The sequence below is a fragment of the Macrosteles quadrilineatus genome, unplaced genomic scaffold (genome assembly GCF_028750875.1).
Source record: "Macrosteles quadrilineatus isolate MER2022 unplaced genomic scaffold, UCM_ALF_1.0 Scaffold_3__2_contigs__length_128488019, whole genome shotgun sequence".
Taxonomy (NCBI): Eukaryota; Metazoa; Arthropoda; class Insecta; order Hemiptera; family Cicadellidae; genus Macrosteles; species Macrosteles quadrilineatus.
The window spans coordinates 127,511,032-127,652,351 of NW_026542596.1; the positions used below are offsets into that span (position 1 = coordinate 127,511,032).

The window sequence follows — 141,320 nt, forward strand, 5'->3', positions numbered from 1 at the left end:
ATAACATACATAATTTGGTTTAGATACGATGATTTTTATGATTATATCACCATTTTCGTCTGCATTTACGACGGGCCTTTGTCATTTACCCAGTTCATGGTTGTAAGTAACTTTACGATTCACCCAGAAAATGTAATATGTATGATGAAAATGTATGTCTCAATAAATGTACCGAATTTAACTTTTAGTTTTACAACAAGACATTATAAATATTCATGTTGTTATAAGAGTAAGAGTTATAAGAGTAATAGAAAGTAGATTTTCACATGATTATAATATGGAGAGCGAATTTGTATAAAGCGAGGACAATTAAAGGACAATTAATCCGAAAACAGTTAACACAAAATACATTTCAAATATTACAATCTAATTGGATTCAAATGTTGTTCAAATGGCAAATCATTCCAGTAAAAATGTTATGAAAGGAAAATTATGTTATGAATAGCGCTGGACAATTGTATAATGTGTTTAACGTACTAAAAAAGAATACTGTAGTAAAAACAGCAGTTTTTACTCCCTAAAGCCTTTTGTGTCCCCTGGTTGTCAAAGTTAGCTGTTGTAAACAGTTGTAAATTTCGATTTTAAGCAATCGCATGGATCGAAATTGTTTTTTGATTGATCTATTAGGTTAGGTTTGTTGTTGCATTCTTGTAATTCAACATTTCGATGGCATAATGTTCAGTTACACATTCTTAATAGACGAAACGATTGAATCAATTACCAAACATCTGCTTATTTATTTGTAGAATTGAAAACAAGCTGGAAAACGTTTTGAGAGGTTATATTTACATGAAAAGTATTTTAGTTTTCTAGCATAGTTTGTTAATTAATCGTGAAATATGATGAAAAATATAGCTCACCCACACGGGCAAAAAGCGTATTTTCAACCCTCGCCCATTTTCCGACCTCGGCCCTAGTGATGAAATATACTTTTAAACCACACATGTTCTGATTTAAGTTTGTTCTAGCTCATAATTTTTCAAAGGAAATTTATTGACCTTATGAGTTATAGAAATGTCACTCAATCTTGAAGTATGTATTGAAATCAAGCACAATAACTCAAAAGTATTTTTCAATCTCCGTAGGTTCGTGAAATACGATTTTGTTCCTCAAAAGATTAGCAACATTTTGGAAAACTTTTGATAACTAACTGAATCTTTAATCGATTAATCAGTTTGACTAAAGCCACAGCTGACACCCCAGCCACTCTACAACAATCGACGTTGGCGTTGTGGCGTCTCTCGCGCGATCCCGTCGCTTCTCGCGCCCAGCGGTAATCCCTTCTGCGGCTGATGTACTGTATAATAGACCGTAGGGCCAGGTAGGGCAGCTGTCCCTTTGTGTCTATAATCCTCGCATATGTCGCCACATCGCTTTCAAGTCCACTGACAATTTGCCATTTCGGCTCCGAACGCTCTGTAGCCTAAGCCAACAGCTCAAAAACACCGGCCCTTATCGCACACGGACCCCTGTCATCAGGAGAGGGGAGGGACTTCTAGGAGACTTCATTGTTAACATCATTGACGGTAAAGATCGAAAATACTGTTGCTAATGTCCCCCCAGTGACTGGGTCGTGGCTTGAATAAACTTAGGGAACAGGGTGCGTTTGGGATCTGTGCTAAACTGAAACGCGATTTCTTCTGAACGTGCAAGAGCATATTGACGTTTTCCTGAGTAAAGTTAGCTATTGAGCTAAATTTATGTGTTTTTTTTTTTTACTTTACGTAGCAATAGTCCATTGGATACAGAATAAAGAGGGTGGAAATAGTTCTTTATGATAAGGTTATGCATAAAAAATTTAATTTTTTTTAGCCAGAGTGGGAACCGCCCATTTAGTTTCCAATAACTCAGATTTTAAGTCATCTATGCTAATGTTATTAGAATAACCATCCTCATCAGGAACTTCATAGACATGTATATTGGACAAAGTATGCAATATATTGAGCTGATACAAATCCGATGTTAAGCAATTCGGAATGCATTCGGAATAAACAACACAACATGAAACCGACGTTAAGTTTCCTCTAGGTAGGAACATCTTAAAGAAAATTATTGTTTGTAAATTAAAGTTATTACTAGTGTCCCTGTTGCTCGAATTCGAGCGATTGCTAAGAATTACAGGCGTTATTTTGAAACGACTAACAGTCATAATTTCTGATGACTTTCAATAAAAGATTCGATTAAAATATTATGGAAATACTCATGATGCGTACATAACAGATCGATATAATCAACATTTCTTGTAAATATCTTATCATTTTTCAAAAGCTGATCTTGTTTTTTTAGTGTTTTCTACAAATAGCCTTACTCAATAGCCGCTTTAGGTTGTCCATAATAACAATTATAAATTTAAAAACACATTATTTCTTTTTCTTCTCCTTGGTTGTGTTCTATGACTTTTAGTCCAGTCAAGGAATGAGGTGTAGAGTGCGTGAGCAGGTAACTAAGCGATTCCTTCAGAAACTTGTTCAGAGGGCTTAGGATGTTAACATACCAAAAGTCCTGACTCCTATGTGGTGAGCCAGGGGGTGGAGGGGGGAAAAAGGGGGGGGAAAAGGTACGCATTTTGGGTTTTTTGATTATATCTCGAAAACTATCAACTTTTTGTATACTATAGTAAATTATAAAATTGAAGAAGATTAAATTTTCTACAAGAAAAGTATATAATGTGTTTATTTTGGTTCAACAGATTACGAGTTATAACTTATTTAATTGATATCTTATTAAAATCTTCTTCCATAAGAAATACATGTAAATTAGTATGCGAAATGGGGCGAATCCTGTCCGCCCAAAGGAAATATAAATTATATTCTGGAAATCTTGACAAAATTTCCAGTAATTTGACACTTTAATCATAAAAATTGATCCAAAATTAAGGCGAGGGTGAGGTAACAAAATTTCTAGTTTTGGTGTTTTTTTATTGGAAATATAAAAAAAACCTTAAATCATCCCATTTTTAAACGCTCACCCTCGCTTTAATTTTTGACAAAATTTCATGATTAAAGTGTCAAATTACTGGAAATTTTGTCAATATTTCCAGAATATAATTTATATTTCCTTTGGGCGGATAGGATTCGCCCCATTTCGCATACTAATTTACATGTATTTCTTATGGAAGGAGTATTTTAATAAGATATCAATTAAATAAGTTATAACTCGTAATCTGTTGAACCAAAATAAACACATTATATACTTTTCTTGTAGAAAATTTAATCTTCTTCAATTTTATAATTTACTATAGTATACAAAAAGTTGATAGTTTTCGAGATATAATCAAAAAACCCAAAATGCGTACCTTTTTCCCCCCCTTTTTCCCCCCTCCACCCCCTGGCTCACCACCTAGGAGTCAGGACTTTTGGTATGTTAACACCCTAAGCCCCCTGAACAAGTTTCTGAAGGAATCGCTTAGTTACCTGCTCACGCACTCTACACCTACTTTTGGATCATTCATTGACTGGACTATTTCCTATATTTCCATAGTTTGCAAATCGGGTCTTTCAATGATTATTTAGAAATGCAGCAGAGTGTTGATTCAGTTTTTTTAGTATATCAGTTTATCCAGGCTCTCTCGTTTTTTCCATTGTAATATTTACATCAACCCAAATTTAAATAAGTAAATGTTTGTAGCAAATAACTGTTAAATTAGCAAACTTATTGACAGTTTACAATCAACATAATGTTCTTCTTCTCACTTTTAATTTCTGACAACAGCTGGAGTTTCATAGCAATATTTGTTTCCCGTGTTAATCTAATGGAGAAATACGAAACTTTAAAGGGCCCCAGGGCCTCACCCTCTAATTATTTCCCTAAAAAGAAAGTTTCCTGCACAACTTCACGTTACACTCTTTCCAATGACACCAAGAACATATAAATCGGTTCAGTAGTTTCGGAGGAGTAATTGTCACAAAAAACCTGCTTGCTTATTAAATAAGTATAGATAATAACATTATATAGATGGTTAGTAGTTCAATAAATTTGGAATTTTTATGATTTGTTTATAGTTTTGTACAATATTACCATTCTGTCATAACACATTACTTAATCCAGGCTGCAAAAACCACTTACAAAATCGCAAACCTTATAAAACTAATTTCCAAACAAATTTCCTCGTCCCACCCCCGTCCTTTACACTCAATAGATCCTCAACACATCACACGTTTCAAACTTAACTCTTTAATTTATTCTGGCCTGCAATTGACAACTGAAAGTTTTATTTACTCAGGTGCTGCGCATGTATCACTCCCCCACGCATGGAGGGGGAGATTGTGTGAGCCTGACCGACTGACTGCAAAGCCCAAACCCTCCCCCGAAGTCTCTATTTACCAGCCATCACTGTCATGCTCCCCGGTATTTACATTATCTGCCCTGATTATCCCACAATGGCGGAAGGAATCCTCGGAATCTCACAGACAAAAGTGGATCACGCAGCGCCAATGTGAGCAAACAGTGTATTGTCTGAGTGGTTGAACCTCGCCAAGTATAATGGAGGGTCTGTGTGGTTGAACTGCTCTGAACTGCAACAATGGCCTCCCTTTTTGTGTGATAACTGATTGTTAACGTCAAGTTTTAGTTGAGATGGGTGGTTTTTAAAAATATTACTTGATACTTGGAAGGTATACAGGGTTAATCGTATATGGGGCACCGCAAACGTATCTCTATTCATACTTGGCTTAAAATACCTACTGTATGGTCGCCATTTCATTGAAAAGTATTAAAGTATTAATTGACAATAAAACACGACAAGCTAAAAGATTAAGCAGATATTACGTTTGTAAATGGGCCGGCATTAATTGCGCCAACTGACCTGAGTCAGGTAGTCGGGTATTCCTCAAATTGCGCCCAACTACAACAGGGAGCCACCCACGTGCATTAACTGCACCAAGTTGCGGCCCTCTTTGACTGTATAATTGAGTAGATTAGGTTAGGTTAGGAGGACACGGAAACAAGGGCATTCCTTCTGCCGGCAACTCACCCCTGGCTTGGGCTTGGTGCAACTGAGGAACGTTTTTTGGGAGCCTTTCAGGGATTGGCACAATTAAGGAACTCTTGGGCGCAATTAAGGAACTCTTGGGCGCAATTAAGGAACTCTTGGGCTCAATTAATGCACGACCTTGTAAATTTATATATTTATTTGGATATGACTGTTTGCTATTACCAAACTATTACCAATGAATATAATATGATTTTGTTTATACTGTATCATACTTTTATCTGTTGTCATCAGTGAGTGTAAAAGTCGAACAATGGGTTTCAATGATTAGAGGGGATAAACGTTATATTCCAGTAGCACTTAAACTTAGTCATGATCATTAAAGTGTATCTTTTAGCGAATTTCGACATAGGTAAGAAGCAGTAATTGTGGCACGGTAAGACCTAGGCCATTTTTCATTTTGATGTCCCCAGAGGCCAAAAACATCATCCGATCAACTTTGAATACTGTATATGTATATATACATCAAAGCTATGTATGTGCGGTAACTTAAAAAAAGGTTAAGCGATAACTCGAGTAATTTTTGTCCTATTTTGATGAAATTTGGTTTAAAGTACTCATGCATGTAAGGCAGGGTAGGAACTTGAATGAGTTCGCGAACCATAATGACCGGACCATGGGAATGGGGTAAAAATTGGGCTTTCTCATTTTTGACCCTCAAAATACAAAATTTCCTAATTTTGTCTTAACCTTAAAATTACAAATAATTTAGTATAACAGAGTGTTTTGAACGGTTATTTGTAACGAAGAAAATTCAAAAAATTGTAAATTTAAAATTCCCATGTTATTCATATGGAGAATATTGTAAAATGTTGTAAATTGCTTGTTTATGGATATATTTTGATCAAACTTGGCATTTTTTTTTTTCATTTCATACAAAGCTATTAATATTTTACTAAAAACCACACTTTATACGTTACCTGTAGCAGCAAACCTAGGTACTCGTTACACCTGATGTTATTTTAATGGATTTAATAGCAAATCAATTAAGACAAATGGAAATTTGTTTACTTTGCTGTGGCTAGGGTATTTTGTTTAAATTGCATACTTTTACAGACGATCAAATGTCTATGTTTTGTAATAAAAATGTTTTTCGTAAATTATAAAATCTTTTTGTTTACAATATTGTTTTAACGTTAAAAACCAATTAACCGAGCAAGGCTCGGTCCCCTGAAAGTATCATTACGGGCACGGGATACAACACGGAGTTGATAGTTCAGTCAAACACTGCTAGATGTCACTACCGTACACGCTCGCAACAGTTCTCCCAGTCACCACTAGGTGTCATTGATATCGACTTATCCAATCCACGTACATTTGTATTTCATTATCATTTGCTAGCTAACAATAGAGCCCGTTGTGGTTAAATACAACGGGCTCTGTAAAATAATGGTTGTGAAAACCATACACCACTTGTCTCACTATAATATTAATGGTACAGATTAAGCACATAGCATTAGAATCGCATACTTAACATAATGAACTGACTTTAAACACAAATGAAAATTGTTAACATTATTAATCAAAGAAAAATCAATTAAATAACAATATAACAATAAGCTGTTAAATTAATAACACATTTTTCGTATGTTTGGATTATGCAAACTGGTAAACCAATTATTGCAATTTATAAAAAATATTGGTTTTTCTTTTCCGAGTCGGGTTAAAGGTCTTCTACCCGACCGATTTTCATAATATTGGCCTTAAACTAAAGGCATGGACGCACCACAGATTTGCCATCAATCATCGGCATTCATTTTGACGTATATATTTTGAGTTATGCACAAAATGCGTCCCTGTATATAAAGCTATGCAAGCACATATTTTTCATCAAGCATCATTATTAATTTGTCTAATGTATCACTCAACAAAAAAATATAAATTAGATTTGTTTTTAATTTTTACTTCAATTGAAGATGTATTCCAGCAGTTCTAATTACATTTCCCTATATGTTTTGGTCTAAAAACCTTTAGTGAAATACCAGCTTTCATTTGAGCTATTGATTATTAAGATTCCGATCTTAATAATCCTACCTAAAGCACACTGCTGAATCACGAATCAACAATAATTATAATCGTTTTAGTACTTATCTGCAATCAATGATACGTAACTGAAATTTTATTTAAGTTATTTTATATGTCTTGGTCTTAAAATACTTCAAAGGCTTTCACTTGAGATATTGATAGTCTTAATCAGTTAAGTTAAAGATATAGCCTAATGTATCTCTCAATCAGAAAACATAAATTAAATTATATCTTGGATATGGAATTTAGTTTTAGTTATATTTACTCAATTCTAATTACGTTATTCTTTTGTTTTGACCTAAAAACCTTCGGTAAATCAGCTTCCAATTGAGTTATTGATTATTAAGATCGGACGTACCTAAAGCACACTGCTAAATCACGAACAACCCAAATTAAAAAATACCCCCGCCGCAGCAAACCTGCAGACTAAGCGAATTTCCATTTCCCTAAATGGATTTACACTAAAATGTCTCCTTAAAAATATCACATTTATTCCCTATTTAAATAGAATCAGTTTAAAACATACTTAGGTTTGCTGCAACAGGGAGGGTAAAAGTGTTTTTTTATGTAAAATGTTAATAGTTAGTAAGAAATAAAAACATTTTCCAAATTTGGGCAAAATATGTTTATAAACAAGCAAACTACAACAGTTTACTTATTCTCCATAAGAATAACATGGGAATTTTAAATTTACAATTTTTTGGAATTTTCTCCGTAACCATTAGGCGCATTATAACGCTTCAATATACTAAATTATTTGTTTTTTTAAGCTCTACAAAATAGTTTCGAAAGAAATTGCAAAATTTTATGTTTTTTGGGTCATAAATGGGAAAAACCCATTTTTACCCCATAAAAGCCCCCATAAACCCCCGTTCCCATGGTCCGATCATGCTGGTTCGCGAACTCGTTCGAATAAACGTAGGTTTACACGTTTGTACCAAATTTCATCAAAATCGGATCATTTTTGCTCGAGTTATCGCGCTAACGGACACATATATATATATATATATATATATATATATATATATATATATATATATATGAATTTGAACGGATGGTGTTTTTGACCTCTAGGGACCTCAAAACGAAAAAAAAATCGGTCCCGGGTCCAGGTCTTACCGTGAGTACTACGGTAATAGCTTATTCCCTATATGGGAAATTCGCTAAAAGAGTTATTTATCATCGATTTATAGTCAAACGGTCTTGCTTGCAACCTCAACAGAAACTGTCAGACTTCGACTGGTTTCACCTAGTAAATCTTTAAAAAATCAAACTTTCATAATTATTTGCAAATCTACACGAAATAAACTTTCCAATGACCTATTAATTAATGAAATCGGCTCAGTAGAAGTGTAGATTTAATTGTACAGAGTTTAACAACAAAATCTTTAATTCAGTATTTTCTCACCATTATAAATTTGGAGGTTGCTTAACGTTTATGCAAATAACTTTGAAATGGTGAGGAAATCGACCAAAGGTGAAGGTGATATTCTGATAGAGAATAAAATTTTCTACAAATTACTATTATGTATTTTTTGGAAAATACTCAATAAAGGCAGCCTAAAGTTGGCTACAAATATAAACTTGGGAAAAAAGGCGTTTTAAATGTAATATTGTTTATTTTAATTGTTTAACCTCAAATATGTAATAAAATAAAACTTTCATAATTATTTGCAAATCTACACGAATTAGGCTTTCCAACGACCTATTAAGTAACAAAATCGGTCCGGTAGAAGTCTAGATTTAGTTGTACAAAGTTTAACAAAAATATATGTAATTCAGTATTTTCTCACCACTATAAATTTGGAGATCATTTATATTATTGCCAATAACTTTTAAATAGAGGGGAAATCGACTGAAGTGGATGTGATATTCTGAAAGAAAATAAAATTTACTACAATAAACTACTCTGCATATCTTGAAAATGCTTAATAAAGGCATCCAAATCTGGCTACAAATAGAAACTTGAAAAAAACAGTTTTTAATGTATTTTTGTTATTTTTACTTTTTTTACCACAAAGATTTAATAAAATCACACTTTCATAATTATTTGCAAATCTACATTAGTTGGCTTTCCAATGACCCATTAATTAACAACATCGGTCCAGTAGAAGTCTAGATTTAATTGTACAAGGTTTAACAAAAATCTCCCTAACTCAGTATTTCCTCATTACTATAAAGTTGGAGGTTGCTTAGCTTTTTTACAAATAACTTTTAAATGGTGAGGAAATCTACTAAAGTAGACAACCATAGACTTCTTGGAAACACTAAAAAAAGGCAGCCAAAAGTCTCACCCAAATAAAAAGTGTGAAAAACACCGCTTTCAATGTATTTCTTATGGAAAACATGTTTTTTATAAATTTTTTACCAAAACTCATAACAAAAACAAACTTTCATAATTACACAAACAAAAAAAAACAAACTTTCATAATAGTATATTTCGTACCTAGGGCCGCAAATGAGGTTTTGCTGGCTCGAGATAGTTTTTAAGTTCGAGACGAAGTCGAGAACTTAAATCGATCGAGAGCTGCAAAACCATTTCGGTCCGTGGTACGAACGCTATTTTTCACTACACTATACCCTATTACCACTATTCACCACAATTATAATGCACACTGATAGTCAACACAACTACAACTTTAAGGTTATGTGAAGAAATAATTTGAGAAATCAGCAAAAATAAAAATAAATAGTTGCTTGGCAACTGTGACAATAACACAATTCTATTGAAATGCTATGGAGACAGCTGATTTTGCGGCCCCGGCCTGTAAAAACCTGCTCGGCCCCCAAACTACGATGACAGCTGGCATGGCCAGCAAAATGTAACTTTCAGCCACCAATTAACGTATGTAATACAGCCAAAAACATCATAGTGTGGTGAAAAATTTATAATCTACACGAATTAAGGTTTGCAAAGATCCATCAATTAATAAAATCGGTCCAGTAGAACTCTATATTTAGTTGTACAAAGATTTTTAAAACTGAATTATATATAGAATAGATAATTTATTTAAACTTTATAACAATTTTAAAACAGACTTGGCTTAAGGTAGAAAGATAATCGTTGATACATTTCAATAACAGATCATTTTTTTTCGTTTTAAATCTGTGCTAATCAGCTAAAAAACCTTTTAATCCGTTGACACTCGCAGTGTTTTTTTGGGTGGCTCGTACAAGACTACCTCATCTGAACTCAAACTGATCTAAATATCGTTGTTGCCGTAGGAGCTGAGACTTTAAGCTTACTATTAATCATTAATATATAAAAGCCGAGAGTTGAGTCTCTTACCTGAGACAAATGATTGGCTTAAAAGTACTAATTAGCGGTCATAAAACGTTTCCTGAAGAAAACGACACCATAAGACGACTCAAATATACATGACCGGTAGGGATGGATTCTGAGAAAAGACGCTAACCTAAGCCATACCATACCCTACACTCCCTTCATAATCAGCTAATGAGTAGGGTATTGGAGAAGATGGAGGGGTGACGAGACTTCGAGTCCGTGGACCTGAGAAGAAGAACGAGGAGAAAACCGTGACAAAAAGATAGTTGTCAAGTGAGTGTGCGTGTGTGTAGAAAAAAATTGCATGTAGCTGTTATAAAATTAGGCAAATGATTTTATTTAATTTTACACAATCTTAGATTCATCTACTTTTTTTAATGCAACCTGTACTATTTTACTAGGAATTAAGTGAATGGACTGTTTTATGTCATAACTCAAATTCAACTAACTTTATTTACCTTTCTACAAACATAGAATAACAAATAAACATATGATAATAATTAATATAAATTAACAGGTGTTATGAAATAAACTGTTCTCACAACATCCTCCCTTTTAAGTTTGAAAGTTCTTCAACCAGCTTGGTTTGTGTATATTTCTCTTTGGACGGTTGTATGGTTCTGTTTGATGTGTATTTGCTGACAAATTTTGTTCACTGTTTTCCTCTCTTAAATAAGGGGCAAGTTTGAGGTGGAATCGATTTTGAGGTGGAATCGATTTCTTCTCACATTCCTCTTATCAGTTTCAACAATGTATGAACGAGGGCTGTCCAGGATTTTCACAATTTTGCCATGTCTTCTAAGGTCCACAATCCAAACTGGGTCTCCTATATGAAGAGGATTGAGAGTGTGCACTTTGTGCCTTCTATCATAGTTGTGTTTGTACTTCTCACGATATGTTTCTTCTCTCCCTTTAAGATCCTTTAGATCTGGTTTTCCACAAAGCAAATGTCCTGTCTGAGGCAATGTGCTCCGTAATCGCCTGTTCATAAGAAGCTGAGAGGGACTGAACCCATTCCAGAGGGGTGTCGTTCGATAGGCTAGAAGCGCCAAATAAGGGTCTTCCACATTTTTCTTTAGAATCATTTTGGCGATTTTCACTGCCGCTTCAGCCTCTCCATTGCTTTGGGAAAATTTTGGGCTACTTGTTATATGCTTGAAGCCATAAACTTTGGAAAATGTCTTGAAATCTGAATGTTCAAGGGCTTGAAATTGAGACCCACAGTCAGACCTAATTTCTTCTGGAATGCCGTGTCGACAGAAAAAGGCTTTGCATCTCATTATTACTTCTCGTGATGTTAATGACTCTAATTCAGCTATCTCAAAATATCTGGAGTAATAATCTGTCACAGTCAAAAACCAAACCCCTTCAAGTTTGAACAAATCCATCGCAAGTGTTTTCCATGGCCTGTCAGGGAATTGTGTGGGAAGCAATGGTTCATGACTGTTCCTTGAATGTTTAATACAAGTAGGGCATGATTTCACCATACTTTCAATGGCTGAAGAAATTCCTGGCCACCAGACTGACTCTTTTGCACGTAAACGACACTTGGTGATTCCAAAATGACCTTCATGTACTCTTTGAAGTGCCCAAGACTGCAGAGCTGGCGGAATTACAAGTCTTGAACCTCGTAGTATCATCTCATTATCAACACTTAGCTCATCCTTAACTGAATTATACGGTTTTAGGTCATCTCGTAATGATGTCTTAGAAGGCCAACCTTGGATGATTATTTTTTTCAGTTCACGTAAAGTCGGATCTTTATTTTGTTCCTCCAATACTTTAGCAACTATGCAGTCGTTTATATCGATGGACGACAAAACCATTTGAACAAACGCTTGAGTTTCTTCTTCTAACTCACGGTCATCAGTACCTGAAAATGGGAGAGGTGCTCTTGAAAGAGCATCAGGAACTAGAAGCTGCTTTCCAGGAATATAAGTAATTGAAAAATCATATCTCATGAGACGCAATCGAATTCTTTGAATTCTTGGAGACAATTCATCAAGATGTTTGGATTTCAAAATTTGAAGTAGTGGTTTGTGATCTGTTTGTATTGTTATTCTCTTGCCAATAATAAATTCTTGAAACTTTTCACATGCCCAAGCAACAGCTGTAGCCTCCCTCTCGATGTTTGCATAGTTTTTTTCAGAAGGTAGAAGGCTTCGGGATGCAAATGATACTGGTCGTATGGAACCATCATCTTGAACTTGAGAAAGAGTTGATCCTAGTCCTTGAAGCGAGGCATCACAGGAGATAATTGTTTCCCGATTTACATCGTAAATGGCTAGGCAAGGAGAGTTAGTCAAAATGAGTTTTATTTCATCAAATGCCTTCTCCTGCTCAGGACCCCATATCCATGGAACGTTAGCTTGAAGTAGTGAATTCATTGGGGCCAAAATCTTAGCTTTGTCAGGAATAAACTTACCAAGAAAGTTTACCATCCCATTGAACCTTTGAAGTTCTTTTACGTTTTTTGGGCAGTCCATTTTGAGAATGGCGGAAACCTTTTCCTTATCAACAGAAATTCCATCGGATGAGAGGAAATGCCCGAGGAATTTAATACTTGACTTCCCAAACTCAGTTTTGTCTTTGTTAAGTGTCATTCCTACATTTTTAAGCTTTTCAAGTACTTGCCGAACAACTGTATCATGTTCTTCTTTCGTTTTGCCCCAAATCAGAATATCGTCCATATGGACTGCGTCATTTGACTGGTTGTCTAAGATTTTGTTCATGCATTTCTGAAAATGTTCAGGTGCTGATGTGATTCCAAATGGAAGTTTGAGAAATTTAAAACGTCCAAAGGGGGTAAGGAAAGTAGTTAGATCCTGGGAATTTACATTTAAGGGGACTTGCCAAAAACCACTGTTTGCATCAAGTTTTGAAAACCATTTTGCTCCTGAGATTGAGCTGAGAGACGTTTCAATTTTGGGAATCGGATGATAAGACCGCTGGATGGATTCATTCAACTTTGTTAAGTCAACACATATGCGGACATCTCCATTAGATTTAGGCACTACTACCATTGCTGAGCACCATTCAGTAGCATGCTCAACTGGTGTGATTACATTATTTTGTATCATACTTTCTAGTTCTTTTTTCACTTGACACATTAGGGGTAAAGGTACTGTCCTAGGAGTGGTTATTGTGTATGGCTTTGCACCATCCTTAAGTGCTATTGTGTAGGGATCAGGAATGACGCCCAGACCACTAAACATTTCATGGTATTCGGTAAAAAAGTCACTGTCTACCTTTGCAACTGAATTAACAAAAGTTAAAATTTTCAAGTCCTGTATTGCTGGACGACCAAGCAAGGGTGTTATGAGTCCCTTCACTACGTATACAATGTGATTTATTTTAACATCTCTGTATTGGATATTAGCTCTAACACAACCTACAGTTTCTAATTTTGTTCTACCAGCCCCAAACAACTCAACTAGAGTCGGCTGGATCCTACTTGGATCAACTATGCCAGGGGGAATTACTGTTACATCTGCCCCTGAATCAATTTTAAATGTTTGTGGTTTTCCCTCAAATACTAATTCTAGTTTCCAAGGCTTACATTTTGACCCATCCCCAAGTGTACCTATGAATACTTTATTATTTGAAGGTCCAAGTTCACTTACTTCATTTTCATCAGTTACTTCCTGTGCTTCTTTAGATCTGCAGACCTTCGAAAAGTGACCAATCTTTTTGCATAAGTTACATGTTGCGCTTTTTGCTGGACACGTGCTTCTTGGATGGGACGGTTTATAACCACACCAGATACATTGCGCTGGGTATTCTTGTTTCTTTTGACGAAACCTATATCCTTGATTTTGGTTTGAACTCGATGACGTAGTTGCTTCAATTTGAACTCTTTTCTCATCACATAAATCTGCCTTCTCTTTCTTTACGTTATCTGCATGTCTTATAACTGTAATGGCCTTGTCTAAATTCATCTCGGGATCTAGCAACAAGCGATCACTAAGTTTCTCATCATTTAAACCCAGTATTAGTACCATCAACACCATTTCATCATTAAGTGAACCCCAGTCACAGGTTCTAGCCAAGGAATGGAGACTAACTATAAACTCTTCAACTGTTTCATTAATTTTTTGTTGTCTCTTCAAAAACTTTACTCTTTCAAAAATTAAGTTTCTCCGTGGAATAAAATGTTTGTCAAATAAATCTAAGACTTCTTCAAATGTTAGCGTTGATTCGGTTGCTAAATTAAAAGATGCAAAAATCTCATCAGCTTTCTCACCTAATGTGTATATAAGAGTGTTGATTTGTTTGTTCTCAGACTCTTCAGATAGCCCAGATGCTGACCGATATCTTTGAAATCTTGTTTTCCATCTTGGCCAATCTGCTGGTACAAAGGAGAAACTAGCTGGAGGTTGAATAACTGAATGAGTGTTTGATACAATGATTGACTTCTTAGTTGAATTGTTGTATTCATTTTCTCTGCTTCTTTCATTTTCATTATCTTCATAGTCAGATTGTTTCCTTCTTGGATTTCTCTTCTGAGGCATAGCTCTAAACCGCTGCCACCATGTACTATTTTACTAGGAATTAAGTGAATGGACTGTTTTATGTCATAACTCAAACTCAACTAACTTTATTTACCTTTCTACAAACATAGAATAACAAATAAACATATGATAATAATTCATATAAATTAACAGGTGTTATGAAATAAACTGTTCTCACAACACAACCTTTCTAAATTTAACTTTCCTTTTTGTTCGATCCATGGCTGCTGTTGATTTAAAGTTATATTTGTCTGGTGTAACTCTATCGTCAGTGATATTCTCCTCTCTTAAATTTCTCTTTTGATACAAATTTCGGGTTCAGTAGCACCTTAGCAGTCTTGTGTCTCTTTTGCCTCTTACCTTTCAAATACACCAAACTCATCACAATCACATCACGTTGGTTGGGAAAGAAATGGAAGCTCTTCACGTGCACACCTAAAAATACTGTATACTAATGTGCAACTGAAAATATTGTATACTAATTTGCAATTAAAAATAGATGTGCAACTGAAAATACTGTATACTGATGTGCAACTGAAAATACTGGATACTGATGTGCAATAAATACAGGGAATGAAATAATAAGTACATTTATTTGGTTAAACGAAATTTAATGCCAGGGTTTTCACACTAAAAGGCACTATTCAACTCATCTGCTCGTTTTTACGAAAATTTCTTGTTTATTTCATCTTTGATCGCGTTTACGGCAGCTTCCTGAGCTTTATCTGCTACATAACCAGCAGCGTAACTGGCAGTTTCCTGAGCTTTTTCTGTTACGTAACCCGCAGCTTCATAAGTTTTGTCTATTCCGTAATTCACAACTCTGTACGTCAGGACTGTCGCAGCCACTGGTGGAGCGAAATATAATACCGCCATACCCAAGTTAATCGCCCCAGCAGTTTTCACAACACCATCAACCAAATTCCAAAGACCTTTTCCTTCTGAAACCTCAATACAATATAAAATGTAATGTTATCAATATCACTTCCAATGATAAAATCTTAAGTAATCTTAGGTACGTATTAATGATAAATTCATGCGCTACCGATATGTTTTTTATAAAGGCCACACGAGGTGAGTCTTCACATTTTTACTTTCTCCCCATTTACATAGTAAATGGAGAAGGTATTGTTTTCTTCGAAATTTTAGAGTTTGAGTTTTAGGTGTAAATATACGTTTTGAGTAGCCCTGAACCCAAAGATGTGTTTTGTGTGAGTGTGTTTGTTGGTGTACGGGCTATTTCGGACACTAGGGATTGTATAGTCTTCTTTTTTAGGAGATGTTCAATTAAATTATATTTACATATTGTTTATATATTTTGTAGCTTTATTGTACTTTCGCTCATGGATTAAATAGATGTGTCTAGAATCGTGAGGGAATCAAGAAAAGTTATCGTTAGAGTTGGGTTTAGCTTTATGTGTTTGGCTACCTTTGTTGTTATTCACCGTAAATGCCTGATCCTGTGCTATTCTTACGGTCACGGTGATAAAAACTCTTAATAGGAAAATCATATGCTCAAATATTTTGTTATAGTAGAGTTATGTCTAAAACAGTTTGGTTACTTACCAATCGATCGATAGGGAGGACGTGCCTCGTCATTCTTGAGTGGAAGGTCATTTGGTGCACCTTTGGTTTCGTAGGAACCCTGAAAAATTATAAAGTCTCTAGTATACAAAATGTTTAAGTACCGGTTCTGTACGAATGTTGTACTCTTTGTAAATTTATTACATACCATGACTCCAATAGAGGTGCATCACGAGTGCAGTATCATATGAAATTAGTATTATTTAAGTATTTTTGTTTTTATATATTCTATCCAGGGGGTGACTACTCTCTCTAATGCTGAAGCACCCTGACGGCTATAACAAATATGACATCAGTAAAAATACTAGAGAAAACAAATAAGAAAACAAAACTTTTGTGCATTTTACCATGTTTATTTTGTTCGCATGTCCATCTCAATTATGGTGCCTTAATAACAACTAATAAATCATTGAAATTTATATTTACTGGGAAAATAGTGTTCTTGCGTTTGCTGATGATGTGGTGATTTTTGCAGAGAACAGAAATGGATAAGTGGGGATGAAGGAGCTAACACAAAGTCAAACAAAAAAATAACCGAAAAAAACTAAATGCATGAAGGTCTTCCTAACATGATGAATAAATAGATCAGAACCCCTTAAAGTGAAGAGTTGTGAGTTCGACCTTATGAGTTAAACTAGCTTGGTAAAACAATTAATTGTTTTAGCTTCACTTTTTACTGGTCCATACTTAAGTTACTCCAGTCAAAACTACCAATATAAATGCTAATATAAATTATACCATCCAATAATTTAACCCGTACAACTGTATGGACCATAAACTTGAGGATTAATCAATGCAGGTTGTGAGGTTGTTGTAATCAACAATTGTTGTAAGGAGAAACTGATTATTAAAAAAATAATATTTATAAAATATCCATAAGAACCAAGAAAAATATCTAGTCTGGTAAAAGCTGAAGAAGGCTGGAAAATCAGAAAAACAGAGAATATATATACCCAGATCTTTTAGCTCAGACGAGATGGACAAGACGTGTATGGAGGTAGCATACTACTTCCATTATTAAAATATGGAGAAACACAGCAGAAAACAGTACATCGCTTGACACTCCGAGGCTGAGATAAAAACTAAAGAGCTAAATTAACACTTGGACAACACCTGAAAAGAAAAGAGAAGAAAGAAGGGTCGCCGTTGGTGGGGTTAAAACTCTGCTTAGGTTTCATCTGATGTCAGGTACGGTAAACCATAATCTATCAAAGCCGTATTAAAATGTAAACTACAATATTATGGTTTGTCTTAAAAAAATATTAATCCAGTAAACATAAATCAATGACAAAAGAAAAATTATGGATCGGTGGCAATCATTTCAATTCATCCCAAGTTTACAGTAAAAACCATTAACAGTAAAGATTTTTCCTTTTTTCACTTTTAATCTACTATGAACATGATTTTTCTCTTTCTCTAACTATAGGAAACTTAAAGATACGGATGTAATATTTACCAAGATCAAAATGAAAGAAGAAACTAGAACCAAACGAATCATTTTTGGTTGGTGGCTCCAAGACTTGTACAGTAGTAAATGTTTTAAATTTTAGGTTGGATATTTTTACCAATTTGCGCACACTTGTGTGCTCCTATTGGTTGTTAGGGAATATCAATCAATCAAACTGTCATGTTGATTGCTGTTCTGGCATTTGCAAGCAGCATGGCAGTTTAAACTGACTGACTATCAACTTTTTTACTTCTCGTAAAGATATCAATTTAAAAAATAAAGACGTAAAAGAATATTTGTCGATTTCACTTCAAGTTTACTAATAAAAATTACAAAAGTAAATAAAAATATCCTATTAATCAATCAATCAAACTGATCTGTTCATTACTGTTCAAACATTAGCAAAACATGCCAGTTTTTAGCTGCCTGACTATCTTTAACTTTTTATAACAAATAAATTTAAAAAATGAAGATGTAAAAATATAGAATACTAGCCATTGCCCGTCCCCTTCGTCTGACATACTTTTATGATTTTTTACAGCTATGCTATAAGCCCGTTGAAGTTTTGACTTCGCTACGGAACTACTCTCTCTGAACAACCTGCACAAAGTGTTTACCAAAAATAATATCCATGTTCTATTTCCTTTCACTTATAACTAGTAGCACGCTAACTCTGAGCGTAACGGGTAAAGTGAACTTAAGTGCAACAATGGGCGAGTCCACCTGTTACATATTAATGGGCGATCTCACCCGGCACATATTACTGTAATGGGCGATCTCACCCAGGACATATTAATGGGCGATCCCACCCAGCACATATTAATGGGCGAGTCCCACCCGCACTTACCGGTGTCAATATATATTATAGAATATATAGACAATATATAGAAAGGATATAATTAGAGTGCTAAGGCTATATCAGCCCCAGGTACCATGCACACACAAGTGCACCACAATCACATCACGTTGGTTGGGAAAGAAATGGAAGCTCTTCACATAATACAGCTCCATGCGGCACACCTAAAAATACTGTATACTAATGTGCAACTGAAAATACTATATACTGATGTGCAACTGAAAATACTGTATACTAATGTGCAACTGAAAATACTGTATACTAATGTGCAACTGCAAATACTGTATACTGATGTGCAACTGAAAATACTGTATACTAATGTGCAACTGAAAATACTGTATACTAATGTGCAACTGAAAATACTGTATACTAATGTGCAACTGAAAATACAGCATACTGATGTGCAAAAAAAACAGGGACTGAAATATTAAGTACATTAAATTGTCTAAACAAAATTTAATGCCATAAGTTTTTCACACCAAAAGGCACTATTCAATTCATCTGCTTGTTTTTACGACAATTTCTTGCTTATTTCATCGTTTACTCCGGATACGGCAGCTTCCTGAGCTTTTTCTGTTACGTAACTCGCAGCTTCCTGAGCTTTTTCTGTTACGTAACCCGCAGCTTCCTTAGTTTTTTCTAATCCGTAACTCACAACTGCGTACGTCAGGCAGACTCCCGCAGCAACTGGTGGAGCAAAATATAATGGCGCCAGACCCAGGTTAACCACCCCAGCAGTTTTCACAACACCACCAGCAAAGATCATAGCACCACCAGCCAAACCCAAAAGATCTTTTCCTTCTGAAACCACAATACAATATAATGATTTAATTACATCAATATCACTTCCACTGATAAATTCATGCGCTACCTATATGTTTGTATAAATACCGCACGAGGTGAGTCTTCACATTTTTACTTCCTCCCCATTTACATAGTATGTGGAGAAACTATTGTTTACTTCGAAATTTTCAGGTTTTTAGTTTTGGGTGTAAAAATGCGTTTTGAGTAGCCCTGAACCCAATGATTTGTTGTGTGTGTGTGTGTGTGTGTGTTTGTTGGTGTACGGGCGAATGCGGACACCAGGGATTGTTTAATATTCTTTTTTAGGAGATGTTCAGTTTATTTATATTAACAGATTGTTTATATATTCTGCAGCTTTATTGTACTTTCGCTAATGGTTTTAATGGGTGTGTCTAGAATCGTGAGGGAATCAAGAAAAGTTATCGTTAGAGTTGGGTTTAGCTTTAGGTGTTTGGCTACCTTTGTTGTTATTCACTGTAAATGCCTGATTATCCAGCGCTATTCTTATAGCCACAGTGAAGAACACTCTTAATAGGAAAATAATATGCTCAAATATTTTGTTATAGTAGAGCTATGTCTAAAATAGTTTGGTTACTTACCGATTGACCGATAGGGAGGACGTGTCTCGTCATTCTTGAGTGAAAGGTAATTTGGTGCACCTTTGACTTCGTAGAAACCCTGAAAAATTAGAGAGTCTCTAGTATAGAAAATGATTAAGTACCGGTTCTGTACGAATGTTGCACTCTTTGTAAATTTATTACATACCATGACTCTAATAGAGGTGCATCACGTGTGCAGTATCATACGAAATTAGCATTATTAAGTATTTTTTATTTATATTTTATCCAGGGGGTGACTACTCTCTCTAATGTTGAATCGAGGAGAAACTGATTATTTAAAAAAACAAAGAACCAAGAAAAATATCTAGTCTGGTAAAAGATGAAAAAGGCTAGAAAATCAGAAAATACAGAGAATATATATACCCAGATCTTTTATCTCAGACTGAAACTATAAGGCTGAGATGGGCAAGACGTGTATGGAGGTAGCATACTACTTTCGTTATTAAAATATGGACAAACATTGCAGAAAGCAGTACATCGCTTGGAACTCCGAGGCTGAGATAAGAACTAAAGTGCTAAATTATATTGAAACACTTGGACAACACCTGAAGTAGCGAAGAATAAAGAAGAATTAAAATTCAAACAACAAGATTATGGATTGTCTTAAAAAATATATTAATTTAGTATTCATAAATCAATGCCAAAAGAAAAATTATGGATAGGTAGGAATAATTTCAATTCAAATCAAGTTATTTCATTAACAGTAAAAATTTTTCCTTTTACACATTTAATCCATACTATGAACATGATTTTTCTCTTTGTCTAACTATAGGAAACTTAAATATATGGATGTAATATTTACCAAGATCAAAATAAAAGAAGAAACTAGAACCAAACGAATCATTTTTGGTTGGTGGCTCCAAGACTTGTACACTAGTAAATGTTTTGAATTTTAGGTTGGATATTTTTACCAATTTGCGCACACTTGTGTGCTCCTATTGGTTGTTAGGGAATATCAATCAATCAAACTGTCATGTTGATTGCTGTTCTGGCATTTGCAAGCAGCATGGCAGTTTAAACTGACTGACTATCAACTTTTTTACTTCTCTTAAATATATCAATTTAAAAAATAAAGACGTAAAACATATTTGTTGATTTCACTTCAAGTTTACTAATAAAAATTACAAAAGTAAATAAAAATATCCTATTAATTAATCAATCGAACTAATCTGTTCATTACTGTTCAAACATTAGCAAAACATGCCAGTTTTTACCTGCATGACTATCTTCAACTTTTTATAACAAATAAATTTAAAAAGTGAAGATGTAAAATACTAGCCATTGCCCGTCCCCTTCGTCTGACATACTTTTAGGGGTTTTTACAGCTATGCTATAAGCCCGTTGAAGTTTTTACTTCGCTACGGAACTACTCTCTCTGAACAACCTACACAAAGTGTTTACCAAAAATAATATCCATGTTCTATTTCCTTTCACTTGTAACTAGTAGCACGCTAACTCTGAGCGTAACGGGTAGAGTGAACTTAAGTGCAACAATGGGCGAGTCCACCTGGCACATATTAATGGGCGAGTCCACCCGGCACATATTAATGGGCGATCTCACCCTGCACATATTATTGGGCGATCCCACCCAGCACATATTAATGGGCGAGTCCCACCCACACCTACCGGTGTCAATATATATATAGAATATATATACAATATATAGAGAGGATATAATTAGAGTGATAAGGCTATATCAGCCCCAGGTACCATGCACACACAAGTGCATCACAATCACATCACGTTGGTTGGGAAAGAAATGGAAGCTCTTCACATAATCCAGCTCCATGCGGCACACCTAAAAATACTGTATACTAATGTGCAACTGAAAATACTATATAATGATGTGCAACTGAAAATACTGTATACTAATGTGCAACTGAAAATACTATATACTGATGTGCAACTTAAAATACTGTATACTAATGTGCAACTGAAAATACTGTATACTAATGTGCAACTGCAAATACTGTTTACTAATGTGCAACTGAAAAATACTGTATACTAATGTGCAACTGAAAATACTGTACACTAATGTGCAACTGAAAATACTGTATACTGATGTGCAACTGAAAATACAGCATACTGATGTGCAATAAATACAGGGACTGAAATATTAAGTACATCAAATTGTCTAATCAAAATTTAATGCCATAAGTTTTTCACACCAAAAGGCACTATTCAATTCATCTGCTTGTTTTTACGACAATTTCTTGCTTTCATCGTTTACTCCGGATACGGCAGCTTCCTGAGCTTTTTCTGTTACGTAACTCGCAGCTTCCTGAGCTTTTTCTGTTACGTAACCCGCAGCTTCCTTAGTTTTTTTTAATCCGTAACTCACAACTAAGTACGTCAGGCACACTCCCGCAGCAACTGGTGGAGCAAAATATAATGGCGCCAGACCCAGGTTAACCACCCCAGCAGTTTTCACAACACCACCAGCAAAGATCATAGCACCACCAGCCAAACCCAAAAGATCTTTTCCTTCTGAAACCACAATACAAAATAATGATTTAATTACATCAATATCACTTCCACTGATAAATTCATGCGCTACCTATATGTTTGTATAAAGGCCGCACGAGGTGAGTCTTCACATTTTTACTTTCTCTTCATTTACATAGTATGTGGAGAAACTATTGTTTTCTTCGAAATTTTCAGGTTTTTAGTTTTGGGTGTAAAAATACGTTTTGAACCCAAACCCCTGAACACAATGATTTGTTGTGGGTGTGTGTGTGTGTGTGTCCGTGTACGGGCGATTGCGGACCCTAGGGATTGTATAATCTTTCTTTTTTAGGAGATGTTCAATTAATTTATATTTACATATTGTTTATATATTTTGTAGCTTTATTGTACTTTCACTAATGGTTTTAGTGGGTGTGTCTAGAATCGTGAGGGAATCAAGAAAAGTTATCGTTAGAGTTGGGTTTTGCTTTAAGTGTTTGGCTACTTTTGTTGTTATTCACCGTAAATGCCTGATGATCCAGCGCTATTCTTACGGTCACGGTGATAAAAACTCTTAATAGGAAAGTCATATGCTCAAATATTTTGTTATAGTAGGGTTATGTCTAAAACAGTTTGGTTACTTACCGATTGATCGATAGGGAGGACGTGTCTCGTCATTCTTGAGTGAAAGGTAATTTGGTGCACCTTTAACTTCGTAGGAACCCTGAAAAATTAGAAAGTCTCTAGTATAGAAAATGTTTAAGTACCGGTTCTGTACGAATGTTGCACTCTTTGTAAATTTATTACATACCATGACTCTAATAGAGGTGCATCACGTGTGCAGTATCATACGAAATTAGCATTATTAAGAATTCTTTTATTTATATTTTATCCAGGGGGTGACTACTCTCTCTAATGTTGAAGCACGCCGACGGTATGGCATCAGTAAAAATGCTAGAGAAAACAAATAAGAAAACAACACTTTTGTGCATTTTACCATGTTTATTTTGTTTGCATGTCTATCTCAATTATGGTGCCTTAATAAACACTAATAAATCATTCAAATTTATATTTACTGGGAAAATAGTGTTCTTGCGTTTGCTGATGATGTAGTGATTTTTTCAGAGAACAGAAATGGTTTAGTGACCCTATAAAGGATCCTGATAAAGAAGCTAACACAAGGTCAGTACAAAAAGAATTGGAAAAAACTAAACACATGAAGGTCCTCCAAACAGGATGAATAAATAGATCAGAGAACCTTAAAGTCTAGAGTTTTGAGTTTGACCTTTGATGATGAGTTAAACTAGCTTGGTGAAATAATTAGACACGCCACAGTACGGAAGAAAAATGCAATCTGAAAAAAAATTGTTTTGGCTTTACATTTTACTGTTCCATACTTAAGTTACTCCAGTCAGAACTACTAATATAAATGCTAATATAAATTATAACATCCAATAATTCACCCCGTACAACTGTATGGACCATAAATTTGAGGATTAATCAATAATCAAGGGTTGTGAGGAGAAACTGATTATTAAAAAAAAAAACAATGAACCAAGAAAAATATCTAGTCTGGTAAAAGATGAAAAAGGCCAAAAATCAGAAAATACAGAGAATCCCCAGAAAATACCCAGATCTTTTATCTCAGACTGAAACTATATGGCCGAGATGGACAATACGTGTATGGAGGTAGCATACTACTTTCGTTATTAAAATATGGACAAACACAGCAGAAAACAGTACATCGCTTGGAACTCCGAGGCTGAGATAAGAACTAATGAGTTAAATTAACACTTGGACAACACCTGAAGTAGCGAAGAATAAAGAAGAATTAAAATTTAAACAACAAGATTATGGATTGTCTTAAAAAAATATATTAATTTAGTATTCATAAATCAATGACAAAAGAAAAATTATGGAAAGGTAGGAATAATTTCAATTCATATCAAGTTATTTCATTAACAGTAAAAATTTTTCCTTTTTCACTTTTAATCTACTATAAACAAGATTTTTCTCTTTCTCTAACTATAGGAAACTTAAATATATGAAAGTAATATTTACCAAGATCAAAATAAAAGAAGAAACTAGAACCAAACGAATCATTTTGGTTGGTGGCTCCAAGACTTGTACAGTAGTAAATGTTTTGAATTTTAGGTTGGATATTTTTACCAATTTGCGCTACAAACACTTGTGTGCTCCTATTGGTTGTTAGGGAATATCAATCAATCAAACTGTCATGTTGATTGCTGTTCTGGCATTTGCAAGCAGCATGGCAGTTTAAACTGACTGACTGTCAACTTTTTACTTCTCGTAAAGATATCAATTTAAAAAATAAAGACGTAAAAACATATTTGTCGATTTCACTTCAAGTTTACTAATAAAAATTACAAAAGTAAATAAAAATATCTTATTAATCAATCAATCGAACTAATCTGTTCATTACTGTTCAAACATTAGCAAAACATGCCAGTTTTTAGCTGCCTGACTATCTTCAATTTTTTTTTTTATAAATTTAAAAAGTGAAGATGTAAAAATATAGAATACTAGCCATTGCCCGTCGGCTTCGTCTGACATAATTTTGGGTTTTTTACAGCTATAAGCCCGTTGAAGTGTTGACTTCGCTACGGTACTACTCTCCATGGAACAACCTATAAAAAGTGTTTACCAAAAATAATATCCATATTCTATTTCCTTTCACTTATAAATAGTAGCACGCTTATTCTGAGCGTAACGGGATGAGTGAACATAAGCGCAACAATGGGCGATTCCACCCGACACATATTAATGGGCGAGTCCACCGACACTTACCAGTGTCACTGGTGAACACGATGCTATTTGTATGAGCACATCCACCAAATCTCAGTTAACAACTTCAGTCATAACTTCTTGCCCATTAACCGAAGTAATTGGAAAAAGTTGTGGTGGATTTCTAACAATTATAGGTAGGGTGTAAATCCAGTTGCGTCCAGACGTCGATGAGGAAGGACACTTACTGTATCAGTGAACCGCTTATCTACCAGTCTCAGGTCACAGCCTGCTACACTATCTACCAATTAGTTTATCTGTTTTAAACTTTTATTCAATTCGTTCACATTAATTTATGAATTTACTTCATTATTGTTATTTATAAACTATTACGGTGTCTACGTGTGGACAGTGTGGAGGTGACGTGCAGAGTGGCCTGTCAGTGAAAAGTGTTTTGAGTGCAAGAGGGGATATCATCCAGCGGAGGTAGTGTGATGTCTGGAGAATTGAAAATTGAACTGCAGAACTTCACTCATTTGACAAAAAAAGTCTCTTCTTTGGAGCAAACCCAGTCAGCTTTAAAGGAACGCTGCAGTGAGTTGGAAAAAGCAAACAACAAGCTCGTCGAGCAGGTCAATATCGAGGTTCTGGGTATACCTACGATTACAAATGAAAATGTATACGATATTCTGCAACACATTGCCGCTGCCCTTGGAGTCAACTTCAAGAGTGAGGATGTTTCCATCGCCCATCGACTGCGCCAGTACTCTCAAAATCACACGTTCGCGCCTATCATTTCGCAGTTTGTTTCTATAGGAGCACTAAAGAGATGTGGCTCATCGCTGCGAATAAAAGAAAAATCTAAATACTACAGATATCAAAGGCAATGTCTACATCAACCATCATCTGACCATTCTTAATAACTCACCTGGGACGAGCGAGAAGGGTGCAGCGTGAGTGGAAGATCCACAAGGTGGATGGGGCTACACCAATGGGAAAATACTCATCAAACTCAAGGAACATGACGATGCCATCAGGACCATTGCACAGCATGAACTGGACGACTTCAACAAATAATGTATTATAGGTACTCGTAGAAAACTTAAATTATTTATGCATGTTATTAATTTTTATTCCTTTATTTTATTATATTTTTGTATATTTATTTATCTTATTCAGTATATTACGTACCACGGTCATTTATTTACCCCATAACCCTGTTCTACATTACACTTAAATTGCATGATTATTGTTATATGACTCAATACACTAAGAAATATAATATGCCACTTAATTTATTATTTATTTAATTATTATATTTGCTAGTTAAAACTATTTCAATCATACTTAAGCTATTATTATTTCATTCAGTGAAAATGCACACAGTTCTTATTTATTTTTACTTTCTCCCCCTATACCATAGTATATGGGGAAAGTATTGTTTCCGTCAAAATTTTCGAGTTTGAGTTTTGAGTGGATATATTCGTTTTGGGTCCCCCTGGACCTAAAAAGTGGTTTTCGAAGTGATGTCTGTGTGTGTGTATGGATCTATCTAACTATAGGGCCGTGTGTGTGCATCAGCTCACACTCAGGGGTTGCCACGGACTGTGGGGCCTTACACACGGCCCCATAGCTAAAACTCCGGATTTTCACTTTTCAGAAGGAGAGGATCATATTTTGTTGAAAGAGTTGGGACCTCATAATTTGGTGTAGTGCATGTTGTACTTGAGGGGCCCTAGCTTGTTGGCCATACGCTAGCGCTCTTACGTGGCTACAAGTCAGGAAATGATTGTAGATTGTAGAAAACATTAAAAATCAATACCAGGTTATGAAATATGATAAAATATTTACAGGAAATGTTGATTACTGTTATATAGGTACATCGTGAGTATCTCCATGAGTTACACACCGGTAATCTTTACTTTACACTAATTTTGTTAAACCTTTACAAAAGGAGCATAAACTTAGAAATGATAACTTCGTAGGGATGCTAATTTAGCGGTTTTGGCCAAGAACTAAGCTTATCTCAACATACCTTTATTTGCCTTTTCAGTTTCGATGAAGACGATTTCCAATCTTTCAATCAGGGAAGCCTTTTTATTATCATTATCATCAAACAAAAGACCAAAGCTACCGTAGTAAACCAATATTTATTCACAAACATGTTTGCTGCCTTTAGCAGAGTTAAACCTCTGGAGCAATTTAAATTATTTATTAAAAATAACGTCAACAAAAGCAAAGAAATACCAGAAATACTAATAACAAACTGTACGCAGTCTTCGCTAAATTCCAGCTGTACGCAAATTTTGCTGTGCGCAATCTTTGCGTATTAGTTTAAATAGCGACGGAAGGTAAAATTTAGATATATCCACCAAATGAATAAGTTAATAAAACATCTTTATTTAATCAACATTAGAAAGTGGACATCCATTTGCACCGCTTTTATATTATAATAGGCAAGCGTGTTTCTTTAAAACCCTTTCCTCAGCTCGTTTGCATCGTAGGATTTTAGTGGATTTAATTGCAAACCAATTCAGGCAAATGGAAATATGATTAGTCGGCAGGTTTGCTGCGGCTAGGGTATTTTGTTTAAATTGAATACTTTTACAGAGTACAAGCATAGATTAAGCATACTGGTACAACACTACAGAGTTGTTTCTTATTTCAGCGATAACACGTCTATGGTTTGTAATAAAAAGGTTTTTCGTAAATTATAAAATGTGTTTGTTTACAATATTGTTTTGACGCTAAAAACCAATTAACTGAGCAAGGCCCGGTCCCCTGCTAGATGTCGCTACCGTACACGCTCGCAACAGTTCTCCCAATCACCGCTAGGTGTCACTGATATCGACTTATCCAATCCACGAAGATGCGTTTAATTTGATAATAATTTATTTAAACTGTATAACAATTTTATGACACACTTGGATTAAGGTAGAAAGATAATCATTGATAGATTTTAATAAAAGATCACATTTTTCGATTTAAAGTTGTGCTAATCAACTAAAATCTTTTAATCCGTTGACACTCACAGTGATTTTTGAGTTTCTCGTACAAGACTACCCCATCATTAAGCTAACGCAATTCCATTAATTTTGTCAATTAAAATATGTAATATAATTGTTGGAAAAGCCGAGAGTTGATCCTCTTTCCTGAGATCAATAATTGGCTTATTTTAAAAGTACCCTAAGTTATGCCAAAGATTAAATATACTCTCTTACGGAGGATGATGTTTAATCTATGATTATGCCTATGCGATTGCGTTACCAATGTTTTAATAGCGACGGAAGGGAAAATTTTGAAGTCCACAGAATGAATGAGTTAGTAAAACTTATTTATTTAAGTGACTTTAGAAATATAATCCATTTGTACCGCTTTTATAAGATACATTTTTCATTAATAATTATTTACATAAAACACGAATTTTTAATTTACAATAGTTATTAAAAATATGTTGAGTTATCTGATTGTCATATAAAATTACTAAGTGTACCTGTTGCTTGAAATCAAGTAATTGTCAAGTTCCTGTATTATATAGGAAGGAATTACTTTAAAAGTAAAAATCGTCATAAGTTTTATGAGTGCTCGAAATCAAGAAGTTATCAATGTGGCTGCCGGTATTATACAGGATTGCTTTTAAAATTAATAAAAGTCGTAATTTTCTATGAGTTCTAAAGTTGATGAGTAATTTAAAGTTGATGTAACTAATAGAAATATTCATGCTGTTAGTAACAGTTTGATTTGTTAAACACTTCTGGTAAATATTTTATAGTATAATAATTACGTATAATATTTAATAATAACCTATTGTCTGTGATAATAACTATTGCGCAGACGACGCACTGTGGTTATGTATACAGGGTGTCCCGTAACTCTCTGGACAAATGTATATAGCGTTATTGCTTAGGTCAAACACATTTCACCATAGGAACATGGGTCTGTGGTGCCTAGTTTTCCATCGGTAGGTATTTATGTGTTTTTTTTTTTTACCAAAAAATTATAAATCCTAAACCATTTGAGATACCGATACAGCGTTGAGATTTTTCAAAAAATGTTTTTCTTATTAAGTCCTATCTTTGTTTAAAATTATACTAATAAATCATTAGCCTTTTCATTATTTAGACAATGTAAAACAAGTATTAGCATTGTTTAATGGAGAATAGTGGCCATGTATTTGGGAAAGAAGATATTTTTCAGTTATCATTTATCCAATTTTAGCAAATAAGATATCACTACATAAACTACATAAAATTTACTAACTTTTTTGTGTCTTGCAATGTTTTCGTGAAATTTTGCATAAAATATTTTAAATGTCTGCCATTTTCAAATGGTGAATGATTTTTTAGTATAATTTTAAACAAAGCAAAGATAGGACGTAATAAGATTAACATTTATGAAAAATCTTAACGCTGTATCTCAAACCGTTTAGGAGTTATTAATTCTTTTGTAAAAATCACATAAATACGGACAGACGGAAAACTAGGCACCACAGACCCATGTTCCTATGGTGAAATGTGTTTGTCTTGACCTAAGCAATAACGCTATACAGGGTGAATAAAAAGTCAAGACCCCCCCCCCCCCTCTAATATTTTTCCAAGTAAATATACAGATTTATCCCTTAGGTGGTCGAGCAATCTTAGCAGGAAGTTTCATTTTATCATTTTGAAATGTTTGAGTGCCCCCCCAAAAGGGGGGATTTGGGGGGCAACTCAAATATTTTAAATGTAAACCCCCTTCAAGAGAGACCTCATTTTGAAGAGTTTACAAAAACTTAAAGAATGGTGAAAACTAGAGGTTTCTATCTCTATCCAAAATGGTAGCCCGTCAAATGTTGTGGAAAATCAACGGTAAAATTGTTAATATTGGCTGCCATTTTGGATAGAGAAGAGATAGCGAGCTCTGGTTTTCACCATTCTTAAAGTTTTTGTAAACACTTCAAAATGAGGTGTCACTTGAAGGGGGTTTACATTTAAAATTTTTGAGTGTCCCCCAAAAGGGGTGATTCGGGGGACAACTAAAAATGTTTCAATAGAAACCCCCTTCAAAGGGACACCTCATTTTGAAGTGTTTATAAAAACTTAAAGAATGGTGAAAACCAGAGCTCGCTATTTCTTCTCTATCCAAAAATGGCAGCCAATATTAACAATTTTACCGTTGATTTTCCACAACATTTGACGGGCTACCATTTTGGATAGAGAAGAGATAACGACCTCTAGTTTTCACCATTCTTTAAGTTTTTGTAAACTCTTCAAAATGAGGTGTCACTTGAAGGGGGTTTACATTTAAAATATTTGAGTTGCCCCCCAAATCCCCCCTTTTGGGGGGGCACTCAAAAATTTCAAAATTATAAAATGAAACTTCCTGCTAAGATTGCTTGACCGCCAAAAGGATATCTCTGTATATTTACTTGGAAAAATATTAGAGGGGGGGGGGTCTTGACTTTTTATTCACCCTGTATACATTTTGGCCAAAAAAAATCTGTACAGAGTGGTACTTGATCAAACTTGGTAAATTTATTTATTTTATACTAAGTTTTTAATATTTTACCAAAAAACACACTTTTTTACCCTCCCTGTAGCAGCAAGCCTATGTACTCATAAAACCTAATGTTAATTAAATAGATTTAATTGAAAATCAATCCAGGCAACTGGAAATTCGCTTAGTCGGCAGGTTTGCTGCGGCGGGGTATTGTTCTATCTACTTGCTATTACAAGTTTATTGGTTTGTACATTAACTGGACAAGACTGTAAGGTTTAATGGCCGATTGTTTTGAAATCCTTGACTTCGTCCAAGCGACACGGCATTCCTTGTCACATTATGGAAATATCCCAAGTATTCTAGAAGACCAGCACGACACTGTGGGATACTATTGAACCACATTCAATTTTATTGGAGTGCATGTATTTGTAAAATAGAGTTGTACTAGTTGTCTAGGCTACAATAACACAAATAATTATACACTCTTGGTTGGCGAGTGATATTAGTGCTTACCTCAAGACCTGAAAGCTGCTAGTTCGATTCAGGAGCAAGATGCCATAGTCATTTTTCTACGAATTGATGATGTTAAAAGATGTAGACGTTATACAGTAACAAGGGATTTTACTGTGACCTTAAAAAAGCAGAAGTTAAAAAAATTACAAAACATGAGTGCTGGAAAAACTAAGGTTTGCACTCGCGTTACACATTATGTTTCCTATAGTTACTATAAAGCATATAAATCATAAGTGTAGCGGTGTCAAATAATTACAAGAAAAATGTACAACCTTTTATTTATGTAACTAGGTAACAACTCAAATATAAACAACAAACAATAATCATAACATGTGTTGTTAGCAAATTAAATGAATAATATTAAACAAGCTGTCAGCTGTCACTACAATAGTCTTTCAAACACTGTACAACACGTTTTTAGGTTAGGTTGAATCCAAACAGTTAACGAAATGGGAAATGCTGCATCAGCTGATCGTAGTCGTAATATTTTTAAGTACTGCCAACTTATTTTCAAGCGTACACGAATTACGTGCCTAATAAAAGCACGCTGTTTTATGTTTGGTTAGAATACTGGTGTGCGGCAAAAAAAAAAAAAACTGTGCGACAAAAGTAAAAAGTGTGCGGTAAAAGTAAGTAGGTGCGACAAAAGTAAGTAGATGCGACAAAAGTAAGTAGATGCAGCAATTAGTAACTCTATGCTATAATCAGTGCAAGGAAGGCTACTTTGTCAGGTGACACTAGGAAAAGGTCAATTAAATGTTACTGCTAAAACTTTCCGTTTAGATTGTAGTCAAATTGTTACGTTGTTAGAAAAAAACAATAACGTACACCGCGCGCAACAAAAAATGTTCAAAATCTAAACCGAATTTTGAATATTATAGAATGTGGTTATTTAATCAACCGCGTAAAGCATCGACCCACTCGTAACCTGTTTTGGAAACTGCAACTAAAACTATTGCTGTTACCTTTTCATCGAGAAAGGAAGAAGAAGATGGGCGATCAGCTGTTTCTGCAGCAGTGAGAGTGACCTTGAGATCAGCCCAAGGTCATCCCCTCCACTACACCTGGTCTCTTGTACTGTTATACCGTACACCGGGTGTGGCTGTGAAACAGTAACAGTAACAGTATTAATTACTGACATAGCACATTGCAATAAGGCTGTAGTTTACTTTGTATCAGGCCTTAAGAGTGTTCGTAAAACTTTAAGGTTTTTTATTTAGGCCATTATTGTTCAAGGGACTCATGCTTTATATTCTTTTGTTTATGAAATATACGGTATAACAGAGAAATATAACGGAATGCTTGGACAAAGGATTGGACTGTTCTCATAAAAAACTAAATTTTGCAAAAAACTTAAAAATGTGGAAAACAAAATGTTAATATAATGCCTAATTTCATATTATGACAGCCAATAAAAGTTCAGCCATTGCAGCACGAATTGTACGTTTGTACAACTAAGTTAGTTTTCCTACAGTCACCTGACAAAGTGGGCTTCCTTTCACTGATTATATCACAGAAATTTGCTAATTGCTGCATTTACTTAATTTACCGCACCCTTTTTACTTTTGTCGCGCTCTTTTTGCTTTTTTCCGCACACCAGTATTCCAACCAAACAACACAATACAGTTACAATTTATGAGGCACGTAATACCTGTACTCTTGAAAATAAGTTGGCAACACTTTAGATACTACGACTTCGATCAGCTGGTGCAGTTGTTTCCCATTTCGTTCATGGATTTAACCTAACCTAAAAACGTGTTGTAGTGTTTGAAAGACTGAGTATTTCCATGCTTTATAGTAACAGTAGGAAAAATATAATGTGTAACACAAGCGCAAATTGCCTTTGCTGCACTCCCACACTAGTTACACAAATAACTATTTCTGAAGTTTATTTTTTTGTTTTTGTTTACCTGGTGGCTTCCTCCAGTCCCAGTCAGTGATGACGCAGCAGCGGCGATCCTGGAAGTACCATCCGAAGGTGCTCCGGTTCCCTTCCTGGCTGACACACCCAAAACTCTTCACAAAAACTTCCTCGTTTCTGGATTGACGTAGCGTTCGTTGCGTTCATCACACTGGCGATAAAAACATAAGTTTTCCCTTTTTGCATTTATTTGGTTAGCAAAGATCAATTTTATTTTATTTAGTGGTGCTACACCCATAAAATCCTTACCATCCAAAATTAACTACCTACATCCAAATAAATTTTTATTACCTACGTTTAGATCATTTTCCGCTTTATCCGTGCTTCGCAACGGGAGAAGGACGCGGATGAGAAAATGTGGTTTTTTAGATCTGCTCTATAAAATAATTATCCTACACACCCATAGCTCATTTTAGATACTAAACTTAACTTTTCAATTTGTTTAAAACAAAGACAATTATTTTCCTTAATTCGTGTAACGGATTTAAATCTCCTAGGCAGCCTACGGCATATTACTGGCGTCGATGGATGTTTTAAAATAATGCGTCTACATGATTTAATTATAAGAGATTCGCAAGTCGCAAGTGTGCTTACTTTTCAAACTCTACTTGACAATGCATCCAAAAGAACCTAACAACATCCAATAGTGTACGGAAACAATTACATCAATCACATATATTGATATCACATAAGATAAAGACGTTTACCATAATTATTCGGTGACAGCCAAGCCTCTCTACAATGACTGGTAGCTGAAATATCACGATTTTAAAAGGCATAATGAGGTGCACTCTGACTATCGTAGCATTCCTTATTTTGCCTTATTTTAAAACGAAAATCGTGTTATTTCAGCTATTGTTTTCGATCTTTGGACTTGGAGTATGTTAGTACATTTTAAATCCTGAAGAAAAGTGTTCCTGACATTTTTTCGTAAAATCAGCCATTTTTGTAATTTAAGTAATAAAAGTCAAAATAACCACAATTCAAAATTGTCAGATCAGAGCAAGTAATTTTTTTAACATTGGCCTCTTCTACCTTAAACTGCATACCACGTTTCAAAAATAGTATATAATTAAAGATAAAAATGTTCATGTAAGAAATACGGAAAGGAGGATGGTTAACAAAGCGCTTAGGAAAAATCCCATTCGTAATTTTCTCTTGGTTTTGGTCCATGAAAACATTTCCCAGGGATTGGCGTTGACTTACTGGACACCCTGTTTAGTGAAAGCGATAAAACCACCATCTTCCACCAAACCCAATTATACAGTTACTGTTCAGTTACTGTCATCATTCACTATTTGGGAGTTAAAAATTCAAGTTCACAATAACACCTCTATTCTTCTGGTTATATCCGCCTATAGGATCAGAGTTAGAAGTGTGGACAGTCTAGGTGTAGCCTTGAACCTGAGGTCCTTGTGGTGGACTCACATGTTCACGTGCCGCACTGTCTAATGTCAACGGTCACACTTCCACCGTCGTTACCATTGTACTTGCAAACTTCAACAATCTACCAGATGCTCAATTGAACTCAGGTTTTTAAAATTAGATGGAATGCCTTCTCTGATAGTCAAAATATTATAGTATATTTCATAACAAGAATAGAAAGTGAGTAATTAGACCCAAACTCATAGCATTTTTAGGTTATGCCTTTAATTCAATTTAAAATTAATATTTACTTTGGTTGTACAGTTTTGTTTGAGGAAAAGTGAAACAGTTGGCAAAACAATAACAAATCTTTGTTTACGTCGGCAAAATCCAAGAATATAGTAAATATTATTTTCATCACTCTGTATTAAAAATGAGCCCATTTCAATACAGTTGAGTGAGATCTTCGAAAATCTTCAATTTCCATACACCAAAAACAAATAGTGATCAGCTGACTTTTCTTGACATCATTACTTTCGCTACACAAACAATACTTTGCCTGATATCAACAAAGTTACAACTGAAGTTCCCGGTTATCTTTGACAGTTTGTTAATGTTCAATCAGTTGAATTTTACAGCTGTATTGAGTTAAGATTAGACAAATGAATAGATTACAAAATATTAGTTAGATTTTTTAAAGTTTGATTAAGTAGTTTTTTCATCGTGATGAAAAGTATGGTTCAATACTCGTCACGAAAGTCTCATTTCGGGGCGAAATAGTGTTTTACATGTGATTCTACGTTAAGAATTATACTATTTTCGGCAGTAAAGAATGCAATGATGAATTTTCGCAGGTATAAACCGTTTAACGAAAACAGGCCATTTCACAGTAGAGTGGCCAAAATTATCTTTTCGCAACTATTGTAAATTTACCTAATTTTCGATAGATTAATGGTAAAAACGAAAAGGTACTATTTGTTAGTTGTTATATAATGATTTGTACACGCTGGAAGACTTCGGGTGTTGGAAGACTGATTAAAACTCTATCCTTCAGTAATATGTTAATTCTACAGCTTTCGCCAAGGGATGGGGTACAAACATGTTTTCTTCGCGAGAATGATTACCATTAGCATAACGCAATAACCATTTGTATGTTGTGATGTAAATAATAATCCAATTGACAACAAAGAATACACAAAAGGCTGCACTACTGTTTACAGCTCATCAGTTACCAAGTGAAACATATGATAAACATATGATGATAAAGGTTTTATGATAAATTAATCACTCTACAATCTATATATTAATTTGAAACAGTTTTTCCTTGTGACAGCTATTTTGAGAGAACGGCTGGGCGTAGAAACTCGGTAGGGGTGTCTAAAGAAAGGTCTTGGTCTGTAGATGAGCCATCAAAAGAGAAACGTGGTAAATTCCCTCGGGGCTCTGCCCCAGTGGCCTTTAAATTCCCATCCCATGTTATTCTTATGGAGGAAAACGGGGTTTTTGTCACAGCTAATTTGAGAGAACGGCTTTGTGTAGAAACTTGGTAGGGGTCTCTAAAGAAAGGTATTGGTCTGTAGGTGAGCCCTCCAAAGAGAAACGAGGTAAATTTCCTTGGGGCTCTGCCCCAGAGGTCTTTAAAGTTCACTCAGCAATTTTGTTTACTTTACGACCATATGGATAATTTTACACTATTTTTAATGAACCAGCTGTTACTATTAAAATATTCAAAGGTCTACTGAAACTGTCAAAATTAAATGTTTACATTATTAGATTCTCCACTGCATGGCAAGTTTTTTATAGTTTCAACAAAATGATAAATTTATGATACGTTTTAAATGCGTTGATCAAAAATCAATGCTTTATTAATCTTAGAAAATTTTAAATTATGAAATAAGTATGACATATCAATTTCAAAGGAACATATAAGTATTCCTTATCGGGTTAGCTTATATATATTGTAAGGTTGGCACTTGCCTTTTTTTGCCTACTTTCAATCACCATTTATTTTTTAATTCAAGAAAGAACTCCAGAAATTCATTTATTGGTATAAAATTTTTTGATAATCGGGTTGAAAATTGTGTCATAGATGAGTACGTTGAGGGTGAGAGCTGTGTTCATTCATCTATGGTTTTGGTGAAGTAGGTGAACTAATGTCAATTCAGGTATTAAAAAGAATGTGTACAGGGTTTTTGTACACATGTACTGTACACAGAACATTCGGAAACCCAACAGTGTCATCACATCTCATCGCATTTGCATAATTTGTTACCAAGGCTAGACTAGGTTATGGCTTTGGTTCCACAAATGTTCAAGATGTGTGATCAACTTTCCTACAATTATGGTTCATTCCATCAACGAAATACATGCACTTCTTTATGTGATCGATATAGCCAAGGAAAAACTACCCCATAAGTTAATGAATTATCAAGTAAAAACAGGATGATTAAATACATGGGTCGATGTGGCAAGAGAAGGAATTAAAATTGCTTAGTTCGAAGTAAGAATGTTACTGCTTTCTGGAGAATAAGATATTTTTTATCAAAAAAAAAAAACTGATTTAATATGCAGATAAAATTCTGTATTTTTATGACCATAGATGAAGATTTACTTATAAATCCGGATACAATCTAAATGATTTTCCTAAAGCAGATGGAATTAGTTGTTAGTAATAAATATTGACTCTTTCCATAACATGATAGACTAATTATATGAACTCATTCTCCCATATAGTGAAAGTGGCCTTGACATGAAACAAACTCATGAACAAACAATTATAAGACTCCTAAAAACCTTTTGGACAACCTAAAGCCAATAAAAAGGTAGGTAATATTGTGTTAAACGAATTCATCAATCACTTTTTTTAGGGAACACATTCGTCATACTTATTATTATGCTTATCCTCCCTTCATTTAACTAAGATTTTAATGACTTCACTCTATCTATCGCAGTTAGCTGAATTTACATTAAACCTCAAGATTAACCGTCGATTTCGACGGGGTTCCACTAGTAATATGATTATTTCTTTCTTGTTTGCTTTCGTTGGTTGGTAACCAATTTTTGAACTAGTTGGTTTCTGTGGTATATATTTCAGCGTTGTGTACATTTTTACAGTATATCGACTGTAATCCACGATTATCATTCTTTGTAAATCAAAATGTGTACAAATATAGCAAATTTTAATAACGTAGCTTGAACAAAATTTTCAAGTTTAGCCTTAAAACAGTTGTTACAAAATTGGACCTCTTGTTTTTCCGTTCACAACAGCAACCAAATTTTTTAAAGTGTAATTCTTGGATGGATAGGATAAAATTATGTAAACCAAGATGTTCACATATTCGTATTATTTATCCATGGTATTTATTCAAATTTTGAAGGTGCACAAGTGTACCCAAGCGTTCTCCGACACAAAACGTGCATAAAATCTTTCATATTCTGCTATAATATGTTAATATATGATGAAACTAATAACTCATAGTTATTGAATAGTTAATGAAACAAATTCTTAATTACTTTCCTAAAAAACATTCCTGACAAAATTATTACTCAATTTTAACAAGGGTGTATTTTTTTAAATTTCGGTTTTTTAAAACGTTACTTTTACAATTTCTAAATTATTTCCGTAAATGCGGGTTTTAAATAGTACAAAATCTACCAAAGCACCTGGAGAGATCCTGGGGCGTCCAAAGGGCATGCTCTACCGGAAGTTGCCCTAGGGGCAGCGTTAGGCAGGAGGTAGACTCCAGGACCTTGGAATCAAGGCGAGGGTCTCCTGGTATATAAGACAATCTAGACGTCATCACACTCACACTCTCCCCGTCGTCGTCATGTACAGGATAGTAAGTACTTTACTGATTACTGATTACTTAAAAATATTCACTATTTTTTTATTATCTTACTTCCACATCCAAACTAATTTGCTAATCGATACATTTTTGCGTGTTTATAACTTTCAGTTTTACCAAATTCTGAAAACGTTTATTTATTATCAATGCATGTAAAAATAAATGTATCATTTTCTAATCAAAAGACTAACTTGACTTCAAACCCCGGCTTTAGAAGTAACTTGGATTAGGGAATTGGATTTGGCTTCGTAATGACATCCCCGTTGTTTCTGCAAGTAGTTTATTTTTATTAGATTTTGATTTACCAACGTAGACCAATTGGCCTTAGATATTTTGATTGGTAACTGTTACCGTTAGCTTACCATGATAAACGAAGATTTTCTATTGTACAACCTAATGTATTACTATTTTAGAGTATCATAATTATGCCTATAAAGTCTTAGGTAATTATCATTGATTATTTAAAGAATAGTACATGGGGACCAAGTCATGGCTCGGTGTAGTTTATTTTGATTGTAAAATCAATATAAAGGAAACTCACGTTTTATTTACAACTAATTTTGGTTTTTATTTTTTAAGATTCAGGGGAATTTCAATTTATTATGATGGAAATTTCAACCTGGCAATCCACAACACACTAATTTATTTTTCATCACTCCGTAACGAAAGTAACTATTTTCGATAACAGCTGACATCAATGAAAGTAGTCGTTTCCCAAGCTCTAATTTAGGGTGAGGGAAAATCGATCAGCTGATTTTCCCTCGCTCTAAATTTACTTTCCCTCGCTCTCAATTAGTTCTCCATTTATTCTCTACGCGCGCTAGTGTTTTGTTACGGTTTCATTTAATGATTTGAATCAGCTGTATGTATTGTTAAAAGTTGCTTTATTAATTTATTTTCATGTTTAAACAAAATTTGTTGAGATATACGTAGGATTCCTTTTAGAAGATTGTATTTCATTTTGACGTTCAACCAAATTAATTGAGAAATACAATAGTTTTAATATTAATGAGGTCTGCTAATCTGTGTTTGTTATTTTTGCGTCGTGATGAAAAGTATCGTTCATAACTCGTACCGAAAGTTATTATCCGGCACTTGCTCCATTATTCCCGTCCACGGCTTCGCCTCGTACGTGAAGATAGCTCTCACATACTCGGCTTCGCCTCGCACGTGAAATTGGGGTTCCCTGTGTTCAGCTTCGCCTCACACAAAAACTTGAGCGCGCGACGGAAAATGCCACTTTCGGTCCTAGTAATGAAATATACTATTACCATCGATTGTGAAATCACTCGTTTATGTTGTATTAAATCAATTCTTTTTATCATATAATTTATTTGTGTTTAAATATGTTTTGTTGTCAGATGATTTTTGTAAACATGTTTTTGGTAAACATTGGTTGAGTTTGGAAATAGAGTTTGTTGAAGCAAGATGTGTGAATAATATTCTTGTATATGAAATAGAACAATAGCCTATACTTGCATAAACATTGTTTTGACATTTTGATTGAATTAAAACAGCTGATTACTTGGGGATTAAGTTTGTAGGAGAGAGCCAAGTTAACTAATCAGTATTTTGTTCAACCAACATGATTGCTTGCTTAGCAACCCATAAGGTGTTAAAAAATGATGAATTATATTTCATTTTTTACGTAATTAGATTTTTGTTGGCGGTTTTAACTGCAAATACGTTTCTAGGCCAGAAGTATTTTTTTACATTTGAAGGAAATCGTCGAAGCCGTTTTCGAGATCTTTGTGCGAGCAAGCATACAAGCTTGCATACATACATGCAAACAAACATTGCTCATGTAAGGGTTAGGATTTGTTTTGTTCATACTTTGAGCCGAATCACTGTATTATAATAACTATTTTAAAATGTTGAAGATTTCAAAACACTCAACTGAACAACAATATGAACTTTACAATCATAGTGGAATGAATCAACTTTGTTGTTATTCATAAGGAAGAAAGTAATTTTTCAGATACTATTAAATTCATACGCTTGAGCCTATTCTTACAAATAATCTTTTCAAAAAACCAATTACACTTCAAGTTTTACCTCTGTGTCACTATGAATTGATGTGTCAAACAATATGTTTCTTCTCATATATAAAGATTCATAGACTGTTTTTGTAGTTTCTCCGTATTTATCCCCACCTAAAATAGTCTATAACCAGGTACAGAGGGATTAATCACCTGTTTAGCTTTAATATTAGTAGTACCGAGGTCACTGTCTAATTCTGAACAATAGCTTAGTGGCAGCTCATCTAGAGGTGGCTGGTTTAAGTCCAAAGAACAGCCGTCTTCTACTTTATTATGATTTTATTATTATTATTGTACTAGCTGGCCCGACAGACGTCGTCCTGTCCTAATGTGGTTTTATGTCAAATGCTCGTTTTTTTTTTCAAGATGAGGTCGTTCGCATCGCTCAATCACGTCCTGGTCGAAAATTACATTTTTTAACAGATGTTATTGTATCAAGCAGTTTAATAAAAACATTTTCCTCCAATGTTAATGTAAAGGCAACTTTTTGGAATCTTTAAAATCAAATTACAAAATAACGGATGGGTGGATTATAAATTTTCTTACATAAAAACCTTCCCCTGGCACTATGGAACACAACAAAAAACAGAATCATCCAATTTGGCGCACTCGTTCTCGAGTTATGGAATACCATAACAAAAGGGATTCATTTGTATTTATATAGATTTTATTAATAATATTTAATTATTTTTTTATTATTTTATCACTGCATCCTCTACTGGCTCACCTGTGTGACATATAATATAGTAAACTTTCATAATAGTAGGCCTGTAATATCACTGTCACACATTCCACTAGATCTACAGAGATGGGCAGTTGGTGGGTAAAAAAAATAAAAAAAATACAGTATGTATATATGAAACACCCAACTACTTTTTTTGTATACGTCCTTGATCGGCGTCTTTAGAATCCGTAGTGGCTTTCTGTGTCCGTTTCAGCCCATCCACTGAGTATCTTCTCCAAGTAAGGGTTCTCGAAAACATCATTTTGTGGCGGTTGACGAAGAATTCTAATGTTGTGTAATGTGTTGTATTTTACTCCACTAACTCACATGTTTCCTACCAGGTCTTGCTCAGTTGCGCCATGGCGCTGTGTCGGGCCCAGCAGTACGTTGACCCGAAGACAGCCGCCATCCTCAAGGAGGAACGCTACCTGAGTGTCGACGGCAAGTTCGGCGCCGCCTACCAACAGGAGGACGGCGTGCAGTTCAAGGAGGAGAGTGACGCCGACGGTACCCGGCGCGGTAGCTACAGCTACATCGACCCGTCAGGTCAGAGGAGGACCATCTCCTACGTCGCCGGGAAGAACGGTTTCGTCCCCACTGGTGATCATCTCCCAGCCGTGCCTGCTCCTGTGGTCAACCCGCTGCCCCAGTACAACCCTCCCCAGCAGAGTTACAACCCTCCCCAGCAGAGCTACAACCCTCCCCAGCAGAGCTACAACCCTGCCCCAGCTCCGGTCAGACCCCAGTACAGCACGCAGGAGGACGACGGCCAGTGGGTAGACGACACCAAGGTGGAGTATCCCCCCAACTCACCCTCCAACTGGAACAACCCTGCCCCTCAGACATGGAACACCCCAGCTCAGCCGTCTTGGAACGCTAACCCCGCTCCTCAAACTTGGTCCAACCCCGCTCCTCAGCAGTGGAGTGCTAACCCTACCCCTGCCCCAGTCTACAACCCCACCCCCGCACCCCAGAGGTGGTCTGCCCCCGTGGACCCCACCCCAGCCCCTCACAGGTTCTTCCCTCCTGGCAAACTGAGTCTCAACAGAGCGCCGGACGGATTTAGTTTCTCTTTTAGCAAAGCCTAACTTTGTTGTTAATAGTGATTTCACCCCTCGTGTAGATACTCCCCTCGAATAAGTATTGTGATATTTAAATTGTTTTTTATAACGAAATTTTGATTTTTATTTCAACCCTTTTGGAAATTTTAATCCTATCAGCATTAAGTTTTTTACTGGTTTGCCATAAGACTAAAGAAGAAGTTGAGCATAGTAAAGCTAAGGTAATTTTCTGCTCAAGAAATAGAATAGTGAAACTTCCAAAATGAACGGTTAGCACAAATTATGTTCCTGATTTAAATTTAAAGTCTTGTCAGTTTGTGAAAATAGAAGAAAACTCACAAACTATTGCTTGAGTTGGTTTAGTTATGAATCTGATCTTTGTTCAAACCAGTGATGTCAATGTCGTACCCTGGTTGAACTTGGGCATAGGAAGATTATTCGTGTGATTGTATAACTAAATTCAACAGGAACCTTCCTAACAATCTATCAATTTACAAGAGATGCCTAATTTTTTTTAAAGATTGCTACATTTGTAAAACGTAAGCAACTTCAAGGTCGTCACGGAGCAATTCTATAGACTGACGAGGAAAGACTTTACTCATGGTTTGCATAAAAGATGGTGGTAAGCAAAGAGTGATTACCACATCAGTTAGGAAAATGTTATTCATGCGGTCACAGATAGGATGAACAAAATACTTATTCCTCATTTTGTCTGTGGTACGGTATGTAAATGTAAGCTTGCAATTCAATAGAGTGTCTCATAGTAAGTCCATGTGTGTTTTGAAAGGTGACTGAAAATAATGGATTATCCAATATGTGTGCTAAGCTGCACATGCTTACCTAAGTTAGGAAGTAATTCATTTGTACCGACAGACCAATCTACTGATATATGTTCAAAACAAAACATACATTTGTCACGTCGGACAAATTAGATTGGCCTTGGCTACTATCAAAACATTATCGCATATATTTCCCAGTTGATGTTACTTTGATAATTCACTACAGCTGGGTCCAAATCAACTGTTTGTATCAAATCCTAATGTGGATTTGATTTTGATCACTACATAAACATTAATAGGTATTTCCTAAATTAAGATTTTAGGAAACATAGCATTGTTTTCTCTCAAAGATGTAAAATCTAAATGTAATATTTCTTTGCTGGAAATGTGCTGAAGCACCTAAAACAAAGACGGAAGGTGATCAGTCTGAGAAGGGACCTTGGACTACGGAATGTCTGTCTGACCACGCCCTGCGGACCTTGGACACCAGGAACGACGGACCAAGGAACGGGTTGTGGTCACAAGGAACACGGGAGGATGGTAAAGACTTCCAGTTCTCGGAAGAGGAAATTTTTTATGATCTCAATTAATTGTGTTCGACAGCAACAAGTTTTTTTATTTAGTTCATGAACCATTGATTCTTCTTATGAACCTGTATGTTAACTTCATTTGATGGAAAATAAAATGCAAAATTATGTGAAATGTTTGAGAACTGCTAGCAGCTATAGCCTATTAGTCTCATTATTTAATTTGTGTACCATTTTGCGACTCATGAGCGACATAAAAATATGAAGGGAAGAGATCGGACACAGCCTAATTATTGAAATTATAAAACACTGATATAGGCTAGTTTAAGCTAATTGGCTGCACTTTAGTTTACGTCCTACACTCATTCGAATGAATATATCGATCTATATGTCGGTTATATCATTCGATATATCAAGTTTGAACGAAATAATCGATATATCGAATAATCTAAATATCAATATTTTTCATTCGAATGAGTGTATATAGGACGTAAACTAAAGTGCAGCCCTCCAGTTAGGTGTCATTTACTGTTTATTGTTGATAAATTTGGTTTATATTTACAATCGTGTCACTTAGTTCGTGGTTTTACAATTGACTTTCAATGCTACAAATTTTATGTCCGGTACAAGTTCAGTATTTCTGATGTTAACTTGATGTCTCTCTCCTACTTTAGAGTTAACTTCACTGTGCTAATTTTATTCTATGGTTATAACACCACAAGCTTCGTAAAATAAATCGAACACGTCAACCCACTGAAGTGATGCCAAACATATACAATCCAAGCTTTAGCTGATCCATACAACAATTATAAATATTTATGTGATTACATTTAACTCTAGGGTTTTACTAAGGAGCGAGCTGGTGTAGTGGTAGAGCGTGGGACTTCTGTCTCCAAGGTTCCGGGGTTTAGATCCCACCAATGACCAAAGGATTTAATCTAAGTGATAATACCGCAACCTTGAGGCCTAGAAGTAATGTGCAAAACAATCCTAGCAATCATAGTACAAAAAGTTGTTTTACTTAATAATTGTCCTTGTGATATTTTACCTCATCAAAGTCTCGCCCAGTTGCAACTTACACACACTTACAAAATATGCATTGGCAATATTTAAGTACAATAACACATTATGTATGTTTTAGTTATTTAGATTAGTGATCTTTCTTTTTGGTCAATTAAACTATATCATAACATATTTGAGCGAAAAAAATATTAAATTCTCTAATATGAGCTATGTCTGTTTGTTTGTGGGTGGGTTAGTAAAATATATCCCAAAAGTCCAGCGAAAGGATTTTGACTACATTTTGGCGAAAGTCACTACTTCAAGAAAACTCGTATTTAGCTACATAGCTCAATTGAAAATTAAAATTATGAACATTGGCCTTTTGGGTTGCCAAGTAGGTTTTACAAAATAACAAGAAAGAAATCAACAAAATACGTGTAACCATTGACAAAAATAACTAGGTGGCGTTCGCAGAGGCATCCACAAAATTGAGCGGAGTCATCAAGGGTCCATATTATATTGTTTTTGTAATACTGCAGTAAAAACAATCGTATGTAGCAGTAAAAGTAGCATTTTTACTCTTTAGGGAGTAAAAATCGATTTTAGCCTCTATCAAAAAAAAATCAGCTGTTTTCAACTTATTTGTAAATGTCTATTGTAAACTATTGCATGTATCGAAATATGTATCGATTCGTGTTTCGTAATAGTTTTAACCTACAGTCTACAGTCTCTTCCCATAGCATTATAGAATTGTGGATAAATTAATCCATTCCCACACTCAACACTGCTCACCTTTACTACTTCCTTCACCACCCCTGCACGTGGACATGTTTTCCCCTCTTCCCATAGCCTTTAAGGATTGCAGATACATTAATGTAATTGTCAAAAACCGTTTTCACACTCTGCACTGCTAACCTTACTACTTCATTCGCCATTTCCAACGTCATAGACCTGTTTCCTTCCCTTCTCATAACATTTAAGTATTAGATACACTTATCGAACTGCCCAACGGTTCCCCCACTCTACACTGCCAGCATTTACTACTTCTTTCACCACTTCCTACGTCGAGGGGTCTCTTTCCATGCCTTCTCATAGCATTTTAGGATTGAAGATACATTTATCTAACTGCCACAGATGGTTCCCACACTATGCTCATACTTTACTATTTCCTAAGCCATTTCCTCCATCGTGTACCTGTTTTCATCACTTTCCATAGCATTTTAGTATTTTTAATAAATTAATCTAATTGCCACAAACATTGACCACACTCCGCACTGCTAACCTTTACTACTTCTTTCACCATTTTCTATGTCGTGGACATGTTTCCATCCCTTCTCATAGCATTTTAGCATTGCAGGTACATTAATCTAACTGCTACAAACGGTTTCCAGTTCCCACACTCCACACTGCTCACCTTACTGCTTCCTTCACCTCTTCTTACGACGCGGACCTGTTTCCCTCTCTTTCAATAGAATTTTAAGATTGTAGATACCTTAATATAATCGTCATAAACAGTTCCCACAACCCCGGACAGCTCGCCTTGACTACTTTCTTCACCACTTCCTACGTCACGGATCTGTTTCCCTCCCTTTCCATGGCATTTTAGGATTGCAGGTACCTTAATCTAACTGCTACAAACGGTTTATAGTTCCCACACTCCACACTGCTCACCTTACTACTTTCTCCACCTCTTCTTACGTCGCGGACCTGTTTCCCTCTCTCCATAGTATTTTAAGATTGTAGATACCTTAATCTAATCGTCATAAACAGTTTCCACACTCCGGACAACTTGCCTCTACTACTTCCTTCACCACTTCCTACGTCACGGACCTGTTTTCCTCCCTTTCGATAGCATTTTAGGTTTGTAGATACCTTAATCTAATCGTCATAAACAATTCCCACACTCCGGACAACTCGACTTTACTATTCCCTTCACCACTTCCTACGTCACGGACCTGTTGTCCTCCCTTTCCATAGCATTTTAGGATTGCAGATACTTTAATCTAATCGTCATAAACAGTTTCCACACTCCGGACAACTTGCCTCTACTACTTCCTTCACCACTTCCTACGGAACGGAGCTGTTTTCCTCCCTTCGACGTATAAGACGAATAAGAGCTTCGCTCGCTTCGCTCGCTCCGCTCAATAATCTATAATATAGGGAAAAAATTAAATAATAAACCTGCCATTTTATGCTTGCGAAGTAAGTAAATTTCCTTTTTTCAAACAGGCCTGTAAACATATCTATCTATCTATATATTAATAGGCAAGCATGTTTCTTTAAAACCTTTTTTCTCAGCTCGTTTGCATCGCAGGGAAAATCTACACATACTGTTGGAAAGATATTTTCCTGTAGATGTGCAGAATGCCTTTAAAAATTAAAATAGGCTAACAAATTAGCACAAAAAATTAATCTGAAAACTTCAACAAATTTACATGGACCATATGGGTTGCCATAATGGTGACGAAATAACAAAAAAATGTAAACAGAAAATCAAAACAAATGGAAGAAATTCCAATCACATGTTTTATTTACAGTGTGGGGAGAAAATAGAGAAGTCTGTACATTAATTATTTTTGGTCGAGTTTCGACCACAGGATGACCACTAGTACTTATTTAATACGCAAGCAGGTTTTTTGTGACAATTACTCCTCCGAAACTACTGAACCAATTGACATGTTTTTGGTGTCATTTAAAAGAGCGAAACGTGAAGTTGTGCAGGAAACTTTCTTTTTAGGGAAATAATTAGAGAGTGAGGCCCTGGGGCCCTTTAAAGTTTTGTATTTATCCATAAGATTAACATGGTAATCAAAAATTGTTTTGAAACTCCAGCTGTTGTCAGAAATAAAAAAGTGAAAAGAAGTACATATGTTAATTGTAAACAGTCATTAAATTTGCTAAATTTAACAGTTCACTACAAACATTTACTGACTTGGTTGAAATGAAATATTTACTATTTGAATTTGGGTTGGTATAAATATTACAATGGAAAAAAGCGAGAGAGCCTGGATAAATTGATATACTAATAAGAAAACGGAATCAATTAACACTGTGCTACATTTCTTAATAATCATTGAAAGACCCGATTTGCAAACTATGGAAATATAGGAAAGTCATAGATCACAACCAAGGAGAAGAAATAGAAATAATGTTTTTTTATTAGAATTTATAATCGCTTTTAAAGTCATCAGAAATTATGACTGTTAGTCGTTTTAAAATAACGCCTTATATTCTTAGCGATTGCTCGAATTCGAGCAACAGGGACACTAGTATTTAATTAATCTTCACGCCCAACATAAGTATAAATGGCTTAGCAAGCTCTGGTACCTAGGTTTGTTTACTGCTACGAGGGACCCACAGTTTCCACACTCCGGACAACTTGCCTCTACTACTTCCTTCACCACTTCCTACGCAACGGAGCTGTTTTCCTCCCTTCCGATAGCATTTTAGGTTTGTAGATACCTTAATCTAATCGTCATAAACAGTTTCCACACTCCAGACAGCTCGCCTTGACTACTTCCTTCACCACTTCCTACTTCGCGGACCTGTTTTCCTCCCTTCCCATAGCTTTTTAGGATTTCAAATACCTTAATCTAGTGGTCATAAACAGTTCCCATAACCCGGACAACTCGCCTTTACTACTTCCTTCACCACTTCCTACGTCACGGAACTGCTTCCCTCCCTTTCCATAGCATATTAGGATTGCCGGACAGCTTGCCTTGATTACTTCCTTCACCACTTCCTACGTCGCGGGCCTGTTTTCCTCCCTTCCCATAGCTTTTTAGAATTGCAAATACCTTAATCTAATCGTCATAAACAGTTTCCACACTCCAGACAGCTCGCCTTGACTACTTCCTTCACCACTTCCTACTTCGCGGACCTGTTTTCCTCCCTTTCCATATCATTTTAGATTTGTAGATACCTTATTCAATCGTCATAACCAGTTTCCACACTCCGGACAGCTCGCCTTGACTACTTCCTTCACCACTTCCTACGTCACGGACCTGTTTTCATCCGTGTCCATAGCATCATAGGATTGCAAATACCTTAATCCAATGGTCATAAACAGATCCCATAACCCGGACAACTCGCCTTTACTACTTCCTTCACCACTTCCTACGTCACGGACCTGTTTCCCTCTCTTTCCATAGAATTTTAAGACTATAAATACCTTAATCTAATCGTCATAAACAGTTCCCACACTCCGGACAGCTTGCCTTGACTACTTCCTTCACCACTTCCTACGTCGCGGGCCTGTTTTCCTCCCTTCCCATAGCATTTTAGGATTGCAAATACCTTAATCTAATGGTCATAAACAGATCCCATACACCGAACAGCTTGACTTTACTACTTCCTTCACTACTTCCTACGTCGCGGACCTGTTTCCTTCCCTTCCAATAGCATTTTAGGATTGCAGATACCTAAATCTAATCGTCATAAACAGTTCCCACACTCCGGACAGCTTGCCTTGACTACTTCCTTCACCACTTCCTACGTCGCGGGCCTGTTTTCCTCCCTTCCCATAGCATTTTAGGATTGCAAATACCTTAATCTAATGGTCATAAACAGATCCCATACACCGAACAGCTCGACTTTACTACTTCCTTCACTACTTTCTACGTCGCGGACCTGTTTCCTTCCCTTCCAATAGCATTTTAGGATTGCAGATACCTAAATCTAATCGTCATAAACAGTTTCCACACTCCAGACTGCTCACCTTTACTGCTTCCTTCACCACTTCCTACGTCACGGACGTCAAGCTAGTGACGTCATTTGATTATATTTATGATGATCCATACCGTTTCTGTTGTAATATCTGTGGATTAATGCTATCAGCTATTTCTTTATCTACTGCATTCAAAAGTCAACAGCTGATCATATGTTTTTGTTTATGTGTCAAATACTGCTTCCATAAGGATTACATTGAAACTTTGAGACCCAGTGGGGCGGATTCCTGAGAGATTTTTTTAACGCCATATAGATGTTGGCACTCACCGATATGGTCTTTATCACCATGCAAAATTTGAAAACGATTGATTCAGCCGTCTAGGAGGAGTTTGCGTATTACGAAATGCATAAGAGTCGACGTATAAGAGCTTCGCTCGCTTCGCTCGCTCCGCTCAATTAAATATAGACTGTCAGCCTGCTGCGGTTACCATGGTTACTATAGGTTCTGGCGCACACCGCGAGGAGCGCCGTATAGTTCCGTAGCGCGTACGCCGTAACTACATGGTGCTCCCAGCGGTGTGTGCCAGAACCTATGGTAACTGCAGCACTGCTGAGTCTAGGCCTATATTTAATTATTTTTGTCTATGGCATATGTTTATCGCAACGTATCCACAAAACACTTGCAAATTACGAATCACAGTAATTTATTTATTTGTTTATTTGAAATATTTTTCATCTGCTGTTATCGATGAGCATGAAAGAACAACGGGTTTTAATGTTTTGTTCAATGATTAAAGAGAACAAATTTTGTACTAGTAGTACTTTAACTTAAGTAACATTTATCTTCATTTTACCTTTAATAATTTTACCTTTAGTTAACTACCTTTTATTGAAGATCATTTATATTTTATCTCAATTTTGTTTTATTGCATATTTATACAACACAAAGTGGTTGTATTTCAGCAATTATTTTTTTATGGTTTGTAATAAACAGTTTTTTATTTATAAAATGGGTCCGTTGATAATGTTATTTTAACTATTAAACCCAATTAATCACAACCGAGCAAGGCTTGGTCCCCCTTTGTTCGGTTCTTTTAGTTAATCTCTTCTACTAGCCTGTACAACAACAGATGATCTTTGTTAATAATTCTTTTAGTTAACCTTTTCTACTAGCCTGTAAAACGACAGCTGATCTTTGTTAATAATTATTTTAGTTAATCTCTTCTACACGTCAGCTGTGTATTGTTTTACACCATAGTTGTAAATTATTTTTCTCTTGATTATTTTTCAAAAAAAGCTCGGTTTTTATAGTTAGTTTTTGTTATTATAGTCATAAATGAATGTGCGTTAGTATTCCGTTATGCTCAGTTACTTTCAGACTTGATTTGATGTGTAACGTGGTAACTATTTAGACTTTTGAAATTTCATAACCTTTACCGTTTGATTTGTTTACGTTTATCTATCATTTCTCTTTTGAAATGGCCGACGAAGGTGTGAATTACACCAACTCGCACCTCTCTGACCACAACTACTCCAATACCGAGGGTTCTCTTTCATCTGAAATCATCGATGCTATGATTGATTCTCCTAGCAAGATAAACACGTCAGAAGACGATACAGACAACTGGCAAACGATTCCCAAACGCAGAAACGTTGGAGAAGTTTCTAATAGAAACCAAAAAAAGGCCAAACAAGACATGAACACGCCTATTGGAGTTAGCAACAGTTTTGAAGTATTAAATGTAGATAATGATGACATGGACTCTAACATCCTAACAGTTTCTAAAAAATCATCAGAACCTAAGCCTCCACCTATTTTTATTCCTGATGTGGGTAATGTGAAGGCAATGATTCAAACATTTGAATCTGTCGTTGACACTACAGTACTGCTTTTGCCTACAAATGCATAAATAACAATTCAGTTAAGATGCTTCCAACATCTGCTGATATTTATAGAAAAATAGTGAGAAAACTTAACGAGAGTAATGTTAGCTTCCATACATTTCAGCTTAAACAAGATCGAGCATACAGAGTTGTATTGAAGAATATGCACTATTCAGTTGATAGGCCTACAGAAGAACTAAAAGAAGCACTACGACAGATGGGTCATGAGGTAAGAAATATTTCTAATGTACTTCATTCAACCACCAAACAGCCACTGTCAATGTTCTTTGTTGATTTAGAGCCGAGTTCAAATAACAAAGACATCTTCAATATTCAGTATTTGTTACATGCTAAGATAACTTTTGAACCCCCTTATAGGAAAAGGGAAATTGTTCAATGTAAAAGATGTCAACAATATGGTCACACAAAAACCTACTGTAGGCATCCATTTAGATGTGTTAAATGTGGAAAAGAACACGATACAATCAAATGCACTAAAGACAATTCTACTCCTGCAATATGTGCCTTGTGTGGAGGAGATCATCCAGCCAATTACAGGGGATGCATGGTCTTCAAAAATATCCAGAGTCGAACACATCCCCAGGCTCGAGGAAGAACTAGGCCTACCGTACCAAACCAAGCTGAAGTTACTCAATCATCACATTCTGCCTCTTCTGACAATCTAACACGTCCTGACACTTCGTATGCGGAGGCAGTTAGCAACTCACGAGTAAGTAACAAAACTAAACCCAGCACAAGTTCTGATAATGTGAATGCACGCACGCCAAGTAATGCTTCTAGTGATGCATCCACAGAAAAGTTAACAAATACAATAACTTCATTCTTTGATCGGTTTGAAAAACTGTTTATGCAACAATCTCAACAAATAGGTTCCTTACTTGACCTACTTACAACTTTTCTTAAAAAGCTCAATTAATGGTGAAAACCTTGAAAATAGCCTTGTGGAATGCTAACGGCTTGGCACAGCGATGCCAAGAATTAAAACTGTTCATTGCTAAACATAAGTTGGACATTATTCTTATTTCTGAAACTCACTTTACTGATTTAAACTTTTGTAAAATTCCAAATTTCAGTCTATACAACACTAACCATCCTAGCAATAGAGCTCATGGAGGTTGTGCTATCTTGATTAAAAGTCATATCAAGCACCATGAATTGCCAAAATATCAGTTCGATTTCATCCAAAGTTCATCTGTTGTAGTGGAGTTAGAGACAGGCCCACTTACTATAAGTTCTATTTACTGCCCACCTAGACACAACATTACACGCCAACAGTTTAATGATTTCTTCTGCACTTTAGGCTGTAAATTTTTGTCAGGAGGAGACTACAATGCCAAACATCCTACATGGGGCTCCCGTCTGGCAACTCCTAGGGGTCGACAACTATTGCAGTCAATCCAAGAACGGAACCTTGATACTCTATCGACAGGTGAACCGACATATTGGCCCTCTAATCGTCAAAAAATACCAGACCTTCTTGATTTTTTTGTTACAAAAGGTGTATCCCGAGATTTTGTGACAATGGAGCAATCTCTGGACCTTTCCTCAGACCACTCACCTGTAATTTTAACGATCGCTTCAAATGTTATATTCAAACCTATTCCACCACATTTGTGCAACAAAAATACAGATTGGAATTATTTTCGTGAATTAATTGATCAAAATTTAAAGATTTCTGTGTGTTTGAAGAGCGAAGAAGATTTAAATCTTGCTGTTGAACATTTCAACAAAACAGTTCAAGACTCCGCTTGGAGAGCAACTCCAGACCAAAATAAACATAATTTAAAATCAGGAATACACTATCCAATTGAAATTAATAGGAAAATAGCCGAAAAACGCCGACTCCGTAGAATATGGCAAAACTCTAGAGACCAGACGGATAAAAGAAATCTAAACAGGGCCACTCAACAACTGAAAAGGTTACTGTTTAAATTAAACAATGACAGATTTCAAGATTTCACATCAAACCTTTCTCCATCTGAAGCTAGTGACTACTCCCTTTGGAAAGTTACAGAAAACTTAAAACGTCCACAAATTTTCATTCCACCTATTCTAAAAGAAGACGGTTCTTGGGCCAAAAACAACATCGAGAAAGCAGATGTATTTGCTTCATACTTCAAGGAAGTGTTCAAGCCATATAATATAAATTCAAATGTTGAGCAAGAAATTTTGGAATTCCTTGATTCTCCAAATCAACTTGATTTACCAATAAAATTGTTCACACCATCTGAAGTAGCTAAAGTAATAAAAGACGATTTAAACGGCAAAAAAGCCCCCGGTTATGATCTGATAACAGGTAAAGTGTTGAAAGAGCTTCCTAGAAAAGGAATAGTTTTCCTTACAGTACTTTTCAATGCAGTTTTACGCCTTGAATACTTCCCAATACAGTGGAAGGTTTCACAAATTGTTGATACTCCGAAACCTGGTAAACCTTTAAATCAAGCATCCTCGTATCGGCCTATATCTCTTCTTCCTGTGGTTTCCAAAGTTTTTGAAAAACTTTTCTTAAAAAGACTCCAAATTATAATTGATGAAAAAGAATTGTTGCCTTCCCATCAGTTTGGATTCCGCCGAAGGCATTCTACCATTGAGCAAGTGCATAGAATAGTGAATGTAGGTAATCAAGGAAGATCTTGAAAATAAACGTTTTTGTTCATCTGCTTTTTTGGACGTAGCCCAGGCGTTTGATAAAGTCTGGCACACAGGATTATTGTTCAAAATTAAAACTTTGTTGCCCCATACATACTATGGAGTGTTGAAATCGTATTTGTCCAAACGCTTTTTTCAAATTAAATATCAAGATATAGTTTCAGATGTGCATGAAATTGAATCAGGTGTACCACAAGGCAGTGTTCTTGGACCTATTTTGTATATTTTGTTCACTTATGACCTTCCAAGTACTCAGGGTATTACGGTTGCAACATTTGCAGACGACACTGCTTTTTTATCATCAAATCAGGATCCTATTCTGGCATCATCAAACCTTCAGGCTGCATTAGATGATTTGTCTCAGTGGCTACAGAATTGGAAAATTAAAGTAAATGAAACAAAATCCGTTCAAGTTACATTTACTATGTCTACAAGAACTTGTCCCCCAGTAACATTGAATAATGTCATGCTTCCACAATCCAACGAAGTTAAGTACCTTGGTATGCATCTCGACAGACGGCTTACATGGCATTCACACATTTGGAACAAACGACTTCATTTAAATTTAAAAACAAACAAACTAAATTGGCTCATTGGTCGAAATTCAAAATTATCTGTTGAAAATAAATTACTTTTATACAAAATTATATTGAAACCTATTTGGACCTACGGTATTCAAATCTGGGGAACCACTTCCAACTCAAACATAGAAATAGTTCAAAGGTTTCAATCGAAAACACTGAGAAAAATTTTACAATCACCTTGGTTTGTCACAAATAAAGTAATTAATCAAGATACGAAATTACCCTATGTTAAAGAAGGAATAAAGAAACGAAGTGAAAAATACCAAAGAAAATTAGAAACCCATCCAAATTTCCTGGCTGTTAACCTCCTCGACAATAGTGAAGCTACATATAGGCTCAAAAGAGTTAATCCAATAGACCTTCCAAATCGTTTTTAGTTAAACTTTTTAAAAGTTTTTGTATGTTAGTGCACTTGATGGAGTGTAACTAACCCATGTTAAAATGGTTATTGAATTTACTTATTATTCTCGTGTTGAATAGATTGTAAATAAATACTTGTTAAAAAAAAAAATCTCTTCTACTAGCCTGTACAACAACAGATGATCTTTGTTAATGATTCTAGTTAATCTTTTATACTAGCCTGTACAGCAACAGCTGATCTTTGGTAATAATTCTAGTTAGTCTTTTCTCCTAGCCTGTACAAAAACAGCTGATCTTTGTTAAGTTGATGGTTTCACTTAGAACCTTCCTACGAGGGAAAACTTCAAGATTCGTCTTTTATTTACCTTCGCGTGCAAACCTTCACATTACACGTATTTTCTTTTTTATCTTTCATCATCCATCCCTTGAGATGATGTTATCAAGTCAACATATTTTACCTTGACTACCCAATGGCTAATTGAGATTAATCTTTCCCCCAATGGGTGTTAAGTGAGTTCCGGGACATGGTTTTTATTGTTATGTGAAATTAATTTTCTTTGGAAACCCCAATGAAAGTTCTGGCTTTAATATGACTTAAGTCTTCGTTAGCCAATGATCAAAAACATTATGTAGGTTATTTCAGAGTGAGTAATCCCAATGCATAATGGTTACATAGCTTCAAATAGAAACCAAACACCTCAGAAGGTACAATCACTTAATTCTGGATGCTTTGAGGGGTAGTTTAAGGACTAAATACTGACCACGTAGTGAATCTATAGTCAATGAGAAATGAATATGGCTGCTTTAGACATGGTGTGTGTAGGTATTTATCCACATGAATTAAAATTATTGATTTAAAAATTAGTTTACAATATCAACTATGGAACGTCTAGTTAGTAACCATACTCATGTTAAGTTTGATTGCAACTAAACATCTTCTGTTAAATAGCGCTAGAACTGCAAAGGAAGGTTACGCGATTAAACACGATATTTCAATACAAAAGTTTATTACCTACATTATCACAGTATAACCTAAATATTTACAACTCACTGGATACCTAGGGTCACAGGAAAGTTGAATTTACATTTTACAAGTTTCATCTCTTGAACCGATCTGATGAACCTATAGGACACCGGTTGGGAATAATGCAGGTCTGAAGAAGTGTGGGGCAGAGTAGACATAGGGGTTGTATTGGTACAGGAGAGGGTATGGGAATGGTGCTACTGATACTGGCGGGGATGCTGCGACTACTTCCGGCAGTGGGGCGGGGGCAGCGGGGGCCTCTGGGGCGGGGGCCTCCTCAGAAGGTTCAGAAGCCTCCTCTGTTGCTTCCGTAGGCTCCTCGTTCTCAGGCGTCTCGTAGGGCTTCTCGTAGAGGTCGGGGTTGTACTGGCCGTTGTCGCTCTCTTCGTCAGCGGCGAGCGCCACCGTCGTCGCCAACAGAAGACACAAGAGAGTCTGTTACAGAGGGTAGTTGATACAGAACATTATTTTATTTGTTGCTGTGAGGAAAAAACTTAAAACTTTCTTATAGTTTACCTCTATTAACATAGCCAAAAAGAATGAAATATAGACCGTCAGCCGTGCTGCGATTAGCTTAGGTTCTGGCGTCCACCGCTGGGAGCACCATGTAGTTACGTTTACGCTCCCAGCGGTGGACGCCAGAACCCACGAATCCAGTTCCTATGCTAACCGCAGCACGGCTGACGGTCTATATTTAATTCTTTTCGTCTATGGTAATAGAGGTAAACTACAAGAAAGTTCGTAAGTTCGCCTAAATAAAAAAGCATTTTTATTCCATTTCAAGCACGGGTACTGCAGCTAGTGAAAAATAAACTCGTCTTATCAGGTAGTTCAATTTACCCTACTTAAGCCCCGTTTTCATTAAACATTTTACGCTCAAAACATTGTTGTGAGCTAAACTCACCACAATGTTGAAGTAAAATGTTAAACGGAAACGCAAGCAAAATGTTTTGAGCATGTTGGCAAACAAAAAGTGTTTGCAGCCGTTGTAGCTCACAACATGCTGTGAGCGTTGCAAGCTGTGCTTAACAAATATTAAAGCGTTTAACAAATAGACCTGTAAATTGACTTTTTAATTATTTTAAAGCAAAAATGACCCGTGTAAACTATTGTATACTATCTTTAATTGCAAATAAAACTCCGATTGAGCTGTTATTAAACATAAATTGAAAATCAATATTTAAAACAAAGTTTAACAATACTACTAGAGTTCTGATTCGAATCTATTGCGTGCAGTATTTCAATAATGCAATTCCCCTTCAAATCCATATTGGCATCTTGTGTTACAGCTATGTTTGGCGACAGCTTGTGCCAAATAAAAGGCGATGCACTTTACTGGTTAGGTTGAGACGTAGGAATTGGCTAACTCAGGAACTCGCTAACTCGGTCGTGTGGCGGAACTGGCTAACTCTGGAACTGGCTAACCGTCTCAGTCAGGAATTGGCTAACTCCGGAACCCGCTAACTCGATTTTGTCTCGCGGCGGAATTCGCTAACTCTGGAAGTCGCTAACCCGGCCGCGCCCACTGCTCGGAGCGTTGCCAACCTTGTACGACAAAATAATCGTACACTGCCGTATTTAAAAATGTCAGTGTCTATAAAGATACAGTAAATGTTATTGTTTTTTGTTATCAATTCCACTTTTAACAGATAACTAGCCCAAAGTAATTAAAAGACAATTAAAAAATCATGAAAACGTGTTTTTTATTAAACTGTACAATGGCCAGTTAAATGTTTATGATTTCGATCTTAAATATAAATGCCATCAGTATAAAATAAAATAATAGAATATGAAAAATATTCAAAATTTAGTTTAATTGGTAATAAATTATTAAACCTCTACGAAATTAAGCTAAAATACACGCAAGTTCTTAAACACGGAAAACAGATTTAATTGTAATGTCGTAATAAACCAAAACCATTAATTAATACAATCATCAACCATCGTAACTTTCATAATTAATTCATAGATTTTAAATTAAATGTTCGTCGTTGAACCGTCCGTCCAACTTACGTGTACAATGATGACAAATAGACTAAGTTTTTATCTAGGCCTAATAGTTTGAACCAAAGCATTGTAGGCCTACTAGTAAATAGTTGCCTAATTCTAAAATGTGTTGAATTTTTTAGCAATAATGTTACATGTTTTAAAACAGTTTTTAGATTGTACACCTAAGCACCACTAGTAAAAAATAGGAGAAGATATAATATTCATATAATAAAACGTGACAGGGTTATTTTAATTCACGATTTTTAATAAACTTATTGACGGATTTTCCTGATTTGAGTGTTGGGTTTCCGGGTGTCCTTTATATTGCTTTCACAAACGATATAAACTATACCAAGCCATTGCTCGGTTCACCGTTCCCCAGTACTGAGCTACACAATAGACAATAGCTTTGTTTTTGGATAAAATAGAACCAGCCTGGAAAAAAAACTCCAGACTTTTAAAAAGTAAGCCTACTGAAAGACGTAAAATTAATATTAATTCAACAAAATTAAGAGGATGACCCGGGTTCTACACTAATAGCCTACGATAAAAGAAATTTACAAGTTGTATTTATGCATAGACTAACCTTTATTGCAATCCATGAATACATTAGGCCTACCACTTTATAATGTATTGATAAATATTTATTTAAATTCAATAGCTCTATTTAAAAATACATAACCACTACAATGTAATTCTGTAATGACGTTTAACGTGTATATTTTATTATGATTTATGATTTAAGGTTACTACAAGCCCAATATATAAAATACGAACTCAAAAATTTTATTTGCAGAAGTTCACAAAATGGTATTTATTCGAATAATATAAACAAATGGCGGACTACGAAAATAGATATTTCATAACATGTAATAGATCCAAATTAAATGTGAATTTTTATCTTTTTCATACCAATAAGCTACTATTTAAGTAAGAAATCATATAAAAAGAAAACATATAAAACATACTCCCTTATATTAGTACATTTCTCATCCTTATGGATTATCTGAAGACAGTTGTATTGTTAGTTCTGTCCGGTGCACTGTCTTTAGAGGTCGTGTTTTGTTTACAATTGTTTCTTGTTTTCAGTAATTTAAAACCTCGTTTAACCAAATAAAACGTTCTAATCACAACTAATAACACGTTCCCTAGTTATATAACCAAACAGTAAGGAACAAATCATGAAGTTAACTATAAAATAATAGAAACACAATTTTGTCGACACTAGCGATCAGTGTCACCGGACATGAACTAGACACGAAAAAAGAGCTTCAAAGTTTACAATGGGATGTAAAGTTTACTTGTGTTGGTTAGTCTATGGTAAGACTATAATGCATTTTCCACCCTAATAATCATAAGAACTTCTCTGTGGTTAAACATACTTCTAAATATATTTATTTTATCGACTACGTTGCTCTTACTCCTAATTAATCGTAGGATACGACACTATGGTGCCGATACGATATAGGTACTACACTTTCGGCAACACTGGCCAAAAATATTCGTGCTTGGCTCCCATTGGACGGCCCGCGAGGCTTCTGATTGGGAGTTAGCGAGTTCCGCCGAGGGACCGAGTTAGCGACTTCCGTACGAGGACGGAATTCGCTAACCCGGCTCTAGAGCGGGTTAGCGGGTTCCGGAGTTAGCCAATTCCAAAACCGAACAAGTTAGCGAGTTCCTCTCATCGACCAAATTTGAAGATAGGGCATTTAACATGGGGTTAGCGAGTTCCAGAGTTAGCCAATTCCGCGGACCCGTTAGGTTTATATTACTTTATTAAAGTTTGACGGGTTACTATATTCCTGCGTATGACGGGTTCTTCCAAATAATTTGTAATTTTTAAATCTAATTTTATATCTGTACCTTTTCTCATTATAACACGATCCTTATACCTCAAATTGTGGCATATTATTGTTTACACATAAGATTAATTCAAATAAATATTGAGTAAAGCAGTAAGAATTATTACCCTTGCTGACTATGGATAAAATTAGAAGTTACATTACCACATAAGTTGTCGCCAGTTTTGAAATGAAACATGGTTTAATTAAGCCACCGATTGATAGCGCTGATGCCCTGGTGCCGTTTACCGATTTCTCACGAATACGACACATTTTTAAACGAGACAATTTAAAAGAAAACTAGTGGCTTATAGGGACATAAATCCCTAAAATTTTCAGATGTACAAGAAATTATTCTTATATTAAAACAAACTAAGAATGAGTTTTTTAATGTGTCAGGATAGTTTTGTTCTTAATTTTCAATAAATAATTGCATTCCTTCCAGAGTTTTAAATGTACTAAAGACAAAAAAATGTAATTGTTTGTGAGTAAGTACTGTTTACTGTTCAAATACTGTTAAAAAACTAATCATCGACTGATTTATAAGTACTTTGACACTGGTTAGGGTCAGTTTCCCAGTTGTCGAAGCGAATCCCCAAATTCCTTTTCATCGGCATTGACACGCTTATTTTAGTTAGTTTAAGAAACGTAAAGAAACGGAAACTTCTTCCAGATTTGACTGTCGTGAATATATGCTCCCTTTACTATACATACAGGATGGCTGGTAATAAGTGTAAAATAAATTCATCCATCAAACTACATCATAATAGTGATTGAATGACGCCTATTTGAGGTTCCCAACTCAAATGGTAAAGAAATAAAAGATTAATTCAATTTTTTTTATGGTTTGTTTTATGAAAATCGTTTATTACTATGTTAGAAAGACAAATATTGTTAAAATAAAGATTATTTTTGAAATCCTCACAAAATTTACAATAAGAATAATACAACGTTGGGGTATTGAACGAGACTCTACTTAAGTTTCGTCGTAAAAGTTAAAAAGATCATTTGTAAAAAGAGTTAAAAAGATAGTATATACATTGACTATACAGCTCTTAAGAGTGGTAATAGGAGAGAGGTAATTCAGGAAGGTGCTATAGGCCTATCCCTTTTTATGTTACAACAAACATTTTTTACAATTTATATACAGTACTTACCTTTCCGTAAAAAACTCCCTTAGTAGATTTCCCATCCTTATGGAACAGCTGAAGCCAATTTTATTGTTAGTTCTGTCCGATTTTCTGTAGATGTCGTGTTTTGTTTACAATTTGTTTCGATTATTTTAGGATTAGTTTCTCATTATTTGTGTCTTACTGTTTGGTTATTTAGCTAGTGGACGAGCTATTGTTTATGATTAGATAGTTTTATTTGGTTAAACGAGGTTTTAAATTACTGAAATAACAAGAAACAAATTGCAAGCAAAACACGACATCTACAGAAAACCGGACAGAACCAACAATAAAATTGGTTTCAGCTGTTCCATAAGGATGGGAAAGCTACTAAGGGACTATGTTTTATCTAAGGGACTATGTTTAATCTAAGGGACTACGGTATGATTTATTACTCTATTGTCTATGGGTTTATCTATGGTGGCACATTCAATAATGTTCTATTAGAATAACCCCCTAGCTACAACTCATAGATAACATGTCTACTGTTCATAGTCAATGTTTAGAGATACGCAGAACGCTTACCTTGAACAGGAGCACGGGCGAGGCCATGATGCGCAGTAGAGGTGGAGGTATAGGAGTAGCTGTTATGTGGTATCTCCGTATATATACCACCAGTCAATGTCAACCGGTCGGCCATTGACCACAGAACATCCACCCCAGCTCAGGGGTATCGGATTCATCGATTTATTCCTTTTTAGATTTTTTTGGCAAGCAGATTGTCGTTTTTAGACGGCGCTTACGATATGAGTAAAATTGAATTATCAAATGAGTAGAATCAGGTAGATCATAAAAGCTATGTACAGCCGACTTCTCAACCCATTGTAAATGTTGAAGCTCGTGTTTCGTGTCTAGTTCATGTTCAGTGACAATGGTCGTTAGTGTCGACGAAACTTTGTTTCTATTATCTTAGGGTTAATTTCATGATTTGTGCTTTACTGTTTGGTTATACAAATAGGGGATTAGTTTTTTTTTTTATTAGATCGTTTTATTTGGTTAACGAGGGTTTAATAAAAATGGTATAAACTAAAAATGAAACTGATTTAAACTTTAAGGGCCCTTGTACAGACCTACGTCATGCATCGATACTGAATAGTTGCGATTGTATTTGAAATGGGGTGCCGCCAAGGTGCGTGTTTTAACCCAAATAAGGGTGAAGGGTGAGTTTAGAATGTTGTGAGATGATCTTTGTACCTACTGTAGCTTTGTAACTGACTATCATCAGCTGGTTCATCAGTTAAGGTAATTTATTATAAAAAAATGTCCTGTCACCCGACAAAGTGGGCTTCCTTGCACAGATAGTACGGAAAGCCTTACTTTGGCGCACAGTTTTTACTTTGGCGCAAACCAGTATTCCTGACAACACAAAACAGCGTGCTTTTATTATGCACGTTAATCCGTGTACGCTTGAAAATAAGTTGGCAACACTGAAATATATAACGACTACGATCAGCTGGTGCTCGTTTCCCATTTCGTTCAATGTTTGGATTTAACCTAACTTCAAAACGTGTTGTACAGTGTTTGAAAGACTAATGATTTATATTATTTAGATTTATAGTAGGTAACTGTATGAAAAATATAACGTGTAACACGAGTTCAGACTGCCCACTAGTTACACAAATAATTATTCTCAAAGCTTAACTTTGTAGACCTGATCAGGTCGTTACATCGTTATTGTTACATCGTTGGAGACGCCCCGAGACAAGGCTATGCGGCGTCATCGCTAGGTTATGTCATGCTAATGCTAATGTATTCAATATTATTTAGATCACAGGCTCCGGCCTTGGTCATGCGACAAGTAAAATAAAACAACGCGATTACTTGGTGTTTCCCTACATGGGGCCGTGGATGGCCAGAGTGGGTTATCTGTAGTGTCAAGCCTCGTTAGTTTAGCAATGTATTTGTGAAATTTAAATGAAATTGATTCAGTAGTTTTTGCGTTTCTCGTATAAACAGATATTAGACAACGCCTCTTCTTTTTAGATAAATAGATGTAAAATTACAAAGACAAAAAATATATGAGTTCAATGTAGGTAGGATGAGCATATTTGCCCTTTTCAACAAAATGTTACAAAGTCATTGGTCAATAGGAAAATAGGTACCCCGTTAGAAAGGCGTAGCCATCGATATATCGATGAGCGTAGCCTACACTATCTCAGAAAACTAAAAAATACTCCCATCACAGCAAACCTGCAGAATTGGCGGATTTCAATCAAAATATTTCCTTAAACGTGTCAGATTTTCCCTAATTTTAATAACAACAGGTTTAACGAGTAGGCCCTACAGTAGCTTATATCCATCAAATACTACAGTAAATGGGATTTCTTAAAGAAATTTGGCTATTTAAAATATTTTAGTTTTTTAAGTTTATTTTAGTATTTTAAATAACCAAACTCTTTCAGGAACCCCCATTTTTGACAAAATTCAACAATTAGATAATCAATCGTCAACAAATTTCCAAACGATAAACTGTAAAGCCAAATTACACTTACAAAAAAACCAATAATATCAACAAAAAATAATTATTTATAATGAATTTTTAAATGGACTGGATCTTTTTAGGTTCGGAAACATGTATAACTTCAAGGCAATATCAATTTGTGATTTTAGTTTATTTCTGACAAGTTTAACGCTGATTGTATTTGGTTAATTTGGCTAAGTTAACCTTAAGACATAAAAATGAAAAAGTAAATCGGCCCTGCGTCTAAATGTCCATGATACCTCTATAGTCTGTGCATCTTATTTTATTATCTATGGGATAAATTAGCCTAAAAAATATTTATAAAATTAAATCACAAGACCACCCTTGTCTAATATGTAGGCTATCATTTTTAATTAAAATTTAATCTCAATTTAAAATGATGATTTGAAAACTAAAGCAAAAGAATGGCAGACCCATTCTAGGGTGCCTCTCAATGGGAGTGACCGAATTTTCTACAAAGCCGTGAATTTGAGAATTGCGCGGTTCGAGAAGCTGCGGAATCAACTCGATCGAGCGTCATGGCATCGAGAGTCAATTCGAGCTGCTAGAACGCTCTTTAACACTACTTTAAGCAGATCCGCGAATTTAGCGATCAATGCTTCGTGTGCCGTTAGAGCACTCACTCCCGGCGGTGTGAGGAAAAGTCACGGTATATATTCGAACTACAAGAGTCTGTTTCCAAGCGTCTGGGAACAAGTTTGAAATACGTTTTAAAACAACCAAACCTTTTTCAATCTCCTAAAATCAGATATATTACGATTCGTTATTATAAAGGGAAGCTCGCTACGAAAAAACCATCAACAATACTTAATGCGATAATTTATTATGCAAGATTAAACATTCTTAGTTCGCGGCTATTATTAGCCTGTAGCGACGCTGCGGTACCTAGCGGCGAGCGGAAGAACTACCAGGATGCGTGTTGAACGAAGGACATCGCAGCGAACGTGCGGCGTGCGCGTAATAGCATAGACAAAAAGAATTAAGGCTACAGGATTTGTTGGTTGACTGGCATATTGATTGAATACTTTTATACGTGAAGGGAAGGATGCCTTCCTGAAAGTTATTAATTGTGAACATTTTACTGCGGATTTTTATTGCTTTAGAGTTTTACTCGAAAACTACTAAGGAGGACTATTAGTTGAAAACCCTTACCTTACTTTAATACTTTAATACTTTCTTACCTATTAAATGGCGACCATACAAAGTAGGTATTTTAAGCCAATAATCTATAGCTATTTGAATAAAATGTCTAAACAGTTAATCATCTTGTTTAATATTACTGGTTCCAGTGAAAGTTAATAATAAAAATCAGCAAGTTTGGTTGGGTTTAGTTTGGAATAGTTTCATAATTGACTAGCTGCTGTAACCGTGCTTCGCAACGGGAAAATTTACTACTACGAACACTTGTTAAGTACAGTAGTTCAAATTTATAAACAAATACACCCCCACCGCAGCAAACCTGCCTACAAAGTGAATTTCCATTCGTCTGAATTGATTTTCTATCACATCTATTTAAATAACATTAGGTTTAACGAGTACCAAGGTTTGCTGCGACAAGGAAACTAATAAAGTGTGTTTTTAGTAAAATAGTATTAAATAAATACATTTTCCAAGTTTGATCAAAATATCCATAAACAAGCAAACTACAACATTTTAAAATATTTTTCATAAGAATAACATGGGCATTTTTAAATTTACAATTTTTTTAATTTTCTCTGTTACCGTGTATATTGTATAAAAACACTTTGATATACTAAATTATTAGTATTTTAAGCTTTTTAAAAAGGTCTAAGGAGAAATTGGTAAATTTTGTGTTTTAAGGGTCAAAAATGAGAAAACCCAATTTTTACCCTATAAAACCCTGGTTCCATGCTGGTTTTTGGCAACTCCGATCATGTTGGTTCGCGAACTCATTCAAGTTTATCCTGCCTTAAACCTTTAAACCAAATTTCATCAAAATCGGACAAAAATTACTCAAGTTACCGCTTTCACGTAACTATTTGATTAATCAAACTTGGAACGAAACATAAATATGAACGAATGGTGTTTTTGGCCTCTGGGGACATCAAAATTAAAAAGTAAATCGGTCCCGGGTCTAGGTCTTACCAATAGCTACTTCCCTATAGGGAAATTAGCAAAAAACTCCTAATTTATACAAGTAGTAATTGTTATAACCTTCATTGTAATTGTCCTATTGTTGACATGAAAATATGCCAATAGCATTATTTAACTTAGCAACTTTTGGTAAATTGAAAGCAGAGCCTGGGTTGATAAAGCAATGGTTTTAGAATCTAATAATAAATAAAATGAAAAAAATAATCTATGACAGAGTTTTAGAATAAATATACTTAAACCTACCACATATTGTATGTAAAATATTATATTTAATTTGTTTGGATCTGCTGTCTGAAATTGTAAAATATAAGCATTTGGCAATTCTGATTGTTTACGTTGAAATGTCAACACAAAGGTAAACATTGTGAATTTTATCATGCTTCCATAATTATATTTGGCCATCGATCTCTAGAGATCGATGTATTTGGCATGATCTTGATCCAGAGGCTAACCCATCATGAAAAACAAAAATTGTTAGTTTGTAAACTATCGGATCTTATCAATATTTTCATTCGGTTGTTTTTGACAACAGTTACCGAAGTCTACCCATCTTGTAAAATAAAGCAGTGTTCTTGTCTTATTAATCTATTATTTATATGGAAACTGCATTAATTTAGTGGTAAAGATACTGGGACCATCATTCATATACATTCAGTAGTACATTGGATGATTTGAATCTAGACTAGACCAGTCTATAGCAGTGCTGCTCAACCTTTTAGCGAATTTCCCATATAGGGAATAAGCTATTACCGTAGTACTCATGGTGAGACCTAGACCCGGGACAGATTTAATTTTTCGTTTTGAGGTCCCTAGAGGCCAAAAACACCATCCGTTCAAATTCATATATAAATATATGTATGTCCGTTAGCGCGATAACTCGAGCAAAAATATTCAGATTTTGATGAAATCTGGTAAAAACGTGTAAACCTACGTTTATTCAAACGAGTTCGGGAACCAGCATAATCGGACCATGGGAACGAGGGTTTATGGGGGGTTTTATGGGGTAAAAATAGAGTTTTCCCATTTTTGACCCTAAAAACTAAAAATTTTGCAATTTCTTTTTAAACCATTTTGTAGAGCTTAAAAAACGAAATAATTTAGTACTATTGAAGCGCTGTTATATGCCTAACGGTCACGGAGAACATTCAAAAATAGTTTAATTTAAAATTCCCATGTTATTCTTATGGAGAAAATTAAAACTGTTGTAATTTACTTGTTTATGGATATAGATAAAATTTTGGAATTTTTTTTATTTCATCCTATAGTATTGACTTATGGTCAAAAAACACTTTTTACCTTCCCAGTAGCAGCAAACCTAAGCACTCGTTAAATCTAATGTTATTTAAATTGGGAATACATTTTATATCTTATTTATGGAAATTTTTGAGTAAAAATGTAATCATACAAGTTGAAATTTGCTTAGTCTGCAGGTTTGCTGCGGCGGGGGTATTTTCCTGGTGTGGTCACGTGGTTTACCACTTTAAGACAACAAATATTTTGGTTCTTAGGGGTAGTTGAGTATGTAATGTTTTTTTATATTGTAATTTGCTAACCGAAACATTTTCCAACCAAAAGAATGAACCCTTATCAAGAGAGTTATATTTAGGAATACAGTGGCGTCCCAGGGAGAGGGAATGGTAGTGATATATCCCCCCCCCAGAAATATTTTATATTGTTTAGCTAACACAAATTTCTGTAATCTATGTAAATCAATTATTTACATTGAAAACCGTTTCAAAGCAAGTTGGTCATCAGCACCTTACTAACAATTAATTATTTGAGATGAGGATGACACCAAAGGCTGGGGTGAAGTCCTAACACAAATACTATTAGCTTGAGCATATTTTAGAGCTAGAATACTTATAAAAATATGTTTAAGGCTTTAAATTCCACATTTTTTCTGGGGGGGGGCCCGACCTCCCTTTTTTCTGGGGATATTCCATACCCCCCTGACTCCCCGGGGGTCATCCCCACCCCCAAAATGAAATCCTGGGACCCCCACTGGGAATAGATGAATAAGTTACCTATAGGAGGTTCTGAAAAAGTCAATTGATTCAGAAAAAAACTGAGCCGTTCTTCAGATTCTATTGATTGTTTCATTACTTCACTGGATTTCCAGAAAACCACCATAAAACTACATAAAAGGCCAAAAATTTTGTAAAAGGTTAATTATAAGTCTTTGTATACTATTTACATTATTTATTTCACTTTGACAGACAATTACACGAATGATAAGAAATACTGTTTTATCTTTGCAGAAAGTATACAATACTAATCTCTGATACTATCTGTAAGGTGCATAGAATATGTTACAACATAAACTTCTACTTCTAAAATACATCATGGTCAGAGGTTCCACAGAAGACCTCTCTTTAAATGTGTTTTATATAAATAATACTTGTAAGTAATACTGTCGTATTAGGATCTAAATAATGATTTCATCAATTTTACAGAAGCACTTTTTAAAAATGAACAAAAAAAGTAAATTCTTAAGAACCTCAAAAACAAGACCCACAGCGGCAAGTCATTCTTGATAACAAGCGTCGTTTTCAAATACCTTTGATTTTGTATCTGTCCTGGACACATGTAATGGCAAACCTCAATAAGAAGTCTACCTTGTTAACAAGTATTATTTGATAATTCCTATAAAAGAATTATTATCGAGGTTCTACTGAAATCATATTAAGCTAATAGAAGAAACTACTGTATCTTGAATAACCAACACTGAATGACCATAAAAAAATCAAAAGACAAAAAAAATTACCTTAGGTAATAGATGGATAGCCTACACTGACTTAAACCAACTTATTTCAACTTGTAACCAACTTTTCTCTATTATTCAAACAAATTTTAAATGCTAAAAAAATATTGCATTGTTAATGATTGCAAAAATAAACTTGTGCTTACACAACAGGAAGACTTAAATTAGTTATACTGACAAATTCTGATAAACAAAACAAAAAATTTATATTTTATAAACCTTGAACTATTTTTATAGAAACTAAATTTCACCATTAAATATATAACATGAATTACCTACTAAAAAAAAAATGGTGTATTTTACTTCTATAGTTTTAAGTCACCTATGTATCAAAAGTTTTTTTTCAAACGAGATCATCTTATCGTCCTGATAGAAACTGAATTGTTAGCAGCCACAACAAATATAACACAGATACAATTTTTCAGAAGAATTCAGAAGGTTTGAATTTGGTTCTTTAAAGCATTGGTCGTAAAAAATGAAAGTGTTTTTAGCAAAACTGAAAAAGACTCTAAAAACTTTATACAGGGTGATTAGTACTCAGTGTGACAAAAATTTTTTGGCGTAAGTACAAAGTAAATGCAGTATGATGATGCATATCAAATGTTCCAAGTCTAAAAATTAGCTTCCCAAAGAATTATTTTATGTTTTTCAAAAATAACCATGTTTTTAAACTTAATACAGCTATTACTCCATTACCTGTAGATGGATTTGAGTAGATAATGTCATTTTCGTGTTCTACATTAAATTTTGAATAAGAATAGTACAAAATGACGGGGGGTCAGTTGTAAAAACTCCCTTGTAAATAGATTCAAAGATAAAAATTAAGATGTTTGATAAAAACTTAAAAACATTGGTCAATTGCATTTGTTCACACCCCGTATACAAGAAAGTGTCGGGATATGTTAAAAACTGTGCCATTTTATAAGCTTTCCAACCATATGCTACACCATTGAGCTTTATGTCTGCTTATGTACACTTTAGTGGTTTGAAGACTACAAAGCATGGTGTCTTTAACGTTTAAAACATAGAAAGTCGGCATTTATAAGCAAAAGTTGTATTTTTGTTTCAGTTTGAACAGTAAAACAGTAAAAATGTTCCCTGTTTACTGGAATTCAAACCACTAAAACAAACAAAAAAATATGCAAACCTCAATAGTGTAGCATATGGTTGGAAAGCTTATAAAATGGCGCAGTTTTTAACATATTCCGACACTTTCTTGTATACAGGGTGTGAACAAATGCAACTGACCAATGTTTTTAAGTTTTCATCAAACATCTTAATTTTTATCTTTGAATCTATTTACAATGGAGTTTTTATAACTGATCCTCTGTCATTTAGTATTATTCTTATTTTAAATTTAATGTAGAACACGAAAATGACATTATCTACTCAAATCCATCTACAGGTAATGGAGAAATAGCTGTATTAAGTTTAAAAACATGGTTATTTTTGAAAAACATAAAATAATTCTTTGGGAAGCTAATTTTTAGACTTGGAACATGTTATATGCATCATCACACTTCATTTACTTTGTACTTACACCAAAAAATTTTTGTCACACTGAGTACCAATCACCCTGTATATTTTGTGTAAGATGAGGAAAACAACAAAACAGTGTAAAAATATGTGTAATAAAATCAATGAATTATGGCTGTGATTCAGCAAGTTGAATCCTTAAAATAAGATTTACTTTCTACGTAAATGTGCACTAAACTACAACAGCTAGGCTAAGAGTTTTAAAATTAGAGTTTACACACAGAGACAAAAAAATATCACAAAAATAAAACTACACAATTTGGCTTTTTTTTGTACACCCTAGGAACCTGAGTACAAAATCTAAGGCTAAAATTATCTAAGGCCAGAAACCATTACTCTTAAGGCGGGTAAGTATGTAAACTTTATAAAAAAGGCGAGATTTGAAATGGATTGCTAGCAGATTCTACTTCTTACTAAACAAATGACTAGTGTTCAACGAACGTTGATTGGTCCGAAATATTACATACAACTTAACCTACAAGACTACCAAATAAGGCTAGAATGAATTCATTAGACCATGAAATGTTCTACACAGTTTGCAATATACACTGTACAGGGTTGCCAAGAAGTCCCTTTACACTAACGATAAATTAATTCAATTGGTGTTCTAGGGCCAAAGCGGTGGTGGGGGAAGGGAGAGCGAGGCTTCATTCTCTCCCCCCACTACTCACTAACTCCCTCTCTAGTTCCGTAACTACTCACGTGTTTATAACAGTGTACTACATCCTCCAATAAGCTAGGGCTACACTTGTCCGATTAATTTGGTCCGGTCCCGCTGGAAGTGGTGGCTATACTTGTCAAATCAGCTCCGGTCCGCCCCAATCGCTTCCGCCAAAATGCAGAAGAATGCTCCCTGGAGGATTGTTCTGTGTCGAATCGGTTTGGAGCTGAGCTGAGGAGACAAGTGTAGCCACCTCCATTTAAAAACAAAGGAAACATTGTTCTGCATTTTGGAGGACTCAACCGGACCGGTCCAAATCCGACAAGTAGCCACTGCTTTTTGTGTAAAGGAACTTTTCGGCCACCCTGTAGTTTGTCCATTGTTAGTTTAGATACCCAATACAAACAAGTTATTAACATGTTATTAAGTTTGGTAAAACTTAATAAATCTAATACAAACAATAGTCCGTCATTCATATTTGTACCAGTGACAGTGAACACTGTGCATTGCATATAGAATGAAACTCATGACAACCTTTGAATTTATATTTTCCCTTACAGTAATATTGCCATGAACTCATTCTAGCCTTATTTTTACCCTGATAACTAACAAAATATTTTATTTGATCTCCATATAATATCAGTAAAAAATAAAACCTTAGTCTTGGAATCAGTAAAAAATATATAATAACAGTGTAACACTGCTAGTTAAACAACTTATTTCTGGGAGTGAATTTTTAAGTCATGTACCACATTAGAGTGTTAACATCAGTTGTGCAAAAATATTATTACACGTTCAAAAAATATTTCTAAGCTGCTAGATCAGATATGTTATGAGATAATACTTCACATCTATTTTGATACTTGGGTAGATTTCACAAAATTACTCCTTTATTTACAAAATATTCCACACAAATATAATCTACACAAAACTCTAGAATCGTTACAACTTACACTAGGGGCTGATAAAATATGATATATTTAATATGATTCCTGAGGTTTTTCTATTTACAATAACTACGCTTAATATTGGTCTTGAATTTATGATTAAGTGGCAGTAAACGATCTGGTCTTGACAAAATCTAATCATCTACAAGTACAGAAATTGTTGTCTTTTGTTATTGTTTTGTGACAGTAATGTTTGCATTGAATGTTGACTGTTGCTACATCTATACATGTTTTATTTGTTTTTACTTCTAATACAAACACAGTAAATTACATAACCAGTACACACCAGAAATTTAACCTCTTTTCAAAAGTTACATTGAAAATTGCATAAAACTTTCGAATAATACTTTTGTAGGCACATGTTATTGTATCTTGTATTCATTTCTTGTTAACAGTTATCATAGTTTAGAATAGTTTTACATTTTGTTAATTTGGATTCTGTCGCTCATCATGAAAATATTACAAATATTTGATTCTCCATACTAAATCTACTACTTATTAGAAAGATACTTTTTCAAAAATATGTCAGTCTCATATTTGCCATCCAATAAAAACACTAATGTAAGAAAAATACCATTAACCTATTTAAAATATTTTAATGGATTTGCCAATCTTCAAAATTCCAAAAACTTTGATACATTCCGTGATTTTCAATCACTCCTCGACACAAAGAGGAATGATCCAGAGGAAACATTCAAGTGCAATTCGGGATGTGTCAACTTTGAATCAAACCTTACAGCTCTTGTGAAGAGGTTTGAGTTCAAATTTGGTGTGCTGGATTCAATGATTGAATCTTAAATTTAGTTACAGCTGCTGCTAATACAACTCGGTTGTTTGTTTAGTCAGTCAACGTAATGAGAAACCAAGTAGCAATGTTCCAAGTGTCGATATTTTAGTACTTAAAAAGTCTTTATTTTCACTGAACTGTATTTCTTGTACAGGAACCTTGACATCAAGGGAAATAATAAAAACTGAGCTGTATAGGAACAAGCTAGAGTGATGAACATTCTCAATTTTTCCTTAATTTCGGGTGATTAACATATGTTTCTGATATCAACAGTTTGGAAATAAATTTTAAAAAGAAGTAAATATAAATAATAATGAGAATCAATTTCAGTAGAGTAAATTCTGTATTGCAGTTAATAATGTATACACATAAATTTTAGATTCAGATCTCTACAAGATGTAGGTCCCAGAAATATCACACCGTAAGAAAATCTCTCTTTGCTCCTCTTGCCCTCAAAACTAGTCTTGTCCCAATTATTCGTTATCTCTCCATACTGTGCTGAGTGCATGTGTTAATGTACCAAATGTGATCACAGCCCCACTAGCGGCACATAGGCCTACTACAACCTGAACTTTCTACATACAAGTTTCCTCTGGATCCATGCCATCTTTGTTGTGTGCCACTTGTTTCAACACAAAACCTTACAATATTTAAAGCTACGACTGTTCATATTAGTTTCAATGGCATTTGCAAAGACATAAATTAATTGTCAATTGACAAACCTTTATGGCTATTCAGACACTAAATACTAAAAAGTGTCATGAAACAAAAATCTTGGCACTTAGAAATTCTAAGCTTTATATAAAGCTAAATTATGAGATGTTTCATCCCATCAACTGATATTACCTTAGTTCCTTGTACCAGAATCAGCAATGATAAAATCCTATTTTGTTACCTTATTGTGATGTAAGCATCTTCACATTGACAAGATTCATTAACAACTAAGAAACTAACTTCCACGCTCAAATTTTACCTCCAAGTCCTTAACTATAGCAAACAAACGGCTAACTACAGCTAACCATCTTCCAGGGTGGGCTTTAGTCGGCAGGATAGTTTAAAGCTAATACAGACATAGCTCGATACGTTTAGCATGTCTAGGTGATGATACTGAGTCACTTAGGAGCAGACTTGTGTGGAGTCAGGGGTGCGGAAGTGTGTACGCAGATGGAACATAAACTGGTCCCTATTGGTGAAGGACTGATGACACATCAGACAGTAGCTCTGGTCTGGCTGAGGAAACGGGCCGCAGTACGTAGTTGTATCCAGGGGCTGCAACATAATCAAACTACGGTTAGTTGTAACTCTGATTTGTAAGAATAGTAGGGCATAGGGTTACAAAAATAATACCTACTAAATACCTATAAGCTGAGTTCAACTTAAAGCCTTATCCGGCACTCCTCAACCATCGGGTGCAAATTTATCTGCTTAGGCATTTACTTATGAAAACAGGTTGGATACAAAATCCCTATCATTCACACGATATTTCCCACTTTTCCGGTCAACAAATCCAGTTGTCAAATATGGGTCTAGGACTATTTACTAGGAGGTCTGGTGGGTTTTGCAATGTTTTCAGGTCAGGTGAGGCCAACAATTGTCCCAACAGAGCAGTAGGCCTAGGTACAGTACACAGTGTTTCTGGGATCGCTGTAAATGTTTGCTCATATGAAAATTGACGATTTTGCCACAATGGTTGGAGACGACGATGTCACTGTGACTACGTAAGATATACACAAATTTGCTATCAGCGTTAGTTTATGGTGAAGGAATGTTGATGGTTACAATTTTGCCTTGACTGTCAAAGAAATTCTCGATGTTACGGTTATGGAACCATGTTAAGAAGGTGGGAACTGGCATTCCGGTATTAAACCAGCTCCAGAACCTCCCCCCCTACCACCAACCACTACCTAAGACACACCTGTTCAGCAGCTAGCTAAAATGCATAACAGGCCTAGTGTGTGTATACAGTATATGTATTTTTGAGCGTATATAAATATATGTTTTGTAGATAGTTGTCAATAAACTAGAGATATGTGGCAACACTGCATAGTTGGCAACAGCCATCACAGTCCCAGTAATCTTGTAAACTCTCTACCAGGGTGAATTATTGTTTGTTCAGTGCCTGCACTTCTCCAAGGTATAGGCCTAATATGTTCTAAATCCAAAATATTATAATTTTAACCTCAACTCCAGTGAAATACTATAACACGAGTCAAATGGTTTTCTGGTAACCACAGTGATAATATTGTCGGCATGTCTCAAACTAGCATTGAACCTAACATAAGAAAAAAACGCAAAACTCACCATAACGGAAGGGTGAGGTGGGGGAGGTGGCGGGGGAGACATGGAAGTGCTCTCGTCCTTCATCTCCTTCCTAGGTGCCACCAGAGTGTGCTGAGGCTGCGGTGGGCGGGAGTCTGGCACACGCTTGGACAGTGGGGCCAGGTTCGATGGAGTCAGATGCTTCAGTTTGTTCATGTGTATCACCAGCTTGTCTCGTCGGGAGAACGCCTTCTTACAAACTTCGCACACGTAAGGTTTCTCACCAGTGTGGATCCTCATGTGTATCACCTACAATTAAGTAAAACCCCTTTAACAATAAATTTCTGCTGATCCGCATCGCAACTGGACAAGTTCAAGCTGGACTTAAAGATAAGTCAGGAAAACTGTAAAATTTGTAACTTGACAAGAACTTCAAGTTCAACGAGAAAATAGACAATGGAAATATATTTCCATGTACCAGTCTTATTTTTTAACTTTATCATCATCCAAACAAGGCTTCAAAAACAGTTTACTAGAAATACTAGAATATTATAAAGAATTTACTACTTTATGTAGGGTTCTAGGATCAAAGTAGACTCCTTCTTAGGAACATAACGGCATTATTGAATCTGCAAAAGCACCAGCTGACGTTTTTATAGATTACTGCAACGCATCCCAAACCTAAATCCAGTATTTTCACCAGTTCAATGAAGTGATAGTCTCCCAAAGACCAAATATTTCACATAGAACAAAAAGCTTTTTTACAAATAAATAAATTAACTTACAAGTTTATCTTTCCTAGCCAAGCCTTTCCCACACTCGGTGCAGGTGAAGCTCTTATTGTTATTCTCCACCTTGGGCTTGGGCTTCTGCAGTGACATCTGGTAGGTCTGAGTCTGGGAAGCGTTGGTAGATGGCGAGGCCTTTTTCACTTCATTATAGGAGTTTTCAGGCTGGTAACTTTGTGAACTAGAGCTGCTCGAGTAATCTGGAGCCCTGAAATAACATTTTTGTGGACTAACAATTTCTCAGACAATTTTGATTAAAAAAATAACAGCTTCAAAGGGTAAATCAAACATCTCAAGTAGGCTTACTTTGTTAATCTTTGTCTTTGGATACTAAAAGGTGACTTATTGCACAATCGAAATCTTGATTTGAAATAAGTTTCACGTTTGATTAAATGTTTCCAGGTGCTAATGTCTATTGCTTGTGTTAGGGGAAATTGTATGTACAAAAGTTAGTGAAATAACATAATAGGCCTAACGGTACTGAAAACTCTAGGATGCATAAGTTACGGTAGCCTAAGATTTGTAAGAAAAACTTTAAATCTCTCTTACACCGATAGAACTGCTTTTACATTTTGTACGCTACCGCTAGCCCTAATAAATCAAGCCATTTAACCATGGGTTAACAACTGCCGGATCAGCTGAGCTTGGAGGAGGACGGATGGGGGTAGGTGCATTGTCCATTGTTGATAAGCCATTCACACTCCTGGCCTTATCTCATAGTTGTTCTAGTTCGTCTTTAACAACGTATAAGTACACCGTACTGACATCCACCGATGGTCGTGAAAGTGGCTTGTCTTCTATTGCCATGAAAAGCAACTCTGCCGTATTTTGTTTCCTCCAATCAGACTCCTTGTAAAGTTGGTGGATGTCAGTAAGGTGTACTTAGCCTAAACGTTGTTAAATATGAACGAGAACAACTACGAGATAAGGCCAGGAGCGTGAATGGCTTATCAACAATGGACAATGCACCTACCCCTGCCTCCAAGCTCAGCTGATCCGGCAGTCGTGGTTAGGCGTTCGACCCGCGTGCGGAATAAAAATAGTATTTTTCTACCCTGAGGAAGAGGAAGGTTTTTTTGAGTTCCGCGAAACGTCGGACTTTTGATGCCATGGACGATTTTGTGTCATGTATATATATGTGTTTATGTGTGTTTTGACGAATCGTCCTGGACATCACAGACAAAAATAAAGGTGAGTGAAACCCATAATAATCTTCGTGAATAACATATTCAGTGGTCACAGCGAAAACATGAACAACTTTGACGGTCACCAGTAACATTGAGAACATCGCTCATAATCAGGGCGAAATCGTAAACATCTGCGGTGACGGCAAGATCGAGATCATCAACCACGGTCTTGGCCAAATCATGCACATCTTCCAAGGTTAAGAGAAAATCTTGAACATCTTCCACGCTCTCTGGACATCACCGTCTCTCACTATCACCGTAAAATCAATTTTCAACAGAAAAACCGACCAGGTGAAATTAGTGAATTTTATCTAGGACTTCTACCTAGAATCACTACCGTACATATTTAGGCCTACATTGTAACTTAGAGTAAAAATATAATTTTAAGTCAAACAATTTACACTATGCCATTGGCCACAATAGAAATTATTCACATTTTTTTTAATGCACCTTTAAGTATAAGCTGTCAAACCAAGGTTTAAAATAGCGTAAAATAAAACATTTTTAGGCCTATCTAAATTTTAATCATCTTCCGGGATAGGTAATTCTGATGGACGCCAATAACAGAATTACCTATATTTTTTAGGCTACTAAGAACTGAGCCCTTTACAAAAGTTACCCTCTCCTTGCAATTCATATACCCACACCATAGCCTACTCATATAGCCATACTTAGTTCTATAGTGCATAGTTTCATAGCCTACTTTATATTTTTTACTTAGCTAGTCAGCAACAGCTTGAGAATTAGGCTTACCATGTCCCAATAGAGCGGAGTACTCTGACACCATCGTCGTAGCCAAGCCCGTCATCTGGAACCATGGTAAAAGACTCCTGAGAGTGGTTAACTTGGGGCACTTTAAGGCTGTAGTTTACTTGTTGCTCGTCCATTTTGAGTTTCTGCTGTGACTGTGCCGCAAGATGCTGTTGAATCATGGAGTTTGTTGCAACTGTTAAGTATCCATTCTTGTTGTTATCCGCCATATTTTCTACAACAAAAACTGTACCAGTAAGTAATACCAAAACATACTCCATTAGTAGATTTGTCATTCTTATGGAACAGCTGAAGCCAATTTTATTGTTGGTTCTGTACGTCCAACTGTAGAGGTTGTGTTTTGTTTACAATTTGTTTCTTGTTATTTCAGTCATTTAAAACCTCATTTAACCAAATAAAACTATATAGGCTAATCATAAACAATAACTGGTCTCAAAGTTATATACAGGTAATCAAATAGTAAAGCACAAATCATGAAAATAACCCTAAAATAATATAAAAAAAATTTTGTCTACCCCAGTGATCAGTGTGGACGTACATGAACTAGACACAAAAAAACAAGCTTCAAAATTTACAATGGGATAAGGAGTCTATTTGTGTTGCTTAGTCTATGTTAATACATTGGTTGGAAGTATACTTAAGTACTACCAAAATTTAATAACATGAATGGACAACATTTTAATTAATGGGCTTAGGGCCTAACATTAGTAGGCCTAAGTTAAATAACACTGACATGAATTTTTTTGGGTGTCAGAGGGTTACCGGTATTTTAAAATATATTATAGATTTTGATTCAGGGACAGAGTTGATAAAAAAGAACATAAGATTCTTAATTTTATAACTTAGGTAAGGGGTTTATCTGTTACATCCCTATTTCGCCCATCCTGCTTAGTAAGTTTTCCAAAAATAATACCAGATTTTACCGTTAGACTAACTTAACAGCCAAAAGTAACTTAGTTCCGTCTAGTGTGTAACCATTAGGCCTACCTTAGGGCCTACCGGTATTTAAAAAAAAAACATTTTAAGTTAGGTGTAAAACAGTTTAGGCCCCTACACTTTAACTTTTATGGGGAGTGCCTTTTATCAAGAAAGTGATTCAAAGAGAGAGAGAGAGAGAGAGAGAGAGAGAGAGAGAGAAAAAGAGCAAGAAACAGGTATGTCATCCCTAAAAAGGTTTCCTGTGGGCACCCATGGTAGGGCCTAAAGCTAAATTGGGAAGTTTCTTAAGTTAGTTTCTTTCCAAAGCAATGATCTAGGTACAAAAGATCATACAAAATAGGCCTACAAAAAATCTCAGAAAATCTCTTTGAGTTGAGAGCCAATTTCGAGGCCAAAACATCTATTAAACAAAACTTGACATGATTAAGATAGGTGTCTGCTTTAAAAGCCATGCAATATGTTCAGTAGGCCTAGGCTTTAAACTTGTGTTACACAAGACCTATGCCTAATTTAATTAAACAGCTCTTAAGTTAACTCAACTTTTAATCAAAAAAATGTTTTATCTTTAATTTTCTCATATTTATTTACTAAGTTTTATTCCTGCCTTAAAACCTTAGGTTCACTAATAATTTGTCATAAATTTACTATGCCCACTAATTAGGTAGTTGGGTAGCAATAGGCCACTACAGTGCATCCTGTCAACTTCAGTCAGTACTCTCAGATAGATAAATTTATGACTGAGAAATATGAGTAAACTGGGAAGGAACTGGCAAATATTATTGTAAAATGACTTACCCATGAATTTCTTAGGCAATTTCTATTTAATAACATACCTGAATTCGTTTAATGTCGAAAATATTGCAGATAACCGGCCTGGACTACAACAACCAAATTGGACCAAACAAAACAATCAATAAAAGTCAATGTCAGACAGAATGAAGCTTTGAATTCAGCACAGACCGATAGCAAATTCCTAACAATACCTGTATATATATAAAGTTAATGTGCATGTAATTAGTTTACATAGATTTTATTATTAATATATGATTGTAATAGAGTACCAAGATAAGAATATCAATATAACGATTTAAAATAATTCTGAATCTATTAAACACGCTTCACCATAGATTAAGGGATAGAATTAATGAATAAGTACCTATATTCGTCGGCTATACAGTGTGCTATAATTTTTTAGCACCGTTAAAATTGTTTAAAAAAATTGTTACTGTATTTCGATTTGTAGTTTTGTAGCTAATATTCCATTCATATCTAATGCACATCCAACTATTTTAACCGTCGATTTTCGATATTTTATACTATAACTTATAGTAAACATCTCGAAATCTGTAGCGTCTACGCATTTTATACCCGTAAACTCCATGGTGGAAGATACGTAAACCCGTGCTTTGCAACGGGAAGAGGACGCAAAAATAGAAACATTTTGATCTTTTCATCTGTATAAAATAGTTACACATCCGCCAACGCTTTTAAACCACGTGTGGAACACTCTCCGCGTCTAGGAAAACCCAGCTTTAGAAACAAAATTTAACCTTAATGGCCTTTATTATAGAAACGTTTGTAGTGAAAACCGTAATTTTGGTTTTGATTAGTTTTAAATCTTGTGTTGGCAGATTAGCAGATATGAGAAAAACTTATCACATTTTCGAATAACATTTTCACGTACAAATAACTTTCAAACCGTAATTTTTACGGAAATGGGATTTGTACCATTTTGTTCAGAATTTGACGGACTATAAGAGACAAATTGTTCAGGCCGTTTTCGAGAAAATCCTATTTTTCCATTACTGTATTTTATGGGTTTTATGGGGAAATCCCACTTAAAATAAAAATTTTAAAAAAATTTAAAAAAAGCCTAGAGATACCATGGATTAGTACTTAAATATCAAATTTAATCAAAATAGGAATGTGTCGTCTGTAGCTCTGTCCACACATAGGCTACAGACCAATACAGACACGTACACACCCACAGACATCACTTCGAAAACCACTTTTTCTGATATATCCACTCAAACTTAAATTTTTTTACAAAAACAATACTTTCTCCATAATACTATGCATAAGGGGAAAAAGTAAAAAGGAAGTAAAACTATTAATTTAGCTCGTATTTCTGTAGTAAAAGCCAATGAGGATTTATTTTTTATGTAATAATAAAGAAAACTTTATTTTTTATATAATCTTAAGTACATATTATTTAATTTACAAATGCAACTGTGCATTAAATTCGGCAGACAAAACTAATATGATTATCAAAACATCAATATAACTAAAAATGTATGTTAATAACACTAACTAACGTTAGTTAGTTAGTTTTCAATATTAAATACAGTACTGTAACGTTTCATTGCATCTCTGATACTACTCATCTAGAAAAATATCAACGAAAAACATAATATACACACCAGTTCTTTTAATCAGTTCCATAGTCCATTGTCTTTACATTTTCATACTTTACCATTAAGTAAACATAGTAACAGAATGCGTTTTTATGTTTACACTGATTTGCTGATCAATTAACTGTAGAAATCATCAATGACTTGAGTGTCAACTTCACAACCAGTCCGATGACACTGTAAAGCACAAGGAGAAGGACCCTGTTTGACCCAAAGCAGCCAGCGGTGATGGGACCCATGGGACCAAATGCTAGCTTTGGGCAAAAGCGCACAATAAGCTACGGTTAACTTGCTATAGGACTATGAGTTCATCCCTCTTACTATACAAGAGAGGGGTGTACTTTTTTTTCATTTCATCAATATCAAGTAATTTATGCAGTTCATACACTATGATATGTTGTTAGATTCTTATGGATCTGTTGAGTGTTGACTTCAAATATAAGCAGAATTTTTAGATTAAGTAGGTTCAATAAGTTCTTCTTTCCAATAAATCTAAAATCCATAGAGTTGAAGTATTTTGTAAACACGCATCAGCATGTACCACTAAGGTTGAAAAAATGTGCATAGAAAATGTGAACCCTCTTATCTAAATTAAAAGAAAAGAATTTTACTATAGTAAGTGGTAAAATAAGTTTTTTGTTTCTAAGGTAAATAACAATGGGTAACTATTTCTCAGCAGATAAGAACAGAAGGCAGAATTATCATAGACAAAATGAATTGAATATAGACTATGTCAGCTGTGCTGCAGTTACCATGGTACATATGGAACGGATGGTAACTGCAGCACAGCTGATGATGGTCTATATTTAATTCTTTTTGTCTATGGAATTATTTATTTTACGTACTCCTCCCCCCCCCCTGTCATCAAGCAAGGATAGCCTATGGTAGCTTATTCTGCAACGACAACTAAAGAGAGGATACGGTATAAAAACAAATTTTATATAAAAATATAATTTAATTGATTCAACATTTTGTGCCTACAAGGAACTTACCTAAAAGTAATAAATACAGTTGGATTCTTTCAACTAAAACCTGTTAAGAATGGACTAAAAAAAAACAATTTATCATTGATGTGTCACATAAACTCCTTGACAAGTTGGGAGTTCAGTCAAAATAGGTAATTTTAGGATTCCCTGCACTGGCGCTGCTTTTAAAATTAAAAAAAAATTTAAAATTATTTATTTTTTAAATATAGTTTGTACTGAACTGCACATGAATAATTAATATGAACCATGTCTGAAAGTCAAAGACAACATAAAATGACATTTTGATTTTTCAAATGCTGTAGTAAAAAATTAGTAAACTTGATCTTAAGTCCTTTTTTGTGTTCTATTAGTAAAACACTGAAAAGAGTTATAAAGAAAGTAGTTGAAACCCAACTTGTATACCTTATTATTCTTACAGAAAATTGTCTTTTTTTACATAATCTTTTAAGTTTTCTTCCCAAGTATTAATGCAGTTAAAAAAATTCAAAATATGTAAAAAAACTTAAAAATGTTAGACCCTTCTTTTAAAAACTAAGTTTTGACATGAAAAGATTATAAGTAGATACTTCATTAAAAAGCATAGCGTATTCTGCATTTTGAATCATATAAAACCTATTTTGACTGAAGTTTTAGGACCATAACAAAGGATTTCCTGACACCCAATTCCTGTTGTGATTTCTATTATTTCAAACAAGCGTAAAACAAAAAAAAAACCTATTAAAGTAAGCACATAGTATTTTGATTATGTAAATTTGTATTGAATAACTTGAAAAGGATCGTTAAAAAGTTATTTGGATGCTGTACATGGTTATATTTTAGTTAATACTTCAATCACTAGATTCTACCTATCCCTTTTCCAAATGTAGATAAAAGTATTAAAACTAAGGGAATGAGGCAATAAAAAAGCTCAAAATGTCAAAGCCAATATTAGTGCTCTAATTAAGTACTTGGCCAATGTGTAAGTACATAATCTAACAACTATATTTATAACTTTGTAACATTTTTTTCCATTTTACTCGGCTATTTAACTCTTTAGTTAGTTTTCAATATTAATATCTTTGAAGTTGTATGTTACAGCTTTTTTTTACCTTTTTTGATTAAATTGATTTTCTATCTCAGTAAAACATAAATTGTGACATAATTTACTGACCAATATTTTTTTTTTCTTCAGATTTCTGGATCATAAATGCAACCATTATTAAATTATAAGATATTATCAAACTGATACTGAACCAGATAATTGACATTTTAAGCTTTCTAAAAGCTAATTTTAAGTCACAGGCTAACAAACAGTAATAAGAGAGAACAAACTTACAAAAATAGTGCCTAGCAATGAGTTATAGCATTATACTAACATTACAACAAACATACTTGTCTAACTACCATATATTAACCTCATAGGATTTTTATAAAGTATCACAAATTGAAAGTTCTATCGCTACTTTGATTTTCATTTATACTCATTTATAAAGGCTACTCCCTAATATACTGTTGGTTAGCTACTGTACAATCAGTTAAGTGTATTATTATAGTTTAATATCCCACGTCAACACACTATATGGATATGGCAGGCACAGCTATAAAACTATATTTTTATAATCCACCCAAATCAATACTTTTCCTAAAGTTGAAGTTTATAAAACACTAGCGTAAAAAGTACCGAGAAATGCTAACTTGAACCAAATACCACAATTTTATCCCTTCCTTAGATGATGTTTTGAAATTAAAAAAACTAGCGCATTGATAAAATTAGACAAAATTACAGATTTTGTCTAATTTGATTTACAATTGCTCATTCTCAAACTTCTTTTTGGGAATTTGCATTTGTTTTTAATTACTCTACATTAGCCCCTAATCATTCAAGGAATTCAAATAAGAGGTGATTTTTCTCTTGACTTGTTAGGAGCCTGACTAAACATTTTCTAAAACAAGATTTTCATTATTGTCATTTCATCTTTAGTATATATACAACAGCTATGTAAAAATCCTAAACAGTTAACTGTTTAAAAGAACAGATTCAAATTTTACTTTGATCTTGACTGGTTTCCAAAACAAAACTAATAATACATTTTCTAAGATCAGCAAAAGTTGTTTTCAGCATTTTTAGGTATAACTTTACAATAAGCAGTTTGAAATCAAGTTATTCTATGGAGGTATAGTTTTACATAAATTATAACAATAATCGTAATTAAGTTAACTTTAAAATATCCACAACATTAATTATTACTCTACAGGCACATTTTAGCGTTATTATACATCCAAGCGAAACAACTTTAAAACTCAATGATACAAAATATGGCACTATAAAATAAATAATGAAATAAATACAGTAGTCAATTAAACTATTCTGCTAAATACTTATTCAAATAATAGTTAAATAAGAATATTATCTTCTAGTATGCATAGAGCTGGAATTAAGCAGAGCCTCAAGATGATTTATTTCCTAAAGAGTCAAAAACTTAAGTAATCACAGTTTGAAATAATAAATTGCTTCACAGAAGCAAGAAATTTTGATTACCTCCTTGTATAAGTACTTGCTATCAAATAAGATACAAATCATACAAATCAAATACTTGGGATATTGTGTATCAAACTAAAAATTGAAATTTTAAACATGTATATCTAATTTTTTCCAAGGACCACCATAACTGATACACTATTTTTATTACAAAAAAAGCTTACGATTTCTTACTGTAAGCATTAACTATTTATGCTAAACACAACAAGACCGAGAGGTTTGGATTGTTCTCTCAACATGTTTAAAGCGCTACTGATGGTAAAACAGTCACAATACATCTTATTGACCTCAAATTGAAATGGTTAAATTTTTGTAAACTAAACTCAAACTTTAAAAACTAATATTTTTGCAAATAATTATTTGAATGCTCTTCAAATATCTTTCATTAGAAGTTTAACTTCATGTCATAGATTTAGACATTTTAAAATTATTGTTTCTAAACACAAAGTACATTTAAAAAAGGTAATCATAATAAATAAACATGTTAATGTGATTTCGCTGACTACACCGGAGGCTCTACTTTTCTTCGTCACATTGAGGTTCTCCCAGTCACATGACCACCGACACTGTCAGACTGTCCGAAGACTCTGTGACACTCTCCGTGGATCATCCGTCAGTAGCAAAGTCAGCACTGTCTCGTCGAGTGGCCTTCCTCTTACTCAGGGGTTCAAGATCCTCTTCGGGAATCCTGCCATCAGGGTAGTTCCACGGCTGGACTTTGGAGGTGCCGAAGATTTGGAAGAAAACGTACGTTCCGCAAGCGACACAGCTCGCCACCCAGAACACCTTCCTCCACTGCTCCAAACTTGTCTGGAAAGATATCAAGTGTAAACGGAGATAATTACGCAGAATGATTAAATTTAAATTGAATAAGTAAAATTAACTTATTGTAGGAGGTGATCCCATAGAAATTTATGGCAAAATCGTGAGCTTGCCCTGCAGTGGTGATGAAACCGTGGCCATCTTTAGCAATTGCTGATGAATCGTGAATGTCTCGTACAATCACAGAAAAACAGTATTTTGCAGTCGCCGAGATTTGATTATCCACACCCTTGATTGCTGAAGACGTGATTTTCAATCGCCCAATCTTCACAGATGCTTTCAGTGATTGGGAGGATAAAAACTTGGGTCGAAAATTGTTTCCCTCTAACAAATTATCAGCAAAAATTATTTTCCAAAATAACAAAAATTCTTTTGAGGGCCCAAGTGAGGCCCCTTCCCAGGCTGAGGCCCCCAACAACCGTCAAGCTATTTGACTTGAACATAAAGAAGTAAAACATTCTTATGGACATCTAGATGGTGGATTTGGACACCTTCTGATAGATGAGTTTTTAGTCATTAAGAACAAACAGTAAACCACAAAATATTCTATTCTAGACAATCCAAGACATTTACAAACAAAAATGATCACTGAACAATGACAGTGCTAACACCTCAACTAATAAAAGTTCACATACACATCAAAAGGGGAAAATATACAGGGAAATTTACTAATTTTCTCTCTCTTTACACCATATGTTGAAGTCACGTGCTGATTTTAAAGTAAGAATAACTGTGGTCGGTATCATACAAAATTTTCCTCTAATCCACAATATCAAGTTAGTGTGTTTCATTTAGGAGAATATCAGGCAGTTAAAAAGAGAGAGTTGAAGAGAAACATTAGGTTACTGGATTAAAAAAGCACACAAACCAATCAGTGGGTTATTTTTGATAGATTTAGACAAGTTCCACTTAAAACGTTCACCTACCAAACTGGAAACACCTTGTACATAGTTTGAGTCTTGACTCTGAAAATTAATTTTCAACAATACATAAAATCTCTTTAAAGAATCTTTTTAGTATACTGTACAATCATTCTGCACAAGCTATTCTATAAAATAATGTTTCCTCATGTAACTTGATAAGTTTTTTTTGAAACTCAAGATTTTTGCAACCACTGAACAAAAAACCTGAATAAAAAGATTTGTTTACATCATTATATGGTAGATCCATAAGCACTCCAAAATACCCACAGAGAAAAATCTTAGGACAAAATAGAGGTACCAAATATTTTGTTTGAAAAAAGTACCAAAAACATAAATCCAGCCTTGATCAACCAATAAATCTTTATAGTCTGAATATTTACTGAAGTTAGTTAATTAGGTACTATAAAGTGTTACTTACATTATGTTTAAGAATGAAACCAGCAACAATCGGGGAGAGAAAACTAGCAGTCATGTGAATTGTCTGTGCAAAAGCAAGAATAGGTCCTGAAAACATAATATTTAAGAACATTATTCAAAAATTCTTATGTCAATCTAATACAATACACTAATTCTTTATAGTACTAGCTTTGTGTTTCACTAAGGGACGAGGGTGCAGAAGAGAATATTTTTTTATTAAATCCATTGAAGAAAAGTAACACACCCACCATTATAGAAACAAAACTCCATTGTACCACTTTTGTTTTAAAATTTCTCTTTGTTTTCATTCCATGAGCTGAGCATTGACCAAAAACAGAACAAACATAAACCACCAATATTTCTACATATAATGTCTCAAGTTAGGAACATAACAGAGAGGGAATAGAGTAGGGTACAGGCAGAGGAGATGAAGTTTATAAGAGGGATAAACGGTAAAACAAGATTTAGACAGAATGAGGAAAGAAGAGCTGAGAAGAGGAATAGTTTAAGAAAGTTTGAGAGAACGTCTAGAGAAGACGAGATTGAGATGGTTCGGCCATGTAAGAAGAATAGAGAATGATAGAATCCCGAAAAGAATGAGTGAACTTTGAATGTGGATGGAAGAAGATCAAGAGGAAGACCTAGAAGAAGGTGGTTCGACGAGGTGAAACGTGATGTGGAAGCAATGGCAGTATGTGGAGGAAGTGGAATTGTGGAAGGACAGAAGAAGATGGAGAGGCCTAGTGAACACCCAGACCCGAAGATAATCGGAACGGGAGAGGATATGTATGTATGTATGTAATGTCTCAAAACATCAATAAGGCATACTTACCAGCTAGATTCGGTCCTATGTCGACCACGCTAGCCATTGCTCCAGCGTACGAGGCTGTGATGAGAGAGACAGCGATGAACCAGATGACGAGAACTAGAGTAATGTTGCATCCAAGATAGCCGATAGCCAGCAGCATCAGACCGGGTATAACCTGAGCTGTAACATGGGTAAAATGAACAGTTTCTGAAAATAAAGTGCTGGCTACCAAAACATTATGATAAAGTACAATCAGGAGGTTAATGTTGGTAATATATCACAAAAAACGTAAGTTCTCCTACCTATTTTCATTGAGACAGCCTCAACAGCTAGATAACTTTACTTCAGCCAAGCGTGAGAAAATTCTTCGTCAGTATCCATTCTCATGGCTTTGTTTACTTTATATTTCCACCTTTTAAGGGCGTCCAGGGAATATTCTCTCATTTCGGTGTTCCTTGTTTTAAAAATCACGGTTTTGTATCTCCTTCATGCTATTTGTCTAATCTGTCACCCATCTTGGTCATGTAATTTTTATTCTAATAACAATATATTTTATTATGATACTTGAAAGTTGAAACAGCTCTCTTAGTTCCCTAATATGTTTGATTTTCCATTTTCTGCATTTTTTAATAGTAAAAAAACTTAAAATGGCAATAATATGTGGAGTTTTTAGTAATTTAGATGGAATCTAATATCTCAATTTAAAAATATAAGTAAAAAATTCACATTCTTGTGGTTTAGTTTTGCAAAAGTGTACTTAAATGAATCACTTACTGTAATGAGTTAAGTGATCATACTCACACATAGCAGTAAATATCTTGCGCACGTTGGTAAGGCTAATGAGGTTACGAGTTACGAGGAAGTCGGCCACATAGCAAAACACAACGGACGACAGATAACTGAGCAGGAAAGGCAGGCCACTGAGAACTCCATTCTGTAACACATCGTCAGAAACTCATATAGGCTTACTGCTATTACGTATTACTGGATTTTTTATATCAATATCTGTTTTTAAACTTGTTTGAGATAATATTTAAAATATTCACAAATTCAAACTATTCACCAACCCAAAACCTTCACCGTTAATGAAACTCCCGTAAGGGACGGTCAAACTGTAGTAGAGGCCAAAACATGACCTTTCCTTTTCATTTTTATTTGATCAGTATAATGGATAATTGTTGACAACACGTATTAAACGTAAAACCCCGTTATCATTTAAACATGTCTTGGACATGTATTGTGATGTGCTTGGGAGAAATACTAGAGTCGTTTTTACATGGACCATGTGTGTTAGGACAATAAAATCAACCACAAAGTACTTACATAGCCATGGCAAAAATCTGCAAGGGGTCAGGATCTGATCAGTTAGAGGAAAACATTACTTAGTAAGTGTAAAGTATCACAAATCAGAGCTATATTTTACACCAACCTTCTGTATACTGAAGCCAAGTACTGTCTTCATGTACATGGGGCCTGGGATGATGAAGGTGTAATGGACCCAGATACGGCCAAAAGTTGTAATTCCGATAGCCCAAGCAGGTAGAGAAGTCATGATGGACGTCCATGGAACCTTCATTGACTGGAAAATACGTCAAAAATCAGTAAATCGCATTAAATGTGCAACAATAGATATAATTTTGAAAAATATGAACGGGAAAAGTGTAGACTATAGGCTATATCATTAAGTCAAATATTTTTTGGAAGAATAATAGTTTGTCTACAGAAATCACAATAATCGCTAACACAATACTTTTTACACATAGTAATTTTTCTCTTGTTTGAATCCGTTTCCTAGTTTAAACTTTGGAAGTTATGGACTTTAGTTTAATGGTTCTAACTGACACGTTTTTTATGTCTAAGGTGTATAAACTCATGTATGTATTCAATTTTATCTTACTTACTTGAGATAAAAAAATCAAGCGCCTACCTGTCCTCCTTGCACAGAGTTGCCGATGTTGGATTGAATGTACTCAAGTTCCTGCTTGGTGATACGTGGGTGCTTGTGAGGTGAGTCAAATGCAAACAAGTACCAGAATATACACCAGAGTGCGCCGATCGTCCCCGTAGTGTAGAACACCAGCCTCCAGCCAGAGTGGGCGATGATGAACCCTGCTAGTGGATACGTCAGCCCAATCCCAAAACTGAATCCTGCAAAAATTGCAACAGAGTAAAGTAGGGGTAAAGAAATTTGGAACTTACGGATAGACCTATACAGTGTGACTGGTATTTAAAACCCCACAAAAAATAATTGGTTAAGTAGAAAATAATGTTTAAAAATTGATTACTTTTTGATAGAAGAGGCTTTCTAATATTTTGAACTATGTGTTTAAAATAAATATATAATGTACCTATATAATGTGAGAGAAAAATTGTCAAAATAGGATGAGGAAGATAACCTTTAAGGCTACTAGGCAATCTTTGGTGTTCCAGAGAGAATAATTTTGTTATAAACTACAATGATACTGCTTAAAACAGAAAGGGGCCAAATTGTCAAAAAGACTTATATGAATATTGTCTGTACAAAAATGTGTATTATTCAATATCAAAATGTTGGAAAATAGAAGACAAATGCTATTGCTATTGAGAAAGGCAACTTAGAGTATGGATGTTGAAATGAACTAAAATGTGTAACATAAGATACTGTACTGTAAATATTTTCAAACATGCAAAACAATTTGTTTTCAACAAACTGTCGCAGAAACTGCTTATATTTTCAAATTGACTTTTTTTGTATACTGTACCTATTTTAGGTTTTTCATTTTAAAATGTCAGCAACTTTATGAGTTTGTGTACAGGTTTTATTCTATCTTACCCATCCAACTATTCTAAAAACCAAGAGTTGAAAAACTATTTTGATAATAATATTCTATTATTTGTATGACTATGAAAATAGGTGTTGTGAATAATAAAATAACCAAACAACTAATATAGTTCTAATACATTTCCATCAAGAAGATTATGAATACCAAATACCAAGTTTAAAAAATTAATTAATAAAATAATAACTGAAGTCACTTAATTTTTGTGTTTATTGCACAATGCAATTTTTTTAAGTCTTTGAAAAACTAAACAAACTATTCTTAAGAAATTATAAACTGAATTACTCGTGTAAAGAAACTTTTTTATTTTTTTGTAAGACACCCAAATTACCCAAGTAATTTTAAAATATTTATTGACTATTGTAAGGCTATATATTCCAAAAGCAATCCAAATGTTAATAAATCATAGTATACAACTTCTATATGTTTAATAAGAATCCAATGAATGTGTAGTATTAGTACAAGTAGTTTAAAAATACATCAAAATAAGAACCTTGAAATGAAGACATAAAACGACTTCGCTCAATGGCCGGAATCCACTGGCCGACGATAGCGTACATGGCTGGCCAGGTCAGGCCCTAAACAACAACAACAACAATAGATGCATACACATACGGGGTATGTGTAACATGTGACATGTTGTACCCCATACATGAAGCCGTCCAAATCCATGCTCTGCAAACACCTTGAAGGAAAACCTAGAATATTCCAGTTCGGCTTGAAATGTCACAGTCTGTGCGACCTCACTTAAGCTGGTGAACAGTGAATTTTAAGTGACTTTTGTGTGGTGGTTCACAACGTCAATTTGTATTTTAGTAGCATGTTAAAATATAATTTTACCAATTCATTCCAGGTACTTGAAAACAAAACTATTGAAAGCTTTTATTCAGACTACTTACTCTAATTATTGTAATATTTAAGGTTTTGTGTAGTCTTCTTTCAGATTATAATCGGTCTAAAATTATTTCTTCCTATGTGCTTTGTTTCACCCATTCAAACTGATAAAAATTTGCCAAGATTAGAACAACACATTTTGAAATCTATCAACATATCTTTTCTTTATTTTGATATAAATGTGATGGGAAAATAATAATATTAAGTTGATAAACTGAATCAAGTTAACACTTTTGAACACCATTGATTATTTATTGCTAGCATTCTTCTGATTTCTTTTCTTTTCCCCTCATCTAGTGAACAAAATTTGAACAAAACTAGTTTTTGGTGGACACACACACGATAAACATAAGTAAAAATTGGTAAAATACCTGAATTGAGCAAATAATCAACCAATTCTTTTCTATAATTCCAACTTTGCTTTCAAATTTTTATTCAGGGTTGGTCTCTCCCACCAAGTTATGCCTCAGACAGGCAAAACCTCTCAAGAATTGCACCTCAGACCAGACCAAGATGAGATTCAAACCTCTGTCCAAAGTGATGTCTCCTGGCCGGAGAGACAACACTTTAGACCCTGGCCATGATCAGACTCGATGGTCTACTGCACTGGCAAGACTGGTCAACCCAAGCCCAAGTATGGTAGTTTTACTGGACTCAAAGGCTGCAATAGGTGTCAAGTACAGCGTTCAACCATTTTCAGTTATGTTTGCATAAGTGGTCCTTACTAAAGTTTTGGCCATGTCAATAATTTGGATGTTCAAACAGATTTTGTAAATGAATGATTTGTAACAGCAAAGTAAAAACCTTGTTCCTGGCAAAAGTTTTTCTAGAAGTTAAAACTTTTTCCTTGTTTTAAGTCTCCCTTCAAATTACCGGAACCTAAATGACATTGCGAGCAACATTCAAATCAGATTTGAATCATCTTCACAAAAACTTACATTGACATCTGATGCGCTAAAAACTGTTTTATTAATTTTGCCAAATTCTGGAAACCCAGAGAAATAAATGGATGCAGCGACTCACCGAAGCAACTCCTTGGATGGACCTCAGCAAGATGATGACTCCGTAGTGGATATCAGCAGCCGTCGGGATCAGCAGAGAACACGCTGCCGTGGCGAGCTGCGAGTAACCAAACACTGCTTTGGTACCAAACTTCTGAGTCAGCATTCCTCCCACCACCTACAATAGATGTATGCAGGGGTTAAACAGAGTTTAATGCAGTGGAATGGAATTAGCTCTTTGTCTAGATGATGTTTTTTAAGGGCCGCTTTAATAAATGGGCCCTGGGGCACAAGAGATTTTTAGTTAGTTGGGTGTGCAAGGAGGAGGCAAATTCCTCCTCTGAAGAGTGAAAGGGGTGCAATTATCTCTTGGGCCCATGTGTGTCACATGCTAACTGCGGGCCTGCTTTTTAACTTAAATTATTCAAGAGATATTTCTAAACATAAATATTGTATATTGGCTTGCTACTTTCTTTTGTGCTAAGAACAAGATTGAAATGTGGAGGAATGGTGGAGGATGAGGAGAAGTCAACCTACTGGTGGGTTTCACTTCCGTTCCTCAAATCCAAATTAATGTTTCCGAATCTGGAATAAGTAGAAATTTATCCTGTTTAAGTAGGAAGGAACTTAGAACATTTTAGTTCACAAACTGGGGAATGAGAAACCACAATATGAAAAAATAAAATGTTTAGAGCAGGAATGATATAGAAAAAAAGGATAAGGTGAAAAGCAAAAACTTGAGCTATAAATGTATGATTGGATATGAATAGTAAAGCTATATTCTTCAAGTGGTTGTAATTGTGGAATTGTTGATTTCAGCTATTGTGATTCCCAGAGTCCTAATCTATTGAATAATCTTGTCTTGACCTAGGTTCCTTCTCACATGAAGGTTCAGGTTCGTAAAACTTATGCGTCTGCAGAAATCTATTAGACACCATATTGCTAACTATAACCAACAAAGAACTTTAAACAATTAAGTTAATGTTCCTATAAGACTGTACCTGAGATAGGATGTAGCACCAGTAGAAGGATCCTAAGATGGCTCCCTGGACCGTAGCGTCCCAGTCAAACTCCCCTTCCTCCTGTAAAGCATGTGATTTGAATAAAAAATAAATACAATAATTAAGTCTATAGTCACAGTAAAACATACCGGTACTTCTGAAATATCATTTTTTCCAACAGGTGCTTAATGGATTTGTATAATCTTGAAGCCATTTTAGTAGAATATTTGTATGAATGATTTCATGATACCAAGGAATGACAATTTAACTATACCTATGAACAGAGTTATCACATTAATACAATAAATTATCATGTATTTTTTTAATGTTTGTAAATTAGTTATTGACTATCAAGACCTTATTTAACACAGCTGATACTCTCAACAAATACTGCACTGTTTTCTTTTGAAGGGTAAATAATTGATATAATGCGTTGATAAAATCTTCTACGTCTAAGTATAAACTGACAACTTCTAAACTCTAACAGCATAAGAAATTTTGTAAGAAAACATGCGAATGGCAAATTGTGAAATCCCAATTAACTTCTCCTATGCATACTAAATCATTAGGAATGACTTAATCATTCAATTTGACTAGAGAATGTGCAGCAAGTAAACAAACCGGAGAGTGGACTGGTGACTCGTCGGAGCTGTTAGTGATGGTGCTGTGATCGTAGCAGACGAGAGGATCATCCCCGGCTGTGTCGGTCTTGGGCAGTGGAGGGGGAAGCTTCACCATCGCAACTATCGCGATGTTGATGTCCGTGCGCATCATGAAGGACACCAGGAACCCAGAAAACGACAGCAGGTAGAGCACCACCCGAGCTGGTACTGCATCTGCACAAAGGTCCTTTTTTTTGGATATTCTGGTTCAGTTTTGAGATGATATGTTAGGTATAGTACAAAAAGTGTTTTATTTTCATTACTGTGTTTATAGTTTATAGTAGGTGACTATGTTTATTATTATCAATGAAAGTCATTATACTCCCAGCTCTTAATTTAGCAAAAGAAAAATCTGTCAAATTTCCCTTGCCTCCAATTAGAACCAAACATAGGTACTATCTTTTATCAAACATAGAATTCTTATCACTCTTGACTCTTATTAAAAAGAGTTGTTTAGCCTCCAGATTACTGCATACTTAAAATAGTTTACAATACCTGCATAGTAATCCTTTGTTGCTTTCTGGCAACTAGATCAGTTCCGTGGAACCATCTTCCAGTCTCAAGGACTCTTATTGGTAATTATTTGTATTTTGGAAGTTAAATATAAAAATATGAATATAAAAAATGTTGCCATACCTTGCAAGGCCTGATAGCAGTACTTGGGCTGTTTGAGGGGAATGTTGAGGTTGGAGTCATCTGGCCGGGCCTCCTCAAACGCTGGCATTGCCTCCGGGACGCGGGCCGTGCCCCCTGTAATAGACACAAAGTTTTATATCATACAAATACAATATACAGTATATTTTTTTATTTTCCATGTCATAATCTTCACATTCTGATACAAGACCCTAGCTGGATCGTTTTAACTTGGCATTATTAAATAGCTAAAACCACTGGTGGTTGAAATGATTTGATCCTGTGGTCTCCAGGACCAAAGCCCTGTGCTCTACCAGACAAGCTTGCTCCTCCAACACCACATAACATGTCATGTGGTTCAGTATACTCTTGTCATTTAGAACACCATGAACCTTACAACATACACTTTGGGGCAGGAACAGATCTCATATCATTGTTATTTTATGTTTCTGTTTCTATGAAGTCATGGTTAAGAATGTTGCTCCGCTTTATTATTTTTACCAGTTATTAACTTATAAAAATACAATCTATTGCACAGCAAGACCTAAGTGGATATATTACAATTATTTTGTAAAGTTTTGATGGTGCACAGTTTGGGACAGTAATACAAATTATTAACTGATTGGATTTTCTTTTTTTTTGATTTTTGACAAAAGATGGTTACTAAAGTCATGACTAAAAATAAAGATAGGTATTTTCAAAATGAAGAAATAATACCGGTAGTATAAAAAACCAGTAGATCTCAATACAGTATTTTAAAATTGAAGATAATGTTTTATATGACTGTTCCTTATAAGTGTAGTAGCACAGTTAGTAGTAGTGTAATAATGATAGTCTATGATAAATAGTGAAAGGATGAATTTTAATATTTATTGAAAGAAAAATTTACTGTAATCTTTTGGAGAGTATGGGGTAGAATAAGGCAGAAGCTAGTCAGGTTTTCCCCAATTTACAACTAAAAATCGTAATATTTAAGCTATTTCATATTCAATCTTTTTGATCTTGGTATCGTTTGATAGATTATTAAAAATGCCAAATAAAAGTGTTCTTGACATTTTTTCATAAAATCAGCCATTTTCGAGTAATTAAAGTTTAAAAAATTAAAATGGCCGCCATTTTGAAATTTTCAGTTGAATCATGATAATTTTTTTCCTAACATGGGTCTCTTTTACCTTAACATACATACCAAGTTTCATTAAGATCGGTTGAAAAATTCAAAGATAAAAATGTTTATATGTAAAAAATATAAATTGGCCGAAATCTGGTTAACGAAGCGATTTTGGAAAAATGTTATTCTTGATTATCTCTTTATTTTGACCCACGGAATCAGTATGTAAATTATGTCCCCACCTTTTTGAACACCCTGTATATTATATTATAAACTAATTAAAAATATTTTTGGATTCAGTTCCTAATAGGCTATTATGGATTGAAACTGTCACTTTTGTAAACAAGTCTTACTCACTCACTCAATAATTTTGAAATCAATCAAATTGTCCCTTGAAACCCTACCTCACTATATTTTATTTTTTGTTTCCTTGGAAATACGATTAGGTACTTAAGGGGATTTTGAAATAATATTTCACATAAAATCCCTCAGAGCTAATTTTTATGATTAGATTTTCTTTTAAATTCATCTAAAACTGTTAACAAAAAACCCATAATAGTTCAGACAAAACGACATTACACAACATACCTGTAATATGACTTATGATGGATTTAAACCATAAAATTGTGCCTGTAAAAGACACAATATGACTCAACCGGTCTATTTTCATTGTTCTAGACATTCTAGTCTATCAGTGACTGGCGTTGAAACATCCAAGATGTTCTTGACTGTGTAAATACAAAAGCTTGATTGAAATGGTTGATATCATTAGTAAACCATTAACTGATAAAGCCGATATTGTTACCAATTGTTACCCATGGTTTGATATATGAGTTGTAGCTGTTGTTACAATGAGTTGTTTGGTAAAAAAATGTGTACACTTTAGTTTATTCTGAGTCAAAAAAGTTCAACAAATAATTTTGGTGAAATAATGTTGTTGAAACGTTTTTAAGTGTTGTGTTAGCTTTGACATTATAAGGTGTTAACTTTTAGTACCATATTTCCAAATATTTTAACTGATTACAATGACAGGATATCGCAAGTTGTATGGTAATTCCTCCAAAATCTGGGCTAATTAAGGATGAATTTGTTTAATGGATTTCTAGATTGAGTTTACTAAACTCAATAAGATAAAGGTTGTGCATCTTTATGAAAATGTTTAAATATATATCGTTCAAACTTAAAGATAAAAAATTTTCTATTGTTTCCTACTTAAAATTAATTGTTTGTTTATTTTCTAAATAAACATAACTTATTAACAAAAACTAATTTTATTTTTAAAATTAAACAAAAACTAATAAAATTGTACATAAAAAAATATGTTAATTTATACACTTAATCTTACTACTTAAGGCCTATGATGTTAACTTAAAGCATGTTTATTTCACATTGTTAAATATACTTAATGATGCTAATTGAAGAAAAAATAACTCTAAAAGAACAACACGATTCACCAATTTGATTACAGTGTAAGAAATATTAAGATCAATAAGTTAACTTGTTGTTTGCTTAGTATTTTTGCATTATTTCATGATGTAGTGTATGAGTCAAATGAGAATACAGTTAGTAATATCCGCTGAGTCACCCAATTTGTGCACTTCAGCAAATATTTAATGCCAACCAGCAAATATAGTGAATTTATGTTTGTTACACAGAAAATTTTACGTAAAACCATCATAAAGTAGCAAAACCTTCTTCGGTGTTATATGTATTTTGATAATATTTTAGTATAAGACCTAGTTACTAAAATAATCATGTACAAAACATAATATTAAATCCAAGCACAATCAAAGATTCTACATATTCTCATTATATATTTATCTAAGACCAATTTTAGTTTTTTTTCTTTTTTCATTTAACCAGACAATGTTTCTGTCCATTAGATGTAGAGTGTTTTTGTTTATTTTACTATCAGAAATTACTCTGCCAAAACAGTAATAATGACTTAGTATAAATTACTGTACTAAAATTTCTTTACAATTTAATTTGTCTAATATAAATAAAGAAATACTTGTATTGTAAAGAAATATGCAATGCAAACGGTTATAAATATAAATAAGTTTATAGTAGTATTACGCAACGAAGGCACGTACCTTAAATTTTCTACTCGTGTCGTTATCACTATTTACACGAGTTGCACTACTTTACCAACGACCGATTTTTAATTACTAATAATCACTACTCAAAACTTTTAAGAGAGGTTATGTTATGTTTTCGTTTGTAACCTCTCATTGCCACTGACATTGATGCAACGACTCATTGTACCGACTAATTACACCAATCGTTAACAATTAAATTGTTAAACAGCTGATTAGTTTAAGTTCGAAGCATTGCAATTTTACTACTTCTCTCTCAATCCTTGAACCTCATTGTTTCGTTGTCGTGTTGATAAGTAAAACTATGCTGTTACTGTATGTAAGTAAACAATGCTGTTATGTAAAACTTTACAATTCTAAGAACTGAACTGAAACTTTAAAAATGGTCGTAGGTAAATGAATTTAATAAAACATTTTGAATTACAACTATGTTTTCATTGTCACAATAAATGATAAAAACGTACAGACATGCACATTTTTTTACACACTTAACAAAAAACTTACTGCCAAGTTCATGACCCTAACTGATTATTTTTTACCCCAGTTATTAAAAAAGATCTATGCTTTACCTATTTATGAGATTTAGACTTTAACCTTTCATTCCATCAATAAAACAGCCGTCTTTGGTGCAGTGTGACAAAAAATGCATGCTTGGGCCTAATCTGTTTTGGATTAAGTGTAGAATTATAGACTGTAAACATAATAAAGATACCGATTTGGAAATCCCTTCTATTAAGCCTACTAAATAAGTTTGGGATGCTCTGATATATTTTACATTAGAGGTATAATATTGTATGTATTGATAATAAGAATGAAGTTGTAACTACTATCAGCCCATTTAGATAACAGGCAACAAAACATTTGATGTATTATTATTTGAATTTCCCCACTTTTGGTTTTTTGTAAAAGATGTAATATTTATAAATAGAGATCCGTGTTTGATTATAATGCCAAAATTATGAGCAGTTTCCCTATTTATGCAGTGTGAAACAAGTTTGTTTTAAAATAAACTAAAAGTAACATTCAATGATGATACGATTCAATGTTGTACTCATTGTTATATTCATTGTTCTAAAGTTATATTTAGCATAGAGGTGTTTCCTAAAAATATTAGTTAGTTAATTATTGAATATATTAGCCTTATCAAAGTCCTTTCCAAGGCCGAACGGCGAACACTAACGTGATACCCCAAATGTTATATAACCGCTAAGGAAAATCATTGACTTAAGCCGCGTTTACACCAAAGTTGACAACCAAAAGTTGACAACTAAAAGTTTACAACTAAATGTTGCTCCTCACTAATTTAGAGCAACTAGTGGAAAACTTGTTGCCAAAGAATAGGCGCGTAATAATAAGTACAGTGTGTCAAGGATGTCGTCAGTCATTTCAAGATCAAATTTTCCGTATTTTGGAAAAATCACCATTAAAAATAAAAATGTCGATAGTTGAGTTATCTCTTTCCTGCCGCAGTAATATCAGTAAAGATTTTTCTTCGTTGACATTGTCGCGTCACATGGGTGGTCTAGTATATATACCTTTTGCTGCACACGCACACTCGCATAAACAATACCGCGTGTACTGTGTGTTTGTGTGTGCGCGAGTGGTGCGACCTACTTAACCTAACCTAACAATCTAACATATGCGATACACGCGCTTAATCTCGCTGTGTTCAATTATCGTAACACCAGCGAAATTACTTTTCCATTAAATGTTCAATAAGACTTGACTAACTTTAGGTGTTTAAACAAGGTTGTAAATAAAAATGTTACTACTACTACTCAAAATTTCATATTTTTCATTTTATGTTGTACACAATTTATCTGACATAAATGTCCCATCACAGTTAAATAATTTTTTATGTTAAGCAATTACTCCTAAATATATAATAGAATATATAGGGCCTTACTAAACTTATCAGGAAATTAATATATATATATATATATAGATTGCAATGTCAGCACTGTAGTTGTGTTTTACACAAAGTATAATTGTTATGTTTCATGTTATCTTCCCTATAATTACATTTCAAAACTAAAACGCAACATCTTAGTTGACAGTATTGTTTATATCGGCAATTTGAACATTAGTGCCTCCTACATCCAATTAAAATGCTACAAACAAATTTCAAATCCACGATACGGGGGACTCACAAGTTTCCTCTTTCCGTTATAAAAAAATAATAAAATTATATGTAATTATTTGTATATAAAATGTTACAACCTTGTCGGGGGAATACGTAAAGGCGGGCGATGGCATCCACTAACGCAGGCTCGGGGTTGGCCATACTGCGGCGTTGATGTTGACTGGCGGTGGCGTGGCGGCACTGCTTCCACGCGGGACAACATATCCCGCAGTTAGCGTTAAATATCCCTCAATTTACCTTTCCGTAAAAAAATCCCACCCGATCGTAAACACTTGTAAAAGATTCCCAAACATTCTGCACTTGAGTAACAGTACGTGTATACTCAATGGTAATGTACACAATATTTTGTAGATGTTGATTGTGGAGATTGGCGGCACTGCTTGCTTACACGTGCGAGACATCTTTATCCCTTTGTTAGCATTAAATATCCCCTCGTGTACCTTTTAGTAGGAAAATCCCCACACGATCCCCAGACACTTGTAGCAAATTCCCGACACATCCTGCACTTTGGTATAAAAATTTAATTTAATTTTTAATTCTTATTTGGAAATAAAATTGTTGGTCATTACTCTTGCTTGGTTTGTTGGTACAGTATAATTTTGCACTGTTCCTATACAATTTTAAAATAAATCAATGAAGCCTATATTGTGCACTCAGGGATAAAAATTATACCTTTAACCCGCACTACAAAAAAGTATTCCCGTTGGATCCCTCGCATTGTATCAAACTTTGACTGTACTCCTATTTTGATTTTTTTTTTCTTAAATACAATTCCACTCTAATCCACTCTTTGAAATATAACTCCTGTACATTTCCAATTTTGGGTTGGGAAATTGTTAAACACACGCTTTTGGCAAAAAATATTATTTTGTAGAATTAGTCGTGTATTCCGTCAGACGTAACTTGACATAGTTGTAAGATAAACCCCAGTATATCCTTCACCTCATAATACAATTTGTACCTTTATCATGCATCCTTTTATAAGATGCATTTAAATGGAAATTCCCAATTGTCCGAATTGATTTTCAATTAAATCTATTTAAATAACATTTGGTTTAACGAGTACCTAGGTTTGCTGCTACAATGAAACTAATATTGTGCTTTTTTCCTTTTTTATATATATATAATAATAGCTTAGTATCAAATAAATAAATTTGCCAAGTTTAACGGACCATTTCATACTAAATTTTAATCAAAATCGTTCGATCCGTTTTTTATAAAAATTTTATTTACGGTTATTTTATGGGAAAACGTAATTGAAAATTTAAAAATACACTTAATCCACATAAGAAATGTCATCAAAATTGGACCGCAAGTGTAGGCCGTAGCTATACACATCCACACACACAGACATTACTTCAAACACCATTTTTTTAATAAACCCATATACTGAACGTACTCCCTCGTATATGTATCGTACTTATGGACAAACTAAAGAAAATCAGGGGATATTTATGTCCTCCTTATGAGGGGATCATCTCATAACTCCAAGGTTTCATAACTCCTTTATAAAATATAAAGGTTAACTGATATTTTGGTTTTAATTTACTTGGACATAATTTCACTTGGAGTTATGAAATGTTGTATTTAAAAGTACTTGGAGTTATGAAAACTTGGAGTTATGAACCTCACCCCTTATGAGCACTTCTGCTGGTTTACAAGCTATTACATTAAGCTATTGTGACCAAATAGAACAATTAATTTGTAAACCGTTGTTTGTCCTATCAATGTTATTTCTAAAGATTTAATATCTCTGTACAATTTAACAAACATAGAGAAAAGATACATTTTAACAGATTTGACACGAAACACATTTAACAAGGCTTAATATTTCACAGTAGGACGAGAAGTCTACTTGCTTGCTATAGAAAACCAAACCTATATCTAAAAGATTTTCGAATGTCGAACGAACCATCGATTTGATATAATCAATAATGACGAGCAGTTATGCAAAACAACTATACAGACGATTAGATTTTCCTTATTAAACCCATTGCCAAGCAAATATTACTTTTGTTAATGATTAAAAATCACCTAAACTCAATTACTGAATGACACATTACTTGCAATCTTTAACTTATCTGCAATAGTGACCAATTATTTTAGCCAGAGTTTCCTCATAGATAAACAATGTGTAATGTATAAACCGATAGTGCAATAATCAAATAGGACTTATAAAAGTGAATTTAAGTTTCACCATAAACAAAATAAGTATAAGGAATACACGCACGAAAATATATTAAAACAGCTGGTAATATTTTACATATTTATCCGAATTTCTATTCAAATATTAATTATATTTTCCCTCTGTTTAACACAATGGTATGGACTGAATCTAATTGTTGCTACGGTTTAAAATAAGTTGAATTGGTAATGGACAACACTAAACTCTATTGGATACTTTTTTATCAACAGCAAATTTTGACATGTCAACCTCTAGTTCTATTCATCGTCGAAGGTACGGGCAAATATTTCAAACGTTAAATGAAATTTGGAATATGTTAAACTTTTGACAGTTTTAAAATGAAAAGGGTATATTGAAAGCGTACAAGTCAATATATTCGTAGTACTCACTTTGAAAACTAGAGTATATCCTTAGCGAGAGAGGGAGGTGCGGATCGATGGGTCGCACAAAAGATGAGAGGGTATCACACAAGATATCTGCGATAAGGCATTACATAACGGACAATCATAAGTCAAATCGATTAACCCATTTAGCAATTTGATAAACTATTCGCTAAACATGTTGGGCTACGACAATCAACTAGGGAGTTGAAGTTATTTCGCAGAGATTTCTTGGTTAGGTTTTCATAACTACAGGTCATATATGAATGCCATCTGATAGAATCATTCATTGATCATTGATCATTCATCATTCATGAATGCCAGCAACTCATTTCTATGGGTTCTAGAGCGTGGTTCTGATGAAGGCACGGGTTCAAATATTGCCAACCACAAAAGTTCTTGGTGATAATTTTATGACGGTTTAGAACTTTAACAGATACACCTGTCTAGAAACAAAATACCCCCACCGCAGCAAACCTGCAAACTTGACGAATTTCCATTTGCCTGAATTGATTTTCAATTAAATGTATTTAATTAACATTACATTTTATGAGTACCTAGGCTTGCTGCAACAGGGAGGGTTAAAAAGTGTGCTTTTTAGTAAAATATTAATAATTTATTATAAAATAAATACATTTACCAAGTTTGATCAAAATAGTTTACACCAGACAAAAGTATATCGTTTCTTCTTTCGTCATCGTTGCATTTAGTTTTATTTTTAGACACTACTATTGAGAAAGCAATTGTTTCCATCTATCGAGAAACAAAATTCTCCCCAATCGTGAAATTGGCACACCTGGTTCACAATCAATTTCTTATCTCTGGGATCAAACTTTGACTTGACTCTGCAACTCCCGTGTTATCAATATGTTAGACTATAATATTTGTTGGATTATAATATTTGAATCTATATGTTAGAAACTAAATTAAAACATACCTCAAACATACAGTTCAAATAAATAGTGTCTTTTTCAATCCACTACATGTTTCGCCATGTTGGCATTTTCAAGTGGTACACAGAAACATTGAAACTTGAAACATTACAATATCCGAATTGGACTCGTCAAATTGTAGAAATTTACATTTAAACACAAAACTGTACATACATTTGACACGTACGAACGAAACATTATCATGTAGGCCTACAACACTTATTGCAACCCGATCACGGCACTGGCTCACTGACTGAGACAGAACTGGCAGGAAAACTAAGAAGTCTCAGCTCCTCTGTTATCAGAGGTACAAAGGTCAACTTGCTTGTGTATAAAAAAAATTTTTTCACACAAAATACTTTTTATATATAGTTTGCTATTCTATGGTACATTTGACCATAGATAAAACTCGACATTCCTGTAACCAAATAACTGATTTCTGTTTGATACGTCAACTTTTATCCAACCCAAACTGATAAAACAACTTATTGTAAGATATACCATCTTTTATGCCACATTACACATTACAACAGTATAAAGAAAAAGTAGGAGGGAAAATACTATTTTTATAATAGCTCGCTCTATGATAGGTTCATTAAAATGTGTTTCTTTTAATTAAGTTTGGCTACTCTAGTACTATACATATTGAATGTTTACTTCAGTATCCAAAATACAATAGCACCTATACTTAGCAACATAAACAGTTTCAATATTAGTTTATATTGCTAGTTTATATTAGTTTCAATATTTTAGTAGTATTTTAATTTGAAAATAGATTTAATATCGAGTGATAAAAGTACAATTACAACATTCACCCCCATACCTTTCAGCAGTCTGTATAGCAGATACGGCATCGCTCGCTGCGAGGGACGGGAAGCCAGTGGGGCGGACGCCTAGGAGACACGACGCGCGGTGGAGACCCCAGGGTCGTCAACTGCCTGCCCCTGGACCATCGGACATCCGGTCAGTAGGGCAGAGCCCTCGACACACAAGCCGGTACTGTCCCTTCGGAAGTGATTAAGTTTGAACTTTTACTTTTGGTATGGATACTGAAGTAGACATCCCATTTGTATGGGCTTAGGCAAACTTTTCTGTACTTTCCTGTTAAAGGGAACATTCATTATTATCGATGATTTTTCGATATATCGATATTTTATTTTTCGATCCAATATATCGATAACAAATTGAAACATATCAGCTGACATGACAACTACGATAAATATTGTTCAGTATCAACAAACGTGTAAACAAACTATTAAAAACATATATTGAAATGGAACTGTTCTAAACTAACCTAACATAACTAACGAAACTTGCTGTAACATTTTAAAATTCCATTTGATATTTCCCACATGCCTTTTCTGTTACCAAATGGAATTTCCTACGGCAAGTTTGGTTTGTTATGGTTAGTTTAACTAAAACAGGAGGAATATGGATTGTAAAGGAAACAAAAATATCGATATAACGAAAAAATCATCGATAATAATGAATGTTCCCTTTAACAGGAAAGTACCAAATTTTCAACAGATCATAGTTGAAAAGGATGTTCATTGTGTTCTCTCTAGATTATCTCTCTTCTTGCACTTTCTCGTATTTAAATTTTGTAAATTTTGAAACTTGGTTAATCGTTGAAGGGACAGCAGCGGACAGCTCGAGTCGTACATGCATACCACCACATACAAGGGAATCTGCACACGTGTGTATTGTTTGTATGAACCGGAATATTAACTAAAAATAAATTACGTGCAAGATCAGGCGCTATTATGTCATTGTTTAATTTGCCATGGAAATTCATCATACAATGAGAGTCCTGTACTCTTATGTTGTTTGATAATGTCAAGAGTTTAAAGCATACCTGTCGTTCTATTGAAAACCCAGAAACCTATTTGACGCGTGTTCATCTTGGTTACGTCAGAGCATAGACTAACCAACACAAGTAAACTTCTCATCCCATTGTAAATTTTGAAGCTCGTTTTTCGTGTCTAGTTCATGTCCGGTGAGTATCGACGAAAGTAATTCTATTATTTTAGGGCTAATTTCATGATTTGTGCTTTACTTTTTAGTTGTTTAACGAGGAAACGAGTTATTGTTTATGATCTGGTCATTTTATTTGGCTAAACGAGGATTTTAATTACTAAATTAACAAGAAACAAATTGTAAACAAAACACGACTCTATAGTGTACCGGACAGAACTAACAAAAAAATTGGCTTCAGCTGTTCCATAAGGATGAGAAATCTACTGTTAGAGAAAATCAACGTGAACTAGGCCTAAAGGTTTTATCTTAATTTAGAGTAGGCCCTAAATTTGGCCATTTTTCTACTCTCTTTGCTTTATAGAAGCAACAAGCAATAGTTACAAATATTGTTGTATTTAAGTTGTTGTTGGTCAATTTAGGAGAAAAATAGAAAACAACCAAAGTGTCATAGATTAATAAACATGTCAGGGCATTCTTTATTATTTTGTCTGTTTCAAAATAATGGTAAATCTGGTGAGTGTATTTAATCTACGATATTGTTATTTTTTAAGCCCACATAGCTGCCCTAGCCCAACCCACATGGCCATGTTCCTTGATATACAAGTGAGCTAGCGTGTCAACAATAACACCACAAACACATAACATAACACACCACATGCAAACATTCATACAGTTAAGTCAATCAAATACGACAAAAATAATAAGGATAGTAGTCTAATTAAATGGAAACAGTCTAGCATACTCCTGGTGCAGAACAGTCTATTTACTGCAGATTCTTTTTCGATCTTTGGAATGATGATATAACATGAGCCTTTTAGGACACCAAATTCGAGATTATTCATTGTGTAGCGAGTTCTATGCTTTGTTTAATCCATCTATACGCCTGCAAAATAGGCCCTACATCAATTTTGTGGTATTGCATACGGTATATGACCATGTGCATTCATTCAAAGACCCTAGTTATTATTTTTTTTATATTTTAATTAAAAATCACCTACCGGTATTTAAAATAGTGTTTTTTCTATGTAAATATTATAGTGTAACGTAATTTAAGGTTTTTGCACAAACTAAACTTTAAATTATCAAAAGCAGTCCTACGTAGAGTATGCTTGTTCCGTACACCTACGCTTGATTAAGGAAATTTCGGCATTGATTTTACGCTCCATTCATTTCGCGAAACAAAAATAGCGACACCAATTTACGGAGACCTTGTAGTACAGTTTGGCCCCAGTCCAGTCCGATGTCGGCGAATCTACTTTGCCGACCAAACTGTCTGTAAGTCTTGGCAAGGCAATAAGCGACTCCTTAGGCTAGGGCCACACTTGGCGACTTAGTCGCGGCGACTTTTTTCGCGCGACTTTGACGCGACGACAAAGTCGCTGGGGGTGGCCACAATAGGCGACAATTTCAACCTTTCAGTTTACTTTTTACCATACCAGTAAAAATAGAGTTTCGAGATGTTATATTGTACTTTACAAAAATCGTGTCATTGATTATGGAAATAAATAAGGATCTATGACTGTTTATGTATGTTTTTGGATGATCTTAGAATACATTGATGTTTTAGCGAATTTCCCATATAGGGAATAAGCTATTACCGTAGTACTCATGGTAAGACCTGGACCCGGGACCAATTTTTTTTTTCGTTTTGAGGTCCCTAGAGGCCAAAAATACCATCCGTTCAAATTCATATATATATATGTGTGTGTGTGTGTGTGTGTGTGTGTCCGTTAGCGCGATAACTCGAGCAAAAATGATCCGATTTCGATGAAATTTGGTGCAAACGTGTAAACCTACGTTTATTCGAACGAGTTCGCGAACCAGCATGATCGGACCATGGGAACGGGGGTTTATGGGGGCTTTTATGGGGTAAAAATGGGTTTTTCCCATTTTTGACCCAAAAAACATAGAATTTTGCAAATTCTTTCTAAACTATTTTGTAGAGCTTAAAAAAAACAAATAATTTAGTATATTGAAGCATTATAATGCGCCTAATGGTTACGGAGAAAATTCCAAAAAATTGTAAATTTAAAATTCCCATGTTATTCTTATGGAGAATAAGTAAACTGTTGTAGTTTGCTTGTTTATTAACATATTTTGCCTAAATTTGGAAAATGTTTTTATTTCTTACTAACTATTGACATTTTACATAAAAAACACTTTTACCCCCCTGTTGCAGCAAACCTAAGTATGTGTTAAACTGATTCTATTTAAATAGGGAATAAATGCGATATTTTTAAGGAGACAATTTAGTGTAAATCCAATCAGGCAATTGGAAATTCGCTTAGTCTGCAGGTTTGCTGCGGCGGGGGTATTTTACTGTTATTTGCAGTATCATACAATTCAAGCGAATCTTACAAATTAAACCATATAGTTAAAGTATTTTCGTACGTGCACCGGTGCCTCTTTATATTTCGTACTAGGTCACGTAATAGTTTTTAACCGTTTACCAGCAACAAAGGAATACAATTTTTACTAAATTAAAGTGTTAAATTATGTTTTTAAAACCAATGTGGATGTCTAAATCGTCAGATCACTGTTTAATGCTTAATGTTGCTATCTCTTGTATATCTAAATACCCCAGCCGCAAAAAACCTGCAGACCAAGCGGCATTTGTTTGGCTAGATTTCCACTAAAATATTCACTTAGACTTGTCGGATTTATTTTCAATTTATATAAGATGAATTCAAATTAATGCTTAGGTTTGTTGATACGGATAAGGTAACCTTGTTGAAATGTGCTTGTTGAGGTGTGCTTGTTAATTAAAATAGATTATGATAGCTTAGTACGAAATTAACAATATTGCAAAATGTTATTAAAATATATCTATAAACAAGCAAACTACAACAGTTTATTCTCCATAAAAACGGGCATTATAAATTTAGGCTACAATTGTTTAAATTATCTCCGTAACCGCTAGGCTTTCAACACCGCTTAAAATGTACAAAAGTATTTAATTTTTAGCTAACAAAACAGTTTGGAAGGGAATTTTGAAATTTATGTTTTAGGGTCAAAAATAAGAATGAACTAATGTTATACCCCATTAAAGCCCCTTGAAACCTTATTAAGGCCTTTTCTCATAGTCTGATCATTCTAATTTGCGAGATCGTTTGAATTAACGTTGGTTTAAACATTTGTACCAAACACCATTAAAATCTCACCAATTTTGTTTAAGTTATCGCCCTAATGGGCACATAGACCTAAATAAACATAAAATATATACACTGCATATGTATATAGATACATATGTATTTATATATATGAATTTGAACGGAGGGAGTTTTTGCCTCTGAGGACCTCAAAACGAAAATTAAGTCGGTCCTGGGCTTAGGTTCTACCATGCAACCGTAATAATTTATTCTCTATATGGAAAATTCGCTAAAAGGATGAGAAACCACAGGTATGGAGCGAATTACCTTTAAAATCATTGTTTATGGATGGCGTTCTTGACATTATAGCTTTTTTCTATTATTTTTTTATGTGCATAGCTGTGGCAAGCTAATGGCATTGAAGACGACGCACGACATTTGAAAAATACACGAGGTTTTGGTTTCCTGTTATACCAGACGAGTTAAATCTCATATATGCTACAGGACACATGTAAACATGCCTACAATTATTATGTCGATGAAAATATTTGTATTTTAAAAGCATATTTTCCCATGCCAGTCCAAAACTAAATAATATAGATATGAAAATAGAGCAGCAAAGGGGATGTGAGCGAGCGACTTGTTGCCTAGTATGGCCGGTGCCGTAAGATAACATGGGGAGCGTATTTGTCGCCGCGACCGAAAAACGCTCCCGGTCGCGTTTATTTTTCTGTCGCCGGTGGTCGCTGGTCGCGAGTCGCTTAGTGTGGCCGCTTCCATTTAATTTAATGCTACGCAGTTTCATTCATTGACGCCGCGACTTTGTCGCCGCGACAAAGTCGCCAAGTGTGGCCCTAGCCTTATACCAAACCAAGCGACCACGACGTTCAGACATGTCAAGGTAGAAGTGTTGATTTCGAGGAAAAATTCTCAAAAATTCAAATTGTTTGATGAGAACTGTCTTTGGCTTTCTACTCCTGTCTTTGGTATTTCTTTCGGAAGATTGGACAGAGAACATAATGTCCATGGGATAAAACCTCTAGTGGGACGGTTGATCATAATTGTGTAAGCAAGTTTCATAGAAAAAAGTTATAACGCTAAGCTTAATAGAGTAGACCTAAAAACTGCTTGAATATGAAAAATAGTAGAAATTACGGATTTCAATGTTCAAATTACCCAGCCTTTAGCCCTCCCAAGTACCAACCATGGTTATAGCATACCCTAACTACAAAGTATTTTTAATCTTTGGTTATGTAAAGTAGTATTTTTTATCTGTGTTTATAGTCAGTTTCGAATGAAAATAGACGAAGTTGTATGGAGTGTGACAAGAGGACAGAGGGTACTGCTTTCAATTACTGTACTGATTTTTTCATATTCATCGACTTTCAAACTAAGCCAAACAAGGGGCATCTAACATAGTATATTAAACAATCGCATATTTTAATCCAAATCAATCGTAAGAGTTTCGATAACTAAGAGAAAAATAATTTTTACAGAAGAACATTTTATTAGCGGCTCTTCAACCATCTTAATTGTTATAAACATTTTGCTATTGCTGGTTCATATCGACAACGGTAGTGTACAAAAACGTGGAACGTAACGTTCACGTACAACAAAATATAGAACAAAAAATACAAACTATTAACTACTTCATTGTATTTTTTTTATGAATTATTATTTTCGTTGTTTAACAAAAAACCCACGTTACAAAATCCTTATATATAATACATGAAGGCGATTTATACGAAACAATACTCCTCCGTTAATAATGGACGGATTTTTACAAAATATGTGCCAAAATTTAGTATTTTTTTGTGTAGACGCCCCCTTTTACCAATTCCTGTAATAAAAGGAATTGTGAAACCTCTATAAACATCTTTTCAGAAATGGTGGACTATAAGGACTTGAACTTCTTGCTAAAGGTGGCTGCGATGATTGTGAACATCGTCATCTTTATCATCTGAGTCTCCTCAGATCGCGGCGGAGTCCCAGGTTCATCAGGAGGTGTCAGAATTGGAGGTGTCCGTATTGGTGGTATTGGCAGTATTGGGTTGTATCCGGGCTATGGGACAAGCACATAGCACAGCAACATTTGTTCTTTTCCTCCTCGCCAACTGCGGGTACATCATCGTTCTCTGTATCTTCGTCGCACTCTACTTCCTGGACGAAGTTCCTGGGCAGTGGGCTCAGAGGCTGTTCCTCCTCATTTGGTTCATCCTGTTCTTCATCGTCGGAATCGTCGGCGTCATCGAAAGTTCTGGTGGACACTCGGCGTTAAACGCAGTATTATGTATCGTGATGGCAGTTCTTCTCCTAGTATATTTCATCAAGCTGGAACACCGTTTCTAGAGATTTTGTTGGATTGTGAGTTTACATTTTGTATTTTGTTAATGCTGATGATTATAGGTTGAAGAAGTACAGTGAAAAAATTAATTATATACTAAAATGTGTATCACCGAATTTCAAATGTAGATCTGTGTTGAAGAACTTCTGAAGAAAATTTATTTTACAAAATATATAAGTAAATGTTTTTAAGAAAGTTTAAAGTTATTTTAGTTGGATTTATTTTAGATACTAGGTTGTTAAAATAAAGTAAATATTTACAAACACGACATGAACAATTGAACATTAAATTAAACATATGTAATTTGTCAGTAGGTAATTGAATGATGGCGTGATTAATACCCCCGCTGCAGCAAACCTGCCGACTAAGCGAATTTCCATTTGCCTGAATTGATTTGCAATTAATCTATTGAATTAACATTTATGTTTAACGAGTACCTAGGTTAGCTGCTACATCCACCAAGTTTGATCAAAGTATATCCATAAACAAGCCAACTACTCAATTTTACAATATTCTCTATAAGAATAACATGGGAATTTTAAATTAAACAATTGTTGGAATTGTCTCCGTAATCAATCACCGTACAAAAACACTTTGATATAGGCCTACTAAATTATTTGTTTGTTTAAGCTCTTTACAAAGGTCTGAAGAAAAATTCACAAATTTTGTGTTTTAAGGGTAAAAAAAATGAGAAAACCCCATGCTGGTTCGTAACTCATTCAAGTTTATCCCGCCTTACACCTTCAAACCAAATTGTATCAAAATCGGACAAAAATTACCCTAGTATGTTTTAATACACTAAACTGACCTTATCCTCCAACAATAGCTAGCAGTGTGCGCTAAACATGCAAAAACTCATGCTTGACTAACCCCATGCTGAGTCATATTTTAAGGACGAGATAAAATCATGTAATCTAAAAAGGATATTCCTATCCACCTTATCGGACCCTATCCAAAGTGACTAACATGTTATTCATTTGTATTAACATAGTAAGGTTTCAGAGGTTTAAAGACTAGTCAACAATTTGCAACCCATCGTCATCATTTTTTTTTCGAATGACCTCAAAAAGTCAACTTGATCTCGATGGACTTGGCGGCTTGGCGGGAACGGTACTCTGCAACCGGAAGTAAAGCAGCAAGCGGAAGTTGCAGCTTGGCGCAATTCATCTTTGCGACAGCGAGGACGCTGAATTGATTATCATTGTGATCCGCAAACGGTTTGTGTTACTTGAACCAGTCTAATTATTTATGCTAATGCTAAATATGTCAGTTTTGGTTTTGATATAGTTTGTCGTAGCGAAATAAATGCGAGGAAACAGTCGTGAATTTGTTTGAATATTTGAGTGTTTGAAAAATAAAATAATTATATTCAAAATACAAATAAGGTCTACTGATGAATGCGAGAACATAACCTGGCCTAGATCTAGATGCATAACTTTGACGATTCAATAGTCAATTATAATACCAAAGGTTCGATGTGTATGTGTGTGTATAAATTGATAAATCAAATTGAAAGTCGGTTGATTCTCATCAAATCGATTCGAAACAAAAATTAATGGATCTAACTAAATAACATGGATTTGAATCAATTATGACAAACCTAAATAAAATAAAATCGAAAAGAATTGAATAGAATAAATTGGACTAAAAACTAATTGAATTAAATGGAATCAAATCACGCGTTTAATTGAATTGAGGCGCTGATTGACTATTGTCTAAAGCAGGTCTAAAGTACGAGACCTTCGTCTTGAATATTGCTTGTTCAAAACCGGCCAATCATCAAAATACTATAATGAACCATGCAATAATGTATCCCAATGGTTGGAATCCCAACTTAAAGCTGAAGGTATGATAACAAGTGCCCTGCGACATTTTGAATATAGATCTGTGATTGCATTTGCGCAAACTATCAACGGAGTGTGTTGTAATAGTATTTGCTTGAGGAATAGGCGAGTTGCAATATTGAGTTTATAACCATCCATAAGCTGAGAGTGTCTCCAAGTAGTGTCTGTTTCTTGCACTGTGACGACAATTACATACACAGTAGACAATCGATCGATTACAATGTTTTTGGTGTCATTGGAAAGAGCGTAACGTGAAGTTGTGCAGGAAACTTTCTTTTTTGGGAAAAATTAGAGAGTGGGGCCCTGGGGCCCTTTAAAGTTTCGTATTTCTCCATAAGAATAACATGGGAAACAAACATTGTTATGAAACTCCAGCTGTTGTCAGAAATTAAAAGTGAGAAGAAGAACATATGTTTGTAATTGTTGAACATTTGGTGTATAACAACAACACATTCTTGTTGATATAAATACAACCACTAGACCATTATTATTGTGGTAATAGAAATAGACATATTATTATGGTGATCTATTGTCTGTGATACAACTTAAGTAACTTCATACCCTTATACAGGGTTTACTTTAACTGTTATTTCGTCATGTACTGTGTTTTGGTCAAATAATTACATGAAAATATCTTAACAAAATTGTACAGTTCACCATTTTGTATCTGAAGCTAAAAACTAAAAAATGTAAACCTTGATTATTTTTGTGTATTATGAAATGTTTTGACATTCCAGATAGTTTACAAAAATTCGTCCTTTCGCGGTGGCGTGGTGGATCAAAAAGGCGGTGTCAACTAATATCAGATATGGCAAATCACACTGTCGATTTCGCATGTACTCGACAATTTATAATCTGAAATTAGCTACGTCTTTAATGGGGATGGGAAATCTACTTCTAAACTACGTCTAGTGTGGTCATAGTTTATGCTAGAGCACTTTGTTATATGCCCACTAATGTATCCATATTATATATATTATAATGCAACATTGTAATAAAGCATACCATCGGTTTTATTACAATATAAAGCTTTATATACACTAAGAGATCACGACATACAGTCCAATATTTGTTTATACACGAATACTACAGCACGAAAATTTCCGTTTATCGACTGATAATTGAAACAGGCAAGCCAGGCAAATAAGGGAGAATTCGAAGAGGGCAGAAGTTAACCATTCCATTTGACTAAATTCCATTCCATTCCAGGTCAGCCTTTATTAAACATTTGTGAATGCGAACCTTTGTCTACGGACGAGCAGTTTCAAGGAATATTGTACAGCTTGATTGTTTATACATACTGCAGACATAGTTATTTTATTATTGTGTAGTTGTGTAGAATTCAAACATAATATTACACTATTGAACCTTTGTTTGTATAAGCATCGTCTTGAAAATAGTCAAGTACGCGTTCCATCTATCCTACTATACTCTTATATGAGCAATGTTTGCTTGTATGCTTGCTTGCACACATTATATACAACAATAAGGCGTGGCGTTTATTCGCACTGTTCGAAGTCAAACATAATGTTATTTTTCTTCTTCAACTGGCTACAGATCAATATAAATAAGCTGAGCAGATATTATGAATGGAGCCTGCCCTTGCACCATGAGTGACGTAGTAACTGCTAGTATTGTCGTATTGTATGATAGACAGCATCATTGTCTCTGGCACGCGATCATTCGTCGTGACGTCATTGTTTGATGGTTCTGTGGCAGATATTTCCGTTCTTCGTCTACATTGAGGTTTATTTATACAATACAAAATAAAAGCCCTAGTTAGCAAATCGTAGTTGGGGATTTAGTAAGGGCTTGATTCAATGAGCATGTGTCGCGTCCATATGGTTGGTCCACATTATACAGGGTGTCCCTGAACTCTCTACCAATATTTTAGACCAATGTTCCTGGGTAAGAAACATATCTAAATATCATGTTTGAATTGTCAGTGTTTAAATTTACATTAGGTGAAAAAATAACCAAAAAGGTTTCATAAAACAAGATTTTGTAAGGAAAATATACAAAGTCTGTTATATAGAAATGCGTTGAAATGACATGATTTATAAAGTTGGTCGAAGTTATAGATTTGATTTTAATAATCCTAGAACTTTTGGAGATTCGGGGTACTGTATTAATAAAACGCAACCACAAATGTGCTTTTATTAGGCACTTAATACGTGTACACTTAAAAATAAGCTGGCAACACATCACTAAGATCAGCTGGTGCAGAGTTTCCCATTTCGTTCAACCCTTGGATTTAACCTAGCCTAAAAACTGTTGGTTTGAAAGACTAATTATTTATACGATTTATAGTAACTGTAGGAAACTCAATAGCGAAACGATTGTTAAATTACAATTATTATTGGAAGAAATTTGATCGCAAGATTAACAGCTAACTGTGTTCCAAGTACAGTAACAGAAATTTCCCAAGATGTATATCAAACTAGTTGGTTTCGATCGGAGAGCTCAACTCACGCAAAGGCCAATGCGATTGCCGTACTTCTCTGGACAAGAAACTGCTTTCAGCGCTAACTACAGTTTTTAGGTGAGCTTCCAATTTTCGCGATGTTATTCTTATAGAAACCAATGAGACAAATCTACTTGGTGGTGTTTGGCCAATAAATTAAATATTATTTAATTCTCAGTCACTAAACTACTTCGATTTTCCTGTTTGTTTTTATTATTTTAAACCGTGTTTATCTGAAAATAAATTGCCTGGTAATACAAGCATCAATTAAAAAAAAACCTTTACTGTTGGTATTGCTATAACCAGCTGATCTCTAGTTGTTGATTTTTATGTTATGTTATGAATTTGGAGAATAAATACTATCTTGTTTAGAAATGATTATTTAATTAAAATAGTTTAATTAATAGATAAAAGAACATGGTGTCAGTAGTACCGAATCCACTGGACTTAAGTAACCCAACGCGAACTATTTGATCTTAGCTGAAGCAGGAGCATTAGGTGGTACAAGGTTAAGTACACCTAAACTGAAGATGGCCATGTTTTCAACTGTAATTGGCCGCGATGGACTATGTTTGATTGAAAAAATACTTGGCTCCAATGAATCAACCCTGGATCAGGTAATTGAAGCTTTGGATAAGTATTTTTTAGGGACAAACAATCCTTTGTATGAGAGATTCATTTTAAATGGACGAATGACGAATGAATCTTCTATTCCGTCTAAATAGTCTTCCTTCAATTGCTACAATGTAAGTTCTCAACCCATCCACAGTTACTATTACGCCAGGCGTCCACGGTTCTGCTTTCATGTCTGGTCTCAATTGAAGGAAGACTATTTAGACGCAATAGAAGATTCATTCGTCCATTTAAAAGTTAAAGAGGGAGATGTTGGTATTGCTATAACCAGCTGATCTCTAGTTGTTGATTTTTATGTTATGTTATGAATTTGGAGAATAAATACTATCTTGTTTAGAAATGATTATTTAATTAAAATAGTTTAATTAATAGATAAACGAACATTTACAATTGAAGATGTTTTAACAGACCAAGCTATATAACAAGAGCTGAAGTTTAAATCCCCCGCCGCTGCAAACCTGCAGACTCATCGAATTTCCATTTGCCTGATTTTGTTTTGACAGGGCTATTTAAATAACATAAAATTTAACGAGCACTTACGTTTGCTGCTACAGGGAGGCTAATAATATGTGCTTTTTAGTGAAAAATATATAGCTTAGTATAAAAAAAGAAAATTTTGTATATAAAGTAAATACAAATTTTTTCTTTTGGGACATCTAAACGAAAAATTAAATCGATCCCGGGTCTAGGTCTTACAATGAGACATACGGTAATAGCTTATTCCCTATATATAGGAAGCTGGCTAAAAGCACACCGTTCACAACAATTTAAAAACGTAAGAGTAATGACATTAAATTTGTAGTAAAAATCATTGTCATTAAACTAATAACATTGAATCAGAACCAAACAGAACATAATCTGCAATTTGGAAATAAACCCGCCATTGCAACCATACACCTATAGTTAGTAGTAACTAAAACTAAAATTAGATTTTGTAACAAGTAACTCCTTGACCGAACTAATCAACTATAATATTTATTATACAGTAGTTACGTTATGATTTTCGTAATTCTGTTATATATTTGTACCATTAATACCTCCTCATCCTTATGCATTAATGCAATAGGACTATTATTTAGTAATTAGACTTCCACTTTTAAAATATTTCCATTGCAATCAACTGATTTTGCAAACGTGATTGAAAAAATGTATCTTCCTTAACTAATTTTGTTTTTACTACTAAAAAAGGGTTTAAAAATACTACAGAAGTATTATAGTTTTTTTATATAAATTTTTGTTATACGTAATTTTTATACGTTTTATTATATACCACTAACCAACACAAGTAGACTTCTCATCCCATTGTACATTTTGAAGCTCGTTTTTCGTGTCTAGTTCATGTCACATGTCACAGTATTCATGTCACTGTGACACTGATCGATAGTCCCGACGAAATTTTGTTTAAATTATTTTAGGGTTAATTTCATGATTTGTGCTCTACTGTATGGTTATATTACTATAGTTCGGCCGCTTAGAAAACGACCTGCGCGCTAATGCTAAACCAATGCTGGAGGAGGTCGCTTTCTAAGCGGCCGAACTTTTTAGAGGACGAGTTATTGTTTATGGTTTAATCGTTTTATTTGCTTAAACAAGGTTTTAAATTACTGTAATAGCAAGAAACAAATTGTAAACAAAACACGACCTCTACAGTGCTCAACGGACAGAAATAACAATAAAATTAGTTTCAGATGTTCCATAAGGATGAGAAATCTACTAAGGAAGTATGTTCTATGGTTTTATCCTCGGACTATTTAAAACGATTCCAATGTTGCAAACTTCGCACGTCTTTGACATTGGCGTTACATTTTAGCCGTCTTTGCCGAGGTCAGTGGCCATTCACGGCCGCCCACCGCTCAGCTGTTGCGATTTATATAATTTATTCACTTAAATATTGAAACAGTCTCACTTTCATCGTAAAAAGAATTTACAGCTACAATAAATATAACGTTTTCTGAATGCAAGCCAAGTTATTTTTAAATGGACTTTATTAACATACTACGGAAGAAATAACTTAGGGGAAGTATATCCGGGGCCAATGGGAATTGACCAATTTTACCGTACGATTTATTTTTTCGTTTTGAGGCCCCTAGAGGTCAAAAACACCATCCGTTCAAACTCATATATATATATATATTTATATATATATTAATAAATGAAATAAATAATTAAACATTTAGTACCCTTTAAGTTATTAATTTATTGAATAATCTTACATGTTTCGGCTCTTAGGCCATGATCACAGTTATGAACAAATCTATATATAAAAATCTATCTATATATAAATATATATATATATGTGTCCGTTAGCACGATAACTCGAGCAAAAATGATCCGATTTTGATGAAATTTGGTACAAACGTGTAAACCTACATTTATTCGAACGAGTTCGCGAACCAGCATGATCGGACTATGGGAACGGGGGTTTATGGGGTAAAAGTAGGTTTTTTCCTATTTTTGACCCTAAAAACACAAAATTTTACAATTTATTTCCAAATCATTTTGTAGAGCTTAAAAAACAAATAATTTAGAATATTGAAGCGTTATTGTGCGCCTAATGGTTACGGAGAAAATTCCAAAAATTGTAAATTTAAAATCCCCATGTTATTCTTATGGAGAATAAGTCAACTGTTGTAGTTTACTTGGTAATATTTATCTCTATCAAAGTCGCAAATACTTGGTGTTAAAAAATGCTTTCACAAAAATACCTACCATTTTCATTGGTTTATTTCCACGTAAACATTTTCATTCATGACACAAACAAACACATTGTTATAAGTTACTGTACTCGTAAACGCCATAACAGTCTACACAAGAAGTACGTGACAATATACAGTGTGCTATATATTGAGCAGGCCGACGTAGTTACAATTTATGACCGCAGGTCGCAGCACGCAAGACTAGTTGATTGTTTGGCCACAAGATGCCAGCACGGTGGCAAGTTCTAAACACTTCTCGCAAATGCTGACACACTAAACATTGCCGTAATGAGGTCATTGTCGATTGGATAGCATCCAGGCCATACCACCCTGTCAGAACTTACATGTTAATAAGTAATAGAGGAAATGTTTTATACCGAGAGTAACTGTTATTCCTGACGTGATGTTTTTAATTTTGCAGTCTTTGAGTACGCAGTGAGATTTTAAATATGTTGCAAAATATGGAAAAATATTAATGAACTATGAACACTCCCTACCAGTATTTTTTATGCTAGAAAATATTAAGCAATTTAACTGACAGTTATGTGATCAGCTCAATAAATTAAATCTTACATACGTAATATAGCGAAATTAACAAAAATTAAGTAAATAGTAAAACTAAGCACTGACTCGACTTTTGAAAATTCTAAGTAAACTTGTGATGCTAAAAAAATATTAGCAGATACTTAGGGAGTATTACAATTGTCAAATTATTTACCATAATACTTAGTAACAAGAACAAGTAGCAGATCACACTACCTACAGTTAGGAAAAATGTCCACAAACAGTGGCGGTTCCAAGGGGGGGGGCTACAGGGGCTAAAGCCCCCCCTTGGACCCTGAAAAAAAATTGAAATGTACATTTCGTCCTTAAAACAAATTCGTCCATAAAACAGACATCAATGTAGTTTTTATTAAACTTAATAAGCGATGGCAGGGGCAGTATTAAGTTCCACATAGATACACTTTGTGGACAATAGCACAACGAATAAAACAATATTAACGCTATGGAAAGTTGTACACGTATCATCCAATCTGTACAGCAGTCAGCTGTTGACATGCTAGGGCAAAGGCGAGCGCCGAGCGCGCGAGCGAGGACGGGGAAACAGCTGGTTTCCGGCAAATGTCTGCTAGCCACTAACACAGGCATCAATCAGCAATCAGCGGTAGCACCAGTAGCCTCTATTACCATTGACTAAATAAAGACTAAGTGTTAAAGTTTATATAGTCAATGAATGCTATTAATGAATTCGATACTATACATATTGTGACAGATCTATGAAATGGAGAAAAACGTAAGGTTAAAAACGTGCTTATACTTGCTTGCATGACATATAACAGTTGAAATGGAAGGTTTTAGGACAATTGGACACAGTTCTAGCCGTTATAAATGGCTTTATAAAGTCACCAAACGGTTTTAAGGAGATGGCTTCGTAGTCTACAGTAGGCCTATGTTTTGAAATTCATGAATGCAAGTTCGTAATAGTTTGTATTTTTAATTGTCTACTTGCTCATGACTAACAAAAATAACAGGTGAAATGGGAGGTTTTAGGACAGTTGGATAACAGATATAGACGTTAATAATGGCTTTAGAAAATTAGTAAACAGCTTTTAGGAGGATATGGCCGTAGCCTACAATATGTTTTGAGATTTATGAATGCAATCGTCATAGTTATTTTTAAAAATGACTTATTCATGACAAATAAATGGGGAAATGGGAGGTTTTGCGCACATTTCTAGACGTTAAAACTGGCTGTAGAAAGTCATCAATCGGTTTTTAGGAGGATATGGCCGTAGTCTACAGTATGTTTTGAAATTCATTAATGCAATCGTCATAGTTTAATTTTTAAAATGTCTATTTGCTTATGACAAACAACAGGTGAAATGGAAAATTGGGCACGGTTTTAGGTGTCAAAAATGGCTTTAGAAAGTCACCAAACGGCTTTGAAAATTCCTAATTTTCCCGGGGGAGGACCCCCGGACCCCCCCTGCTTTATTGTGGGGTGCTCCACAACCCCCAAACCCCCCCGTAGACCCCCCCTTGACAAGGTCCTAGGACCGCCACTGTCCACAAAAACTCTTGGGGCAACAAAATGTTTCTTTAACATTTAACACACAATGCACTAAAAACACATTCATTTTTTTATGATAGGCAAATGGTGTGTGTATGTGTAAAAACTATATACCGTAAATGACTTTTACAATTTATAATTAATTTTAAATGTCTAGATTCAACGCACATTAAACTAAGAAGAAAACTGTCAAGCTTTCGATCTGAGCCGTAAGCCGCTATCCCGATCGTTTATTGATAAATTAATATGATAAAATTAATTTTATTAAGTGTTTAAAGTCTCAGCAATAGACTTATTCACTTTTTCACTGATTAGGATTTATGTATATTAATTATTAATTTTTGTATGCAAACAATGGATAAACTATTTGGTTTTCTCTAACATTCCAAATTTATGTCTAGTACTTTAATACGTTGCTGAAAAATAGTCTACGCTTGTAAAACAAAATGAACTAAAAGATACACCAAAATATCATAGAGTGTAAGAATTTAAATACTTCCTTACGATGTAAACCGCATTACATAACGGCTTTGGCCAGTCTCCAAATATTACGTTTGGGTTAACAGGTCAATAGTTTATCAATTTAATTGAGACCTTTAATTTTACGACTTTTACTTTACTTAAACTTGTGATAGTGTAATTTACTTTTACTCAAACACACGTTACAAACAACAAATAAGGCAAACTTATAAATTTTGTTAATGTTAAACAATCTTCTTTTATAAAAACAAAGAAAAGGTGTTAATAGCGTTTTGCAAGTAAAATGGTAATGAACAAATGAACATTAGGCCTTCTTTCATTGGGGACACTTTGAATCCTCATAACATGTACCTAATTTTACATGACTTTTCTTTCCCAAGATAACATTTTAATCAGGAAGCAAATTTAAAATTTCTCGTGTCCTCTCAATAATAATGCGATGGAATTACGGTGCTGCAACGATTTTATACCTGAGAAATTTAGATTTATTTTATAACGCTTTACGCAAGTCTTACTTAATTGAGTTACATTATAACTCATTCATGGAAACATACGTCCTTAATTAACTAAATTATTTCATTAGCAAAATTAAACCGTTATAGACTTGTTTGTTAAGTATTCTTCATATCCTAATGTTTGTTACCTAGAACTGATAAATAAATAAAAAAATATGATTATTAGTTAAATTTACATATTTCATTCCCATTGTGTTATACATCAAATTTCTGACACGAAATACTCCAAAACGACTAGGCCTAAATGATGACGCAACAGGATAGAGGGCAACCCCATTTTAAATTGCTCAATTAATCAATTACACTTTTCAAGTCTTGTTTTATTGCAACCTGTCATTAATGCGACGAGTTGTATAACCAGACTGGTTACGTAACCAAACCACTTCTTTATCTTTTGCACCGGAATGATCCAGCGGTTATTACAATAAAACGATCAGCCGGCATAATGAGGGTGTTAAGCTCTTACGTGAGTGGAATGCGATCGATAGGTTGAATACAACCGATTGGTCGAAGGTCGCGTCCCTTGGCAACAATTGGCGTCAACAATGGAAATGTCCAACAATGAAACCGCAATCAGCTGTTAGCGTTAGGTTAGTTGAACACAGAGGTTATGTAACACGTTACACGTTACGTAACTCACATCTACAGAGGATTCTCTTCGCTAACTCGAACACATGAGATTGAGGCATCTTGGACACTCGCGGATGGAAGTACAGTCGCGCACTGGGCGGAACTAGCTTGACATTCGCTAGGTCTGCCAAGACGATATTGCCCGCTGCAATCCCTCTAGTGGGATAGTTTTGACTTGTACCTTGAGCTATGTTAGCCCGAAAGGTGCTACTAGGAAGATATCTTTGAAGTTCGTAAATGTTTATGAGATTCGAAATAGACATAACCTTACCCTTCACAATTTGTAAGATACAATTTGGTTTAGACCTTTCATAAACAAGTGCGGTTTAACAAGAATCAACTGTGCATATTAAAGGGTATTCTAACACTAAGTTATTTTTACAACAGTACTGTATACTTTTGAAAAATTAAAAACATCATGAAATATGTTACAATCAGGCCCAATCGGAAACATGACTACAGTTTTAACATATTTAGGTATTGCGATTTTAAATTAATATAATAAATATGAATGTACTTTTCCCTACCTATTAAATTAAGGCAAGCATGTTTCCTTAAAACCTTTTTTCTCAGCTCGTGTGCATCGCAGAGAAAATCTATGCATCCTGTTCCTGTTAGAAAGATATTTTACTGTAGATGTGCAGAACTAGGCTAAAAATAAACAGAAATTAATTCAAAATTTTAAAAAAATAACATGGGACTTGTGCGTTGCCATGCTGGTGACGAAATCTATATATTAATTTGAAACTGTTTTTCTTTGTGACAGCTAATTTGAGAGAACAGCTGGGCGTAGAAACTCGGTAAGGGTGTCTAAAGAAAGGTCTTGGTCTGTAGATGAGCCATCAAAAGAGAAACGTGGTAAATTCCCTCGGGGCTCTGCCCCAGTGGCCTTTTAATTCCCATCCCATGTTATTCTTATGGAGGAAAAAAGGTGTTTTTGTCACGGCTAATTTGAGAGAACGGCTGGGCGTAGAAACTCGGTAGAAGTATCTAAAGAAATGTATTAGTCTGTAGGTGAGCCCTCAAAAGAGAAACGAGGTAAATTTCCTTGGGGCTCTGCACCAGAGGCCTTTAAAGTTCACTCAGCAGTTTTGTTTACATTACGACCATATGGATAATTTTACACTACTTTTAATGAACCAGCTGTTAATATTAAAATTGTATTCAAAAGTCTACTGAAACTGTCAAAATTAAATGTTTACACATTATAATTTATGATTTTAAATTGATTCTCCACTGCATGGCAAGTTTTTTATAGTTTCAACAAAATTTGAAATTATGAAATTTTGTGGTCAAATTTCCTACAATTATGGTTCATTCCATCCACGAAATACATGCACAGCTTTGTGTGATCGATATGGCCATTGCAAAACTACCCCATAAGCTAATCAATTAGCAAGTAAGTACAGGATGATTTAATACATGGGTCGATGTGTCAAGAGAAGGAATTAAAATTGCTTGGATCGAAGTAAGAATTTTACTGCTTTCTGGAGAATCAGATATTTGTATCAAATACAAAAAAAAGAAAAAGATTTAATATGCCTCCCGCTGATAAAATTCTGTATTTTTACTACCAAAGATGGTGATTCGCTTATACAATCCAAATACTATCTGAATGATTTTCCCAAAGCAGATAGAACCAGTTATTTTAGTAATATTGACTCTTTCCAATATTATCTAGACGACAGACCAATTATATGAACTCCTTTCCCCATATAGTGAAAGAGGCTTTAACTTAACATGAACAAAAGTCATGAACAAGAAACAATTATAAAACTACTGAAAAGCCTTTTGGGCAACCTAAAGCCAATGAAAGGACAGAAAATATTGAATTCAACGAATTCATCAACCACATTTTTTAAGGTACACTATCGTCTTACTCATAATTATGTTTATCCTCCCTAAGATTTTAATAACTTCACTCTATCCATCGCAGTTAGCTGAATTTACGTAAAACGTCAAGAGTAACCGTCGATTTCGACGGGATTCACCTAGTAACAATGAATTATAAACAGAAAATCAAAACAAATGGAATTAATTCCAATCACATGTTTTATCTGTGGGGTGAAAATAGAGAAGTATGTACATAAGATATTTTTGGACGAGTTTTCGACCACTGGACGACCTCTAGTTCCTTTTAAAGCACATTCACGACAAACAGCTGCTTTCTTGCTCAAAGAGTCATTTTCTATCCCCGCAATTCCCTGTTTTCCCCGCGGGTGGCTGACCTGGCGTCTCGGCCCTTGTCCAAGCGTCCCGACGCCACGTCACACTCCTAGACTGTCCGACGCCTCCCCCCCTCCCCTCCATCCTTACCTCACGTCTGTGTGTGTGAGAGACTACCGAAATATTCTTAGAGCATTTCAGTGTCCTTACGTAACTTAATTCCACTATTTTTTTATATATATATTTTTTTTATACAAGTTAGCTGTTACTACTAAAGACGTATATAATCATTTTTGTGTGGTCTTGAATCACTTTAACGTGGAGATAAAAATCATCCTAATTCCGTCAGGTGGATCTTAAACCTAATAAAATGGTTATGGCGATTTGGTCAAAATCCGTTACGTGCCCACAATTCTATTTTCTCCAATAATTAGGTACACCTCTATGACATAGTGAAATATTTTATTAATTTTTCCCCTCAGAATTATGCTATATTGAATAAGTTTTAATAGGTATATTCATTTTATTTGAAACCAACAGCCGTCCAATGTTGAGAGGGCATTAGCAAGTAGAAATATCTGAAGACTTTGTACCAACAAGATCCAAATGACCACCTTGTTCGTTCAAATAGTTGATAGCCTCACCTATTCTGTATCATTCATTTACCTATACAACCTTGATTGTAGGCTTACGGTGCCAATCAATCAATATTTTGAAGATAAACCATTATTAAAGGTCTAGTTTCGATCTTGTTCTCTAATCTATGAAACCTTTACGTATGATCGATGAGCTAACAGTTCAATCTGTCTTAAGTAGCAGATGATAGCAAACATACGTAACAATTGGTTAAACACAGATGTTTTACCAGTTTATACGACACTAGCTGTACCCGCGGGCTTTGCCCCGTTTTACTTCATAAGTGAGCTCGTTCGCATGGCTCAATCACGTCCTGGTTAAAGTTCGTTCGCTACGCTCACTCACCTTTAGGTTGGAGCTCGTTCGCTGCGCTCACTCACCTTTTGGTTGTTTAGCTGTTGTCATAAATTCAAGAAAAATAATAGTGCTGCACCCTGTTGGTAATCCTTGTAACTTTAATGCTATTGCACATCATAGAACAGAACCAACTTGTTTAATTGAAACATCTGTTAAGATTCATTAATCTATATTCTATATCTATCTATCTATATATTAATAGGCAAGCATGTTTCTTTAAAACCTTTTTTCTCAGCTCGTGTGCATCGTAGGGAAAATCTACGCATACCATTAGAAAGCTATTTTCCTGTAGGTGTGCAGAATTCCTTTATAAATTAAAATAGGCTCAAAGATAAGCACAAAAAATGAGTTTAAAAATTTGAAAAAATTAACATGGATCATATGGGTTGCCATGCTGGTGACGAAATAACAACGAAATATAAACAGAAAATCAAAACAAATGGAAGAAACTCCAATCACATGTTTTATTTACAGTGTGGGGTGAAAATAGAGAAATCTGTACATTACATATTTTTGGTCGAGTTTCGACCACTGGACGACCTCTAGTACTTATTTAATACGCAAGCACGATTTTTGTGACAATTACTCCTCCGAAACTACTAAACCGATTGACATGTTTTTGGTGTCATTTGAAAGAGCGTAACGTGAAGTTGTGCAGGAAACCTTCTTTTTAAGGAAATAATTAGATAGTGAGGCCCTGGGGCCCTTTAAAGTTTCGTATTTCTCCATAAGGATAACAAGGGAGATAATTTTTATTTACAGAAACATATGTTTGTTAATTGAAAATAGTCAAAGTCTACTACATAATAATTTCTGTGTAATATGACTATTAATGTATACTACATTTCAATCAAGGATTGTGTGCCTTAAACTTTACTCATAATGGATCTCACTACTTTATTTTCATGCTGGGAATAGTAAAATTTAATTGAGAATAAGAGAATAAGTAGAAAAACTTTACTATAATAAATGATGTATTTAAAATCACAATCTTTTGACATTATTAATTCATTAGAAACGAAACAGCTGATCAAGAAATCAAACAAATCATCTACTTCATGTGAATAATCTTTTTACACAAACATAGTTTTTTTTAACCAATAACTTGATTATTTTTTACTTGTGGGTGTATTTTGAGTTTGCAGTTATGAAAGCACCAAGCTAAGTACTTTTTATCTAATTTTTTTTTATAAACTAACAGTATTAATGAATTACTACATGAACTTAACAAGTTAGGTAATTAATTGTCAGTATGCCAAGGGGAAGAGTGGGTCCTCGAAAACAGTCGAAGGCAGAGGCTCCCATCTAGAAAATCCAACTGAGTTTTTAAATATTAAGGTCAGTGGATTGCCAAGACACAGATTATGCAAATAAAAGGAGGCAGTGGTTTTATTGATATTAATACATCAAAAAGGGCCTCATTAATGGCACAAGGCTTCATGTGATCAGAACGGTTAACAACAATGTAAAGTAGAATGTAAAGTCCTAACATGGAACAAGTGAGTAAGGACATACTTTGATTTTGAGGATAAAAAATTTGCCCGTCTGAAACAAAGTTACCTTTTAAAATGGAAAGATGCTAATTTCTGTTATCTTTGGCATTTGCAGCACAAGCACTTTAATTAAAGAGCAGCAATGTTCTTAGCCAGACCAATTTCAGTCATGAGCAACTATATACTGTATAGGTTGTTTTAAGTAAGGCTACATCTTTTAATAGTAGGATAAGCATATTCATTACGGAAAATTCTGACCAGGGTAATATTCCTGAAGGCAACTTTAAGACTAAAATCGTAGTATTCATGGAAGTGCTTTTGTGATAAGTGTTTTCTTCAAGCAGCATTTTATGACCCTCAAAATATGCTACATAGGTATATACTACATTCACTGCCTATTGGTTTGATATAATAAAATGTTTTGTTTGTGTTTTTAAGAATCTTAAAAAAAAAATAACTACCCTGTAACATACTTGAACTTGAACACTTATTAATTTACTAAATATAATACGCATACAGCTAGAAAATGGCTGGATTGCTTCCCTTCTAATGCTTTATTATTACTGTATTTAATTTTCGACGAGTCAATATATAACACGATGAATTTGTTTTCTAAATTTATTCATATGTTTTTGCGGGGCATTGAGCCGCACAGGTTCACTAGTTCCATTTAAATATGAGTACTCATACGGTTAACATGGGAAACTCCAGAGCCACTGGAGCGGAGCCCGAGAGTCCGATCAGAATAAAAACAACTTAGTTTTCCTATTTAATGCCTAAAGAATCAGTGTGACAAATTTCAGCCTCCTAGGTAAATGGGAAGTGGGAGAATTAGTGATGAGTGAGTGAGTGAGTCAGTCAGTGAGGGCTTTGCCTTTTACATAGATCCATTCTGGTGTGAGAGTACTTCGAATGCAAAATACCCCCAACAGCAACTAACAGTTTAACATGGTAATTTTAAATTTAAATATATTGGAATTATCTCCGTAACCATTAGGCACACAATAACGCTTCATTAATATACTAGATAATTTTTTTTAAGCTCTACAAAATGGTTTGGAAAGAATTTGCAAAATGTTTTTATTTTTTGGGTCAAAAACTGGTGGCATACACTTCAAATAATGGTTCTCATTTAGTAATTTACAAGCACAATATTAGAGCAGATGCTGTATGTATTACCACGCAGTGCCGGGGCGTTACTGTACACGTTGTACCAGTTGAGGCAGGCATGATGACGTTGCATGACGCCATATCACGTGCCGACACGCTACGCACGCCATAGTTCACCGATTCTTGGAAACTCACATTGCTACTATATCAGGAAATTAAATTCTCGACCCTAGACGTTACCCGCAAAACACTGTGTACGTGGAAGCATAAAAGTAATTAGGATGAAAACATTTTAATTTGGCAATGAGTCGGTAAAAGTTGAAATAAGGAGTGTAATCTTCTTGGGACGGTTCCAACTCGATGCTGTAGGCTGGAAGGTCGGATCCCTGTGGTGCGTTATACATTGTAATGGTTTTTGGTGTGATGGTTTTCCGCATCCTACTGTATATGGTATTGCAGTTAACAAACCTTAAAACATTGTATTGTCTCGAATAATTATATTTGGACGAAAAGCTATTTTAATTGTTGGTAATAAATACAATTGCTTATCAGTTTCTGACCAATTGCAAACTAAAAACCCAAAGTATGTTCAACTTCTTCATTACACTCTTGGCTTGAATCACTCAGATGAAGCAGCGCAACTTGGGTTGGAGTTAGATTTAGCTTCGTCAAGACAGGGCCCAAGTTTCTGCAATTCGTTGATGTTTCTTTACATTTAAGACAATCGAAATTTGGTCATCAAAAAAGGAAAAAAACAGTTACTGCATAGATCGATCATTCCCTCCTAGATGTATAATCCATAAGATAAGGATCACCTGAAGGCAAGAAGCTACGTTTTTGTCTAGTTCTAGTATTGTGTGTGAAGAGCACGTTTTGTGACTGACCATTCCTTGCTATTTAACTTACCTTAAAGCTGTTTTAACTGTTTTATTTTTGGTCATTATGGCCGAAGAATGGATCAAACACACATCAAAACGAGTTTTAGATTTGATAAAGAACATGGAATCATTGTACAGGGATAAAACGAACTCATAAGTAGGCAGCCTTGATATGCTTACCGGTCATCTGATTCACATTGTTGAATTGTTACTATTCACTTATTATCATAAGATGGGGCGATGTAAAAACCATGAATAAAACAAATTATTAAAACGATTAAATCAGTACAATGTATTACGCCCCCTACGTGAGTATGCCAAATCGGAGTGAGAATTATGTGAATTGAATAGTGTAGCTTTGTTACTGACTAAGATCAGCTGTTTCATCAGTCAGGATCATTTTTAAAAGCCCAATGATCAGGAACAGCTGGGTCCAGTTTCCAACCATCAGCTTCTGACTTTTCTCAACATCGAACCGATGACCTTTTGATTGTTAGGCGATCACTGTAACACTATAACAATTAACGAAGTGGTCTACACTAGGTAATCAAGTAAAGGAAGCAGGGCTGCCAAATTATGAGATTTTTATCCCTAAACAATGATTCTCAGTACATTTAATTAGGGCTTTGTGGGTTACCCTGTATCGAGCGGGCATTAATTGCGCCAACTGACCTAAAGGTAGTCGGGTATTCCTGAATTGCGCCAACTACTCCAGGGAGCCACCCGATTAGTTCATTAACTGGGCCGCAAGTGGCGGCCTTCTTTGACTGTATAATTGGGTAGGTTAGGTTAGGTTAATTTATGTTAGGTTAAGTTAGGTTAGGTTAGGTTAGGGTATGTAAGAATAGGTTAGGAGGACACGTATACAAGGTTGTTGCTTCTACTAGCAACTCACGTCTATACGGCTTGGCCTTAGCGCAACTAAGGAGCATTTTTGGGAACCCTTAAGGGCTTGGCGCAATTAATGCACGACCCCTGTATCATGTAGCCTACACAGTTAAAGATTACCTGAGATCATAAGTTTATTCTTCACTGCACTGTAATGCAATCTATCGGTGAAAACGGAGGCAAGTCATGTGATGTGAGTTATCGCAAGTAAACAAACACTCCAGATTTCCTAAATGTGTTGAAGGTTGTGTTTATCGACATTGAACGAACAACTTTCCTTATCAGCCGTGATAAGGTCAAACAACAAAGGGGCGTCCGTTTGAATGATGCTCTGTGTGCTTCATCAGTTCATCAGTTGCCGCGCATGCCTGATGATACGATTTTCAGTATAAAAATCTCATAATTTGGCAGCACTGCATTTATATTTTGTTTTGTAACAAATCCTGTATAGATTATTAGTTGCAGATAGTGATGTGCTAAATGATTACTTTCGAGTACTGGTTACATTTGATACAAGTACTCTTTCGTACTGGTTACAAATACTGATTACATTGTAATCATGATTACTCTGTCTACTTTGTAGGCCTTTAGTGTAACATTAAACCATTTTGTTACCGATTCCTTCTGTCTGTACTCTGTACTGTACTCGTAAAGTCACGTGACAACTGAACTAGCGATTCAATTGGCTCTGTAGTACTCGGTTCCTTATAAAGCGCTCCTATTGGCCCAAAACTACTGAGTTCCTGTCTCTGCTGTTACTTGTGGTACACTCCTTGAGGTACACATGATAAGTGATTACTTTGTAACTGATACTTTGTATTTGGAGTAACGGATACTTCCGATACTGAAAAGTACTGATTACAAAATACTGATTACTGAAGTACCGTCACATCACTAGTTGCAGAAAGATTTAACCATGGACTTATGTTTTATCTATGATTTAACTCCATGTTGAAAAAATCATTAATAGAATTATTCACCAGTATAAAATGATACAAAGTTGACTCTAACGTTTCTTAAATGTGTATTTTAAATAATTCTATCGTAATGGACTTACTTTGAATAGAAATCTAATTTAAATTATGCAAAAATGTCAAATAAAGAGCTTTATGAATCTTGGGATAAATGTTTGGACAGACTTTTAACCATTGGTCGATTTCAACACAGTACTGCAAGGCACTTCACTTTGACGTATTGCACCTTTTTTTAAAAACTCGTTTGGTGTGTGTTATGTCCGGCAACTCTTGGGTGCGCTGGTGTCAACCGATGTCCTCTCTTCGGAATAATGTACAGTATCGTGATAATGCAAAGAAGATTTTTTAGTCCACTACTTTTTGGTTATAAAATAATAGAACACTCATCATTTTCTTGATAAGGGAATGAATTAAATCCGTATTCCATCAAATAAATTGCCAAAATGTACAAAGCATATTCTATTTTAGACTATACATAATTTGCCTCCAGGATTGATTTGCTGACAGAAAGTGAGGTTACTAACCTGTCGTCAATCAGTCCTATATTTGTCGTGAATTACTATGGTTTCGGGTTTCGGGGTTTAAAATCCCCATTTTCAAAACAGTTGGCAATTGACGACAGGTTAACTCCATTTGATGTCAAAACATATCTAAGTACAAGTCGTCCTATTTGGTTGTAATATTTAAAAATATATAATATATATATTACAATTGCTAGATAATGAAGTGGTTGGAAAACAAACTACAGGCCACATACATTGAGAAGAAAATAACTTGATTTAGTCATAAGATAGTCCATATACATGGTAACAACATGTAAAAGGTAGTGTGTATAAATTGTGATAACGTCGTTTAATTTCATTATTTCAGTTATGATAGCGTAAATACCTAATAAAAACACCTTAGTTTGTTTATGAAAAACCATATTACCAAAAATGCCTTTATACAGATGCATACCTCCTATATATAAGTGTATATTAACTTAGTAAAAATTGTTTGACCAAATAAACGTTGAAGATAAGTAAATTTCCAATTTTGTCAAAAAAGAATCAAACTGAATATATTCCGCACTTAAAAGTAATGTAGGCCTACTAGTAAATTTCGGGTGGATATACATTTATTTTTCATTCATCCATTCACACATATCATTCGGTTTAAATGCATCTGGTTCTGCAAACATAACTTCTTTAGATATGATTTTAAGAAGCCAAAAAAAGCTATCAGAAAGATGTTGAAATTGCAAAAAGATGAATCTGTTGTAGAACACTTTAAAGGCCTAAAAATTTTAACAGTTTATGGACAGTACATTTATGATTCAATCATCTACGTAAAATCCAATCCTGAAAAAGTTACTTTAAACAATCAAACACACTCTTACAATACAAGAAGTGGGAATGAAATCCAGACTGATCAACATCGATTAAAATTTTTTGAAAAGAAAACAACCTATAATAGATCCAAATTTTTGAAATACATACCAAGTCATATTAAAAATAACAAAAATTTAAATTCATTCAAACGTCCATTAAAAAGTTTCTTGACTGAAAGGGAGATAATTTTTATAGAGGTGCTGGTTAGTTAGTTTAATTTAATTTAGTCCATTTAGTGCTGATGTTTAAAACCATTGTCTGACTTAAGTTCTGTTCGATATTTTAAGAATTTGTACTATTAATTTTATTTTATTACATTTTTAATTTTAGGGCCTATGTTACAAATATTTTAAATATAATATAGGCTATTCATTGACACTATTCAATGTACCGAGCATATACAGATGACGAATAAAGATATTTTGATTTGATTTGATTTGAAATTACGCCAACTGACCGAAGTCGGGTAATCGAGTATTCCTGAATTGCGCTAACTACTCCAGGGAGCCACCCTATACGTTAATTAACTGCCCCAAGTGCCGGCCCACTTTGACGGTATAATTGAGCAGGTTAGGTTAGGTTAGATTAGGCTAGGTTAATTTAGGTTAGGTTAGGATGACACATAAACAAGGACATTCCTTCTACCAGCAACTCACCCCTCTGGGCTTGGTGCAACTACATTTTTTGAGTCCATTTGAGGGCTTGGCGCAGTTAAGGAACTCTTTGGCACAATTAATGCACAACCTAAATTCCATCAACCTTTGATTGTAGCGAAACCCACATTTTCGTAGAAGAATTTTGCGACAATCATATCGCATTCCATAACAAACACGTTTCCATAATAAAGTTGACTGAAGTTGGATGTAAATGAGGCAAACCCATGATAAGACGGGTTTATGAGATGCCGATCAAGAGCTGCTCTTACGTCATTTGTTTTGCCGCAATGACTAATACCAACGTGTCAATGTCAGATGGTGTTCGCCCCGTTCGCCGTCAAACTTGAACTATGTCAAAACGTGTTTTAAGCTTTTCTCTTTAGCTATTTTCCTCCTTTCAATCGACCACAAAAAAGCAAAGAATGGAAAATCCGTTGATTTTTCCTCTAACTCATCATCAGAATCGCTAACTATCACAACTAGCATATTGGGACCTTTTCCGTTAATTTACTACTAGTTGTTAGAGCAATAGATTATTAGCAATAGGAGAGGTAGTGAATTAAACTTTGGTTAGGTTACGTCAGTATAGAGTTAGAAAAGCCTAACCTAACTACATTCCACTAAGGTTGGCGAATTAACGGAAAAATGTACGCAAATTGTGTTATACTGTAGTAACTTTTGGGAAGATCAGATTTTTGTCAATTTCCTCACATCTGGCATCTTGAGTAATCACTTCACAACTAGCAAACAACATAGAAGTAACTGTTTTAGAATTTCTTACGTAGGGCTTCTTATTATTACCATAAATAGTACACAATGCGTTTGAAAGGTATTGGTTGTTGCGGGTTTCTCAATTGTTAGGAGAGCTGAATATACTCGTATTACAAATAGCAAACTGGGTTGGTTTTCCTCCTACCCAACCCATCTTCATAAATAAAATTAGAGTTTTGTCTGTACATTGCTCAGAATTATTTATTTTTAGGTTATTTTAAAGAAGCAGAAACAAGTCTTATCTCTATTTCTGTCTGTCTGCTTTCTGTCTGTCTTTCTGTCTGTCTGTAACACTCAAGATGGCATTTTACGCAATCTTCTCCATGAAAACGAGAGTACATATCAAGATCCAAGTCATTTTAATCTATTCACTGGATTGACGAGAGTGTCTTTAGCCATTAAAATATGGTCACAAAAACCATATTTTCAACTACATACATTTTTACTAACATTTTTCAATCACATTCAAATCACTACAATGTAAATAAAATTACGGACGTTCAAAAATGCAGTTTTGTGCGATTTTTGTAAAATTTTCGTTCAATTTTTATCACATAATCATCTATGAAATAACGAACAGCTGTTCGGATAAAGATTATTTTTTCTAGCTGTCACTGATATGTTTACAAATGTTGTTTACAAATACCGCGACCATTTCCGATCACGTTTTGAAAGCAAATCCCAACCAAGTGAGATTAAAAATGTTTTTCTTACATGACGGATTTAATTGATCGCAAGTGCAATATTATAGTGTAACCGTAAATGAAATTAAATTACTAGGCATTATCCAGGTCAGGAACCAGAAATTCTTTGTGTATAAAATTGTTCTTGAGTTTTGATAACCAGAAAAAAAAGACCTTCAATCAGTGTTGTATAGGGCTGGGACACTTAATGATCGTCGCCAATAGCTTACAAATAAGGTTTCCACTCATTGACGGCGCTTCAATGGCGATTGTGTACAGTGTAAAAACAAAAATCACAATTGCAGTGGGTGATTGTAACAGAGTTTTACGGATAATGCTAAACTCGCTTTTCCAATGTGTCACTTTCTGTTTCTACTTACCGTGTGATGAAATCGCTGGACCATACAGCCAATAGGCCCATAGCCCATCTTTTGGGTACGTACGCTTACCTTTTTTATTCATAACAACCTTTTCGACGACGATCCTTAATACCGGTACTTTTCCAAAGAATACATGGCCTACCTACTTAAGAAATAAATTTACAAAAGTCCAAAAACCCAACATTGTGTGATTTTTGTCACATTCAACTGACTACTATAAAAGATCCCCGTGCGTAGAACTGGCACACAGCTAGTAAATAATAAATACCACCAATTGCAAACTGTGTTTTAGAAGAAACCGTTCTGGGTTTCTTTTATGTATCACCAGCACAAAAAGAGTATATTTGTATTTTTTTAAAGAGGCTGTGTTGGCGATTTTCACCATTATTTGTTTTCTTTAGGACGGAGATGTACTGTAAGGAACGCTGGAAATCGTTGTATTACCAATTCAGTACCGTTAAAGTTAATTTTCAAATTGTTTGTAGTGAATATACCACACCAAACTACCCCAAACTACCAAGGTGCGTACTTGATTTTTTTACTTTAGTATGTATATCCCTGGGGAGCGAGCTGGTCTAGTGGTTCTAGAGCGCGGGACTTCGGTCCAAGAGGTCCTGGGTTCAATTCCCGCCAAATCACCAATGGATTTTATCCATGTGATAATACCGCATCCCCTAGGTCTAGTCTAAAGTAATGTGAAAAACAATCCCTGGCTCGTGCCTAGGACAAAAAAGTATGTACTGTATATCCCTAGCAGAGTCTTACTAAATCCACGAAGTTTATTTATCAAGAATACCAATTTAGCTACATAAGCATTTGGTAAATTTTAAATTGTTACCTTAAATAATTTGTAAAGTTGAGTTTAAACGTATTTCTTTGCAATCGTGAGTAAAACTATCTACCTATGTAAAATAAAATATAATCATATAATTCAAACTATTAAATGACATGTTTGTTTTAGAGGATGGTTTATTAAATGATTAAATCAACCACTTTTCAATTAGTTGAGACACAAATCAAACAACGAGAAGCGAATGCGACGATTCGTTTGCTCTTGTTATATAATCGTTAGTCTTGCAACGTTCCTATACACGCTGCTGCTACTTCAAGTAGGATTGAGATAAAAATTACATTAGGCTACTTCAAAGTTGTTCGCCAACAGAAAATTGTTCCAAGTAGAGATTAACGTAAAACATTAAATTACATTTTTTTTCTTTTTAAACTTTGTTAGCCAATTCTAAATTGATAAATTTGTTTGTTTACATAAATATCAAGTTATTGAATGTTCGAATCGAAATGTTTACGAAGAACGGTAAAACAATGGAGGATGAAATTACCTCACAACAAATTTATAAAAGCTATCTGGGTATGAAATACACCAATCGATGCAAACCTGTACACTTTTAGTTGTAAAGTTTGTTCTAACCTATTTAACAACGACAGTAGTTTACACTTGTAGGCACGGCCAATATAAATTAGTGGATACAGCATTACATTACTGATATTTGCTACAACGAGAAACTTCAAACAAAACTCATGTGTGCAAAGGCACAATAATTACATTCTGTGAATTAGGTTGATTTAGATAATTTGTGTTGAAAAGGTCTATGGGGATGTTTCACGAACCAATCAGGCCCAACAATGAAAAGAGGGGGTTGGGAGTTTCGTACATCACTTTTTATCCCTCATGATTGAAAAATATATTTTTCATAAGCCAGAGTTTACTTAAGAGTGCAGGTTGCTGTGACCAACTGTTACATAGTCTAAGTCACTATAAAATCTACTAGATATAGCTTAAATATCTAGATATAGTTAGACCACGGTGGTCTATTGTCTGTGGACTATATTCATCGATGGCTGCGACGGGCACATTTTTACACGCAATGCAGGCTTTGAATGGGTCATAATTTAACCTGTGTTCTTTTATTATTTCACAAACCCGAAATAGTTTACACTCAGCGACTCAGCTACAAAACTTGAATTAAAAACAAATTGCTTGCTCTCTGTAATATCAAGCGAAGAAAATAATAAGAAAAGTCGTTCGTTACCAGAGAAGCCCTCCAGTGAGTTAGATAAGGGTAGCCTACATAGTGTTACACAATTTATAATGTATAACGTATTAAAACATAAACATTGATTATGTCAAGTAATGTACAGTGAAATGAATTTCAGTTGTACATTTTTTCTGGTAGTCTGACCTTTAATTATTCTCAACCTCAACACTCCTATGAAAATTACATACAACCTACAACGGTACATTTAAAATTTCATTCCTACTACTTGTTAAAATAACTGGAAATTAGGTAGTTTAATATCGTATCTTAATCACCCAATAATTGGCAAATCGATTTATTTTATTATTTGTACTAAAGTAGCACACCAATTTCCAGAGCTAGGTATATTTACGTAACTAATTTACAGTTATGACGTGCAAAAACCCCAGTACCTAGTTTTAAGAGTCGTAAACCTCAATTAAACAATTAATTACCGATTAGAATTTTCCTCATCAAATCTTTATCAGAAAGAGGACTGCACAGCTAACAAAAACGTGAAAATATGTCAAATAAGTATAACTTCCCTACCGTAAAAACTGCACATCCCACACATTCGACATACATACGCGAACCGCCTCGCAAGGGACCAACACCTAGAGGGCGCAAGCAGGTCAGTTAATAGATATGATGGGGATACAAACTACAAAACTTATTATCAGTTTACATAAACTACAAGATGGTGCAATGGCGGAGGAATACTCACGGTGGCAGAGAGGCTAAGAACTATATTCGTCCATGATGCTTGCCGGTAACCTCGTGTTGGAGTGAGGGAGGCGTCGTGACGTCATACAATCAATGTACCCCCCTACAACCCTGCGCCCCCTAGACCACTCCCTACACTGCAGCTATTACATTACACACTTTCGACCTAGTCGATAATTAAATATAGGTGCAACTCGGGTTTTTTATGCATTTGTGGAGGAGTACAACTTTATTTTAATTAAGTACCAACCCCTATTGGTTCATTGCCAAACTAGGTGGTAGTAGATATATGTGGTCTCTTCAATTTGTCAGGGTTGTTATTGAAAAATGAAATTTTTTACTAAAGAGTAGTGAGAAAAGTCACTATTTATTTACCTACAGTTCGTGTGTTGTATATCTGTTCCGTTCATTCAGAAAAAAAATCCGATTAACAAACAGTAAAAACTGTATACATCGGGGTGTTGTAGTGCAACCTTGACATTAATTATATAAAACACGTGACCGTAAATGAAACACTTGTAACTGACGTAAGATTTTACAATTGGAAGACGGTTCTACTTGCAGTATCCAAAGGCAGTTAATTAATTTTCCGAAATTGCATACATAGTATCATAGAAAAATACTATGAATCTAAGAATTGAACATAGACTGTCAGCTGTGTTGCGGTGGCTGCGGTTACCATAGGTTCTGGCGCACACCGCTGGGGCGCTGTGTAGTTACTAGTACGCGCTACCATTCTATTTGTCTATGGCGCTACGTAACTACACGGCGCTCCCAGCGGAGTGCGCCAGAACCTATCATATCATGGTAACCGCAGCACGGCTGACAGTCTATATTTAATTCTTTTGTGCTGTTTTCCTATACGACTCATATGATCAAAACAAACACTAAAAGTCATTTTGTTTCAGCTAGTCTTAGGGATGGCGCAGTGCGGATGGTATAATACTTTTGCAGGGTTATATTTTATAGTATGTTTATCATATGTTACTGGTATATGGGTGATTATACGTTTATAGTGCCTAATCTCTGCAGTAAATGCGATTAAAATGTTAAGCCATTGTTAGACTTAACTGCTTTGCTAGATAACCCTGTATTGCTACTTGCTACAAAAGTGTTTCTCTTTTATAAAATTATAATAAAGTATAACTGAAATTATTTACTTTGTCTTTTATTTTGGCAATCCTCAAAATATGTTGTTTTTTCCATCCATAAGTATATACTTCCCATAAACTGAAAACAATGTTTCCTACTTTTAGATTTATCTTATTTGATTTGTTTAGTGGCTTTTGGGTATAACGCTTTTTTAAACAGAACTAAACGTAGTTTGAAAATTTTGAAAGAAATATCATTCGCATCAGTTAAAACCCTTTGTATATTATATATGGAGTTAGAATGTTTCATCCATATGAATTACGTACTGTAATGTGAAAAAAACTTATCAAATGATCCATTAAATTTTTTTTTATTTGCCAATAATAAATGTTAACAATGGTTATTTTGACCACTTAACTCAAAAATAATAACTTAAATTACCCCCGAGAAATTGCACAGCCCTAGTTTGTTGTTTTCCTGATTAAAATTATTGTAATCATCGAGTGAAACAAAAAATGTCTGGGCGTGTAACCTGGAGCCGCAAGGTCACCAAAGCTTATCTCACCGATAAGGAGCAGTGATAAGATGACGACCTTGTGGTCACGTGATTGACCGGTTGTAGTTGAGTTACGTATTTTCATAACACGAAAGATCGATTTAACAAGACAAAATTCAATCAGAAACTAGCCCAACTAGTAATTCTACAAACAAGTCAACTTTAGTTTATGTAATTAGAGACCGTATAATTTTCTATTTACAAAATTTCTGTTGAATAGAGAGTTTTGCTCTCTTGATTTTCAGTGGGTTTATAGGAAAAAATTGACAAATCAAATAAAATAAAAGTCAGCCGTCACTCGCTCAATTGGACACTTGGTATATACAATATAACTAGACCTACAGTTGAATGAAACTTTACTGTTATGCTGGCATTACAATTTTCTTCTTAAAAAATCAATTGAATAACCGAGAATTAATCCATCAATAGTATTTTTAATTTTAAGGGAACATACGTACATTAACTTTAATATTTAATATAACCGCAAACTTTTTAGCTGAATATTGTAATTGACCAAGACTAAGTCTGCTGAATGATTGATACTCCTAAGAATAATAAATTAGGTATTTGATTTAATTTAATTATTAAAGTTCAGCGGTATCAGGTTTAGAGGAAGAAACGTTAATCTCTCTCAATTTTTGACGGTTTTCATTTAGGCTAAATAAAACAAACAACACACTAACAGTTGTTACTTACAGTTGTACTTACTGTTTGTTGTAAGTTGCAAGTTACTACTATAACTACTATAACTATTACCATTGACTATCGATAGAACACTTTATCTAAAAGTCAATGGCCGCACATATCATAGGAATGACGAATTAAGTTATTACAATTACTAGACAGAATTGGATTGTACCTATCTGCAATGTAAAATCTTTTAAGTGAAATTGTGAAGTCTTCGATGTAAAACGAAGTTCAATGAAAAAGAATTAAGAAGGAGTATCAACGCTAAAAATCTCTATAGTATATTGATATAATTGCAATATTAACGTTGTTATAGCATAGCAGTACAAATCAACTGCTCTTGATATTAGGTTAAATTTAGTAGTATTTTCGGTAATCTAACTATCCCTGTTTTGAGGTCGGATTATTGATTGTTGACTTTATGCTCGGAATGACACAATGTCACATTGGAGACAAGGCTTGTCTTTTCATAGACAGCGATGACGTCACCGGAATACGTAAGGCTTCCCTAGATTGTTTAGTTGACATCCTCACCCACCACTGACACGCTGAACAGTGAACACAGCTGTCTATCATGCTAGAACCTTGTCAAACCTTCTGTCCCTGGGTACCTGCGTTCAAATCTTGCCAAACACAAACGAATTTTCACTATGTGATAATTCAGAATTTTTTTGGCTCAGAACTCTCCTACGCCCAAGATGCACTCATCTAAAAGTAGAAAAGAGTAGGCCAGGCATTTAAAAAATGTTTAGTAAATAATTAACTTGAATAAAAGAGGCCATACGGTGGTTAAATTTTTCCCCGAAAAATGTTGAAAAGTATGCAATTATGAGTTGGATTACATAATCAATTACTGTAATATGCCTATGCATTAGCATTAAAAATATTATGTCAAAAAATACTCCCACATTTATATAAATATTTTTTTTATGTCATCATTATTGGTAGCTTTTGTCTAGTTGTCATAAATGTTTGTGCAAAGTTTCCATTTTCGAATGTTTAACCATTCTTAAAAAAGTATTAATAATTAAAAAATAAAATGGCGGGAGTGTGAGTAAATAAGGACTTCTGGACAATTTAATAAGGTATTTATTGTAGAGATATGTTTCTTACTCAGGAACAATGCTCTGAAATTTTGGTAGGAAGTTCCGGGACACCCTGCAGAGTAGGTTATATATATTTTATTCAGAGTTTCCCATTAGTAAAGTGAAACTTGGTAAATGATATATTATATATTGAATATAATATATTAGATACCAGTTATTATATTATATGTTAGTGTATTAACCTTAGTGAATATAAATCGAATGTTAAACATATATTGGATATTTGATGTTCTAAATTAGTAGTTATATATTAGGGGCTATTATCATTTGTATTTTCGATATAGAATATTGGATACTAGAATAATATAGTAATAGTACATCATTACAGCTATCTACAACAACATAGTATTATGGGGTTTCATTTTGTAGTCCAGTTTAAACTGAATTAAATATTCAAAACTCATTTCTCGCTGCTTTATGTTCCTTGAAAGTGCTTGCCGTTGTGAAGGACCACAAAAGAAATATTTTAAATAGTTAAAACGGGTTTTTGCCAAACACTACTCTACCTAATTTATTTGAGAGATAATAGGGATCCGAGTAATTATTAAACTGCTTTTAAGGTTTAACAAATATAATCAAAATTAGTTAAATAATGTATGATTACAACCGTTAACAACGTCGTATTAATTTGTTTGTAAATATAAAAAACTGGTTTATTACCCTTAAACTAAATTTGTAATTTAAGATTATTTCTGTTGTCTGAGGATGAAGAGCAGTCCTTGAACTTTCAAAAGTGGTCCTGTCTGAAATATTAAAAAAAAATACTGCATTGACATTCAGCTTAAAACAAAAATGTATTTAAAATATTAATGATTATAAATAATCTTATTAAGCACAATGACAATAAGTACTGTAATTATAATACTTAAGCAAACGCACTAAAATCTAATAAAATATGTAAAAGTGAGTTCTTTCAACAACATTTAGCAAATAATCGACACGGCTAATTGAAATTTACCATTGCATCAATACCATGACGTTTACTTTTAAAAATTTCGGGTCAGCATTTAAATAAATCGGTTGCGAAGACAAAGATATTGTTAGGCAAGTATTTTGACTATACAGTATGCGACAAATTAGGCCTAATCTCATATTCAACTTTTGAAAGTTATACTTTAAACAAATATCATAGTTGAAATCAAATATGAATTCCAATTGAAAATATTTAAATGTTTTTTTTCCATCAAATAAGGTGTAATTATATTTTTCTAACCATTTCATGTTCTTGGAAATATTTTATGTTTCCAAATTAAATTAATTTTGAAGCAACAAACTTTAAATTTATCAAAA

The 141,320-nt window shown here is 34.6% G+C and overlaps 6 protein-coding genes across 10 annotated transcripts; 1 reads left to right on the forward strand and 5 right to left on the reverse strand.

The window, feature by feature from the left end:
• Nucleotides 1-15,415: 15,415 nt before the first annotated feature.
• On the reverse strand, nucleotides 15,416-38,390 carry LOC128989553 (uncharacterized). The gene is made up of 8 exons (XM_054411453.1): nucleotides 38,246-38,390; nucleotides 33,215-33,303; nucleotides 32,270-32,406; nucleotides 26,242-26,296; nucleotides 23,214-23,292; nucleotides 22,465-22,610; nucleotides 16,379-16,457; nucleotides 15,416-15,753 (listed from the first exon to the last, which is right to left on the reverse strand). The coding sequence occupies exons 1-8, from the start codon at nucleotides 38,388-38,390 to the stop codon at nucleotides 15,476-15,478; spliced, it is 1,008 nt and encodes a 335-aa protein (XP_054267428.1). The 3' UTR covers nucleotides 15,416-15,475.
• On the reverse strand, nucleotides 19,141-20,983 carry LOC128990487 (uncharacterized). Its single transcript, XM_054412861.1, has 3 exons — nucleotides 20,926-20,983; nucleotides 20,103-20,181; nucleotides 19,141-19,500 (listed from the first exon to the last, which is right to left on the reverse strand). The coding sequence occupies exons 1-3, from the start codon at nucleotides 20,965-20,967 to the stop codon at nucleotides 19,211-19,213; spliced, it is 411 nt and encodes a 136-aa protein (XP_054268836.1). The 5' UTR covers nucleotides 20,968-20,983; the 3' UTR covers nucleotides 19,141-19,210.
• A 13-nt stretch (nucleotides 38,391-38,403) lies between the features above and the next one.
• On the forward strand, nucleotides 38,404-42,373 carry LOC128991056 (uncharacterized). The gene is made up of 2 exons (XM_054413778.1): nucleotides 38,404-38,429; nucleotides 41,540-42,373. Exons 1-2 carry the CDS (start codon nucleotides 38,418-38,420, stop codon nucleotides 42,284-42,286), a joined length of 759 nt encoding a protein of 252 aa, XP_054269753.1. The 5' UTR covers nucleotides 38,404-38,417; the 3' UTR covers nucleotides 42,287-42,373.
• Nucleotides 42,374-55,723: 13,350 nt separating this feature from the next.
• LOC128990543 (proline-rich protein 27-like) lies at nucleotides 55,724-61,342 on the reverse strand. Its single transcript, XM_054412952.1, has 2 exons — nucleotides 61,282-61,342; nucleotides 55,724-56,192 (listed from the first exon to the last, which is right to left on the reverse strand). Exons 1-2 carry the CDS (start codon nucleotides 61,306-61,308, stop codon nucleotides 55,857-55,859), a joined length of 363 nt encoding a protein of 120 aa, XP_054268927.1. The 5' UTR covers nucleotides 61,309-61,342; the 3' UTR covers nucleotides 55,724-55,856.
• Nucleotides 61,343-73,053: 11,711 nt separating this feature from the next.
• LOC128990945 (zinc finger protein 182-like) lies at nucleotides 73,054-78,867 on the reverse strand. Its single transcript, XM_054413616.1, has 5 exons — nucleotides 78,823-78,867; nucleotides 77,033-77,264; nucleotides 75,090-75,300; nucleotides 74,347-74,613; nucleotides 73,054-73,314 (listed from the first exon to the last, which is right to left on the reverse strand). The coding sequence occupies exons 2-5, from the start codon at nucleotides 77,257-77,259 to the stop codon at nucleotides 73,162-73,164; spliced, it is 858 nt and encodes a 285-aa protein (XP_054269591.1). The 5' UTR covers nucleotides 77,260-77,264; nucleotides 78,823-78,867; the 3' UTR covers nucleotides 73,054-73,161.
• A 5,484-nt stretch (nucleotides 78,868-84,351) lies between these two features.
• Nucleotides 84,352-136,646, reverse strand: LOC128989621 (sialin-like). Of its 5 annotated transcripts, none has more exons than XM_054411564.1 (14): nucleotides 136,591-136,646; nucleotides 103,552-103,672; nucleotides 93,888-94,001; nucleotides 93,211-93,425; nucleotides 92,590-92,670; nucleotides 91,611-91,766; nucleotides 90,187-90,271; nucleotides 88,802-89,022; nucleotides 88,304-88,453; nucleotides 87,676-87,808; nucleotides 86,899-87,054; nucleotides 86,068-86,153; nucleotides 85,653-85,691; nucleotides 84,352-84,714 (listed from the first exon to the last, which is right to left on the reverse strand). In XM_054411564.1, the coding sequence occupies exons 2-14, from the start codon at nucleotides 103,580-103,582 to the stop codon at nucleotides 84,511-84,513; spliced, it is 1,671 nt and encodes a 556-aa protein (XP_054267539.1). In that variant the 5' UTR covers nucleotides 103,583-103,672; nucleotides 136,591-136,646; the 3' UTR covers nucleotides 84,352-84,510. The 5 variants fall into 5 exon arrangements, with proteins under 5 accessions (XP_054267539.1, XP_054267540.1, XP_054267536.1 ...); XM_054411565.1 differs by lacking the exon at nucleotides 136,591-136,646 and adding an exon at nucleotides 121,482-121,543; XM_054411561.1 differs by lacking the exons at nucleotides 103,552-103,672; nucleotides 136,591-136,646 and adding an exon at nucleotides 95,581-95,689.
• Between the last annotated feature and the right edge of the window lie 4,674 nt (nucleotides 136,647-141,320).

Bases quoted from the DNA above. Each gene is read 5' to 3' on its own strand.
- LOC128990487 (XM_054412861.1), bottom strand. From the start codon at position 20,967: ATGATTCGTTTGGTTCTAGTTTCTTCTTTTATTTTGATCTTG. The intron at 20,182-20,925 runs GTAAATATTACA...CTAATTTTTCAG, and splicing joins CTTCTTTTATTTTGATCTTG to GGTTTCTACGAAGTCAAAGG. The intron at 19,501-20,102 runs GTAAGTAACCAA...TTGTGGTTTCAG, and splicing joins TCCTCCCTATCGGTCAATCG to AAGGAAAAGATCTTTTGGGT.
- LOC128989553 (XM_054411453.1), bottom strand. From the start codon at position 38,390: ATGACGTCTAGATTGTCTTATATACCAGGAGACCCTCGCCTTGATTCC. The intron at 23,293-26,241 runs GTGAGTTATTAA...CTAATTTTTCAG, and splicing joins ACCCTTCTCGCTCGTCCCAG to GGTTCCTACGAAGTTAAAGG. The intron at 16,458-22,464 runs GTGAGTTACGGA...ATAATTTTTCAG, and splicing joins TGTGCCTGACGTACTTAGTT to GGTTCCTACGAAACCAAAGG.
- LOC128990543 (XM_054412952.1), bottom strand. From the start codon at position 61,308: ATGGCCTCGCCCGTGCTCCTGTTCAAG. The intron at 56,193-61,281 runs GTAAGCGTTCTG...CCTCTGTAACAG, and splicing joins CGCCCGTGCTCCTGTTCAAG to ACTCTCTTGTGTCTTCTGTT.
- LOC128990945 (XM_054413616.1), bottom strand. From the start codon at position 77,259: ATGGCGGATAACAACAAGAATGGATACTTAACAGTTGCAACAAACTCC. The intron at 74,614-75,089 runs GTAAGTTAATTT...ACTTAATTGTAG, and splicing joins TGGCTAGGAAAGATAAACTT to GTGATACACATGAGGATCCA. The intron at 73,315-74,346 runs GTGAGTTTTGCG...ATTATGTTGCAG, and splicing joins CACCTCACCCTTCCGTTATG to CCCCTGGATACAACTACGTA.
- LOC128989621 (XM_054411561.1), bottom strand. From the start codon at position 95,674: ATGTCTAGAACAATGAAAATAGACCGGTTGAGTCATATTGTGTCTTTT. The intron at 94,002-95,580 runs GTATGTTGTGTA...TGTCTATTACAG, and splicing joins CATCATAAGTCATATTACAG to GGGGCACGGCCCGCGTCCCG. The intron at 86,154-86,898 runs GTAAGTATGCCT...TTATGTTTTCAG, and splicing joins CATAGGACCGAATCTAGCTG to GACCTATTCTTGCTTTTGCA.